At 43.9% G+C, this 119,887-nt stretch overlaps 5 protein-coding genes across 13 annotated transcripts; 2 read left to right on the top strand and 3 right to left on the bottom strand.

The window, feature by feature from the left end:
* Window positions 1-6,491: 6,491 nt before the first annotated feature.
* Window positions 6,492-10,505, top strand: LOC102079030 (collagen alpha-4(VI) chain). The gene is made up of 9 exons (XM_025911343.1): window positions 6,492-6,586; window positions 6,747-6,764; window positions 6,899-6,944; window positions 7,581-7,616; window positions 7,709-7,742; window positions 7,895-7,906; window positions 8,240-8,733; window positions 9,416-9,512; window positions 9,900-10,505. Exons 4-9 carry the CDS (start codon window positions 7,611-7,613, stop codon window positions 10,352-10,354), a joined length of 1,098 nt encoding a protein of 365 aa, XP_025767128.1. The 5' UTR covers window positions 6,492-6,586; window positions 6,747-6,764; window positions 6,899-6,944; window positions 7,581-7,610; the 3' UTR covers window positions 10,355-10,505.
* Window positions 10,506-22,963: 12,458 nt separating this feature from the next.
* Window positions 22,964-30,577, bottom strand: LOC106097692 (gamma-aminobutyric acid type B receptor subunit 2). Its single transcript, XM_019364416.2, has 6 exons — window positions 30,475-30,577; window positions 29,394-29,621; window positions 28,908-29,036; window positions 28,010-28,091; window positions 27,820-27,922; window positions 22,964-23,361 (listed from the first exon to the last, which is right to left on the bottom strand). Exons 1-6 carry the CDS (start codon window positions 30,520-30,522, stop codon window positions 23,217-23,219), a joined length of 735 nt encoding a protein of 244 aa, XP_019219961.1. The 5' UTR covers window positions 30,523-30,577; the 3' UTR covers window positions 22,964-23,216.
* LOC109204139 (gamma-aminobutyric acid type B receptor subunit 2) lies at window positions 30,469-38,215 on the bottom strand. Of its 2 annotated transcripts, none has more exons than XM_019364411.2 (14): window positions 36,836-38,215; window positions 35,363-35,500; window positions 35,121-35,291; window positions 34,064-34,165; window positions 33,894-33,959; window positions 33,511-33,699; window positions 32,740-32,973; window positions 32,538-32,598; window positions 32,315-32,395; window positions 31,975-32,125; window positions 31,767-31,899; window positions 31,230-31,328; window positions 30,951-31,072; window positions 30,469-30,585 (listed from the first exon to the last, which is right to left on the bottom strand). In XM_019364411.2, exons 1-13 carry the CDS (start codon window positions 37,079-37,081, stop codon window positions 30,971-30,973), a joined length of 1,773 nt encoding a protein of 590 aa, XP_019219956.1. In that variant the 5' UTR covers window positions 37,082-38,215; the 3' UTR covers window positions 30,469-30,585; window positions 30,951-30,970. The 2 variants fall into 2 exon arrangements, with proteins under 2 accessions (XP_019219956.1, XP_019219957.1); XM_019364412.2 differs by having other exon boundaries at window positions 30,951-31,069.
* Window positions 38,216-40,031: 1,816 nt separating this feature from the next.
* Window positions 40,032-46,159, bottom strand: rpp25l (ribonuclease P/MRP 25 subunit-like). Of its 7 annotated transcripts, XM_019364427.2 has the most exons (3): window positions 45,998-46,143; window positions 42,900-42,951; window positions 40,032-41,097 (listed from the first exon to the last, which is right to left on the bottom strand). In XM_019364427.2, exon 3 carries the CDS (start codon window positions 41,095-41,097, stop codon window positions 40,438-40,440), a length of 660 nt encoding a protein of 219 aa, XP_019219972.1. In that variant the 5' UTR covers window positions 42,900-42,951; window positions 45,998-46,143; the 3' UTR covers window positions 40,032-40,437. The 7 variants fall into 7 exon arrangements, with proteins under 7 accessions (XP_019219972.1, XP_005456046.2, XP_003451267.2 ...); XM_005455989.4 differs by lacking the exon at window positions 42,900-42,951 and having other exon boundaries at window positions 45,998-46,159; XM_003451219.5 differs by lacking the exons at window positions 42,900-42,951; window positions 45,998-46,143 and adding an exon at window positions 42,480-42,636.
* Window positions 44,547-118,958, top strand: LOC100708991 (collagen alpha-6(VI) chain). Of its 2 annotated transcripts, XM_019364408.2 has the most exons (40): window positions 44,547-45,611; window positions 49,534-49,641; window positions 50,169-50,756; window positions 52,775-53,332; window positions 58,091-58,705; window positions 59,036-59,596; window positions 62,857-63,408; window positions 63,655-64,233; window positions 66,389-66,958; window positions 67,563-67,921; window positions 68,605-68,683; window positions 69,431-69,573; window positions 70,056-70,148; window positions 70,796-70,849; window positions 73,406-73,477; window positions 73,808-73,834; window positions 73,941-73,985; window positions 76,491-76,544; window positions 76,779-76,841; window positions 77,491-77,556; window positions 88,192-88,245; window positions 88,529-88,564; window positions 88,649-88,711; window positions 93,808-93,870; window positions 94,163-94,225; window positions 95,132-95,194; window positions 95,291-95,341; window positions 95,924-95,959; window positions 96,076-96,138; window positions 96,219-96,281; window positions 96,912-96,947; window positions 97,024-97,060; window positions 97,221-97,232; window positions 97,566-98,059; window positions 98,742-98,838; window positions 100,840-101,481; window positions 101,555-101,639; window positions 102,948-103,087; window positions 116,925-116,972; window positions 118,122-118,958. In XM_019364408.2, the coding sequence occupies exons 2-40, from the start codon at window positions 49,548-49,550 to the stop codon at window positions 118,295-118,297; spliced, it is 7,494 nt and encodes a 2,497-aa protein (XP_019219953.1). In that variant the 5' UTR covers window positions 44,547-45,611; window positions 49,534-49,547; the 3' UTR covers window positions 118,298-118,958. The 2 variants fall into 2 exon arrangements, with proteins under 2 accessions (XP_019219953.1, XP_019219954.1); XM_019364409.2 differs by lacking the exon at window positions 116,925-116,972 and having other exon boundaries at window positions 44,548-45,611.
* Window positions 118,959-119,887: the final 929 nt, after the last annotated feature.

Genomic DNA, 119,887 nt, shown 5'->3' with positions numbered 1-119,887 from the left:
TCGTGTGCCTAGCGGGACTGTCGATCGAGGATGCTGAAGATATCTACCTATTCGGAACCATGATAACAGGGTTCTTGCTGATCGGAGCTGGCTTGGCCCTGGCTTATCAGAGAATTAAGAAAGCGGAACCGGCTGTCCAAACCGCCACAAAGCTGCCCGCTGAGATTGAATTGACGGGACGAGGTGCGGGTTTTAAGAAAGGGCTCACAGACGGGGACATGGTCAAGAGCTTGGAGGCAATTGCGGCTGCAGTGAATACTCAGAATAACATCTCTGAGCGGATATTGGGACACATCAGGGAAGAATCCGCTCAAATCAACAACTATGGGCGGAAGTTGGAATACATCACGGATCAGTTGGCTGCGGTCGCGAGGTCTCAGAATCTGATCTGTGAGCAAAAGAGTGACAAGATCACGGAATTGAAGGTAAATAACATCATGGAAAAACTCGCAGCTATCCAACGGGTGATGGAGGGACCAGTGTCGGAGTGCTAAAAGAAACAGCTCGAAATTCTCATGAGTTGTTGGAAGAAAATCGCAATCATAATGTGGCTACCCCTCCGGCACCAGCTGCGGGCTCAAGGCTGGAGCCGATCAAAACAATCCCTGATAACGACTATGTTGAGACTGTTCCTTCCCATCCCATGCAAGGCCACCTGGGTTGGCTGGTAGACTGTTTACTTAGCCTGGCAGGGCGAAGGACACTGTCTCCGCTGAACTATGGACACGCACACACATACACTTACACTGATAAGCAAACACTGATCCCCCTCCCTTTCCAAATGCCTTCGATGCTTGTTTCCTGCGGGGGAACACGGCGGATCTATGTGCCGCGCTGGAATGATAGCGCTGTGCAGGGCAGCTGCTGTGTTCGCTTTGGATGACTCCTCACCCCCCACCCAACCCCGTGGCTTGTCATGTCCTTCATAATGTTGTGCTGTGGACATTCATGTGCTTTTTTGTGCAGAGTTTTTTTTGTTTCCTGTTCTCATGCTGTCCTACCATGGAAGCACAGCATGAGTAGGGGTCTCTTTTTTTCCTCTTGTACTTTCCCATTGTAATGTACATTTCAATGTTTTTCTCTAATGCTACCAATCTCCGACCTGTATCCCCATGTAATGTCTGTGTTGTATGTGTAAGGTCGGGGGGGTCCCATTTCACTGCAGGGCAACCTGCATGTGACGAATAAAGCTTTGATTGATTGATTGATTGATTGATTGAAGAACCTGACTGATTTTAGAATATAGATCAGGAGGAGCTATGATCATGGTCTCTGTCTTATTCATGTTTAAAACAAGGTAATTGTTGGATAGCCAATCAGAGATTTGAGTTAAACACTGGACTAGGGTGGACAGCCTATCCAGCTGATGAGGCTTAAAGGACATATACAGCTGAATGTCATCGGCATAGAAATGATAAGACAGGTCACTAAAAGACTGAATAATGCCAGCTAAAGGAAGCATATAAAAAGAAAATAACAATGGACCCAAAACTGAACCCTGTGGAACCCCGCATGTCAGGGCAGCAGTGTTAGAGGAGAACCTATCAGTCCTAACAGAAAAGGTCCCGTCTGATGTAGGAAGAAAACCAGTCTAAGGCGGTGCCAGATATACCAGCCAGAACCTTCAGCCTGTTGAGTAGGATTTTGTGGTCGATGGTATCGAAGGCTGCACTAAGATCTAGCAAAATGATCACGGAACAATTTCCTGCATCAGATGCCATTAGTAGATCATTATAGACCCTTAAGAGAGCGGTCTCTGTAGAGTGCTGCTTTTGAAAGCCAGACTGAAAAGGGTCAAAAATCTGCAATCGGCATAATAAGGACCTGAACTGGTTTTCTACAATTTTTTCTAGTAATTTACTTATAAATGACAATCTTGAAATAGGACGATAACTACTAGGGGAGGTAGGATCTAGATTCTGTTTTTTAACAGAGGGGTTACCTCAGCATGTTTAAAATAGGACAGAACAGCCTTGCCTCAGTGAATTGTTGATGATGGATAGAAGTGTGGGACCAATGCTGGTGAGAGTCCCAGACAGGACAGAGGGAGGTAATATATCTAAGGAGCATGATGAGGATTTCATTTTACCTATTACTGCAATTAAGTCATTGAGTGTGATTGGAGAAAAATAAGTAAATGAGCCGGGACAACAAATGGCATCTTCATAAGGGGAGACACTTGAGGAGATTTTGGATCTCAAGTCCATCACCTTATTTACAAAGTAATTGAGGAAAGTGCTGAAGTCTTCATCAGAAAGTAACACAGCATGCTGAGTTGGAGGAGAAACAATACTATTGATAGCATCAAATAGAATTCTTGGGTTATTTTTATGACGATTTATGAGATTAATGAAGTAAGAGGATCTGGCCTCTTTGACTGACTCATTATATAAGTGAAGAAGTTCTTTGAATTGTTCCCGATGGACAACCAGCCCAGTGGACTTCCAGAGACGCTCTGCTTTTCAACAGGAGCGTCGAAGACCACGGGTTTGATTATTTAACCATGGTGTGCAGGAACTAACAGTGCAATGACTAGTTTTCAAAGGAGCAACCTGATTAAGAATGCCAAGATAGTGTTCATTAAAAGAATTAATAAGGATGTCAACATCATCAGAAGAAGGTTTAAAATTAAAAAGAGAAGAAAACTTTAAATTGACAGAGTCATCAATAAAGCGCCTGCGCCTAATAAAACTTTGGGGAAGAGACTCTGAGTTGACAGATACATTAAAAAAGACTGACTTATGGTCGCTAAAAGCAACTTCATTTAAGTTCATGTGGTCAAGGGAAACACCACAGGTGAAGACCAAGTCCAGAGTATGCCCAGCTGTGTGAGTAGGACCTGATACATGCTGAACAAAATTGAAAGAGTCCATAATGCTCAGGAACTCCTTAGTGGTACTGTTTGATGAGTCCTCTGCATGAATGTTGAAGTCACCAACAATGATGACCTTGCCCAGTTTAATCGTGGAAGTTAAAAATTCTTGTAGGTCTGAAAGAAAAGACGCAGCAGACCCAGGTGGACGATAAATTAAAATGCCGTATATGGGCTGTTCTCGTCCAATTTTTATCATAATCATCTCAAAAGAGTTGTAACAGCTCGAGGAGATCATCTGGCATAAAAATGTCTTTTTAAAAATTACCGCTGTTCCACTTCCTCGTCCAGATATCCGAGGTGCACAGAGAAAAGAACAGTCAGCGGGACAAAGCTCTAAAAGATGTGAGACTTCATTCTCATGCTGTCACGTCTCAAAGATAAACATAAAATCAAGCTTCTTCGTACAGAACAAGTCATTTAAGATATAAGACTTGTTGGCAATTGAGCGGGCATTAATTAACATCCATTTAACGCTGCGACCCACCGGGACAGGGGTAGAGTTTCCAGGAACAGAGTTCGTACTATGCTGTCAGGATCCTGGGTCTCCTGACCCAGCGTTTTTAGTTCCTTGTGATTTTTGTATTTTGTACTTGTGTGAGTTAATCTGTGGTTTCTAGTTTTGATCCCTTGCCCTTCATGTTTCTCTGTGCCCCCTCTGTTCTGTGTAAGTCTGTGTTTCTTGGTTTGTGTCTTTGCATGTTTTGAGTTTTTTGTGTTTTCTGTCACTCGGTATTGTGAATTATGTTCTCATGGTTGGTCTTTTGTTACTCCCTCGAGTCTAGTTTCTTGTGTTCCATGCTTAGTATTTCCCTCTGTGTATTTTGGTTAAGGTCTGTGTCTTATGTGAATGTGTTCTGCTTTGCTTCCTCGTCTCGTCAGTTCTGATTTCTCCCAGCTGTGCCCTCCTTCTGTGTCTCATTCCCCTCGTTACTTCCCAGTGTATTTAAACCCTGTGTTTCTCTGAGTCAGTGTCGCGTTGTCTCTCAAGCTGTGTGTTTCCTTGTGTGCCTCTCTGTAACTTGTAGTTCATATTTTTCCCAGTGTAGCTTAGTTTTGAATGACTTTACCCTGCCAGCAAATAAAGCTGAGTTCTTTGTGTTTAAACCTCGTGCCTGAGTAACTGCCACACAGCGCTTCCTGACATTTGCAGTAAGCTGCGCAGCAAAACGGGGTTCCTGCTGCGATGAGGCATTGCTTTCCATGCTTTCAGGTGAAAGCCTGGGTGGTAAACACAGTGGGTTGTGGGGATTAATCCAGCTCCAACAAGTCTCAGGCGGATCTTACCGCTAGCAGCCCAGGAGTAAAGCCCCCGAAGATCTGCCTCTTTCCGAAGATGACGGAGCAGGACAAGAAAGCCGGCTCTCTTCCCCTGCTTCCTCCGACGAGGCCTCTGAAGCAAAAATGAGCTGACCGGCAAGAGTGGAGGTAAACCGGGTGCTGCGTCGCGCTCAAGCGGTGGTGGGAAAACACGTGTTGACAACTTTCAGAGTCAACACGTTTCGTTGACTCTGAAAGTTATCCATAGCAGATTTGATCGCCAGTAACGCATGGCGATCATAAATCCAAAGGGAGATGACACCGGACAAACTGTAGCAAGAACACTTCATAACATATAAAGTAAACAAACACATGGATGAAGGCAGCGGCACAGCCAAACACAGGCGCCATCTTGCCCTCCCCCTCCCTGTGACATTTTTGGCTTTCTGATAATCAGTAAGATTTGTGACATATTTGAAAGGATGACGACATTTGCAAATAAATATTCACGCCTTAAAACAAACAGAAGATCCAGACTGACACATAATGCTTTTTTTTTTTTTACCTTTTCTACACATTAAGATCATACAATGGAACTGTTATAGTTTACACTGTCAGAATATTAGGCTGCTATACCTCTACCAACATCCCAGCCATCATCTTGCTCATCCTGATATCCGCTCACCATTTCTCTAAAGCTGAGTCCAAAACTAAGTTTGTCTGCACATATTTTTGAAAGTGTTCTTTTTGTCATGAATGGCTGGATTTGTTAATCTAAACTTTTGCCCCCCCCCCAAGCTTGTGCTTGTGCCCATGTATTTTTTCATGATTCACTCTTCCAGGCCAGCTCTTATAAACTCAGACCTGGCCACCAGATGCTGACCTTAGAGCTCCCCTCCCATGTCTGAGTTCAGTTCTAAAATCTAAAGAGGAGCGGATCTGACAGACTTACGATGCTTCTAGATGAGAATACTCTTAGAAAGGTGTTTGAATTCACTGAGAAGGCTTGTCTAGCACAGGACACGAAGTCTAAGACCAGGCAACAAAGAAAGTTTGTCGTACTTGTTGTATGTCGGAAACCACAGCAAAATACGGAGAGTGTCCTCAGCAGCCAGAAGAGAGGATGCCACACCGAGGATGTGGACAAGTGGGTGAAGAATTTGTCTGCCAGACAGCTCTCCCAAGCAGAGAAAAACATCCTTGCTAAAGGGTTACTACCAAATCACTCATGTACCAGTCCGTGAGTCGTTTGGTATCGGGCCGCGATAGTTGGCTTGGGTGTGAAATTTATGGTTTTCAGGGTTTTTATCAGTTTTTAGCATTATTTTCTTATCGTGTTTATTGTTAACTCTGTTTCCCTGGGTCTTTTCCTGTGTGGTATGAAAAAATCTTCTTTTTTTGGTACCGTAACTGGTTTTATTTTGTTGTATTTATCTGCGACACCTTAAAGGCCAGTTCATGAAAATATAGTCGGACATAAACCGGTCCGTGGCGCAAAAGGTTGGGGACCGCTGTGCTAGTGGAACTGATCACAGCCACAGAAACAGCAATTCGAAATAACAACAACTCTGCAGATGAGGCAGCAATGCAAAGCCCGCAGCATCCAACATCAGCATGGAGGAGAGGAAGGCACTCACATCACTTAGTAATGAAACAACATTATCATCCTTCCAGCAGACAAGGGTAGGTGCACAGTATTGCTAAACCAGAAAGACTATCATGAGAAAATTTTGTCACTGCTCAGTGACGAAAATACTTACGAGCCCCTGAAATGAGACCCAGGAAGTGGTTACAGGAAGAGGGTGATAGACTGTCTGAAGCAGTTAGAACAAGACAAGGCTATCGACTGGACCTCATACCACAGGCTGTACCCAGGGGAGTCTACACCAAGTCTGTATGGTTTACTGAAAATACATAAACAGGGTGCACCTTTAAGACCTATTGTCTGCATGATCAACTCGGTCACCTATAACATCTCCAAGTTTCTGGCTTCGACCCTCAACCCGCTGGTGGGCAGCTCTGAACACCTGAACATCCAGAACACTTTGGATTGTGTTGAAAAGGTGAGAGATGTCATTATGGAGGCAGATGAAACCATGGTCTCGTACGATGTTACATCTCTCTTCACTTGCATCCCAGTCACGGAAGCATTGGAGGTAGTTCGTAAGAGATTACAGCAACAGGACCGCTCTCAGTATCAACCAAGTGTGTTTGAACTGTGTCTTCATTCCACCTATTTCACATCCAAGGGTCAGTACTACAGGCAGAAACATGGGTGTGCCATGGGCTCCCCAGTTTCAGCATCTTTAGTTTCATGCTTAGCTCTCCCTTTAGCTGAACAGACTGGTACAGCATCTACATCACAGTTAAATTGTTCCATTTGGGGCAACAACTGGTTCCTGGCCTGGCCATTCCATGCTTTTCTGGTGTAGGATCATGGCCTCAGCCTCAGACGTACTTATTCTCATCACATCAGCTGCAAACCACCCTTCTGTAAGCTGGAGGTCAACACCTGATAAGGCCAAGAGAATTACACCATGTGCAAAGAGCAAAGAAGTGATCCTTGTTGATGGTGTGAAATCATTGCTTTCCTTTTCTTGTTTTTCCTGTTTAGGGAGATCCTGGTTTGCCGGTGAGTCCATCCAGAGATCTGAACTGTTGAGATTACCCAACGTTACATCAATGACAAGAGAAACCAGAAGCATGCTTCAGTTCAAAGTGCATGAGTCAGGACTTGTTTTGATTTGTTATTTTTTTGGTGTTTAGGGTGAGGAAGGTGTGCAGGGACCAAAGGGGCACCCAGGACCAGAAGGTAAGCGAGGTCGAGGGGTGAGACTTGTCCTACTTAAACATTTTCTTTATTAAACTTAAACTTTTCACTGTAATTTATATGTAATTGATACAGGGGAACTCAGGTATGTCAGGAGAATCAGGTGTGAATGGAGATCCAGGACATCCAGGACACAAAGTGCGTTTAGAGATTATCTTTTAGAAACATAAACCTTTTCTCTGAGGAGACATCAGCTGGAAACAAATGATTTAACTAAAGTTAAAAGAAAGTCGGTGTATAAAAAGTTGGATCTGGTTGTCTGGAATAGTTTTACTCCCAGCTTCTTCACAAACGTGATCGAAGAAATATCCGTTCAGTGAAGTCATGGTGGCCCAGTCACCAGATCAGGGATCCACAACCAGCTGGACTTCAAAACCACGTCGTTGACATCTCATCTTCTGTGATTTTGACTCAGTTATAATCACAGAAGATGTGATGGCAGCTTCACTTTACACTTTATCTTTGTGGTCGGGCTCTCAGCACTTAATCTAGGGCCAATGTCACTGATTCTATTTCCACAAAATGATGTAGCTCTGACACCACAACATCAGACTGCTGGGGCCAGACCAGCAACCAGTGACACCACTGACTATATCTCTGGTTTTCCCACTATTCTAGGGTCCAAACGGTCCTCCTGGAAGCGGAGTGATGACTGTAAGTCTACATGAAATTTACTACAACTACCAAAGTGAGGAGATATTAAAATATTACATATATTCATATAAACCATTTTTCTAACATCATAGTGCCAGGTGATCAAGTACGTCAGAGACAACTGTGGTAAGATGTTGATGAACCTGAGATACAATGATCATGTTAGAAATACTTTTTAATAACTTTAAACATGGAAATTAAGAAAAAGCCTTTATATCTGAAAACAAACTGCAGAGTATGAGCGCTGTGATAAGTGAATATGTTTCTCCTTCACACAGCTTGTTCACACGGTACGTATGTCTCCTCTTAGTGAGCCAGAACAAACATGGTGAGTACAGCACAAAGACTTTGTCTACAGATGCCGACTGAGTGAGATCAACGGGACAAGAGTGACATAATTGAACCTTTTTATCTGAAACACTGTTGATTTGGACGAATGTCTCCAACTGCTTGTAGGATTTTACTGAGTAACTATGAAAGTCAAGCAAACAGAAGTCATTAGTTTAACACTAACTAGGTAACTAGTCGTCTTTGAGTATCTGTTAATCGGCCTGAACGTGTCTCCTCCGTCTGAAACACCTCGGTCGTTTCACTTCAGCTTTTCCTCACGTTACCTCCTCCAGGTGAGTCACAGTGTCCGGTCTACCCCACTGAGCTGGTGTTCGGCTTGGACATGTCTGACGACGTGACTCCGACGGCCTTCGAGAGGCAGCGCTCCGCCCTCCTCCACCTGCTGGAGGACTTGAGCATCGCTGAGAACAACTGTCCACAAGGCGCTCGTGTGGCTGTGGTTGGATACAGCGCCTACACCAAGTACCTGATCCGCTTCCAGGACCACCATCGCAAGACTCCGCTGATAGAAGCTGTGAAGAACATCGCCCTAGAGAAGACGTCCAACAAACGCCAGCTGGGCGCCGCCATGCGCTTTGTGGGTCAGAACATCTTCAAACGAGTGCGAGCTGGCTTCATGGTGAGGAAGGTGGCCGTCTTTTTCACCAATGGGGCGTCCCAGGACATCGATGCCATTCTTGCTGCCATTATGGAGTACCGGGCTCTTAACATTGTCCCAGCAATCATCTCCCCGAGGAACGTTCCCGCGATTAATCAGGCGATGGAGGTGAGTTTGGCTTAACAGCAGCTGATAAACTCAAGTGTTTCATCTGAGATTTAGAAAGAGAAAGAAGCAGTGCAGCTGCAGCAAAGAAGCATCTTAAACCACGTTTTAGTGATAAAAAGTGAAGAATGTCTGGCCCTCACTGGAGTGGATCTGAGTGAGAAAGTGAGGGATGCTACACACACCTTGGCCAGGAACTTCTTAATCACAAGTTAGACCCGCCCTAAATCATATGTGGCCCTACCCTTTCTATAAATCTTTCATTAATGGTCATCGTCCACTTTTTAAACTCTTTGCTCTCGCTTGAGCCAGTATGTCTGGAACCTTCTCCTCAGCAGATGACGTGAGGGCCTTTCTCACAGCCTGTTTGGCCTGCAAACACATGAAGTCGTTCCAGCTCATTGTGCACTTAGTCTCCCTGTGCGGTTCCAGTTACATTTGCAGTGTGTAGCCAGAAGTTTGTGTACAACAGGAAGAAACAGCTGTGGTGCCTGAAAGCTTCTCTCATGGCTGTCAGTTATAAAGCACATACAAGACAGATGGACTTTAAAGGCTGAAGAGGGAAATTTCAATAAAAATATCATTTTCTTTAAGCTGCTTGTTGTCTTCCCTCAGCCGCTGAAGAAATTCTGTTTGTCATGAATGAGTTAAGCAGTCGGTAACGGTAGCTGCTGTTTCCTCACAGGCTGACGACACAGGAAACTCCATCTTCACGGTGCTGAGGAGGCCACAGGAGCCGGCTGCTGACCTGAGGAGGGTCAAGAACTGTGCCATCTGTTATGGTAACTACTGATGCTCATACCTGATCTACATCGTGACTCATTATACCACTTGTTTTTTTATCTTTTTGCAATTCTAATAACTCTAACCGAGTTAGTAGCTGGCAACAGTTAAGACAAACATTTTCCTGCTCTCTTAGCAACTTTTGTTAGCTGATTAATGCAGACTGAATCATTCATCTTTCTTAACAGACCAAAGTATTATAGGCCAATCAGTACCTTGTTCTGCTTGTGCATCATGGTGTTTGGATGGTGCTAACTTTCACATCTATAGTTTCATTGTTGTGTAACATGACTTATTTGTACTAAAGAGGTAAATAATACCTGCAGGTTAGGTTGTAACTCGGCAATGAATAAATGTTTTTTCAGTGGCTGCTGTTGTGTCTGCAGACCCCTGCAGGCGTGCAGAGGAGTGCGCCTTCATCCAGGAACCAGCGGCGCCTCAGCAGGTGGATGTGGACCTGGTCATGGTGCTGGACAGCTCCAGGGAGATCCAGGCCGATGAATACACCGGTGCCCAGCAGCTGCTGAGCTCTGTGGTGGAGCAGCTGGCCGTGAGTCCACAGCCCCGCCGCCAGGCCCGAGTAGCTCTGGTCCAACAGAGCACCAAGGTGGAGTTCGGCCTGCAGACCTACCAGAACGGTGAAGACGTACATGATGCAGAACATGCAGCAGCAGGGCGGCTCTTTGGCACTGGGACAGATGCTGGACTACACCCTGAGGGAGGTGCTGCTGAAGGCCGGCCAGCCGCGCAGCAAGAGGGCCGTCCTGACTGTGGTGGGCACCAAGACGGCCTACAGGGACCAGGCCAAGCTGCGCTACATCTCCCAGAAGGCCAAGTGTGAGGGGGTGGCGCTGTTTGTGGTGGCGGTGGGTGATCGTTATAAACGCAGGGAGGTGGAGGAGCTGGCCAGCGTGCCGACACAGCAGCACCTGATCAGATTCAACAGGCTGAAGGCCGACGAGCAGGGCTACGCCCAACGCTTCATCCGAGTCTTCCTCTCCGCCCTCAACAGTAAGAGCGCGCTCAGATCTCCTTATCGTCACTAACCAGACACATGCTGACGGGCTGTTTGGGTTTATTTCAGAGGGACTCAACGCTTATCCTCCACCCCCATTTAAACTGACCTGCAGCCAGCTGTCAGAGCCAGACGACACTCTGGACACAAACAGGTAACACACACTTCCTACAGACTCACACTGAGCCTCAGAGGGAACAGCTTCCACTGACTCACACAGCTTTGTCATCGAAGGCCAGCTGGTCAGAAACAAGTCTGTAAAACTAGATGACCGGGTTCAACATGGAGTCAGTGATTCATTGAGCAGCATTTCAGCCAAATATCTGGTGTACAGATACATCGTCCTCTCATTAATCTGTCTTCAGTGGGAAGATACTGCTGGAATTGTTTTCCTCAGATAAGAGCAGACGTCCTGGAAGTATTTGTTTGTTGATTTAGGCTGACTGTTTTTTTAATAAATGTTCAGATTAGATTTGTGCTGGGCTCAGCACCAAGACACATCAGAGAAATAACTTTATTCATATTTATCTGTAATATTTTCTGAGATGCATCAAGAATATCAGAAAAATTCAGCTAATTCATTCACCACACTTGTGAAAGCAAAACTCCCGTTTATGAGGAAGAAACGTCAGGCAGAACCAGGCTCGGGGAGAGGCGGCCATCTGGGGACGAGGGGAGGAAGATGATAGGATATTATGATCAACAGCATTGAACGCAGCACTGAGGTCTAGCAGGACAAGCACAGAGATGAGTCCACTGTCAGAGGCCATAAGAAGATCATTTGTAACCTTCACTAAAGCTGTTTCTGTGCTGTGATGAGCTCTGAAACCTGACTGAAACGCTTCAAATAAGCCATTCCTCTGCAGATGATCTGTTAGCTGTTTGACAACTACTCTTTCAAGGATGTTTGATATGAAAGGAAGGTTGGAGATTGGCCTATAATTAGCTAAGACAGCTGGGTCTAGAGATGCTTTTTAAGTAAAGGTTTAACTACAGCCACCTTGAAGGCCTGTGGTACATAGCCGATTATTAGAGATAGGTTGATCATATTTAAGATTGAAGCATTAATTAATGGCAGGACTTCTTTGAGCAGTTTTGTAGGAATGGGGTCTAAAAGACACGTTGATGGTTTGGAGGAAGTAATTATTGAAGTTAACTCAGAAAGATCAATTGGAGAAAAAGAGTCTAACTTAACATTGATGGTACTAAAAGTAGCTGTAGATAATATTACATCTGTGGGATGATTATCGGTAAATTTTTCTCTAATGATAAAAATTTTATTTGTGAAGAAGTTCATGAAGTCATTACTAGTTAACGTTAAAGGGATTGTTGGCTCAGTAGAGCTCTGACTGTTTGTCAGCCTGGCTACAGTGCTGAAGAGAAACCTGGGGTTGTTCCTATTTTCTTCAATCAGTGACGAATAGTAAGATGTTCTGGCTTTGCGGAGGGCTTTCTTATAAAGCAGCAAACTATTTCTCCAGGCTAAATGATGATCCTCTAAATTTGTGACACGCCATTTCCTCTCCAGCTTACGAGTTATCTGCTTTAGGCTACGTGTTTGAGAATTATACCACGGAGTCAGGGACTTCTGATTTGAGGCCTTAGTTTTCACAGGAGCTACAGTATCCAGAGTCGTACGTAGTGAGGAGGTAAAATTATTAACAAGATGATCGACCTCTGTTGGAGTAGCGTTCAGATAGCTGCTCTGCTCTATGTTGGTACAGGGCATTGAAGATGATAACAGTGGGTGGATTATATTCAGGCTTCCAGAAACTGATGAATCAGGAAAACATGGGCTTTTAAGACGAGACAAAACACAAGTAGCTTACTTCAGACAGTTGGTTCAGACCTTGACAGGCTGGTTTTCTCAGAAATTTGACACATCTGATTAGTCAGAGTGATGTAAAATAGATTTTTTTATTTTCTATTTTTATTGCCCTGAGCTGCATTTTAAAAGCCTGTCATGGTTCTCAGTCTCTAAAGTGTAAGCAAACAATTATTAAAATCATTTAGTCTGTCTGCTTCAGTGGGAAGATGGACTTCTGACTATAAACTGAAGTTGGCTGTTAAAATGTATCATCCAGAAAAATACTGGTGATGACTCAGCGAGTTTCTTCTGCTCTGTGTCCAGTCAAAGTGAGGCAGAGCTGGAGTTTCAGGAGCAAACGACGAGCATCAACAGCACTGTGAACACAGGAGACGACTCACAGTCAGGTAGAACGCACACACACACACTCACGCACACACACACACGCACACACACACACGCACACGCACGCACATACACACACACACGCACACACACACACGCACACACACACACGCACACGCACGCACATACACACACACACGCACACGCACACACACACTCACGCACACACTCACACGCACACACACACACGCACACGCACGCACATACACACACACACTCACACGCACACGCACACTCACGCACATACTCACGCACACGCACACGCACACACACACTCACGCACACGCACACACACACTCACGCACACACGCACACACTCACACACACACACTCACACGCACACGCACACTCACGCACATACGCACACGCACACTCACGCACATACTCACACACACGCACACGCACACACACTCACACACACACTCACACGCACACTCACTCACACACACACGCACACACACACTCACACACACACTCACGCACACACTCACATGCACACACGCACACACACACGCACACACACACTCACGCACACACGCACACACACACACACACACACACAGTCAGTGCGTCATTATCCAAGATGAACTCGATGAGCCGTGTGTACTGTAGACTTAAGATAAGATAAGATGACCTTTATTAGTCCCACAGGTGGGAAATTTGTTTTGTTACAGTAAAGTGCAAAGTTATGTAGCAGAAATTATAAAAACACTAGAATGCAATAAAATACAATAAAATAAAATACCATATACAATAGAATAAAATGGAAATACAAATACTATATACAACTGAGTAAGAAAATACAAAAACACAACTTCGTCAGAAGAAGAATTGCACATATAGCAGTCTTATTGCACATGTGTGGATGTGTGTGTTTGATCAGCTGCAAAAGTCTTTATTGTGGAGTCTGACAGCAGTGGGGAGGAAAGACCTGTGAAATCTCTCCGTCCCACACCGTGGGTGCCGCAGCCACTGAAGGAGCTGCTCAGTGCTGTCACAGTCTCATGCATGGGGTGGGAGATGTTGTCCAACAGGGATGACAGCTTAGCCACCATTCTCCTGTCACTCACCACCTCCACTGGGTCCAGAGGGCATCCTAGAACAGAGCTGGCCCTGCGGATCAGCCTGTTCAGTCTCTCCCTGTCCCCAGCAGAGATGCTGCCGCCCCAGCAGACCACACCGTAAAAGATGGCATTGGCCACCACAGAGTCATAGAAGTCGTTTGGAGTGGGCCCTCCACTCCAAACGACCTGAGTCTCCGCAGCAGGTACAGCCTGCTCTGCCCTTTCCTGTAGAGGGCGTCTGAGTTATGAGTCCAGTCCAGTTTGTTGTTCAGATGAACACCAAGGTACCTGTAGCTGTCCACAGCCTCGATGTCCATACCTTGGATGTTCAGTGGCTGCAGTGCAGGATGCTTGTGCCTGTGGAAGTCTACCACCAGCTCCTTGGTTTCACTGGTCTTGATCTGGAGGAAGTTCTGCTGGTACCAGTCCACAAAGTCTTGAGTCAGTCCTCTGTACTCCTGGTAGTCCCCATCAGTGATGAGGCCGACTATTGCAGAGTCATCAGAGAACTTCTGCAGGAAGTCAAGTCAAGTTTATTTATAAAGCACATTTAAAAACAACCAAGGCTGACCAAAGTGCTGTACAATAAAATACAAATATAAAATACTATAAAACACAGGTACATAAAATACCTCACTGATAAAACAATAAATTAAAACAAGGTTAAACCTTGCTAAAAGCCAATGAAAAGAGGTGAGTTTTAAGAGCAGTTTTAAAAGTTCCTAGGCTTGTGGAGAATCTGATGTGAGGGGGTAAACTGTTCCACAGTCTGGGTGCAGCCACAGCAAAATCCCCCCCTCCCCCTCTCTCCCTCTCCCCCCTAAGCACTGGGTGGAGTTGTGGGAGAAGTCTGCAGTGTAGATGGTGAAGAGGAACAGAGCCAGAACCGTTCCCTGTGGGGCCCCCGTACTGCAGACGACCCTGTCCGACACACAGCCCTGAGTCCTCACATACTGTGGTCGGTTAGTGAGGTAGTCCAAAATCCAGGTAGTGAGGTGATGGTCCACTCCTGAGTTCTCCAGCTTGTCCTTCAGAACCGAGGGAAGAATAGTGTTGAAGGCACTGGAGAAATCAAAGAACATGATTCTCACAGTGCTCCCAGCGGTCTCCAGGTGAGCGAGGGAACGATCTAGGAGGTGAATGATGGCATCATCCGCTCCAATGCCAGGTTGGTAGGCAAACTGAAGTGGGTCCAGTGATGAGCTCACAAGGCGCCGAAGCTGAGCCAGGACCAGCCGCTCCAGGGTCTTCATCAGGTGGGATGTCAGAGCCTCCGGCCTGTAGCTGTTGAGGTCCTTGGGGCGTGAAGTCTTTGGCACTGGTACAACACAGGAAGTTTTCCAGAGCTGTGGGACTCTCCCCAGCCTCAGGCTCAGGTCGAAGAGGTGCTCCATCACCCCACACCATTGGTCTGCGCAGGACCTGACGACCCTCGAGCTGATGCCATCTGGACCCGCTGCCTTCTTGGCTTTAATCCTCCTCAGTTCCCTCCTAACCTGGGTGGTTGAGAGAGACAGGCTGGAGCCTTGTGTTGAGTGTGTATTGGATGCTGTTGTTGGGGTGGGGAGGGGTGAGCAGGGTGAATAGAGGAGGTGTGAAGTGTCTGAGGTGTCAGAGGTGGAACAGCAGCAGTGGGGTGGGTGAGTCTGCAGCCGATGTTGGAGACTGCCTCATGGCTGAATCAAATCTGTTGAAGAAATGATTCAGTTCATTTGCCCACCTCACATCCCTCCCAGGCAGAGCGTTCTGCTGTTTGTGGCCTGAGATGGTTCTGAGGCCTCTCCAGACTTCACCAACGTTATTTTGCTGAAGCTGGTTCTCCATCTTCTGCCTGTAGCTGTCCTTCCCATTCCTTATCAGTCCCCTCAGCTTTCTCTGCACCCTTTTCAACTCCTCCTTGTCTCTGGATTTGAAGGCCCTCCTCTTCTGCTTGAGGACAGCTTTAATTTCTGGGGTAATCCAAGGTTTGTTGTTGGAGAAACACCGTACAGTCCTGGTAGGTACGGTGTTAGCCACACAGAAATTGATATAGTCAGTAATGCATGTAGTAAGGCTGTCGATGTCCTCTCCGTGGTCGTCACAGATCACCTCCCACACAGTCGACTCAAAACAATCCTTAAGAGCCTCCTCGCTCTCCTCCGACCATCTCTGCACTGTGTGGGTGGCTGGTGGCTCCCTGCACACTAAGGGCTCATACACAGGGACAAGGTGCACAGGGTTATGATCAGATCTGACCAGGGGAGGGAGAGGTGATGAACTGTATGCCTCTTCAGCATTGGCATACAGTAAGTCCAGTGTTTTATTGTCTCTGGTTGGGCAGGTCACATACTGGGTGAAGGTGGGCAGTGTGGAGTCCAGTGAGGCATGATTGAAGTCCCCTGATATTATGAGAAGGGCTCTCGGAGATTGTGTTTGCAGTCTGCTGACCACAGAGTGGAGAGAGTCACAGGCTGCATCCGGGTTGGCTGAGGGGGGGACATACGCTGTTATCGCGATAACATGCGAGAATTCCCGGGGCAGGTAGTACGGGCGCATGCTAACGGCTAACAGCTCAATGTCTCTGCTGCAGAGTTGTTCTTTGACAGTGATGTGCCCGGGGTTACACCATCTGTCATTCACAAACACTGCCAGTCCCCCTCCTTTCCTCTTACTGCTGTCTCTCGTCCTGTCCGCTCGCAGCAGCTGGAATCCCGGTATCAGATCTCTGCAAAGAAAACCTAAAACTGTCCTTATGAAATAAATGAACATCATTCTTCGTCAAACCCTGGTAAAAAATAGGTATACAGCTTGTGTCACTGAAGAATGTAGTTTGATTGATGACCCTAGCCTTGACCTTTTGACCCCTCCCCTCCCCCACAGGAAGTGTGTAATTTGATCCCTAAGCGTGACGAATTGCATCCGCACCTTGTGTCAAAATTTGATTGATGACCCTAGCCTTGACCTTTTGACCCCTCCCCTCCCCCACAGGAAGTGTGTAATATGATCCATAATCGCGCCACCTGTTGTGAGAAAAAAAATAAAAAAAAGTTTTTAGAGGGAGGGGGGTCTGCGGAGGGAGGAGAATAAAAACAGAGAGGAGGGCGCACTGTGCACAGACGCAAGATGGATCCTTTCATTCTGCAGCCCTCTGTACTTGGACGGGGAAGAGATCTGGGGATCAGAGAGGGGGGGGTATGGTTCCTGGGGGTGAAGCATCAGATTTCTGTTGAGTCAGTGCTGTATAGAGAGACAGAGTGGCAGTTAGTTTTCCACAGACAGCAGTTTGAATTCTGTTTAAATATTATGACAATTTTCTCAGTATTTCTTTTTACAATAGCGGATGTATTTTACTTTCTTATATGACAGGCACAATAAAATAAAAAAACTTTGAGATTATCTGACTAGTAACGGATTACATATATATATATATATATATATATATATATATATATATATATATATTTACACATATTTACACATATATAGTGCCGGGTAGAGGTAAGCTACACCAGCGCTTGTAATGGGAAAAGAAAATAGTGACTTCCTATTGGCTGTAGAGAACCATTTCTTTCAATAGTATTTTACTTTCATATATTACAGACGCAATAAAAAAACCTTTAAGATTATCTGCCTAGCAACAAATTGCATTTTTATAGAGTGGGGTGGAGGCAGGCTACACCATCTCTTGTAATGAAAAGAAGAACTTTCTATCCGCTTGTAACCTACAGACCGCCCACCTCGTATGTGTAAACCTTAGAGGAAAAGAAGCGCAGCGCACATATTCAGAAATCGGCCTTACTTAAACAATTAAAACACCAGGTATTTTGGTTTTGTGCAGCCACTCCTTCTCAGACCAAAGTAAAAAGTTTTTCTTCATTTTTTTTGAGCTACTTTTACAATGGGTTTTCTCAATAGACAGAAACCCTAAAAGAAAACGGCCTTGTTTTACGCACATCAAGAAGGAGTCAGACGATCGCCGGTTCATCCCGGTCAATTACCTCCGAGAGATCGGGATGCTTCCTCCGTCTCGTACCATAAACGTATGAGAAAAAAAAAACCCCAGAGAATTTATTATTTTGGTAAGAGTGAGTGAGAGAGAGAGAGCGAATCGAAGGCATCTTTAATATCAAGACTGTTTGCCTGCCGGCATGTGGTTGCACATTACTTGTCCAATTATTATGTATTTGCACCCAAAATGCTCACAGCCAAGAACCCCAGAGTTCCATAAGGCAGCCTGATGCTTACGGATCACGCAGCATGTAATAGCCGACTAACACTTTAAAGGTCACTGGTGTTTCAGAATCCTCTCTATTCTCCACATGCTCGCCAGATTGCTGCTGCTTTCCTTTGAAAACCTGAGTGTCTGTACATTTTTAAAAACCTAACAGTTAAGTTTCCACTGACCAATAATCGCAATTTACATTTTTATCGAATGAGTAAAGCTATGTGACCACGAATGAGGCAAGAACTGAGATAAAAGAAGAGATGTCCCAGTGTTTTAAAGGACACCAATTATGCTCATTTTTAGCCCCATATTTTCTATTCTTGGAATAGCTGAGAATGACTCAAAATTAAAAAAAAAAAATCTTGACCTTATGTCTGAAAGAAATTGTTTTATTACCCCTTCCACTGCCTTTAAACCAGCTATCTCCTGATTTGCTGCCCCTGGTAAACAAAAGAGTTGAACAGTAGGTGGGAGGAGCCAAAGCTGTCTGCCTTAAAAACAGCAGATATAAGGGATATCTGCTTTTTACTGACATCATTCAGAGCAATGAATAGAAAATAATGTGTCAACTTAAGGCAGATCTTTAAGTTGACACACATTACTTATACACATCTGTCTGTATCTGACCTCTTTGTTTTACACTTTTTTTTTATATGAGCAACCACTATTGTAATTTTTAAGCATTTTCTCGGATAACATTTATTTTTACGGTAGTTGGAACATAAACACTGCATGCATAGAATAACCTGTCATATCTGATATGCTTGGAAACATTTTCTTCTCTCCTGGAAGTTATATTTCTAACACCATCTGTACAATTGCAAAATCCACCCATAGATTACATTTCAGGATTCTCTGAGCCATATCGTTCCCTTATGATGTCTCTACAACAGTCTGGCACCGCCTGCTCGGTATAGTAAATAGCTTGCAGTTGTCCTGGAACGACAGCTGATATTATCTACCTGTCTTCCGAGCATGGTCTGATGTATAGCAGCAGTCAGCTCTGCAGACAAAGACACCCAAAGAAAGCTTGGCTACTACACCGTGAGCTTTTTATAGTTAAGTATCAGGATGTTTCAATCAATTCTTCATCTAATAGGCATTCACCAGGACAGCCAACAACCATTAAAGTCCTTTCCCTGACACAGCAAACACAGCCGTGCACACTCCCTTCCCCCACACCTCACCCCATGCTGCTTGTTAAAGCAGCCCTCAACTTGTAGAACATGCAAACACATAATGAGCACTCAGACTTGTTAAGTGAGCACTACCGAAGCCTCCCTCATCTTGTACATCACACTCGATGAGCAGTTATTAAACAACTGCGTGGTAAACAGATGCAAAAGGAAAGGAGGTGAAAATTAACGCCAGACATTCCACTGACCTTTAACCTTTGGATGGAAAAGTGATGGAATGGAAGCTAACTATAAGCAAGAATAATCTTTTGACTGAATTACAACAAAATTTGGGGGAAATGTTGAGGAATCCACAGCATAGGTTATTGCACACATCCACCAGACCCACTATGACTTCATTCTTTCTCTCCCTTACACACACACAGGCATTCACCTTCACAAGCACACACACAAACCCATACATCTCCTCATTATCATACTCTGTGTGACAAACTGAACTGCATCCCCTCAGAAGATACAGTATCTCCTTGTGTTTCTGTTGTAAATCTTTATGAGTAGCACAAAGTGGACAAAACTGCCTTTGCTTTATAAAAGCACATTTCACATCCAAAATTCATTTTCTATTCTTGCCATTATATATACAGATTTTAAAGGATTCTTCTTTTTTCTTCATTCAGTTAAAATATAATCAGCTGCTAAATAATTAAAGATTGTATATGCTGTATCAGTGTTAGCATTAAATCATATATCAAAACAACCAACTTGGCAGTCTATTTAAGCTGCAAAGCATTTCGACCCGTCCATCACTCCTGCATCCATCTGCATGTGTCATATTTGTAATGTGATTCTTGTGTTTAAAGTTCTGCTTATTTCTTCTTTAATTTTCTTTAATATTTGGCAGAAAAACAACTAAACAGAATCTGATCGATCTATATTAAACTTCATCCTTTAAGAGTTCAGAGCTCAGCAAATAAATTTAAAGACTTTCAGCAAGCCTGGCTAATGAAAGCAGAGCTGGGTACGACTGAAGACTCAAAAAAGCCTTCTTGTCTTTTCCTTGACCTTATGACGTCAAAGAAAGATGTGGGGAATTCATGAGTACCACTGTGCTCAGCTTCACTCTTGTCTGCTTAATACAATACAATACAATACAATTTTATTTATATAGCACATTTAAAAACCACAGGCATGCCAAAGTGCTTCACAGAATGAGTTAAGAGCAATAATAAATACAAATATAAAGCATAAAATACAAAATACACATAAAATATACTAACAGGCAGGTGACATAACTAACCAATAATACACCAGGCATAGTAGACACAACCCGAAAGGCTGAAGGTTAAAACATTATAATCATTAACAAGTAATAAAAATAAGTTCCAAATACACTAAGGATGTGGGCTCTAAGAGCTGGGGAAGGCAAGGCTAAACAGATAAGTTTTTAATCGAGATTTAAAAGATTGAATTGAATCAGACGCCCGAATAGCTAGGGGGAGGTTATTCCAGAGGTAGGGTGCGACAGCGGCGAATGCGCGGCCACCTCTGGTCTTGAGCCGAGATCTCGGTTGCACCAGGAGCATTTGGCCTGCTGATCTAAGCGCTCTCCCAGGGATATAAAAACTGAGGAGATCCGTAAGATAGCTGGGCGCGGTGTTGTTTAATAGTGTCACAGCAATTGTTTCTTACATGTAGCTGCTTTGTTGAAGCATAACTCAGATACTTGTCCCTCTTACCATGTTGTTTTATGTAGACTGTATAACCAAGCATGACATGAAATGCTTGTATTAAGAAATGTTGCTTACACTGCTGTTCATTCATATTTTCCATCCATTTTACTAAGGCTTTCAACATTTATGCTGAAAGACCGAGTATGACTGCATTTCACCGAATTAAAAAAAGCTACATTTATAAGCCCATGTTACAAAACACTTCACACAAGAAAAGAACTTCAGAACAAGCTAAGCTGAGCTGTTATTATGGCTGCCATGGAGATACTTTCAGGTCCCTTCATTCAGTTGGGAATCTAAGAAAAACTGACTACTCTTTCATGGTTCTTTCCCACCCGCCTGTAGGCGCTCATATCGCCAGTGGCGAGACCCGCGTTGTAGGTGGTGGTCCTGGCGTTTACTGCAGCGCGGATCGATCTGTCCATCCACGGTTTCTGGTTAGGGAATGTGGTGACTCTCGCAGTGGGGATAATCTCCTCCGCTAGCATATTGATGAAGCTTACTGCTACTTCCGTAAACTCGTTGATGTCGACTGCGCATGCTCTGAACAGGTCCCAGTCTACGTAGTTGAGCGCATCCTGTAGCGTAGCTTCTGATTGGGCAGACCAACGTTTCACCTCCCTCGTGGTTACTTCTTTCCTCTGTATGTTTTGTTTATACTGGGGAATGAGGAAGATGGCGTTGTGGTCAGACTTCCCAAAAGCCGGGTGTGAGACAGCTTTGTAGCCCTGCTTGTATGGTGTGTAGCAGTGATCCAAAATTCGGTCCCCCCTCGTCGGACACGAGACATGCTGGTAAAAGTTTGGCATGACTTGTCCGAGGTTCGCTTTATTAAAGTCTCCTGTTACAATGAGGGCTGCGCCCGGGTCCTTGTTTTGAAGCGAACTCAGCACATCATGTAGTTCAGACAAAGCCATACCTGTTTCCGCTTGGGGTGGGATGTAGACCACCGTGGCGATGACCGAGGTGAACTCACGGGGCAGATAGAAAGGGCGGCACTTAATGCTCAGGAATTCCAGATGTGGCGAGCAGCTGCTGGAACGAGTAGAAATGCTCCTGGCATCACACCACTTTCTGTTTACCATGAAACACGCTCCTCCACCTTTGGTTTTGTTTGATTCTGCCGTTCTGTCCGCACGGAGCACAAAGGATGAGTCCGGCGGAGTTACGGCCTGGTCCGGCACGGTGGGGGTCAGCCATGTCTCCGTGAAGCACAGAATGTTGCAGTCCCTCATGTCACGTTGGAAGGTGACTCTTGCTCTTAGGTCATCGAGCTTGTTCTCCAGTGATTGTACGTTGGCCAGTAGAATGCTGGGCAGTGGTGCGCGAAGCGCCTGCTGTCTCAGTCTGTTCCAAACACCAGCACGTTTCCCCCGGCGCTTCTTTGTTCTACGCCTTGGATGAGCGGCCCGTCCTTTGTTGTTCTCGGCGCCGTGTAGTATCTCTGGCGGCAAGGATGGGTCGGGTTTAAAAGTGTCCAAGAATAAATGTGCAACCTTGTCACCGATGTTTACAAGTGATCTGCTGTTGTAGACTATAAAACTAGAGGAGTTTGGAATGTAAACCAGAGCAAAAAATAAGTAAAAAACTAAAAGGGTGCTTTTTCTTGTAGTACGTATGTTCCCTGTTTTGAAGTTACAAAAAACCCTTAAATTATAACTTCCTTCTTTCAAAAAACAACATACTCTGAATATTACCTGGCAGTTCTTTATTTTTTGCTTTGAATAGAATTTGTGGTGTTTGGAATCTCACTAGATCGTCAATTTTCAATATTTCAGACTGCAAAAATAGTGAGTTCGTATGTCCCCTATAACCTGCATTGTGGATGATTCGAACTGCTTTTTTTTGAAGAGTAAAAAGTGAATGTAATGTGGTTTTATAGTTGTTGCCCCAGACCTCTGCACAATAGCTTAAGTATGGTGAAACCAGTGAACAGTAGAGAATATGAAGTGATGTTCTGTCTAATACCTGCTTTGCCTTGTTTAGTATTGCAATGCTTCGTGATACTTTGGAATGAGTATACCTTACGCGAGCTCTCAGTTAAGTTTTTCATCTATTATTACCCCCAGAAATTTATTTTCACTGACTCTTTCAATATCAACACCATTTATTTGAATCTTAGCATTTGTATTTAAACTACTATTACTTAAGAACTTTGAGGGTTTGGGTTTACACTGCAGTGGGCGTGGCACTCCCAGATGGCAGCAGCCTCCCCAACACACCTCAAAAGCAGAGCAGAAAATACTGGCAGGTGATTTTAATGTTCTGGCTTATTTGTGTATGCAACAGCATTAAGTCCCATATATCTTTCCCAAGGAGGTCAAAGTTGCAGCTTCCTGCCATCAGGTGTACAGGGAGTTATTGTGCTGATCGACAAAGACTTCCTGGCTGCTGAACAGGCTGGAGCTGCTGGAGCTGACGCCACCGATCATGGGCAGGTAGGAATGATGGAGGATGGGCAGCTGGACAGACAGACGGCGACGCATGCTGACCGAAATCACAGACAGGAAGAGAAGCAGTAAATCTTCTTACACTTCAAATATTCATGTTCCTCTAATGTGTAATTTTCTGTTAACTAAATTTATTAAGGAAACTGATTGCCTTAAGTTTATATTTATGCAAGAAAACTGCACTGAAATTTGAAAATTTCATTATTCACAGAAATATGTTAATATTCAGATGAGGATAGGGCGCTGCTGGGATACTGCTACGCAAGTAACCCCAACATGAAGAGGATATGAGACCTCTGGAATCTTCGATACCCAACATGCAGACTGACAGCGAAACATCTGGTAGCTCAGTGCACCAACATCTGCAAGAAGTAAATGCTGTCACAACTAGAGGTTGATAAGGTACAACACAAATTCTACAGCAAGGGGGAGCCAGGACAGGTGGGCGATATCATCACCCTCACCTGAGATTGGTGAGTGTGACTGAAGGTGCGTGGAGTGCAAGAAAAGCTGACCAGAAATAGGATAATGCTGTAAAATGGCAGCAATTTTCACGGAGATGCTTGGCTATAAGATGAACAGCCACAAGGAGTAGCATGGAGAAGGAAACTAGAGGCCAGGATCAAGGTAGAACGGAAGCAAGTTAGTCAGCTATCAGAGCTGCAGAAAGGTGTGATGAAGAAAGGGGTGCCTAAGAAGTACAGCAAGCAGTCCATACCTGAGACCTTGGAAACTGCCAAGCAAAAACTCACAGCTTTGGCTAAAGAGGTACACCAGAGAGATCGAAGGCAGGAAATCTCTCTCTCTCTAGGTTCTCCACAGAACCAGCCAAGGTGTACTCTCAGTGGCAGGAGAACAATATGAGAACAGCACCACCAAGGCTGGAAATGGGGCAATACTGGAAGAGCATATGGGAGAAGGACGCAGAATATAACAACAATGCCTTAGTGGATCTGAGAGCAGAGCACAGCAACCTCCCTGAACAGGGACCAGTAACCATCACAGTGGCAGACAACCAAAAAAGGGTCTGCAATATGACGAGTTGGACAAGACTGACACCTACTGGCTAAAGAAGTTGACTGCACTCCATTAGCGTCTGGGAGCACAAACGAACCGCCTGCTAATCAATGAGAGACACCTGGAATGGCTAACTGAAGGTGGGACAGTCCTGATCCTCAAGGACCCCAAAAGGGACCGGTCCCATACAACTGGCCAATAATCTACCTCAGTACCACGTCGAAGAACCTGCCAGGCATCACAGAGGCTAAGATGAAAAGACACATGGCTCAATACATGAGCAGAGCACCGAAAAAAATAGGCAGGAATACAAAAGAGGAGAAATACCAGCTACTGGTAGACCGAGCAGTCAGCCGAGACTGCAAGACCAAACTGACCAACCTGTGCACTGCCTGGATTGATTACAAGAAGGCCTATGACTCAATGCCCCACACCGGGATCCTGGAATGCCTAGAACTGTACAAGATCAACAGGACCCTAAGAGCCTTCATCAGGAACTCAAAGAGGGTGGTGACAGACCACATTAGAGGCCAACTTCAAGCCCATAGCACAAGTCAGCATCAAGTGCAGGATCTACCAAGGAGATGCTCTGTCCCCTCTGCTGTTCTGCATAGGCCTGAATCCCTTCAGTGAGATCACTGACAAGACTGGCTACGGATACCGACTACGCAATGGAGCAGTTGTCAGCCACCTCCTGTACATGGATGACATCAAGCTGTATGCCAAGAGTGAACGAGACATCGATTCACTGATCCACACCACCAGGCTATACAGCAATGACATTGGAATGTCGTTCAGACTGGAGAAGTATAGTCGGATGGTAACAAAGAGAGGGACGGTAGTCTAAACTTCCACAAGTACAATCCCATAGACATAGAAGACAGCTACAAGTACCTGGGAATCCCACGGGCAGAAGGAAACCATGAAGAGGCCACTAAGAAACCACCAAGTACCTGCAGAGGGTCAGGCAAGTACTGAGGACCAATGTTCCCTCTAATATTTCACGTTTCTGAGCGAACACACAAACTCCCTGAGCGTCCCTTGGACCACTGTGAGCGACATCAGACGTGTGCACTGTGGTCACGCCAGCATCTAATCCATCCAAGTTACATGGTTTATTAAAATAATCAAATTACAGCATTTACATTTATGTTAGACTCCTTTTAATTAACTGCTTTAGCCCACTTACAATGAAAATGTAAAAAATCCTGTTCATGACCTGTGTAGTATGTTAACACTATTGGAAGTAAAAATAACTTGAACTCCAATTTTGAAAACACAACTTTCTTTCTTTTCTTTTTTTTCATAAAGCTCTGACTTGTATTATGAGTCTGTGGTCTGTGAGAGAGTCTGTAACTCTCTGTCTGCAAAATACAGGATATAATGACCAATGCTGGGCAATTAATTATATAGTTACTACTTCAAAAAAGTAACTCAGTTTGGCAAACAACAAAGTTTTTTTTAATGCAGCCAAGGCATTTTTAAATAAACATTTCAAACTATTTACAGAACAATCAGCTGTTCTGCATCAAATCTGATGCCACACAAATTATTTGTGCCACTCCAAAAAATAATTTCTGTCCACTATGAGATAAAGGAGAACAACAGCCTGATACCTGCAGGCCTGACAACAGGAGATGTATCACTGCTGTAACACCTGTAACATTCAGCAGCCGCCTCATTGTTCTGACACACACAACAAAACTATTGACTACACTACACACTAACTACACACTAACTACACACTAACTACACAAGATTTGCGCTAAACGTCTCAAATCTCTCACATCTCAGAACACCGCCGTCACTCCTAAAACTTCCCCCCGTTTCTTAACAACTAGATGCCACGTTGCCATATCATTTTTTGATTGGTCGACACGGTACTTTTTTCGACCAATAGGAAAGGGTGGGGGGGTTTGTTTTTGCTCACAGGCTTTCGAGCGTTTTCCTTATAAAACGCCGTTTTTACCGTTTATTCCTGCAGTAAATATAAACAACGACAGTATTCAGGAAGAAAACCAAACATTGCAGATATTTTTATCATAACTCTGGTTTTACGTGGCCGATCAACACAATTTAAAAACTGGTATAAAGTCCACACTTTTTCTGTCAGTTGTTCCGTCTGTCCTGCTCACATCTCCAACGGTTGGACACGTTGTCATTAATGTGGCTTCACTGCACATCAGGCACGACGCTTTGCTAGCTAAAACACCGGTGTCGGCACATAAGGACGCTGTCATAGCCTGTCAGCGACGCTGATTGGCTGCGTATATACGAATGTGAATCGCATCATTGGCTGGACTATGGGATAAGGTGGCATCGTTCTAATCCCATACAGGAACAGCCAGTCACTTACTGACTAACACTGCAAAACAGAATTGTTAAAGTTTTAATTTTAATTTCAATTCAGGTTAGATTTTTTTTTTTTTTGTGTGTGCAACGCAGATTTTCTGTGCGCAGAGACCGTGCCAGCAGTGCGCAATTGCGCACGTGCGCAGCTTAGAGGGAACATTGCTGAGGAGTCAGCTGAATGGTAAGAGCAAGATACGGGCTATCAACACCTACGCCCTGCCCGTGATCAGGTACCCTGCTGGGATAATAAGCTGGTCAAAGGAGGAGATAGAAGCCACTGACATAAAGACAAGGAAGCTCCTCACCATGCATGGAGGGTTTCACCCCCAAAACAGCACCCTGAGACTGTACACTAAGTGAAAACAAGGACACAGAGGCAGTAAGTGTCAGTGTCAGAGTCCAGGATGAGACAACGAACATCCACAAGTAAATCAGGAAGATGGCCCTAACCGACCACATGTTCAGTGAATACCTCCGGCAGCAGAAATCCAAGAAAGAGGAGGAAGAGGAGGAACCATCACGCAAGGACAGGCCCCTGCACAGTATGTACCACTGGCTGGACAAAGCTGGACTGAAAGACAGGACGGGGGCACGGCATAGTATACAGGAACATCTGTATACTATGACGATCGCGGCTCAGGAGTTGGCAGTTCGTCTTGTAATCGGAAGGTTGCCGGTTCGAGCCCCGGCTCCGACAGTCTCGGTCGTTGTGTCCTTGGGCAAGACACTTCACCCGTTGCCTACTGGTGGTGGTCAGAGGGCGGTGCCAGTGTCCGGCAGCCTCGCCTCTGTCAGTGCGCCCCAGGGTGGCTGTGGCTACAATGTAGCTGCCATCACCAGTGTGTGAATGGGTGAATGACTGGATGTGTAAAGCGCTTTGGGGTCCTTAGGGACTAAGTAAAGCGCTATACAAATACAGGCCATTTACCATCTGTGCCGAGTATGGCCTGGAAGTCCCAAGGTCAAAATGGGAGACGCCCCCTAGGGTGGTGGAGAATGACCGAGCTAAGATCCTGTGGGGCTTCCAGAAAATGTCAATTATTGATACATGTTTCACTTTAAAGACACATGTGAGCTAGAAAATGTTCGACAGGTTTCTCTCAGATGTTGTGTGTGTTGGACTCACTGTTCGGGTGAGTTGATGTCTTTCAGGGTTGAGGCTTCGCTCTCGCTGTTTCTGTTTTCCGTACAGATCTGAGCTTCATGAGTCACTGATCCAATTCCAGCTGCTTCACAGGAAAAATGTTTTTATCTACTTATCATGAATCACACTGAAGAGTACATATGTTTTTACTCTCAGAGTGAGTGATGATTACCGTGTTGGTCTCTCATCAGATGCTGAAACATCGCTGATGTCTCAGAAAGCTCCATTCTGAAGATTTCTATTTCCACATCCAGCTGCAAAAAAACCCCCCACACACATAAAAAACCACATCTGGGAATAAGACATGAAAATCCAACAAATATTTAATAAAGCGCAGACAGATTAAGTCTCAGTGAAGTTCCATGTAAGTAGTTAAACACACTTAAGCCTATAATTTGCTATAGCTCCGCCTCTCTACACCACCACAGTGAGTTTTAAATAACAGATCAAAGTCCAGATGTTCAGTTTTAATTTAAGGAATTAAAAAACAACTTTGCATGAACTGTGTAGGAATGAGAGACATTTTCTTCTACAGATCTCTGTTTTCAGACTTGGCTTGGTTACATTTTGTGATGTTTGTGTGTGAAAGCTATAAAATACTAATTCAACACTTTGAATAAACTTCAGTTTATCTGCTTCATTTACCCTGAACTACCAGGATCAAACTGAAACTGCTCATCAGTCCATTGTCCAACAAACTTTGACTCTCAGCGTCAGTGAATGTGTAAACATGGCTGTAAATCATAAACAGTTAATGCAATATTTGAAACCCATTGAATTCAAAGTGGAAGTCTGCACTTTACTCACATCTTCATTATTAGATTTAAAATCGATGTGTGGTAGAAGGTTTTTATAGTTTTGGTTGTGTACAGAGGCAAAACGACAAAAACTGTCTTTGTCCAACAAATAAGTGAAAGTGGAGAAAAAAGGTTGCTAAATCTTCAAACTTCATAAAATTTGATTGGAAGGAAGGAAAAACAGGCGTCGGTTATACTAAATGTTCCTTCTGTGTTGTGCTTCTAGTCTCTCGCTGCGGCTGACTGTTCACAAAGGTTGGTGTAAGGCTTCACCTGTGCACTTTCACTCTTGAGCTGCTGATTTAACCTGCTCAGCTGGTCTTCATCTTCCTGTGCAGCATCACCCTGCAGCCCGGACGCCTGCTGCAGGCTGCCGCCGCCGCTCCAGCACACAAACACAATCTGCAAGTAAACAACAGGTACCTCATCATCGTTCATGTGTGATGAAGGAGCAGCCACGAAAACAGTGATGTCTGCATCTGTCTGTGTTTGAGAAGAAGCAGCAACCTAACAGCTGACTGCCCTCCAGCCTGTTATGGCCTCCTGTTGGGTAACATTAGCTCACTGCCAAAACAAGCAAGAGTCCAACACGCAGCATCGGTCCTGCCAGATGTGCAGCATCTGTCGGTGTGACCTAAACTGCGGACAGCAGATCTCTCGATCGTGAGTCTTTTAGTTGTCGCTGACATAACCCTCAGCGGGTTTGCGTTTGACTCAAAGTCTAAATGAAAGAATGAAAACACGAAGCGTGACACTGACCTTCGGTGCGAACCACCCACTCAGGAGGAAGACGTTGCAGCAGAGGATGAGGATGCTGCTCACACAGAACTGAACGGGAGGATCGTGGGACGTCAGCAGCGATCCAGACACTCCCGACACGCTGAACGCCGTCAGGGCAAACGTGCTCAGCGCCAGGTGTTTGCCGCTGCCCGCCAGCTCGCTGACCTCCGCGGTCCAGATGTTCAGGGCCAGGAAACATCCGAGAAGCTGAAGAGAAAACATCAGGTTTTATCAAAGCGCAGAAATTCCTCCAGTAACCCTCCTGATGAGCTGATCTCCCACTGCTGGTGCTCTGATCCTGCAGCTCTCAGTCTTGGATGGCTATTTGACGACTCTTTGTTATTTTTGTTCGGAAACTTTGTGTTTCTTATTAAAAAACAACCTCAAACTGATAAATCTGTGAGAACACAATCACTGATTGATTTTCTAATTGATTACCAATAAATCTAATTTATCACAGATGTCTCAAAATTGATTATGTATGCTTGCCTAGGACTAAAAGTCTAATTTTATGGCATGGGATGAACAGTATGGCCACATGGGGGTGCTAATGAGGCTACAAACTGTTTTCTTCTTGCTCATTTTTCAGTGAACTGTACTGTGTGCATGTGTTTTAATGTCCAGGAGTAGAAATGCTGGTGTTAGGCAACTTATATTCTTATATTTAAAAAAAAAAACATTTTGGTTTTTTTTATTATAAATCTTCTTTATTATGATGCTAAAGAGGCTCTGCAAAGATAAAGAAGAAAATAAATAGAGGTAGGATGGCTCAAGTTAGGACTTCTTACGTCTGCAGTAATTTATATTTGGTGCTAAGGCCAGAGGCGGTAACAACAGAGCAGCAGATTGGTCCGTACAGGGTGTGCCAAAAAGATGCACGGTGGGGTTTCAGCTCATTCAGCTGCTGATGTCGGCTGGGATCAGCTGACCTGTTAGGACAGGCTGAGCTAGACATTGTGATGCTTTTAAAAATAAAAATAATAATAGTTCTTAAAGATTGCAACTTGGCCTAAACTGCAGTGTAATATCAGATATTTGATAAGGACTTGTACAGTCTGACCAGGAGAGGTCCTTTGTATCCATAGACCACAGTGAGCCACAGCTCCATGTTAACACTGCTGCAGTGTTCAGAGTACGGCCGGATAATAACGTCCTCATCAGCAGCGTCGCCCTGAAAGCACAGAACAGTTGGTTTGCGTCAGTCCTCACAAACAAATGATATTCAGTTTATATCTACAGCAGGCGTCAGGGTCCACTCTGCAGCAGCAAGGCTGGATATGGATGGATGGACAGATGGATGGTCGATCGGATAGATGGACAGATGGATGGTCAGTCGATGAATGGACTGATGGACAGATGTGAATGGATGGACGGACGGACGGACGGACGGACGGATGGATAATGGCGGTTTGGATTTATTTAGAATTTCTCAAAGCAGTAAACAGTAAATATATTTTTATTTCTAATTTTTTGCGAAGACTGCATTTCCCATCAGCCCCTTTCCCGTTATTACAATAAATATTTGCATTTAAAGACCTCTGTGTCATGCTGAAGCATCACCCATCTGAGGGGTCCAGGATTTGCCAGGAGGTTAAAACAAGCGTGTCCACCAGGAATAACCAGAATATGACGCAGCCTGCTGGCGGCGCTCGGCTCTGCTGTGGGATGTACAGAGAAACACCGACAGACAGAAACAGAGCAGGAAAAATGAATCATAAACAAGACTTTTAGGATGTTGTAACCTGGTGTTTCCAGGTGCAGTCTGAGGTTCACAGGAGTTCAGAAACTACAAGCAGACTGTAGCAGCTGACTTACCTTCTGGTTGATGCTGAACACCGAGTAGACTCTCCATGTTTTAGTGAAGAGCGCAGCAAAGCCCACAGTGTGCCCCACGGCGAGAGTCCACAGACGGACCTGCAGGGCCGGGACCCAGAATATTATTTTATCATACAGTTTGTGAGAAGGGCCAACCTCAAGCATTATAAACTGCAGTTCCTCCAACATCCAGCAGAGGCAGGAATGAGTCAGTCCTGTCCGGGTACGCCCCCATCCTCCCACAGTTTAAGGTGTGAATGTGAAGTGAATGGTTGTGTCTCTGTGTGTGTTAGCACTGTGAGAGACTGGCGACCTGTTCAGGGTGTCCCTGCTGGGATAGGCTCCAGGCAGAAGAGAATGGATAGATAGATATTAAGGAGGAATTTTCATAATATATTATGATTATTAAATATTTCAGGGAGGACCTTTCACACATCACAACATACTTTAATCCTTTTTGCATCACCCTCTGTTAAAAAGAGCTGTATGTTATCAGTTTGTGGTTGCCGTGTAAGACTCAGGTCAGGCGGAACTCACAGAACAGAGAACCCCAAACATCCAGTCCGACAGCGAGGCTTCATCCAGGCCGGAAAACAGCACCGAGGAGGAGGAGAGCAGGACGCCCAGCAGGAGCAGCTCGTCCTGGGATGCACCGCCTGAGCCGAGCCGCCTGCAGGCAGAGGGCACTCAGTTTCTCACAGACGGTGTTTGCTGTAACGTGTCGATGAAATTACAGACGCCATACCGGTGTTTGTGGTTGATGATGACGAAGAAGAGGAGGATCAGAGCGATGATGACGGTCACACCAGCAGCTGATGATATGACGATGTACAGGAGGAGGCTGATGTGACGGTGCTGCAGAAGGACAGCAGGCTGGTCTTTAGCTGGTCCTGGACCTGCAGCATCAGCACATCTGATCAGTGTTTATCTTTGGTTCATCGTCACCGAGCAGCTTTAACGGTGTAATTCACTGCAGCTTTACAGCAAAAACAAATGGTTTACAGCTCATTTTAACTCTTCATCTCTTCAGTGTCACTTCCAGTTTTGATGCCTTTCAAAATAAAATGTAAAGTTTAGTTTCTGACCTTTGAACCTGAGCAGGTGGTGTATCAGGCGGAGTTGTTGGGTGCTGGTATTGAACTCCCCCACCAGGACACCACTGCTGACTGAGCACACACACACACATCATAGATTCTGTGACGTAGCATGAAATCTTTCTTTATGAGCCAGACTGACGGTGATATAGCACAAAGATGATATAGCATGGTATCATTGTTTATAACAAATTAATTTAGGGATCTTTGGCACCTTGAAACTGGACCAGCTCGATCGACGTCATTCTCTCCCCGTTCCGAAAGAAAACTGGACCCTGAAAGCACAAACATGTTCATGGTGAGCCGCACGCCGGGAAAAAGGAGAGTTGGCCTTCCAGCTGGACCTCTACGCTCTGTTTTGAAAGGCCTGATGACCACTTCCTCTCAGTGACGCTCATTACTGTGTGACTGCTCACTGTGACTCCTTCGAACCGCGTGCTTCTCACGGCCTCCAGCAACATCCTCGCCACCTCCTCCTCGCTGACCATCACGTTCCTGTATTTCTCTCTCTGTTTCGCCGCCTCCGTCGCCTGGCTCAGAGCTCTGGCAACCACCCAAACGGCATCATAGGCGAAGGAGTACAGCGAGCTGACCTCTGACCTCTCCTGTATCAGCTGCCTGAGGTAGGAGTCCTGGTAGTCCTGAGGAGTCTGCAGGACAAGGCCACCATTAAAGGACCATTCTGCTTTATTCTGAGGAAAAGTTGTCCTTTGATTAAAGCTAAATTTGGTTCTTCTCCTGCGAAGAGTGCTATATCTAAATAAAAGTTATTGTATCATCATTATTATTATCGTTATTATCATCATCATTATTATTACTACTATTTCAGGCTAACTCTCCATCTGTCCTGCAGAGATTCGGGGGGCTGTGAGGAACCTGAAGCCGTAACCTGCAGTTCCACTAATGACCACTTGAGGCCGACTTTGAGTGAGTCAGTACCCATAAATTTGACTCCCATGTTTTTGGCTTCATTTGTAGATGAAACCCTCACAGTCTGTGGGTTCAGTTTGCTAAAAAGCTCCTCCCTGGTGTCGCACTGTAATCCTTTCTCGCTGCAAAAGCCAACAAAGCATCAGTGGGGCCATCTTTCATATCCAGTCTGAGGGAGAGCAGTGGCCTAAAGCAGCTGCCTGCAGCTCTACAAGCCTGACTGTTGCATGTTTGTTTCAGTGCAAACTGTTTCTGACCCGTCCAGAGACTCCCGGCGTGTTGGCGTTGCCGAGCTCTCGGACCTGCAGCCGGATGGACCCGTCTGCCGCCACCAGGAGGCTGTTGGCCGTACAGCCAGAAAACTTCCACCCCAGCCTCCACCCAGCTGCTCCTCCGCCAGCGATGATCCACTGGTACCGAGCTCCAAACAGGTTCAGTCTGTACGCCTGAACATCACAGAGGAAACAAGAAAACAGGCTCGACTGTTTGAACCTCTTATTATCCACCAGGTCAGGATCGTGTCCATCACAGGCTTCTACGTAAAAATCTGGAAAACCCAGAAATGTTATTACAGAAAACCTGGAAGACTAAAAGGCCCTTGAAGTGTGTCCACATACTTTTGGCTCTGTAGTGTACTTACACAGCAGAACACCTCAGACACAGCTTCATCTTCCAGCTGTGCGATGATGATGCGAACGTCCTCATCCTTCAAAATAAGAGCGAGTAATAATCCTTGAGTTTGGGATGAGCTTCAGCTGCTTTGACTGCACTAAGAGACTGAAGTGAGCAAAAGTAAACGGACGCCCGTACCTTCAGTTTCTTCAGGCGGCCGCAGACGTCTCCAGAGAGGCTTTCTGTGACGGCGACGTGAACGCCGGCTTTCAGCAGCTGTCTGATCAGATCCTTCTTCATCTGCACAAATAAAAGTAGTCAGATGTGATGTCTCACAGCTGCTTCATCATGAGGAAGGCTCGACGCATCGTGGCTTTTTTCCACTAACATTCACAGACCTGTCCCTCTCCTTTATAGTAGTTGTACTGTGAGTACTTCATAAGTGAAAAAACTGCAAGTACATTTTAAGCCTTAAAGGTTTCATCAGAGACAGAGTTCAGATTCCTTCAACTTAAATCGGCTGGTTAGTTTGACCAACAGTGAAAATAAGAAATAGAACAACATAAAAGGCAGAAGAGGCAAAGTTCTCACACGTGAATCTGAAAACAAAGAATTTCTTTCTTTAAAACATGACTAAAAGTGTTTTATTATTCACCCCCTGTTACTCTCCTGGCAGTGGCAGAGCTCATCGTGCTCTCTTGGCTCCTGTTTTTAGAATTTAGGATTTTTAAATAAAATTCTACAAACTGCAGCTCCGATTCAGAGAAATGAAATAAATATAAGAGGCACTGATGATGGTGGTTAATTCCACAATATCAGAGTTTCCTGAAACTCTTCATTATTTCAGTCACCACTATAGACTGTATATAAAAGATGGACATAGTTATTGTGACATCAGCCCCTGGTTAGCAACAGCCTGTTTTTGAAGGTTCAGCTGTTTTCATCATTGAGATCCTAAGTTTTCGAGGTGGAGGTGAGAGGCCGGAGGACACAGCGCGCTCTCATGGTAAAGGATTGGTAACCAGAATGAAACGCTGCCTTAAATCCGGCCCTCCTGACTCCCAGAGGAACCACAGCCTCTGACTTCATGTTTCATTCAGTCAGACCTTAAACTCACTGAGACCAGAAAGTCATCAGAAAGACGTTCAGTGACTTCAGAGATCAGGTCAGCAGTAGTTTCATGTTCTCATAGACCAGTAAACACGCCCCCTGCTGGGCAGTAGAAGGAGTGCAGGTTTAATGCTGAAGCGTTCACCTCGGAGAGTCTGGGTCCTTCCTGCGTGACCACGCCGACTCTGGTCCACTTGTAGCGCTGCAGCAGCTTCACGGCGGCCTGGTTGAGCACTCGGTCTGACGGCACCATGCTGAACAGGTTTCTGTACAACTTCCTGTTGGACAAGCCGGGAGCCGAGGCCGCAAAAGACACCTGGGAAAGTAGAAGTTACCTGTCATACACACGGCTGCATTACGTCACCAGCGTGAGGCTGAGGTCAGCACCTGCACCAGGCCAAGCGCCGGAAGAGCGCGAGCGATGAGCGCTGTCACAGGTGGACACACCCCTCCAAACAGCAGCAGGTACTGGGGCCCCGCCCACACGGCGTCAAACAGGGCTTTGAGCGCTTTAGCGGGGTCGCACTGGAAGACAGGTAAGAATAGATGTGACGTGGGGCTGAGTTCATGCATGTTTCAGCTATGAGAACATGGAGCAGGCTCAGAGGTTAAACGGAAACATCATCCATCTATTCAGCTTTGCAGCACCACCTGTGTCAGGTGTAGGCTTCAAAAAATGGACCTGAATATGACCCAAAATATTTTTAGAAGTCCGAAAAGGTTGATTCTGTTGATGTGGACGTCTTCAGCGGGAGCTCTTCAGTCTCAGCTGACTGCAGGTTTTACTGAGTGTCCGCGTCAGCGTCGTGGCTGTGAGGTCAGTTACTTTATCATTAATCTGCATATTTTCATGACCACTGATCAAAAGTCATGAGCACCACTCACAGACAGTTGGGGAATGGCTTCAATAACATCACTGAAAACTTCCAGATGAACAGAATTTACTTTTTGGGATGTCCTCACCTGGATGACGCGTCAAGAAACTTTTTGGATAACGTTTCCTTTTACATTCAGATCTTTTGTTTGTCCATTACCAACATAAAGCCTCTCAGTCAGGTGTCGGGACCTCTGCCGGCAAGTGCAAAATCTCCCAGAGGCTTCAGCTCGGTTTATCTCCAGTCAGACTGAAACGACTGCCAGCAGGTTAGAAATGTTTCATGAAGTCAGTCCCTCACTCAGCACTGAGCTGAGCCTGTCATGGGGCAAGTGGAGTTTCTGTATCAACATTTATCCTCCTCAGCAGTGCTGCACGTGGTCGATTTAGAGTCCACATTTAAAAAATGTGCATGTTTGATAGTTTGTGAGATACAATGAGGCTGAAAGTAAAATCAGCTGCTACTGATCTATTTTTGGTGAAAAGTTAAAGAATTTATTTATTTTATTAATTTATATTTTGCTTTGCTGTGTGAAATTCTGCAGTGAAAGTAAGAGAATAATAACAGATGCATTTGTTCCAACACAGGGAAAAAAATCAAATAGAAAATTTACTACATTTAAAAGCCTTTGCAGATATTCCTGTTTCCCAGGGGCCCCTGAATGCACCATGAACTATAAACTGTAAATAAACATGGGCACAGCTTCTAAATGAAGCTAACGCTGAACTTGTTTTAACTTTAACATTCTTTCTATGACCAGCAGGGGGCGACTCCTCTTATAGAAGTCTATGTGCTCTGAGCAGAGTAACACTTTCCTGGTAGGTTTCAGGTCTTTCTGAATAAAACATGACTGCTTTTGTAAATTATAGTTGCATTAGTGAAAAAAAAAGGAGCAGGATGCAGGAGCTGGAGCATCTTCCTGACTGAAAAGTTGCTGCGTTTTACCCCCATAGGAGCAGCTAATCATCCCAGGTCTGAGACCCACCTGTGAGTCCAGCAACTGGAGCTGGATCTCATAGTTCCCCAGCGGTGGTGGTTGTTTCTTCAGGTCCTGCAGAGCCAGTCTTACAGCCGGAGCCACGCCCGCCGTCAGGTTCTCCCCGCCCGACCCGGAGCCGACCGGCATCAGCCACAGCACGGGCAGAGGGTGCCGACCCTGAGCCGGCCCCGCCGTCAGCCAGAAGACCAGGAGCAACCCCAACCCCTCCTGTACCTGTCCAAACCGACCCATTCCCCACTCCGCCTGCAGACGCCTGCAGGAAAACTCTGAGTAATCCTCTTGTGCTGTAAGCAGCTGACAGCCCGAGGAGGCCGACCGAAGAGATAAAAGGATCAAGAGCAACACAAGATGCCACCGGGATCACCAGCAGACTGCTCACACACACACACACACACACACACACACACACACACACACACACAGCTTCAAGCCTGCATGCTGAACTCAGATGAACTCAGGGAGGCAGATTCAAAGGGCTGCATGGAGAACAGCAGAGTTCATCCAGCTCAGTTTCTCTTTGAATCCACTTCCTGTTTGGTTTTGTGGTCCTGGGTCAGTGTCACTTCCTGTCCCCGCCCTCTTTAGTTTCACTTTTCTTCAGTTACCTGCTCAGCATACACACTTCCCCTCATCAGGTTTCGAGGCAGCTGCATGTTGGTACTCCTTACGTGTGATCATGTGACCCGGTTTCTTCACTATGCCGACCGCCTCCACCTGTTCGGTCCCTGCTTTGGATTAAAGATTTGGATTTTGTAAATCTGTAAAGGAGACGACAGCCGGCCCACCTCCTGAGATGAACTCCAGGCTTTTGTCCTCAATTCAGTTTCAATGCTTTTATTTATACAACACCAAATCACACCAACAGTTGCCGGGGCGGCTGCCCTGCAGGGTTTAGATCTCACCCTGGGTCAACACACCTGGATCACATGGTTAGTTCGTTATCAGGCCTCTGGAGAACTTTAAGACATGTTGAGGTCATTTAGCCGTTCAAACCAGCTGACACATCTAACACCTGCAGGAGACCGGCCCTCGAGGCCTGGAGTTCCCCACCCCTGCTTTACAGCGTCGTGTATGACTAACAGAGGCTCAGGTGTGCACCTGCCTGCCACCCAGCAGGCAGTGAGCTCCCGTTAACCTGACAGTCTGCTGCCTGAACGCTGCAGCTCTTCTTCTCAGCACGTTTCCAGCACTGTGATTTGGGGAATCCCACCTTTGACCTTTCAGCAAATCACACCCACTCTCGAAACCCGAGCACACTTTGCATACATTTCTTATTCTATGGTAGTGTGTAGGGATGGGTATCGTTTAGGTTTTATTCGATACCGGTGCCAAACCGGTACTTTTGAAACGGTGCCGGTGCTTAAACGGTGCTCAAACCGGTGCTTAAAGAATGGAGAACACAAAATTGGTCCAAAAACCTCTCATGTTCAGCTGTTTTTTTGTAAAAAGATAACAATGTTAGCCTTTTCTGCAGCTATAGGGCATATATGGTATCACTCTTGGCTGGAAGCAGTGCTTAAACAATGGAAAAAACACAAACTTTGTCCAAAAACCTCTCATGTTTAACTGTTTCCCACTTTTTCTTTGGTCATTTTAGCCTTTTTGGCCAGGGTGAAGGGAGCATCTGCCATCAAACAAGAAGACAGCCGCATGTAACTACGACGGTGTTTGCTAGTTCACCTTACATGCATTAATGTAATAATGTGGTTAGCGTACTCAACGTTAATTACACACGAACAACATGAAGCTACTCGCGCAGAGAAGAACGGCTGCTGCTGCCATCATCATCCTCATCATTTCTGCTACGCTGACAGGGCTAGGGGCCAGGACTCTACTCTTCAGGTTTTTGGGGGATGTTGCAAACTCCGGGTCCGATAACAGGCACCACACCCGCAGTAGATGTGCACGGTGTGAGGTCTCGCAGCAAGCTATCAAACACGGCGCATTTCTCGGCTTTTAAAAAAAACCACTATGCGTCGCCAGGTGTTTCATCAGATTTGAGGTGTTACCTCCTTTGACAGTATCACAGTATCAGCTTAAAGCACTTGTTGCAGGCTGCTGAGTTTGCATCTTTTGCTGCGAAGTACAGCCAGACTTTTGACCGCTTCGCCTTCGGCATTTTTAATCTGTAGCTCTGCTCTGAAAGAACGTACGTACCTGGCCCCGCCTACTATCCTCGGAAACGTAAAATGATTGGCTAGAATTGGCTCAGGAAAAAAAAAGTACCGAAATAAAGCACCGAAATGTGCGCTGCTTTTCAGTCTGGTTACTACCGTTTATGTCAGAACCGGTGCCATCATGGCACCGGACACCGGTACCCATCCCTAGTAGTGTGTGAAAGTGAGGAAACCAGAGGGCTGCAGCTCCTCGAGGGAGACACCACAACACATACTGGTTTTTTTCTCACTTCCTGCAGATGCATCACTTACTGGAAATCCTAAAATCATCTGTTTTGTAAGGTTTCAATAACTGAACTGCGTCTGTTCAAAATGTGTGTGCAGCCTGGGCTGACTGTGGGCTCAAACATCCGAAACACTGAACTCAGTTTTCTCTGGAAATCCAAGTAATGAAGTCCAATAAAAACATCTCTCTGTGAGAGCCAGTTTGATGCGCGCTGACATTTTTGGGGTTCAGCACTTCAGCGTGAGCCACACAAACTGTGTGTATGTGTGAGGTGGCAGGAAACCGTTGTTAAAGACGCAGTGATGGGCTCGTCTCCAGCTGGTCAGCCTCACGTGTCTGAACGCTCTCGTGTGACACGCACAGCTACATGCTGACGTGGCGCTAATGTGGAAGCTCCACGCTGAGAACAAAGAGAGCTCAAACACAACAAACCAAAGCAGACACTTGATTTTTAAAGAAGCTAACAAAGGCCACGTGGCTAAAGCTACCCAGAGGTCAGCAGCCTCGGTACGAGCAAAGGATCGAAGCAGTTAGGGAGGGTGGCCGTCCTGCTGAGGCGTCAGGTAAAGGTGAGCTGCATGCAGAAAAGCTGCATCTCTAATGTTTAGCAAACCAGCATCATTATGAAATGTGGCTCCAGCTCTGCCTCCTCTTCATCACTTATGACATTATTCAGATTGTCACTAATGAGAATAACAAATTAAAAGCAAATCAAGTACAAATAAATTCAGTTGTGATGCAAGAAACTGATATTAAAGGGAAAAAAAGATAAACCTGGTTTTACCACTTTTATAACCCACAAAGAAACTTTTTCTTCTTGTAAATAAAATAAAAGTCACTTTTATTACAGACGGATGTTTTTTCTGGTTTTTGAAGCATGTTTTTATTTTGCAAACAGCAAAGTTCATCTGAGAAACACTCGCGTCCCGCTTTCTTATCAGCTCACACACAAATTAAACTCGGGGACTCTGAAACTTAAAAAGTTGATTTAACTCTGTGGGAGCTCCGGTGTGAGGTCATCTTCTCAGACGTGTTCAGTTTCCACCAACCCGGCTCTCCTTAGATTCAAACGGACCCAAACTCCCCGTTCGCGGTCGCAGCCGTGGTGAGAGCTGCGTCTCCGGCTACGACTTTTCAGGAGGACAAAGTTTCCGAGCTCCAAGCAGCTGCTTCAGAAATCTGAATCAACTCTGTCCTTTGGCCGCCTCTCTCGACCGACCGCTCTGACGGCCGGATCCTTTCCCTCTGCCGCCACCGCCTCCTCCTCGCTTCCTCCTGTGTCCAGGTCTCTGCCCGCTGAGCCCTCCGCCCTCCTCCCTGTTGGCCGCCTGTGCCCACAGGGCGTCGTAGCGGCCCGGCGCCTGGTACCCCGGCTGGTTGGAGTCCAGTGGATCTTTGGAGAGGAGGATCCAGATGACAGGCAGGTTCCTGCTGACCGTGAGGCTGTCGAGGCCGGCGGTGGGCTCCAGCGGCTCCCACACCTCCTCCACGGTGCCGTACAGGAGCTGGGTGAGCTGGTGCAGCCCCTTCACACGCCGCTTCACGATCTCCGCGCATGTGATGGCTTTGGAGACGCCCTTCCCGCTCGCGGTGAAGATGACCTGCCTGCAGAGTGGCCGGCCCGAGGCCTCTGGCGCTGCTTCTACGCCGCCTTCCTCGGGTTGAGGTCGTACCTTTTCGTCAGCCGCTCGGGCTTTGGCCTCCATGCGGCTCAGAGCGTAGCGCAGCAGGTTGCGGATCTTGCTGCCATCTTTGACGTGGATCTCCGGCGTGTCAGGGGCAAGGTCGGGGAACGGACAGACGCACGGCTGCTCCACAGTGCGAGCTTTGCTGTAGTTCTCCATCTGCAAACACACAGACGACAGACAGATGTTACACCGACCGCAGTGCTGCATTCACTCCAGTCATGGTGACGGAGGCCGGCCCTGAAGCCGAGCGAGGGCGCCAGTTCAGAGAGATCTCTGTGCTCGCCGTCTAAACTTAAAGCACTTTAAGGTGAGGATGGTTTGTTATCTTTTCAGATATGAGATTAAGGACAGAAGACTTCATCTGACATCTCACTCACCCACAGAGACCCAGGTTACGTATAATAACCTGACAGGTGTGGCGCTTCGTTGTGCACTTTGAAAGGTGGGCCTGTTTTGCCTAAAGTCTAACAAATATATTCATTTGTCCCTTGTTGGCTCGAGCGAGTTCAGACCTTACATCACATCTGTAAGAATTCTTCTTTCCTCTCAGAGCAGCGCCAACAATCCCTGTGTCACACATGCAAACCTTTATTTTAGGAAAAGCGATTGCAATCCAGCACATCCTCCCAGAGGAGTCACATCTTACCCTGCTTCCTGCTTCAAATAAACTTTATTTATACAGCAATCAATAAAGAAATAACCGTGCCTTCTGTAAGTGACAGCCCTGATCACTGACAAAGGTCTGACAGCGCTCCTGCTGCTGTGACCCGAGGAGCAGACAGTTTCTATTTTCCTGTCTGTGTTTCAGAACCTACTCAACACGTTTTCCAAGCAGCTGCTCCACCCGAGTGTCCCATCTCCTGCATCATCAGGTGGAGGTTTCCTCACCAGCTGCAGGGTCACTGCTGCTCAGACTGGATCATAGAGCTGATGCTAAGTGAGGACCCACGCAGACTTTAACGTGATGAATAGTTTCACTGACAGGGTTAGTCTGCAGATTAGTACTTTTAAAAAGCGGAAAACAGAAAAATATAAGAATGATGTGACATCATTAGACACAACCTGAAAAAGTCATAAAGAGCTGCAGGGATAAGAAACACATCTGAGCTCAGGCAGGGCACACAGCACGGACACGGGCACACAGCACGGACACGGGCACACAGCACGGACACTCAGTACAGCCACATTTTCACCAGGTCCAGTAAAAGCAGCAGCGCTGCTGTGTAACGAGATAAGGGAGAGTTCGCGCTTATTGAGGCAAACGATAAGAGAAGTTCAGCTATGAACCAGTTTGTTTCTGTTAGAGCGAAGCTTTAAACCTGTCAGAGGTTTACACGGAGACTGGCGCGATGACTTCAAGCTGTTTTTGCGTCCTGAGGCTGGAGCCGAGCCGAGGACACGAAACTTCCCGACACGCACTGCGGCTGCTCCGCTAGCTTAGCACTGCGGCGTTAGCTACAATGCTCCGAGCTAACCGGGGAAGCTAACGGAGACAAACCGCCCTCATTCACAGTCAACGTTACACGTTTATAGCTTACCGTAGTCTTCTCTCACACTACCGCATGTTTACTTCAGCCAACCGCTTTACTCTACCGTAACACGATACGAGCTGTCGTAAACTGCTGTGACGCCCTGTAGTTCAGCTTCATTGGACAACCCCAACTCTGTTCACCTGGACGTTTTCAGTGGGACAAACGTTTCGTCACCATCCAGGTGACTTGTTCAGTCTCAGCTGACTGCAGGTTTCCAACCTCATAAACTGGACATTTTCACAATGACTGTGAGCTCAGTTCCTTGATCAATAATATGCAAATTGTCATGACCATTGATCAACAACCACTGATCAAAGACCATTGTGCTGTTTATAAACCTGCAGTCAGCTGAGACTGAAGACGTCATCTGTTTCTCCCACTGAAAACATCCAGGTGAACAGAATCAGCCTTTTAGGATTTCCTTACCTGGATGATTGAGCATGCATTTATTGGACGAGTTTGCTCCAAGCGTTCCAGTCTGGGTCCCATCAGCGACCAATGCAGAGAAAGAGAAGCTTTCATTAAAGTTTGTCAGCCAGTGAATTATTACATATGTCGTAATTTAGCTCTGCAGTTCAGATTTTTGTACAAACCTTTAATTTTATGAGGGAAAAAGTGAACATTTGTCGGCCAGTGTTACACATTCCTCACACTCTGAACCACTACACGTATAATTATAATTATAACTATAATTATAAATGTGCTATACATGAGAGCCCTGTGACAGGCTGCTGACCCTGCCTCTCACCCTGTTCACACAGAATTTCTACTGAATTTCCTCAGAAAACAAATGTTCTCCTTCCAATGAATTCTTCCCATCCAGCTCTCTCTGTCTCACGCACACACACACACACACACGCGCGCACACACACACACACACACACACACACACACACACACACGCACGCACGCACACACGCACACACGCACACACACACCCTAACCCTGTTTGATTGTAAGAAATGATCGATGTTTAACTCTATAGTTTCCTTTTGCTCGTTATAGCTGTTAGTTGGAGCTAACATCCTGCTTTTTACATAATTCGTTTCTAGACTGTTTGTTTGCTCTGCAGTGTCACACATTAACATAGACGAGGGGTTCAGGAATATTACAGTTAGCAGTCCCTCTTCCATGAACTCAATCAGAACCATAAGGGAAAATATGACTGAGTGGGACCGTAGAAGCTTTGTGAAGCCTTGGAGCAGCTTTTGTTTTGGACAGCAGCCTCGCTCTGATGATCCCAGTGTGGAATTCATCTGGATTCATTCTGCTTGTGTTCAGGCAGAATTTCTGCAGAATTTCCTCAGAAAACAAATATTCTCCTTCCAACATGAACTCTTGCCATCCAGCCTCTTTCTCTCACACACACAGGGTTTTCTTTCCAGTGTGAGCAGGATCAGAGCAGACATGTGTTTTTAATCTTCAGCATCTCTTAATTTGCCAAATAGGGGGTTAGAGTGCAAAGTTTAGGTGCAGAATTTTCAGGACTGCCTTAAACCTGCAGTCTGTCTAATGGCCAGCAGGTGGAGACAGGTGATGGTAACGATAGTGTTTTAATAAAGACCTCAAGGACCGAGCACACACTCAGACCACGAGAACAGGTCAGAGGGTGCAACACTCACAGAGAGGAGTGGGTGGGCGGGTCGAGATTTCAAAGTCTGAATTCAGTTGTGTCGCTTGAAAACTAGACGAGAAATAGAAGCTAAAGTGAGTCCGAAGCGACCACGTCCCGTAGCTGTAACGATGAGGTGTCGGGGACACGGGGGATGAGTTACAGATGTGCTGCTGCTGCAGCTGGAAGACACGCCTACTGGGATCAACATCTGCACACGGGAGGGAGAGGGTGGGGGAACCAGGCAAAGATAAGCGAAAGGAGGAGCTCTGGATTCATGGGAATGTGACACGGAAGCCTTGTTGCTATTTTTCTTCACATTTTTTGGATTCTCATCATGATAAGATTGTCTTTGTGAGGTTTTCAACAAAAGTAATTGTGAACTGAAAGAATCTGACCTTAAAAGTTTTTTTAGCCATCTGATTTGTTTATTTTTGTGCTGTGTATTATTAGCTTACAGACTGCTGTTGCATACTGTTCTCTATATTTCAGCCAAGATATTGTATTTGCACAAAAGACACAATGCTAATTGGCCACTCCTTGATTTCTGTCAGATCATGACACAGATTTTAATGTTAGACAAAGATAAGCTGAGTAAACACAAAGTGTAGTTTTAAGGGGAAAAGTTCTCCAAAGCTACCTGCTCCTGTGTGAAACAGTAACCGCCCCTGTTTCAATAATGAATTCATGTGATTGACGGAGTTCAGGTTCACTGCCACACTCAGGCCTGACAAAGACCTCAGACAGCAGCACATCACAGCACCATCTGCAGCCTGACAGGGTCACAGAGACGTTTCTAAAGCTGTGAGACTCCAGCGAACTACGGTGGAGTCATTATCCACACATGGAGAAAACCCGGAACAGTCCTGGATTCGTCACCGGAGCGACCGGCCGCCCAAACCGGCGACTCATCCAGGAGGTCGCGGTGGCGGTAGTCTGACGGCCTGAATTCTGCTCTCTTGCAGAAGACCCTGAAGGAGGATGTCCGCCCATCAGGAGATAATAATGATCTTTCCTGGACTTCAATCAGACTGAGATGCTTTGGCAAGGTTTGTCTGTTGAATTGACAGAAAACAGGGTACCAGCGCTTTCTTCTGTTTAAAACAGAGCTTCAAAGTGTTCTTGGTCCCTGAGAATTTCATGTGGACAGCTTGTTTCTAAAACATTTATGAGGGCTCCAAATGCTGTAAGAATAGGGCACAGTAAGAAGCTCGGAGGACCCAGCAGTTACAAACTCTTCAGCAAGACTTTGACAGACTCTGAGATGGTTTTAAGCTCTGCTGCTGGAGCCACGTTCAGCTAAAAGCACACGGATGCTTCAATGTGACCAGAAAATCCTTTTGATTCACAAGTCAAACATGTAAATCCACCTCTAATGAGCAATATGAGGAGGAGCCAGAGGAGGTGCGACCCTTCCTCCTCCACCCCCACCATCGCCCCTCTCCTCCTCTAAAAGCAGCCCTCAGCGGCAGCTCTGGGTCTGCTGTGTTTGGTTGCAGAGGTGCTGATGCTGCTGCAGCAGAGCTGTAAGTGGGTTCACGTCTTTCTCTCTTTAATCTTGTGCAGTCAGAGAAAATGTGCAGATTTTTCTGTGTCAGGTTGGGAAGTTTGGAATTTCCTGGAGTGTCAGAGAGGAAATGATTTCAGCTTTAAAAAGATGTCTTGCATGCACAGTTTACCGTCTGTCTGTTCCTGAAAATATCACCTGATGATGTCTGATCACAGATCAGTTTTGTGTGATTCCAGCTGTGATTTTCATTCTTCTTTGGAATCAGATGTTGTGAAAGCGGCTGCTTGTCTGCTGAGACTTTTAGTGAAGCTCAAACTACAGACTGAGCTGCAGCAGCTCACGGTGTGTCAGAGCGGACCGGGCATTAACGCTTCAGCCCAAAAAGACGAGCGTGTTTCTTACCTTGGCACGCCTATGCAGCCGCCTCTTCAGATTGGGATTCATTTAAAATGTGCTGCTTGGATGGACTGACACTGCTGACTCAGATCACTGGAGCACCAGCTTTTTATAGTTCGTAGATTCAGATCAGTATTGAGCATGTTTTCAGATCTGCCCACTTCAGTGTAGAGCAGGGGTGTCAAAGTCCAGTCCTCGAGGGCCGCTGTCCTGCAACTTTTCCATATGTCCCTGCTGCAACACACCTGAATACAATCAGTAGGTCATCAGCAAGACTCTTTAGAACGTGACTGCACGCTGAGGTGCAATTCAGCCATTTGATTCATGTTACAGCAGCTCATGAATGAATAAACATGGTGCAATAAAAGTACTGTTAGAAGTACATTTTTCCAAACACTTACATTTAATTAAATTAACCTGAGTAGGGTTATGGGTTGCCACCTCAGCATGCAGTCAGGTTCTACAGAGTATTACTAATGACCTACTAATTGTATTCAGGCGTGTTGCAGCAGGGACATGTGGAAGTGTCAGGATAGTGGCCCTCGAGGACTGAACTTTGACCCCTGGTGTAGGCCTGCTGTGTTTTACCTCAGCAGGTTTTTGTGGTGACTGCGTGTGATGGTGTTTGTTGATGAAGTGCAACCTGCATGTTCTCACGTGCAGCTTCATCAGCTCATGTGTAGAAAATTCATTCTGCCTACGAAGGCGTACCAGGGCCATATTTACAAAGAATATTTAAATAATGTTATTACTTTCTTATACGTTTGCTTTTTATTTGCTTTACCGTGTAATCAAAGTTTATATTTCATGAACAAGGTTATGAAACAGGATTTTAGATCTCTAATCTCACTCCTTTTCTCCAGAATCTGTTATTAATATTAATTTTAAGAATAAAGTCAAAATATTACTTGAACTTTTCTTTCTTGACATTTTGTTACAGTACATGCGAGCTCGCATTTGCAGAATGAATGAGGTTTGACTTATGGTCTTTTTATTTTTTATTTACTTTTGAAATTCCTCAATATTTAATATTATTTATTAACAATTCTGATTTGAGTGTTTTAGAATGATTAAAAATCAAAGTCCCTGAAATCATTTCCAACTGGCAGAATATAAAAATGTTGGTTCTTGTGTTGTCTGTGTTATAAATAACTCATCTTTGGATTTCAGATCATTCTCTGACTCGAGCGAACCTTTTTTATTTGTCGTAAACACCAAAAAAACTGTAACCAGTGACAGATAATTAGTTCGAGACTTACGATAGAATACAAAATTAAAATTTGAAATTAAACTCCATGTGGTGGCATATTGGCTACAAAGTCACAAAACAATCAAATTAATATTTATCAGCTATAAAAAAGTAATTCATCCTTTTTAGATAAGCCGGTGAGTCCAGTTATATATTTTACAGTCTGTTTAACACTGAAAACTTTCACAGCATTTTATTATTCAGAATAATCAATGAGAGAAATGGAACACGAGTATTTAAGAAAGAAACATTAATTCATCACACATGAAGCCAGCTGGACTCTACTGTCACCGCTGGGGGTCCTCCATCGGCGTGCTCGTTAACGCCTGACATAGGAGGTCAGGTGGACAGGCCTCAGCATGGTAAAGGTTAAAGTTCACAACAGTAGAATTAGAAACTAGAGAAATTTTGTCAGGGTGGCATGGAAACCAAAGCCATTTCTTTTACACATATGCAGGTGTTACATCCTGTAATGTGCATTGCGCTTTGGGTGCCTTGAAAAGCGCTATATGAAATCCAATCCATTATTATTATTATTAATGTGCATTGTACATATATATGGTTACAATACATCAAAGCAGTAAGTATAGGGCTTTGGAATTGACGTATCGGCACAATGTATTGTGGGAGTGTGGCGCCATATTTCTGGCGTGTGTTGGAGGGACGGTTGTTAGAAACATGCTTAAAAGCAGCTCAAAAGAAAAGGGCGGTATAGAGACAGATTGCGTCCGGATGCAAAGAGACGGTACTTGCTAAAAATAGAGTGCACTGGAAATGTGGACCCGTATGAAATACTGCAGTGGACCCTGAAGACCAACCGCTATTGACTCAGCCTGATATATTTCCTACCTTGTCTGTGGAGTCAGCGCGTACAAGCTGAACCAGTTTCACAATTATAAATCTCTGGAGGTGCACATCCACGTTTCCAAAGCTGAATAAAGAAACAAATTTTTGCCTTTCTTTTTTTTAATTAAAACCACTTTGTAGAACATCGTGTTTACACAAAATCATGACAGCATTTACATAATATCACCCACTACTAACACTACTCGGTTTAATGTATCGTTTGAAAAATTGCCCGATTTACAGCACAAGACTTTTAAGAGTATTTAACAAGAGCAAGTTTCATTTGTCCCTGGTTTTACTGCCACACTGGGGCACATGTTCACCAAAACGGCAGCAAACCTTCACCATCTTACCCAGAAGGGTCACCTCTTCACCCTCACATGGAAGAAGTAATCTGATTGGCATGCTGGTATGTTTGAAGCAGGGATTTCAGAGTGCCCCGTGTGTAGCGCTGGAACCCAGTCATGATGTGTTTCATCCATTTCATAGGCCAGTTTGTCTGCAATAATGCCAGATAGCAACTCTATAAATAGAACGTAGTTCTGCAAAATCACTCATTAGGATGTTTGTTCTAATTTGCTATGACCTCAGAGCGCATCGCAAATAAAACTACCCTCATGATGCTTCCAGGTGGGGAAACAATGAAAAGACAAACCATTTTCAAGCTTATTCTCGGTCGTGCGTCTAACATTACGACCACACAGCAAGTACGTGTTAACCATGTGCTGTCACTCCTCTTTCGCTAGTGCTTTGTTTGGCCCAGAAATATGGCGCCTCAACCAAAAATCCTGGTCACCCCCCCTCCCTTGACATCACGCTCCAAAGCCTATACATCAGTCATGTCATTTGGAGGCGCCGGCATTAATAGCAATAACCTTCATTCCATTTCCAGACTGGAACAATCAACCTCGTGTATGAAATCTGAAAATGCCCACGGTGTTGATTCAAACGCTCTCTGGGACAACCACAGGCATCGGCTGTTACTGACATAAAGATATAAAGTTAGTCCCGAGTTACAGGAGGAACCATTTCATTGGTGGAGGGGGTGGGGGAGGGGCACACTTTGTAATATATTCTGTTTTAGAGTTCACATTAACTGTTAATTGTAGCTAGGCTCAAAGTGTTAATGCTAGCTTATTTTAATAAAAAACCATTGTCATATGCCAAACTAGGGTGGCATAGGATCATTTTAGAGAGGCACATGCCACCCCATGCTAGCCCTGCAGATCCGCCCGTGGGCAGAGTCACAGGAGAAAGCCTGTTCGCTCCAAAAAAGTGCACGGCAGCACGGCTTAGGTTTGCAAAGCTTCATCTGGACAAACGACTAGACTTTGTGAAATTAACTAATTAAAAATTAAAGCCATGTCATTATGCGTGAAAGCATGTTCATGTAATTTATAATGTCAACAATGTTGTTGGTACACTTTCCGTCTTGTGGCTGGTGTAGGAGGAGAGAACTACATGAGCAGTCCCAACATGACGGGGAGGACAGGTCTCCTCTTCAGCCTCATCACAGCGGCACTTTTCTGTGGCGTCGCTGCTCAGACAGTCAGAGGTAGGTACTTGAATGCAACATGCCAGGCTGTGTTTTTGAAACCTGAGTTTAGGTGCAGGATATTCCAGGTGGTCATGTGCTTTTGTACATTCATGTGATTGCTTTCAAAGACAAACTGTTAATTCTCAATGGCACGGTGTTGCTTCCAGACTAAATAGTCTATTTTATCCTTTTTAAAGAAATTGAGACACCAATTTAATTCATTTTTCTGCTGATATATTTCTGTTTACTCCATTAAAATGTGATATTTTTCCATTTTTCACAATGGTATAGCATTCAACTGTAAGCAGCAAAAAAACAAAAACAAATCAGTGAGCTCATAGTGTGTACCGTAGAGGTTTAGTGGGATTAATAGTAGAGAACAGGAGACAGAACATTTTATACAGTAATACCTGTTAAAAACTCCATAGTGTTTCATTAGTTCATCACAATTATTGGACCTTAGCTGATAATGTTATTTGGGGACTTTGTGTCATCTTCCTGTAATACTTGTGTATGAACACTGATTTTCTTTTTCTGCTATCCAGAGTGTGAAAACGTCACCGTCGGTGACATCGTCTTCCTAGTTGATGGCTCGACCAGCATCACTAATAAAAACTTTCAGGACATCCGCACATTTCTTCGCAACACCATCCAGGGCTTTGAAATCGACCCCAACAAAGTTCAGATCGGTTTGGTGCAGTACAGCGATGATCCTTATCCGGAGTTCCAGCTGATGGATCACAGGGACAAGAATTCCCTGCTGGCTGCAGTGGAAAACCTTACCCACCGAGGAGGCGGCACAAAAACCGGCAAAGCCATAGACTTCCTCCGGACGGAGTACTTCACCAAAGAGGCCGGCAGCCGAGCTGAGCGACGTGTGCCTCAGATTGCTGTGGTCATCACAGATGGCGCATCCACTGATGACGTATTGGAACCTGCCAGGAGACTGAGGCAGCACGGTGTCATCGTGTTCGCCATCGGGGTTGGAAAGTTCAACCAGACACAGCTCATAACCATCGCTAACTGGCCCTCGGAGCGCTTCGTCCTCACCAGTGACAGCTACCAGAAGCTCCAGGATCAGACCAACAGCCTGCTGGAAACTGTCTGTCACAGTTTGGAGGATCAGCGGCTAGGTAAAGAAAGCTGATTGGTTGATACAGTTTACACTGTTCTCTATATTGTACGATTAATTATATCTAAGAAACACCTGAATACAGTTTTGACCTGGACACAAGAATCAACAGAAACCTGAAAATACACATTTTGCTTGGTCCATCCTCAGCTGTGCCTCTGAGCACTGTGAGGTAGTGTCATGGTCCTTTTGACCCAGTGTTTTGAGTTCTCTTGCGTTTTTCGTCATTTGGTGTTATTTTTTTGTGTGGATGCTGTAAGCGCCATTAGTAATGAAACGATTCTGCAGCCCAAACGTCAGGATTCGATTCCACCTTGTTCAGCATTTTTTTTGTCACTACAAATTAATACACTATAACAGACCAGTGATCTATATTGCTAATTTATTACAATTCTGCAAAGTTTTATGATTTTAGCAGCTTTTCTAATATGGACCTCAGCTTCTTGTTAATGCTCCGTGCCTGAAATGCTGACTGGCATAGATACACACAGGCCACACTCTTACTAGCCCCTGTTCACTTGGCGCTGTGTGTGTGTGTGTGTGTGTGTGTGTGTGTGTGTGTGTGTGTGTGTGTGTGTGTGTGTGAGAGACTAAATTTTTATTCTTTGGGCGCTGCATCTTATTGTTCGATTCAAACTGAGCAGATACAGACTAATTGACTGCACATATTGTTTGCTGGACGTGGGTTATGTGTCATTGCATTTCTATGTGTGTGTCCATATTTGCAAATATTGTTAGGCATGTCATTTTTGCCTTAGCTTTGTGTATCTGCTGGCTGTTCCTTTTTGCTTTTCTAATGTTTCTGCCAATTTTTCACAGTTGAATAACAAGTAGTTTTGAGTGAACTTCACCTTATTCAGCTTTTTTCAGCTGGTCATTTTGCTTTTCCAATATTTCTGCTTAAGTTATTACTTTTCTGCTAAATTATAGTATTTCTGCTGTTGCATTTCTCCTAAGTTATACTATTATACTACTTTATGTTAAGTTGTACTCTTACACCATTTCTTCCAAGTTATGTTTGTGCTAAATATTAAAATTTCTGCTGTATTACGATACCTCTGCCATGTTGTACTATTTCTACTAAGTTACAATATTTCTGCTAAATTCTCCTTTAATATAGTATTTATGCAAACTTATTACGTTTTTTCTAAGTGACTCCATTTCTGAACAGTTATTATATTTTTGCTAAGTTTTTATTCGTCTGCAAAGTTATTACAATTTCAACAACTTTTCAGATACTGACTTCAGCTTCTTCAGCTATTTTCAGCTTTTTCAGCAGACAGTTCAGCTTTACAGCATCCACACAGCATTTTCGCAGGAAATGCATTTTTTTCTAGTTATGTTTTAGGTTCCTTGTGTGTATTCTATAGAACCTAGGTTGTTCTGTTTAGCTTTTTAGATTCCCCTCGTGTCTTGACCCCTGTGTCTCCTTCTGTGTATCCGTGTTTATTTAATTGTATTAGTGCTTGTGCCGTGTTTCTCCTTGTTTTATTTTATCTTGTTTATCTATGTTCCCCGGCTCGTCTTGTCCACTCTCTCTCGTGCTCCTCTGTGCTCTCTCCCCCTCCAGTCTGCGTCTCTGTGTACTTCCTGTTTTACATTGATGGTCTCCTGTCGCTGTACGTCATGTTGTGTTCGCTCTTCCCCTGTCTTGTTATGAATATTCGTCTCAGCTGTGTTCCCCATGTGCTCCCTCGTTATCTTCTGTGTAATTATGTCAGCGTCTCCCTCAGTTCCATGTCGCATCCTCCCTCATGGTTGTGTACCTCTCCCTGTTTTCCTGGGTCTAGTATTATTAGAATTTCACAGTTTAGTTTTGTATTGCCTTTTTCCGTTCAGAAAATAAAGTTATATTTTGAGTTCACGTCCTCTCTTCTGAGAGTTTGCTTTTCGGTCCTCTCCTGCCTGCGCACAGCCAGTTCATGACAGGTAGTAGATCACATGAGCGTCAGGCTTGTTGTAGACTGAAAACTCTGCATGAACTTGTACTAAAACACTTTTGCTTCTGTCTTCTTTCAGCTTTGGTCGACAGGTTTGCAGATATTTTCTTCCTGGTGGACAGTGGAATAGCTTCAAACCAGTTCACCCTGTTTAGAAATGAGCTTTTCAGACTGTTGAATCGACTGGAAGTTGGAGCGTCTGGTTACCGCGTCGGTTTGGCCCAGTACGGTCAGGACGTCAGAGTTGACTTTCGTCTCAACACTCATCAAACCAAGCAGCAGATTGTGGCTGCTGCTCGACGTTTCCGACTGCGTTCACAAACAGGCCAACCACGAAATCTTGGACAAGCTCTGTCCTACGCTAAAGAGAACTTCTTCACTGTCGAGGCAGGAGGCCGTGCAGACCAGGGAATCCCGCCGTATTTGGTTGTAGTGGCTGGAAAAGACTCGGATGATCCTGTGTTTTGGTCTGCTGAAAATCTGAAAGACGAGGGGGTAATTATTGTGGGGATGGACGCAGGTGCGACACGGGATGCTCTGGACCGCTTTGCCAGCCCTGGCTATATCTTTGATTCTTCGAGAGTAACTCTGCTGATTGACCTGCTCACAACCCAGAGAGTGGAGACTGTCACTGAAGGTGAGAAAGCTGCCATCGGTTCATCATCATCATCAGTAGCTAAAATATCTTGTATTAAGTAAAAAAATCTGCCAATGAAACAAGTGAAAATTGTCTAGTTTTTTTCTAGTTTTAAGATTTACTGTCTTGAAACAAGTTCCTTTAGCTTACTGAAATGTTGCCCTCTAGCTGATTCTGTCTTATTTTAAGTGTAATGAGATGATTTTGACTAGAAATAAGACAAATACTCTTGGTAAGATTTTGAGTTGTTGCAGCCCTGATAAGCATGCCCAATAATAAGGCTCCAGGTCCAGACGGCTTTCCTGCAGAATTCTACAAAGAATTCTGGACGATTCTAGCACCAGTTTTTTACAGAACGTTGTTGGAAATCAAAGAAAATGGCAGACTTCCATCAAATATGAACTCTGCAAACATTAATCTCCTGCTAAAACCAGGCAAAGACCCTGTATATCCCTCAAGCTATCGTCCAATATCCCTTATAAATGTAGACCTTAAAATAATCTGCAAAGCTCTCTCAAAGAGATTAGAGAAAATGACCCCCCTCTTAATTCATCCTGACCAAACTGGATTCATAAAAGGTAGGCACTCATCAACTAACACACGTAGATTACTTAATTTGATAGACTACTCATACAGTAAAAACACTGAAACCACAATATTATCTTTAGATGCAGAAAAAGCGTTTGACAGAGTTAACTGGAAATTTCTATTTGCAACTTTACACAAATTTGGTTTTGGATCCTCTTTCATAAACTGGTTAAAAATATTATATAATTCCCCAACAGCTTGTGTCAGAACAAATGACCAGACATCCTCCAGCTTCTGTCTCCTGAGGGGCACCAGGCAGGGATGCCCACTCTCCCCTTCACTGTTTGAAATTTTTATTGAGCCACTAGCAGCAGCAATTAGACAGAATTCAGTAATTAAGGGCATAAAATGCAAGAACGTGGAACATAAAATCAGCCTTTATGCGGATAATGTGTTACTTTTTCTCCAGAACTCACAAACCAACCTTTCTGAGGTAATTACTCTAATAAACTGGTTTTCAAGAGTTTCAGATTATTCAATTAACTGGTCAAAATCTACAGTTCTTCCAATTAACTGCTCCTTCCATAATTCTTCCTCTGCCCCACTACAATCTGGAAATATTAAATATTTAGGTATTAATGTCTCTCCTAAGCTTTCAGACTTAACTAAACTAAACCACATCCCACTTCTAAAGAAAGTAGAAAGCGATCTGACTAGATGGAAATCTTTACCCATATCACTCATGGGAAGGGTCGCCGCTATAAAAATGATGATCTTGCCGAAAATAAATTATTTATTTTCAATGATCCCGAACAAACCATCACAAGATTGGTTCAGATCTCTAGACTCGTATATTTCTAAATTCCTTTGGAAAGACAAACCCCCACGTATCAGCTTAAAAATGCTTCAAAGAACCAAGGATAAAGGAGGATTAGATCTGCCTAATTTTCAACAATATTTCTTAGCCAACAGGCTTCAGTTCATCTCAGAGAAGAGCTGATGTTGATGCTTTTAAAGCATTCATGTCTTTTGATGTTTGAGCTGATAAATGGTAGGTCTGAAATTTCTAGATTATTACAAAGTGCCTGTTCAACATCTATCCAGGGTTCATCTAAGAGGGTATGTTTTAGCCATCCTAACAGCATGGTGGGAGTTTCTAAAAATGACAGAGTCTTCATTAATCCCATGCAAACGTACACCTATCTGGAACAACCCTGACATATTACAAAACAATAATATGATTAATTTTCCAGAATGGAGTTGTAAAGGAATTAAATACTTAGAACATATATTAGAGGGAACAGAATTTATTTCATTTGACAGACTAGTTACACAATATGGGATCAACAAGAAAAGATTTTTAGAATATCAACAAATTAAATCCGTAGTAAAAAAGAGATTTAACCTCAGTCAAGTTGAATTACAAACACCACCAAGTGTGGTACACTTTCTTACTCTTAAATCCCCCAAATTATTGTCTAAAATATACAGAACACTTTCTAAAATAGATGAATCAATATCCCTTCCTATTGCAAAATGGGAAGCAGATTTATCAGTCAGCTTAGACCAAAACTTCTGGTCTCAGGTTTGCTTAAAAACCTTTAAATTGATTAAAAATCCCAGTCTGCAATTAATACAATACAAATTACTACATAGAGTGCACTATACAGGTCATCGGATGTTCAAGATGGGCTTTACATCTTCCAACAACTGCTCACACTGTCAAGGCAATACACCAGACAATTACATCCACGCCCTTTGGTTCTGTCCACCAGTGCAGAAGTTTTGGCGCGAGATATGTGAAGACTTATCAAAGTGTCTGAAATGTAACATTCCAGCCTCCCCTTTAGTATGCTTGCTGAGCAACTTGGATGAGGTCACTGCAGAAACTAATAAGATAAGATAAGATAACCTTTATTAGTCCCACACGTGGGAAATTTGTTTTGTCACAGCAGGAAGTGGACAGTGTAAAAGTTATGAAGCAAAAATTAGAATAAAATTAAATAAGAATAAATACAGTACACAACTGTACAGAATAGAATAAAATAAAATATACAATAAGATAAAAATAGAATACAAATGCTATATACAACTGAGTAAAAATACAGTCCACATTGTTTTTACAGCCCTTTGCATAGCCAAGAAAACAGTCCTCATGAACTGAAAAAATAAAAATAATCTTAATTCTAGCCAATATAGAAATTATCTATTAGATTACATTAGTCTTGATACAGCCTCTGCCACCACATCAGATCAATCCCTCTGGGATCCTTTGATTGACTCCATCACCTAGCGGGGGTGGGGGGTCGTGGTTTGGTCTCGCCTTCGCTATTGTGGTTGATGTGGAGGTTGGGACGGGCTTAAGGCGTCTGGAGAATCCCTAGAGACGTTATCCCTGGAGGGCTTAACCCAGGGGTTGTGGTCATAACCTGGTTAGTGGCTCTGGTCGCTCTTAGAGGGTGTTCTCCTCGTGGCTGCGTGCAGCGGGGCTGGGGGAGGGTCTCTGCTGGCGGACGTAGGTTACTGGCCTGGTAGCCTGACTGCCCCTGAGTGGATCCGGGGCAGGCGTGGGGGCTTGGGGTTCGGGGGTGCTTCGCCTCCGTGCTAGGGCTCTGGCTGGGCCTTGGGGGCTTCGGTCCTCGTTGGTGTGTCGCCGAGGTTGTGGGCGGGTGGGTGCACGGGGGCTCAGCCCTGGCGCAGGGGGCCTCTGGTGCATCGGCCTAACTGGGGGGCTCTTCAACTGGCAGGGAGGTTGTTCCATCCTTGCAGGAGTCCACTCTGCACCCCCGGCTGCCTCCCTCTTCCCCCTCCACCACACCCACCCACACAAGTAGGGCATTGGGGCGCAGGGGTGTCACCAGGGTGCAGGGGAGGCAGGGTAGGATGATTGTGTGTACATGTCCATTTATGTCTATCCTTACGTTGGGTGAGTGCTGAGTATTTGTATATGTGTGCATGAGGGTGGGAATGCGTGTTTGTGTCTGTGTGAAAAAAACCCCCAGGTGATTTTGTGGAGACTTTCTGCATCGCTAGTTGGGATGATCTGACTGCTTCCTTTTTATCTTTGCTCTTTTAAAACTAAATAGCCGTTCACTGTAGTTTACGACCCATTACTATCAACTGTGAGGGAAAGACAGTGTACAAAAACCTGGATCTGGAACATGTCAGCATAGCCTTTTTACTCTCATGTCACAGCATCAAAAGACTCAATGAGGGAAGGAAATCCACCATTTTTGTTCTTTTATTCATGGAGGCTAACATTGTAATAGTACGCTTAGGTCTGATGGTTCGTTTGGTGAGTGAAACTCAACCATGCCTGAAATGTGCCTGCAGCATTATCATCTTCACATTAAACTGACTAACATGACAAACAGTTTAAACAAAGATCTCCAACATCACTGTCTGGAACAATAATAATAATGTATACTTTATTGATCCCTGTGGGGAAATCACTTGTTTTTCTCTGCATTTGACCCACTCACTCAGTGAAGCAGTGGGCAGCCACTAAGCAGGCGCCCGGGGAGCAGTGAGTAGGGACGGTACTTTGCTCAGGAGTACCTCAGGGTAGCCGTTCAGTGGATTTGAACCCCCGACCTTCCAATCATGGGGCCACCACTCTGCCTACTGAGCTATCCCTGCAGCCCCAAACCATGACAGAGCCTCCACCGTGTCTCACAGATGGCTGTAGACTCTCACTGCTGGGCCTCTCTCCTGACCTCCTTCCTACGATGTTTTGAACCATTGGAACCATTCATCTTCATCAGACCGGTTCCTCTGATCTTCAGTCCAGTTCTTGTGTAATTTTCATACCTCAACCTTGCTTTTATCGTGAAACCCACCATCGTCCATTACCCAGACCCTGCACACACACACACACACACACACACACACACACACACACACACACACACACACACACACACACACAAATAAACATATTTACAGCCTGTTTTTTAAAAAAATCTGCAGCCTTTTCCTTTTTCATTGCAACGATATGGAAATTATTATTTTATAATTCATGCAGATGGAGTTGTTCAGGCTCAGTGCGTCTTGTCCCAGAAAACCAATATGGCAGCAGCTGGAATTCTAAACCTGAGCCTTTAAAATGCAATAGTCCTGAAACCTCTTTTATTCATCTCTTATGTACAATGTGTAACTAAATCTTGATGATTTCTGTTTTCAAACAAAGTTTCAGATGGGTCGACTAAACTGAGTGTGCTCCTTTCACAGATTGCAAAACAGCTAACAAGGCAGACATTGTGTTCATTGTTGATGAGTCTGGAAGCATTGGAGAGGAAAACTTCAGGCTGATGCGTGACTTCCTGCGCTCAGTCATCAGCGTCCTGGAAACTGGTCAATCTAAAATCCGAGTAGGCATTGTTACATACAACGACGTGCCGACTGCTCATGCCTACCTCGACATGTTCGGAGACAAGGAAGATATTTTGAAGTTCATCAGCTTCCTGCCTTACCGTCAAGGTGGTACAAAAACTGGGGCTGCCCTACACTTCACCCTTGAAAACATCTTCACTAAAGAAAAGGGCAGCAGGAAGGATGTCCCAAAGGTAGCAGTGGTAATCACAGACGGTGAATCCCAGGATAATGTGAAGGAACCTGCAATCGCTCTCCGTCGAGCTGGTGTCACAGTTTTTGCTGTCGGAATCAAAAAAGCCAATAAAACTGAACTGCTGGAGATGGCATCTTACCCCAAGTCTAAGTTTGTTTTTACTGTGGACAGTTTCGTCAAGCTGAAACCCCTGAAAGAAACTCTGCAGGCAACCCTGTGCAACACCATCATCCAGATCGGGGTCCAGGACAAGGAAAGTGATGCAGAGACTAAAAAAGGTTTGAACTAAGCTTTCCTGATAAGCTGCTGTTAGTTTTCCCTGAGAAATGTTAACTTTTGTAGTAGCATTATTGATGCAATGCTCTGTGCTAATGTTAGAGGTATGTCAAGGTAGTTGATTGGATCTTACTTAATAAATTTCCCAGATAAGGAAAAAGAGTAAGAAACCGCTCATCCATTTTTAAGTTATAGTTGTTCATAAGCGGCCTGTAAAACATGCTGGGTGTAAATATAGTTTCTCAAACATTTCAGACTCTGAATGTTCAGTTCAAACTCGCTCTCTGTGACTGTGTGGGAAGATCTAACTCCCATTGTTTGTTTCTCTTCAGCATGTAAAGAAAAGGACCAAGCTGACATTTTCTTCCTGATGGATGACTCAGAGAGCATTAAAGATGCAGATTTCGCAGACATGCTGAAGTTTATCATTGAGTTTCTTCGTACCTTCCGTATTGGGCCAGACCATGTTCGCATGGGTCTTGTGAAATATTCAGATTCCCCCTCTCTACAGTTTGACCTAACACAGCACTCAGATGCTAAGACAATGGAAAAGGCTGTGAAGGAAATCATTCATGAAAAAGGTGGAACATTCACAGGAGAAGCACTGTCATCCATGAAAGGACATTTTGAGAATGCAAAGACGAGCCGTGGCTACAAAGTCTCAGAGTACCTGATCGTCATCACCGATGGAAAATCCGAAGATAAAGTTCAAATTCCTGCAGAAGAACTGAGGGCGCAGGGGGTCATCATCTATGCCATCGGGGTGAATGCCTCAAATGATAATGAGCTGAATGAGATTGCTGGGGATCCAAGGAGAAAGTTTTTTGTCCATAGTTTTGATGCCCTGAAAACCATCAAAAATAACATCACCAGAGAGATCTGTTTTCTGGAAGGTAATTAACTTACCTTACTCAGGTAGACTTCATTTTATGGCACACATCATTGAGATAATAAGAGGAGAGGATAGAGAAGAAGACCATAAACTATTTCAAAAACATAGATTAGATCTATATATGTATTCCACTTTCTTATATAGGACTCATAACGCTAGCAAATTCACTTTTTCAGAAGTGCATTCTTTAAAATGTACTTGTGAAAGAACAAAAAATATCAGTTTTCTCTGTTTTAGCAAGTCTAAAGCACTTGGGGAGTTCCAGGTATTTAACCCCTAGTGGAAGTGTCCCCTTTAACATGGTTGTAGTTGACCCAACATCAGTTGAGTCCCACATGAGCCAATGAAGACCATGGACATCCCCCAGGACATAGTTTGTCATCTCATTGGGAGCAGGCCCCAATGTTGTCAGGCACACATACAAGCACAAGGGGGGCCATATTGAGTCCATTCTGGGTTGCTGCAATGAAATGTTGGCAAAATGGACAAGCCTGTCAGGTAATTGTTGTCTCTGATTTCAATCTAATTTTCTTAACACATTAGGTCCATATACATTTAGACACTGACACAAGTTTTTTTTTTATTTTTTACCCATTTACAGAAACAAATTTTAATTATATGGTAAATGGCCTGTATTTATATAGCGCTTTACTAGTCTCTAAGGACCCCAAAGCACTTTACATATCCAGTCATCCACCCATTCATTCACCCATTCACACACTGGTGATGGCAGCTACATTGTAGCCACAGCCACCCTGGGGCGCACTGACAGAGGCGAGGCTGCCGGACACTGGCGCCACCGGGCTCTCTGACCACCACCAGTAGGCAACGGGTGAAGTGTCTTGCCCAAGGACACAACGACCAAGACTGTCCAAGCCGGGGCTCGAACCGGCAACCTTCTGATTACAAGGCGAACTCCCAACTCTTGAGCCCCTATCGCCCAAATTTTAATTATAGTTGTTTGGACATAATGTATAGACTGTCAGCTGTCCTTTGAGGGTATCCATATTCAAATAGGATGTAGGGAGTTTGAGCTCCTTCACATGCGCCGTCCTCTTTTTTAAGGGATTAAAAGTAATTGGACAAAAGCTCAAAGGCTATTTCATGGCCAGTTGTGGGTGATTACTTAGTTATGTCATTATCAATTAATAAAAGGTCTGGAGTTGATTTAAGGTGTGGTGCTTGCATTTGGAAGATTTTTCTGGGAACAAGGCAACATGCGGTCAAAGGAGCTCTCCATGCAGGTGGAACAAGCCACCCTTGAGCTGTGAAAACAGAAGAAAATAAATTAAAAAAACATCAGAGAAACTGCTACAATAGTAGGAGTAGCAAAGAAAAGTGCCAAAAAAAAGTTTGGTAGAAAGTGAGAAGGAAAAAAGCACTGGTGAAGTCAAAGTCAAAAAGACTTTATTTCATCCCCAAGGGGCAATTAAGATAGATGATACCTTGCCGACCATACATACAAACATCACATTGGGGAGACAGGTCAGGCTAGGTAGCACTGGCCGGTCGACCGCATGAGCAGCGACCCGAAACGAAACCATGGAAATGCACAACATGAGGAAAGATGAGGACAAAAAAGAACTCCCCCCAGACTGAGCTCCAACAAGGAGATCAGTTTGAGAACAGAGAAAACACCTCAGCACATGAATCAGCACATCTCACAACTAAGACTTAAGCGGGGGGTGAGTGAAGGTATGTGTCAGTGTACGTGTGTGTGTGTGTGTGTGTGTGTGTGTGTGTGTGTGTGTGTGTTCCGTGTTCAACCGAGAGAAAGTGTCCCTTCACAGGTTAGGCAAAAGTCAACAATCATCGGTCAATGCGGGTGGCCTTGAAGGAGGAGGGAGAGTCACAACACAGTTTCATTATCTAATGGAGAGTTTTGTTATTCCCGTCAGCTTTTGCCTTGAGCATCCAGTTGGCACCAGGGAGTGCTTCCTTTACATGTGTATGTTCCTTCTTTTTAGATGGCAGTGGACATAGATGGCAAGAGGCCATCTATGTCCACTGTGAGCGACCATCTTTGAACAGAGGCGGTGGTTTACGACACCAACTGTCTGCCATCTATAATCCAGTTTTGAGTTCCCTCCCCAGACGCCTTAACGCCCACTCACATCCTGGGCCATCTGACCTCAGGAATTCACATGATAGGGTGGGGCCAGGTTTCACAATGAGCTCACCCGAAACCCTGGCTGATTAGGTCCCACACCCACTTTCACACCTTGGCGCATGTGATTAGAGGATCACCAGGGGGTCCTTTGTCCCTCCTTGGGGGGATACTCCCACTGGGTTTAAATCTGGGACTCTCCCCATTTGACCTTAGAACTGAAGAAGCTTCTCGGATGAGAGGTGAAACGTCTTCAAGCAACTTAAAGAAGTCCAGACGCTTTTCTTTGCAAACTCCTTTGACTACGATGACCTGGATGACTGAGAACCTTCACAGACATATTTAAAGGCGAAGGTGCTCAAAGTTAAAAAGGGCCACATAGAACGAGACTGAAAAACAACAATCCACATTCATCAAGAATCTAACATGGAATTGCATTATACTATATAACTGTCATCAGTGCAATGCAATGCAAAGCAAACGTGGCCTAAATGTACAGTGTACAATGTACACCCTACTTTCCTTTGCATTAGTCAGCGTCTCCCACTTACTTTGTGTTTGCTTCTCCTGCTCAGGTGGCAAAAAGTGCGCGTGCTCTTTGTGAGCTCATTCCCTGCTCGTAACCAGGGCGCTCTGCCGTCAAGGGCAATGATTGGTTAATGGTATTCATGTGACTGATGCAAGCCAGATCATTTTATTTAGCAAAGCTGTGATTAAATAGTTAAATATTATTGTTGAGATGCACAGGTAGGACTCCACATGCGCACACACACACATTAAAAAAAGAAAAGAAAACAAAAAAGTGGCCTCCAGAAGAGGGCAGTTGGGGCAGGTGCTCAAGCCCCTTCCGCTCCCCGCTCTGCACATGCCTGGTGAAGAGAAACCCCTTCACAACAACCAAGTGAACAACACTCTCCACGGATATTGATACCCAAGTCTACCATAATGAGAAGACTGCATCAAAGTAAATACAGACGGTCCATGACGAGAGAAGAGGGAGCAGATTAACTCAAATAAATCTTGCTAAACAACAAAATAGCTGAGCAGAGAAGCTTTCACATGCTCAAAACTGCCAATCCTAGGCTCAGGTAGGCCCTGCAATTACCTGTAGAAAGGAAAAACCACACTAACCTCTATTTGTTTTTCATCCACAGCTTGTAAAGACACACAAGGCGACATATTTTTCTTAACTGACAGCTCTGAGAGGATCTCTGAGGAAGGCTTCCAAAAGATGAAAAATTTCACAAAATCTGTCATTAGCAAGTCCATCATTGGGCTGGATAAGGTGCACATTGGTGTTATGCAGTACAGCACCAACACACGCCTGGAGTTCGACCTCACCACACACTACAGCCTGGAAGGAATGCTAAACACCATCGATGGTATGATGCAGAATAAGACAAGAACTCGCACTGGCAGGGCCATCACAGAAGTCTCGCAGTATTTTGATGCAGCCAGAGGAGGGCGTCCTTGGGTGAAGCAGTGGTTGGTCGTTATAACAGACGGTAAATCCGAAGATAGCGTCAGAGAACCAGCTCGTGCTCTGAGGGCCAAAGGAGTGGTGATCTATGCCATTGGAGTGAATAAGACCAACGTGCAGGAACTGTCGGAGATCAGTGGCTCATTGCAGAGGGCCTTTATTGAGAATACCTTTGACGGATGGAAGGAACTAGAGACCAAACTGGCCTTGGAGTTCTGTGAGAAAGGTAAGAGAGGCTGTTTCAAACCATCTGTGATGTCAGACTATCTAAAAAGTAAAACCAAAGGAGTCTGTAGAGATGTTAAATCATTTAATGAATTAAAAAATCAGGTTTTTAAAATATTAAATGATTGATTTAGTAAAATAAAAATTAGTAAAAAAAATTGGGTGGCTTCTGTATATTTTACTATGAAAACAAATAGTTGTGTCTGTCTTTGCTAACTTCCTCTCTGCCTCTTTTTTCTTCATTCAGAGTGTGAAAAGACAGTAAAGGCTGATATTATTTTTCTGGTGGATGGTTCTGAAAGCATGACAGAGGAACAGTTCAAGAGTACAAAAAGCTTTTTGGCTTCAGTTGTGAACCAGAACACAGTTGGTGAGAATCTGACTCGTTTTGGAGTCATTCTCTACTCTAGAACAGCCAAGTCCGAGTTTACTCTAAAGGAAATTTACTCCAAAGGAAAAGTCCTTGAAGCTCTGCAGCAGCTGGTACAACCAAAAGGAGGCACCTACACAGGTGCCGCCTTGGCATACTCGCTGCCGTACTTTAATGCTGAACATGGCGGCCGGAGAGCAATCAGGGTGCCTCAGATTCTCATGGTGATCACAGATGGAGACTCTCGTGATTCTGACAGATTGAAAGCAGAATCTGATGCTCTGCGACAAAATGGGATCACAGTCATCAGTATCGGAGTGGAGGGTGCAAACAGGAGCGAGCTGGAGACCATGGCTGGTGGCGACACATCCAAAGTTTTCTTTGTGGATAATTTTGAGGGTTTAGAAACTCTGTACAAGAAGATTTCTCCTGTCATTTGCAATACCACTAAGCGAGGTAAGATGTGTCCAGCGTGAAATATTATGCTCTTTAATTGACTTTGTCAATTCAATTTTATCTATATAGCAACAGTTACCTCAAGGCGCTTTACACTGTAACAGAAAGACCGCTCAATAATACAAAGAAAACAGAGAAAAGCCCAACAATCGTATGACCCCCTATGAGCAAGCACTTTGGCGACAGTGGGAAGGAAAAACTCCCTTTTAACAGGAAGAAACCTCCGGCAGAACCAGCCTCAGGGAGGGGCGGGGCCATCTGCTACGACTATTTAGGGTGAGAGGAGAAGAACAGAACAAAGACACACAAAAAAAAAAAACATTTTCATAACAGCAGAATGTATTGATCTCCTAAAATCGTGTTTTTGGCTAGATTTAAGTGAGGGAGTCAGTTCAGTTACACTAAATGGTAAATGGCCTGTATTTTGTATAGCGCTTTACTAGTCCCTAAGGACCCCAAAGCGCTTTACACATACAGTCATCCACCCATTCACGCACACACTGGTTATGGCAAACTACATTATAGCCACAGCCACCCTGGGGCGCACTGACAGAGGCGAGGCTGCCGGACACTGGCGCCACCGGGCCCTCTGACCACCACCAGTAGGCAACGGGTGAAGTGCCTTGCCCAAGGACACAACGACCGAGACTGTCTAAGCCGGGGCTCGAACCGGCAACCTTCCGATTGCAAGGCGAACTCCCAGCTCTTGAGCCACGATCGCCCCGTTAAAGATAAATATGTGACAGCCTGCTACACTTGGAGAAACTTTTCCTTAACATTTCCATATGTTCATGCAGTAATCATTAAGCAGCTACAATTTCCTCATTTTAATAGCTCTGTAAGTCCATATGTAAACGTATTATTCTTGATAGTGGACGCAGGCAGCACACAGTAGTGCTCCCTATTGTATCTGATGAATGAGGAGTGCACTGTAAAGTCTCGTGTTCATCCTCTGACCAAAGCAGATCCATACCCATCCTTACAGACACATTTAATGTTCTGTGTTTGAGTTGCCTTTTGTGTGGTGTTTAATTTCAGTTGAAGTAACTGTTGTTCAGCCGTTGTTGAGCAGCGTAAGACACAAAGTGACAGAGCCAGGACATTGGAGTAGTAATTACAGAGCTACACAGATGTATAAATGTGAGCATTTCGAGTATCATATTTATGGAAGTTCTAGGGGAACATCTGAAACCAATTCTGAAAAAAAGAAAGGATACTGTGTAAAATGCAATGATTTTTAAATCTCATGAACCCATATTTGGATCACAATAGAACACTAAAAACAACCGAAAAAGCGTGCAAATTTAAGAAAGATATCAGTTCATTTTGAACTGATGGTAATGAGGGGCACATTTCCCACTGTGTCAGTAAACATCTGGGAACCAGGGGAGCAGCTGCTGCACTTTTGGGAGAGGACCTATGTTCACATCCAGTGATTTCTGGCTCTTGAGCCCATGCAGTGATTTCCATCACAGAATCATGCCTGTTATTAATGAATTGCTGCCTGAGGGTGAAACATTAAAGGCATCCAATGTTGATTTTCGGCCTTGTCCCTTTGCACACAGAGATTTCTCAAGATTTTCTGAACCTTTTGATGATATTATGTACTGTACATGATGAGATATTCATAACTGTACCCAGAGGAATATTATTCTACAATTGTTCCACAATTTGCCTGTAAGAAGCTCTTTTTATACTAGAACTAATTAGATAATTCCCCACAAAATGTTCCTCCAGCTGTTTTTCTTTAGTACCACTTACTTTTCCAGCCTTTTGGAGCCAGATTTTCATGGGTTCTTTTGTTAATAAAATATAGTTTTGTGAAATGTGGAAATCATTGCATTTATTTACATTTTACTGTGTTATAGGTTTTTGTTGGGTTTTTTAGAATTGATTTATTTTCTTTCTTCATTTCTTGTTTGGTATAATTTAAATTAAGCGCTTATTACCCCTTATCTGACCATGTTTCACAATCTTTACATGCATTTTTTAAAATGTTCCCCAAGTTCTTCATTAATATCTTATTTTTGGTTAACCGTTCTTCCAGTGTCATGATAGACTCTAAAGACTAACCAAAGAATTGGCATCAGGTTTTTGGTTGGCTTGTTGTGTATTAATGACGTCAAATGTCTCATTCTTGCTTTTTCTTTGGCAGCTTGCAACCAGACAGACTTGGTCTTCCTGCTCGATTACTCGAGCAGCATCAACCAAAGCCAGCACACAATTATGTTAAACTTCACAGCAAGTGTGGTGGACAACTTTAATGTCAGTAAAGAGTTGGCACATGTTGGACTTGCACAGTTCAGTGATGATCCTAAAGATGAGTTTTACCTTAACACGTACAACAACAAGACGAACATGACTGGACATATCCTTAACATGCCATATAACGGTGGAAACACTTATCTTGGAGAAGCCTTGGTTCACATTAGGGACTACTTTCATGAATCAAAGGGAAGCCGCAGAGACGTTCCCAAGAACCTGGTGTTGATCACAGATGGTAATTCTCATGATGACGTGGAGGATGCCGCAGAAGCGCTCAGGAAAATGGGGATTACAATATTCGCCATTGCTGTTGGAGATGTCTTTTACCTACAGCTCCTGCAGATCACTGGCACGCCAGAGAAGGTGTTTAATGTCGACAGCTTTGACAGCTTGGCAAATATCAAGAAAAAGATCATTGATGAAATCTGTGACACTGTGCCTGATGATGAGCCGGAAATTGGTAAGTTGGAAAAAAGAGACGTCCCTGACTAGTAAGTTCATAATCAGGCGAACAGAAAATCTTTAAGTGGCTATTTTAAAAGAGAGACTAAACCCAGACAGCCAGAAGATCCAAATCACCACTGTTTGTAATTAAATTCTGCAATTTCCGTATTTTAAATGGTGACTCAATGTGAGGCACCATTTATAACAGCAACTGCTTTCACACCACATTGTTCGGGGACAAGTACCTACCGGTGGTGGTCTGCTGTGTGCATTCACCCCACACTAAGTGAAATGCACATCCTCGACTGTAAACACACCCAGTCTTCAGTTTGAGTAATTTCTGCTTGGTTTGCCGAGAGCTGCTGTTGTTATTGTAGATGCCTAATGTTTTACCTCTTATCATTTAAAGACTGTTACTGGTGCTGCATTCACAGTAAACATAAATCATCAAGTATCCACTCTGTTGCCTAAAGTTAGCAGTACTAGCACGAGCATCAGTACCTTTGATAGTTTAATCCTGTTGTTTGATTTAGTGAGCCCCTCTTGTCCACATGTTAATGTCTTTAGCTATAAAAGGTCAAAGACAAACATCCTTTCCCTGCTTCTCTTCCCATGTTCAGATTGCACCATCGACGTTGCAATAGGATTTGATATTACTGACACGAGTGGATCCAACAACATGCTGATCCGTGACTACATCCAACACCTGGAAGAGATTGTCCATCATATTTCACATATTTCAACAGTAGAAAACTTGTGCTGCACTGGCGTCCCCCGGTCCCCGGTCAAGACCCAAATCGCCTTCCATTTGGTAGACAGAGATGGCAGGGCCTTGTATGATACAAGTTTTCCAGACTTCAGTGAGGACGTGTTGAAGAAAGTCTTGAGCTGGAAGTTGTCCCAGCCGACCTACTTTAACTCTGAGCTGCTGAATTTCTTCAAGGAGAGGTTCAAAGCCAGGTCCAAGGCTACTGTCAAGGTGAGACATGTTTAGATTTGTGCTGTCAGCGTTAATCTTGTTAAAATGATGTTAACGCCATAACTGCAGCAAATCTCTGTTAGTGAGCTAGCGCTAGTGAGCTGCACGGTGCTAACACGTTAATGAGCTAACTGCTCTAACACGTTGACGCCGTGCAGCCCCACGCACGTGGCGATCTGCGGTAACTTGCTAACGGAGATTTGCTGCTTTAATGCGGTTATGGCGTTAACGTCATTTTAACGAGATTAACGCTGACAGCTCTAGTTTAGACCTTTCAGAATCCTTCAGTTCTCATTTTCACCATGAAATTATCCAAGTAAATGAGTTGATATCCTGTGTTGCTAACATGCAACTGTGCTATTTTTCATCTTGTTAAAATTTAGCACATAAACTGCAGCCGAGGCTGTTGGGTAGCCAAATACTGGACACTACATTCAATTACATTAATTACATTACAAGTTTTTAGTTGCTGTTACCTAGCATGAAGACTGCTATTGGTAAAGAGCTTTGTTTATAACACGGGAGTATGTGGGGACTGACTCACTGCTGGAGCCTCTAGTGGACATTAGAGGAGCTGCAGTGTTTAGCACTTCTGCTGACTTCATTATTCAGCCCTGAAGATTACCACTTCATGAGACGTCATCCACATTAAACTGTCGGACGTGGCTTACTCTGTCGTTTAGGTCTTGATGATCTTCTCTGATGGACTCGATGAAAACGTCGTGAGTCTACAGCGGGAATCAAAGCTGCTGCGAGAGTCTGGTAAAAACATGCAATTATTTACTAAGATCACTTCATTCCAAACTTTGCTTCTGGTTTTCTCATTGCGTCATCTTTACTTTTCATTGCTCATCTTTATTGACATCCCCATGCACTTTGATCTGATGTTAGCACACAAATTATTCAGTTATTATATTAGATGTATGGGCTAGTGTCCCATGTGTGTACTAAAACATAAAAACGCATGCTTTAATTTTAATTCTGGGCTACGAGGAAGGAAGTGATTAAAGTGGAGCAGAATAAGCAGAAGCACAAGAACAAGAACTTTCCTAAACAACCATGAAAAAGTGATTTGTGTAGAATGACAGAGAGCTGAAAGAACTGAATATAATACTAGTGCAACCCCTCGGCCTCTGAGGAGACACACCTAAGATATCAATTTCAAATCCTACGTCGTCTTGTTCTCAAGTTATAACATCCGCAAGATCTTCAGCAGACTTACTGTGGCTCTGAGGTCACTGAGATTCAAACTAATCAAAGATTTTAATAGAAGCACCTATGGTATCAATTTGAAGCTCGAGTTATAGCGTTCACATCAGTGCCTTTTACAGCTGAGGGGTAAAAAGCACTTGGATCACCATCAGACTGGATCCATCTAATCTATGAGGAGAAGTTACTAAATATTTTTTTAGACCTAATCAGTTTGCTTGATTCAAATCCAGTGGAAATGTACGTACACTGTGTTTGTGAAGCCACACTGTTCCAGTCTGTTGTCCTAACTGTCTGCAGGAGTCAGCGCCCTGCTGGCCGTGGCTCTGAGGGGCACTGACCACGCTCAGCTACAGAAGGTGGAGTTTGGCCGTGGATTCGGGTACACTGATCAGCTCATAATCAGCATGCCGAGCATCGGCAGCACCATATTCCAACAGATTGTAAGTCAGTCCCATTGCTCATGAGCAAAGTGCGTTTATACCTTTTCTAAATGACAAATAAAGTAAGTTTTAATCTTTAGTCTGAGTAAAAAGGAGCCAAGTTCATGTTATTCATATAATGTAAAAAATGTGAGTGAATTTTATTCAGAATAACCAGTAAAGGAGTCATGAGGTGAGATAACAGGACCCAAGTGCAAAACATGCGGGTAGGTTGAAAGAAAAGTCACGTAAGCAACAAAGAAATCAAAGGGACACAATCCTCCCGTCAGCCATTCAGGAGGCTGACGGGAGGATTGTGATGTTTTTAGTTTTTCCTGCTGACATAATCGTTCCTCTTAAACGAGTTTATAGCAAGTAATATTTTGAGATGTCTTGATTCTCGGAAGATAAAAAGTTCAGTAACCGACGTTTGCCTCTTAAAGATCTTCACAAAGAAGCTTGCATTGTTCATGTATGTCCTTCGTCCCCTCGTCTGACTGCAGAGCACTGTGACAGCTCGGGAATGCTGCGGAGTGATGTGCAAATGTTGGGGAGACAAAGGCCCCCGTGGTCTTCCAGGCCCCCCAGGGGTAAAGGTGAGTGTAAAACCCCAACTTTACACCAGGAATGTTTTTCACTATAGAACACAGGGAACATATCACACATTTCAAATGCAAAAATTCATCATTGCATGAAACTGAGCAGCAGGTCGTAGGTCTGGACTGCAGGCGTGCTGGTGCAACTGATGCATTCTGCTCTTTAGCATCATCCCACTCAAACATGAAGGCTGTATCTGAAAAACACGTCTGCACAGAGAACATGCTGCTCTGATACCTGTGTATAGCTTTCAGCACTGACGGAGCCTGTCCAGATGTGCCAGCTGCCAGCTCCACAGGGCGGATGCTCCCTCTCCCACAGACCCATCCACACATGGACTGTGTGGATGGGTCTGACCTGAGATCAGTTTCCACTTTGCCTCAGTCCATTTTAAAAGAGCTCCTCTCTGCATGATGGAGCTTTAACCTGTTCATGTGGACGGCAGCCGGAGCTGCTCTGGTGTCCGTGACACAGTCACTTTTAATGGCGTGCTACCTGATTGCTTAAACTCCGCCTCTAAAATATTATTTTAATATATCACGTTACTGACCAGCTGACACTTAATCTAATTAGTTGTGAAATGTTTCCTGAAGGCTTTTCCAGCCCTTTGCTTTCTTTCTGATGGTTCTGTTTGCTTTATAAACAGGGTGAGGAGGGAGAGCGGGGTCATCCAGGTTTCCCGGGAGAAGAAGGAGTCAGTGTAAGTGCTTCTTTGCTCACTTCATCCCACTACGAGCTCTTTCAGCTGTAAATGAGACAATCGCACAATGTACATTTTCAGATTTTCAGTGTAAAAATTTCCAGATTGTTTTATTTTATTCAGTTATTTGTACATAATGTTCTCTGTTTTTGCACAGTCGAGCAGCGTGTCAGGACACGTTTCACTGCGTGTTGTACTCGTATAACTATGCATGTGACAAATCCAATCCAATCCAACTTTATTTATATAGCACTTTTAAAAACAACAAAGTTGACCAAAGTGCTTTCCAATAATAAAACAGAGATAGCAGTTAAAAACCATACATTAAGCATACAATGAAATCAATAAACAAAATAAATATATAATTGAAAAAGAAGATAAAAATAAATCAGTGTAAATATTAAATATCAAAACATGAGTAAAATAAACAATAAGATATACAATGAATAAGATTAACAAAGTAAAAAGATTAAGAGTGACCAACAGCTGACTACAAACTTACTACAAACTGACTCTGATAATACTCCTAAAAAGCCTTTGAAAAAAAGTGTGTTTTTAAAAGTGATTTAAACATTTCAAGTGTTGGGGCCAGCCTAATATGGAGGGGCAGTTTGTTCCATAGTTTGGGGGCCACAACAGCGAAAGCTCGGTCCCCTCGGTGTTTCAGTCTCGACATGGGGACAGCAAGGAGTGACTGGTCAGATGATCTGAGAGACCTTTGTGGAGTGTATCGGTGTAGAAGGTCTGACAGGTAAGAAGGAGCCAGGCCATTTAAGACTTTAAAAGCAAGCAATAAAATTTAAAATGAATTCTAAAATGGAAACCAGTGTAAGGAGGCAAGAACAGGGTAATGTGCTCACGTTTGCGTGTCCCTGTCAGCAGGCGAGCAGCAGCATTCTGGACCATATGCAACGTGATAGTGAAGCCTGATCAATACCAATATAAAGTCCATAACAATAATCAAGGCGAGTGGTCACAAATGCGTGCAGAACTCTCTCCAAGTCACAAAAAGAAATAAAAGGTTTTACTTTAGAGAGCTGCCTCAGCTGAAAAAAGCTTTTCCTCACCACTGTATTTACCTGTTTGTCCATTTTAAGAGCTGTGTCACATTTTACTCCAAGGTTGGTGACAATTGATTTGACACACGATGCAAGAGGACCCAAGTCAGATGGAGGGACACCAGGTCCACTTGGCCCAAATATAATGACTTCAGTCTTCTTTTCATTAAAGTTTAAAAAATTCAGAGCCAGCCATGCTCTGATATCCTTAAGACTGTCTAAAATAGGCCTGAGGGGGTTAAGGTCATTGTGTTTCAGCGGGAGATAAATTTGACAATCATCTGCATAAAAATGAAATGAAACTTTATGTTTTTTAATAATATGGCCAAGGGGAAGTAAATAAATACTAAAAAGAAGGGGCCCAAGGATGGATCCTTGAGGTACACCACATGGGAGGAGGGCGGAAGATGAATGAAATTTACCAAGTGAGACAGAAAAACTTCTATCAGAGAGGTATGACCTAAACCACTCCGAGGCAGTGCCTCTAATTCCAACATGATGTTCTAGACGATAAATCAAAATATTGTGATCTACTGTATCAAAAGCTGCTGTGAGATCCAAAAGCACAAGTAAGACAGACTTCCCAGAGTCAGCAGTTAGTAAGATATCATTAAAGACTCTCAAAAGTGCAGTCTCTGTGCTGTGAAGGGCTTTAAAACCAGATTGAAATACCTCAAAAATGTTTTGACTCTCTGAAAAAGTCTGCAGCTGTGAGCTCACTTCTTTTTCTAAAATTTTAGAAACAAAAGGAAGCTTTGAAATAGGTCTGAAATTACTCAACAAAGAGGCATCCAAGCCAGGGCGTTTCAGCAGAGGCTGGACCACTGCCTGTTTAAAAATTACAGGTACATGGCCTAAAGTCAGGCTGCTGTTTATAAGCCTTAGAATATAAGGTCCAATAGTGCCCCAGACTTCTTTAAAAAAGCGAGGGGGAAGGACATCACTGGGAGAGCCAGACTTGATTTGGGTGACAATTTTACCCAGTTTAGATAGAGACACAGGTTCAAAATGGCTAAAAACTGCTAAAGGCGTAAAAATAACAGAAGGGTTATAAGAAGGGAGTGAAATATGTGCTCTAATAGATAAAATCTTCTCCACAAAGAAATTTAAAAAAGCTTCACAAGTTTCAGCAGAAGCTTCTGTACAGTTGGATTGGGGATAAAGGATCTTGAATCTGGTTGAAAAAACGTCAAACCTGAATTCATTTCCATTAAAAAATTTTGCTTTGAATTATTTATTTTGAATTTTCTAGTTTGTAGTTTGTGTTGTGTTTTGAAGGTTCTTCTTGTTAAAATTGAGTTCTTTTTTCCCACAATTGCCAACTGCTTGCTCCTGTTTATGGGTGCTACCTAAAAGCAGTTGACATTTACATTTTATTTAAATGCAAATGTATTTTTGAGATATTATTCATATAACATGAAAACTGACAGATGGACCTACAGGACGAAGCAGACAGAGAGCTCGAACCAGAGTGGCTCACTTTGCTTTTGTGTTGCAGGGCGAGCGAGGTCCTCCTGGACTTCCTGGACTTCAGGGGATCCGGGGCTGTCCTGGGAGCAGAGGACAGAAGGTACGCGATGTGTCATACCTCTGAGAGGAGCACTGCTGAAGTCTGATCATTAATCGATCACGTACCGATGCAGAGGAAATGACGCTGCAGTCGAACAGACGAGTTCATGGAGATGCTTTTCATGTCAGACTGTGTGACGACTGATTTTTAGTATTAACTTTTGTTCTTAACATGAAAAACAAGTTTGTTTATAGTATGTTATAAATATATCACACAAATATTAAATATACCAGACGTTTCATCGAATCCAATAATAGATTCCTGTGAAGCCAGGCTGAAAAAGTCAAACATGAGCGCTTTAACCATTAAATCTGCTGTTTGTATCTGCAGGGCTACCGAGGTATCTCAGGCAACAAGGTGAGTGACTGAGGTCTGCTGACAGTGCTGCATTTACTGGAGAAGCGACAGTTTATCATAGATTCAGCAGTGAGACGTAACAGCTGATTCTGCTCCAACGCTGCAGGGCGACGACGGCGAGGATGGACTGAACGGCATCGATGGAGAGCAGGTATGAACATCTGTGACTGAGGCCTTATGATCAGTGACGAGTTGCTAACGGCGTTACTTTTTCACTAACTAGTAATCTAACTAATAATCTCCAAAAGTTGAATCTGTTCATCTGGACGTAGCGTTTTGTGGGAGAAACGTTTCATCACTCATCCAAGTGACTTCTTCAGTCTCTGCTGACTGCAGGTTTCCCCAAACCTTATAAACAGTACATTTGCATAATGACTGATACCAGCCCACTGAAGGAACAATTGGCTGTGAGGTCAGTTCCTTAATCATAATTATGCAAATTCCCATGACCATTGATCAACAATCACTGACCAAAACCCACTGATCAAAGAACACTGATCAATGGCCATGAGTCCCATTCACAGAGAGTTGGGGAATGGCTGCAATCACAGCATTGTAAGATGGTGACAGATGTACCCTTAGGCCCCCTCCTCGATTCAGAGATGGTCTTTCCCTTTTCACGTAAATGGCCTCCTTGACTCCGCGCTCAAACCAGCGTTCTTCCCTGTCCAGGATGTGTACATCCTCATCGTTGAAAGAGTGTCCACTGGCCTGTAGGTGTAAATAGACTGCAGAGTCCTGGCCTGATGAGGTTGCTCTTCTGTGTTGTGCCATCCGCTTCGCTAGAGGTTGTTTGGTTTCCCCGATGTATAAATCCTGGCAATCCTCCTGGCACTTAACAGCGTACACTATGTTACTCTGTTTGTGTTGGGGGACCCGATCCTTGGGGTGGACCAGTTTTTGGCGCAGCGTGTTTTGGGGTTTAAAAGCCACAGAGACCCGGTGTTTAGAAAAAATGCGTCTCAACTGTTTATTTATTTTTTTTATTAACCTTTATTTAACCAGGAAGATCCCATTGAGATTAAAAACCTCTTTTTCAAGGGAGACCTGGCCAAGATAGGCCAGGTCAACTGGCCAACTGTTCCGATACTCCTGACACATATGGGATCACTACAGGTTTTCGCCTGGGCAGCGGTTGTCCTTCTCTCTTGGATCGGCTGGAGCTTTCTTTAGGTGCCTTCCCAGCTTTGACAAAAGTCCAGCTGGGATAACCACATTTACTCAGGGCCTTCTTGATGTGCTGTTCTTCTGCCTCCCTGGCCGCTGTGTCAGTGGGGATGGTGTTCGCTCTGTGTTGTAGCGTCCTGATGACACCCAGTTTGTGCTCCAGTGGATGATGAGAGTCAAACCTTAGATACTGATCCGTATGTGTAGGTTTACGGTACACGTCAGCTTTTAGATGTCCCCCATTACTGATGGAAATCTCACAGTCTAAGAAGGCTAACCTGCCACTTTTCATATCCTCCCTGGTGAATTTGATGTGTCGGTCCACCGAGTTAATGTGATCCGTGAAATGTAGTACGTCCTGAGATTTGATTTTCACCCAGGTGTCATCCACATATCTGAACCAATGGCTTGGTGGTGTTCCAGGGTAGGATAGCAACGCCCTCTTTTCCACTTCTTCCATGTACAAATTGGCCACGATGGGTGAAACTGGGGAGCCCATGGCACATGGGAATTTGCATAATTATGATGAAGGAACTGACCTCACAGCCCATTGTTCCTTCAGTGGGCTGGTTTCAGTCATTATGCAAATGTACTGTTTATAAGGTTTGGGGAAACCTGCAGTCAGCTGAGACTGAAGAAGTCACTTGGATGAGTGACGAAACGTTTCTGCCACAAAACGCTACGTCCAGATGAACAGATTCAACTTTTGGAGATTTACTTTCCTGGATGATTGAGAATGCATGAAGACCTAACTAATAATGATTTCTATTGTTACAACAAGAAAATTACTATTTTTCAACACACAAATGGTTGAAGCTGTCTTCAGCTTCCCGGGAGCTGCGGGGGGAGTCCTGGCCTGACGAGGTAGCTCTTCTGTGTTGTAGCCAGAGGGGGTTTGGTTTCCCTGATGTATAAATCCTGGCACAGCGTGCATTCCGTTACTCTGTTTGTGTCGGGGACCTACAGGCCAGTGGACACACTGGTTTGAGTGGGGAGTCAAGGAGGCCCTGGAGTGGCTAACATTAGCTGAGGCTAATATTGTAATGATTTTTCTCCTCTTTGTGACTGAAACAGAATGTAGCCTGATAAACATCTGGGCTGTCCAGAGGACAATGTCCCACTGGTCGCTGACTGAGGCCTTTTTCCTTAGTGATGTGTTAACACACACCTGAACACTGCTTTGACAGACATGCTGACACCTGCTGATGATCAGTGAATTTATCATCACCTGGCTCCGTGTGGACTCGCACGCTTCCTGCTGTTCGATATAGTCATTTGAATGCAACTGTGGATTAAATTATACATATAATTTTAAATTAGATAAATGAATTATTACATATGAAAATTATTCTTTATATTAACATTTACACATGCTGTATTATCCTGGTGATTTACAAATCATGGTAGGAGAGTATGATGGTTTATGACTGTGGAAGAAGAAGTGAGACAAAGAGCAGGAGATGACGCGTGCTTCTGGTTTTGTTTGCAGGGAGAGACGGGACACAGTGGACTGAAAGCAGACCGAGGACCGTCGGGAAACCCAGTAAACAAAAACCACTCAAAGTTTCTTTGCTTCGTGCTACATCAGCTCTGATCGTTGTTACCTAATGAAATGATTGATCCATTTTACTGTTATTGTTTCTGCGACACCCTTTGTGTTGTTTCTGTTTTCGTTTTTTTAAACGTGTTTTGACTTCAGCTTGTAAAAATGAAGCTGTGAGCTGTTGACCTCTGACCTCTGGGTAGGTTGATTGACAGGCTGAAATATCATCTTTAGGGCATCCCGGGGACAAAAGGCGAGCTGGGGCTGAAAGGACAGAAGGGACTGAGAGGAGACCCGGTGAGTTTCAGTGCTTTCACTTCAGAAAAGTCGGCAGTCACATGGACTTTTTTCTCCTAATTATTTAATATGTGGGAGGAGGAGGGGGACGAGGAAGAGGAGGGGGCAGGTCAAGTTCAGGTCAATCAGACTGCTAAAGCAAAATAAACCTTTCATATTTCAGTTTTTTTGTTTTTACAAAGAAAACCTGTTTCAAAGGCCTGAGCATGAAAAATATCCTGAAATAATGACTCTTTAGTTTCTGCTCATATTTTTATGATACAAAACTTATGGTGAAGATATTTGATCATGTAGTTTGTCGGTGTCAGTCTGATCTTTCTAACAAATACAAATAAGCTGGAATTTATCGAGAGCGTTTCCAGTCTGATGTGATCACACACTACATTCACTCATAAAACACTTTATTTACAACAATAATCCACAAACGTCGTGCTGCCATAAAAACCCACCCATCACTTCTTTTGGCAGAACTCTGCATGTCGATGTTTTCTGAGGATGTTTTTGTGTGTTTAAACATTTAAATGTCACTAATGTCAGTTAAAAATGTAATATCGGCTCTTTCTTCTGTCGGAAAGCCCGACAGCTGATCGCAGCTGGGAAACAGCTGAAAGCTCCACTTCAAGAACCGAACACTGTTTTTGTCTGACAGGGCACCCCGGGTGTCGACAACACCAGACCAGGACCCAAAGGAGACCCCGGCAGCCCAGGGAGACCAGTAAGACACATCCACATCTTTATGTAAAAGCTGAACGTTAGCCGCCATGATGTCGGCCGTTAGTTTATCGTAAATTATCTACAGAGATTAAAGCTGATTTTTCTTTTATCAGGCTGTAAACGACTGATTCTAAAATAGCACTTTTTAATCTGTCTGAATGCTCAAAGCAGTTCGTACAACATGCCTCATTCACCCATTCACACAAGCACTTTTTCACTCTCTAACATTCACACTCTGACGGATGTGTCAGAGAGCAGCTCGGGTTAGTATCTTGCCCAAACATCGAATTAGAAGATGACCTGATCTACAGTCAACACGAGTGTCTATGGAGACTGACTCACTGCTGCCTCTTCTGGGCATCAGAGGAACTGCGAGTTTTTGACACTAAAGTATTCGTTGGGTTTCAGGGGATGCAGAGCCTGTTGTTCACTGAGGATAGGTTTCCAGTCTGTCCCAGAGAGAGACAGACAGTCATTCACAGTCATACTCACACCTTCAGAATCACAAGTTAACGAGAATGCCTTTGGACTGTGGAAGTGAGCTGGAGGACACAGGGAGAACATGTGACACCCTGTCACTTCCTTTTCAGAAGAGAGGTCACCATTGGATCAGACAGTTTCAGAAGTCCGTGTTCTTAGCTGACAGGAGTGCGTGGTGTGGTCTTCTGCTGCAGTACCCATCTGCTTCAAGTTCAATGTGTTGTGGATTCAGAGATACTCGAAGCAGTCTGGACGTTCTCCTCTGACCTCTGACATCAACAAGGCCTTTTCTCTCAGAGATCTGCTGTTAACGCTGCATGTTGTCTTTTCAGAGCTTCCTCTGTAAATGATTGTGTGGAAAGTCCCAACAGATCAGCAGAATAGTCAGACCAACCTGTCCTGTACCAAAGACCACACCACATATATACCTGCATGCATTCATTTGGTGCCACGTGATTGGCTGATCAGATATGTGGCCAGTGATTGAACATGAAAGTGAAGCCAATACAGAAGTATCTTGAACCTGGTCAGCAGGGGGCGACTCCTGTGGTCTGATTAGATAGAAGGCTATGAGAAAAGGAGCGTGCTACTCATCCCATCTCTGAACACTCTTTGATGGAATTATGGTTCCAGTTGCTAATTTAAAGTGTTTCTGAATAAAATGTGATTAATTTTACTTTTAAATCAATAAGCCCACCTGATGTACATCACAAATGAGTGAAGACAGACAGATAGACGCATGGATGGATGAATGGATGATGGTTGGATGATGGATGGCTGATGGAAGGACAGATGGATGCATGGATGGATGGATGATGGATGGATGATGGAAGGACAGATGGACGCATGGATGGATGGATGGATGAGGGAAGGACAGATGGATGCATGTGTAACACGCCCCAAGCAAGAGGGCGGCCGACAGATTATGTCTGATTCTGAAAAGAACAGATAAATCATGAGATGGACGACAGGTAGTGTGTTTCCTCTCTCGCTTCTGCCAGATCTTTATTTAAACACATTCATATGTTCACAACAGGTTGCAAAAACTTCCTAACATCTCTGTCTCACATTCCCAAAGCCCAAAATCAGAATAAACTAAAATAGTATAAACAAAAATCTAAACAGTCATCTCTGTTGTTTGTTACTAAGAGCTATAAATCACACTCTTTTCCCCACACATAGTTTGATAAAGCAAACATTCCAGTACTGTACCATGTACTAATGGTATATCTGTATAGTGGAAATCTCCACATCAACATTGCAGAGCGATCAGAATTATTACAGGTTATTACACTAACTTTAGACAATAACAGTGACAACACATCAAACTGTCTCTGTGAACACATTAACTCAAATATACAGGAGCCGTGGTGTACTTTTGTTACAAGAGGGTGCCTTAAGTTTAGAAAACAACAAAGCCGACGTATACTCCAGCCTGCAGTAGCTAAGCTAGCTCCTACTCTTGATCGTAACACATTTCAATGAGCAAAACAAACAAATACAGATCTTCAGCAAAACAAACTGCTGGTTGGGTTTTACCCTTATTTGTCAGGTAAATTATGTGGACCACCTGTGTGGCCTTATTACTTACTAACCTGAAAAGAACAGATAAATCATGAGATGGACGACAGGTAGTGTGTTTCCTCTCTCGCTTCTGCCAGATCTGAAGACGAGCAGTAGCGTCACACTAAACCATCTCACTAGGGCGGAAGTGCCCCCTTGTGGCGTAACTAGGGATCACACCACATGTTGGGTCTCCAACAAAAATCACAAAATTAAGGCCCCTCCTTAACAAAACTACACCTAAAAGCTTATACAATATACCAAAATTAAATCACATAATGTGACCACACATTACAGTGTGTCACACGCTCCCTGACAAAGTAAGAATGGCTCCTGGCATTCAAACCTCAATTTTTCTCAAAAACATTGACACATACACTTATTCAATATAGCAAAGGTGTGTGTATGTAAGGTGTGTAAGCATATGGAAGGTGAGGTGTAAAGCCTGTGGATGTTGGGATATGATAAGGAACTGTCCATGGTGGCATGTAGGGTGAGGAGAGCGTTGCAACTGTAGGATGAGGCTGGTACGATGGTTCACCCAGTGTTTGGTATGTCAGCATCTGCCTTGGTTTCCTCTCCCTAGTCGACCTTCTCATGTCGCTAGTGGAACATAGTGGAGGGGTGCGTGCAGACAGTTCGTCCTCATTTGGAATTGACAGTTCATCATCTGCGCTTTCTGATGGGACTGGGTCATGTAGTGAAAGCACCTCTGGAAGGTTGTCTCCTAGACTGACTTGATCTTGGCTGACTGGCCGGCCAATATAGCTTTCTTCCCTGACAGGTAGCTTCGCATGACTGTGTTCCTCAACGGAGGCTGGGTCGGGCTGTTCTGCAGTAGGTATCCTATGGTAAGTCTTTCCTTTGATGGGCTCTCTTTCTTTTACAGGGAGCCTCAACCAGAATTTTCCATTACCCTCTTCAGAGTCTGAGTCACTTGTTTCAGTCTGTTGCCTTCTCCTGCCTCTGTCCCCTGGCAGGTTGTTTGATTTTGTTTGTCTCTTTGGTGTAGGTTCAGGAATGTGCTGTGGAGTCTCAACTGGCAAGTCATTCACAAGTAGTAACAAGTTACGGTGAAGCACTCTAGTCTTATCCTTATCTCCTGCTTCTCGGTAGACTACATACACGGGGTTGTTGGCTACTTGGGCTTTGACTACGTAGATGCTCTTTTCCCAGTATGACTTGAGTTTTCCAGGCCCACCTCTTTCACCAAGATTTCTAACGAGGACCCTGTCCCCAGGATGCAAGACGACACCCCTGAGTTTTTTGTCATAGTAGGATTTGCCCCGTGCGCTGGACAGTTTACTATTGTCACTGGCTATCTTGTACGCCTCAGTCATCTTTTCTGCCCACTTCTCGGCATAATGTTTGTGAGACACAGTTTTTTTCTCCCCAACCAGGCCAAACAACAAGTCTATTGGGAGACGGGGGTGATGCCCATACAAAAGAAAGTAAGGGGAATACCCTGTTGACTCATGCCGCGTACAATTGTAAGCGTGCACGGTTTGCTGAAGGTGATCTTTCCAGCATTGCTTTTCTTTGTCACCGAGTGTCCTGAGCATCTGCAAGAGAGTCCGATTAAATCTCTCGGCAGGATTACATTGGGGGTGATACGGTGTGGTCCTTGAGTGTCCAATCCCAGCTTTCTCTCTTAAAGTCCTAAAAAGCTCGTTTTCAAACTCACGACCCTGATCGTGATGCAACCTGCCAGGATATCCAAAACGCTGGATGAAATCACCAAAGATGCACTCAGCTGCTGTCTTGCCTGACTTATTTTTGGTTGGGTATGCTTGAGCAAACCTTGTAAAATGATCTACTACGACCAGGATATATTCGTATCCACCTCGGCTAGGCTCTAGGTGCAGGTAATCTATGCATACAAGATCCAAAGGTGAGTTTGAAGTGATTGTACCCATTGGGGCACGGACATGTCCAACCGGTTTTTTTTGTTTTATGCAGGGACATTTCTTTGTGACATAGTTTTCAACTTCCTGTTTCATAAATGGCCAGTAGAATCTCTCTCTAGCTAGGGCCAGTACTCGGTCAGTACCAATGTGTCCCATGTCGTCATGGAGGTATTTTAGTACTTTGGCCTTGTAAACTGCTGGGAGGACAAGTTGCTGCCTTTCAGTAGTACGTCGATACAAAAGTCCATTGTCAAGGCACAGTTTGCTCCATTCATGAAGCAGTCTCCTTGCAGCTTTACCTACTGTTTGTCGTATCTCGTTGGTCATTACGGCGTTTGTCTCTTTTAGCCGAATGATTTCTCCCACAGCTGGGTCTTCCCTTTGAGCCTTCACCAACTCCTCACTGCTTATGGTTGGAAGTGAAGTTGGGGGGTCTTGGTTCGTGTTAGCAGTAAGAGCCAGGATGGCGACCCAAGCTACATCCTGTTCCTGGGCTGCTTTGGCCCCACCCCATGTGGTTTGCACAACTTCATGAGAGAGCCCCTCAGTACATGCTGTCACGTACTTCTCAATGTCAAGGGGCATGCGGGACAACGTGTCAGCATCTATATTTACCTTTCCTGGTCTGTATTTTATCTCAAACCGGAAATCTGACAACTCCCCAACCCAGCGATGCCCAACAGCATTAAGCTTAGCAGTGCTCATTACGTAAGTCAGAGGGTTGTTGTCAGTATAGATGGTGAAGTGTGGGGCATAATAGAGGTAGTCTCTAAACTTTTCACACACCGCCCATTTAAGCGCCAGAAATTCTAATTTCCCACTGTGCAGGCAATAGTTTTTCTCGGCTGGAGACAGCATTCTGGAGCCATACCCAATAACCCTTAGCTTACCATCTTGCTGCTGATAGAGTACAGCGCCAAGGCCTTGCTCTGAGGCATCTGTGTGTAGCAAGAAAGGCAAGTGGAAGTCTGGGTAGGCCAGGACTGGAGGGTGGGTGAGCATGTCAATGAGTCGCTCCAGTGCCCCCTGGTGTTCACCAGTCCACACCACAGGAGTATTGGAATACAGCTGACTGCCTTTGGGTTTCCTCTGGTGAGATGGTGCTCGCAACATATCAGACTTGGCTTGGAGAAGCTCGTACACAGGCTTTGCGATACGTGAGAAGTCCTGAATATAGCTACGGTAATAGCTGAGGAAGCCCAGGAGCCGCCTCACATCACCAACAGTCTGCGGTGTTTTGGCCCTGAGTGACTGCACCGCCTCTAGATCCTTTGGGTCAATTTGCACACCCTCTGCTGATACAAGGCGACCCAAATATCTTACTTGTCTGCGAAAAAGCTCACACTTTTCAGGCCTTAGCTTCACACCGTGGTGCTGAAGTGCTTTCAAAACTTTGCGGACGCCCTCAACATGCTCCTCAAAGCTTTTGGCATAGCAGAGGATGTCATCTAGGTAGGGAATGCAACATTCATCCCTAAATGCATCCAGCATCTCCTCCATACTCCTCTGAAAGGCTGCAGGCGCATTGGAGAGGCCAAAGGGTATTCTGACCCACTCATACAACCCCCAGGGAGTCACAAAGGCTGTGAGATGCCTTGAGCCCTCTGCCATAAATCCCTGGTGGTACGCCTTTCCTTGGTCAAGAATACTGAACCAGCAATGGCCCCCCAGCGTATCGATCAGATCTTGGATACGGGGCAGCGGGTGCCTATCAGAAATGGTTTTCTGGTTCAGTAACCGATAGTCGATGCACAGGCGTAATGTGCCATCCTTTTTGCGGACACATACAACAGGGGCAGCATAAGGAGATTTTGATTTGATTATCCAGCCCTTTGCTAAAAGGTCCTGGATGTACTCCTTTACTTCACTGAACAATGGCTTTGGAACTGAGCTGTAGGCTTTTTGCACAGGGATGTCATCTTTAAGATTTAGTGATAGCTCTAGACTTGTAATACAGCCTATATCATTAGCATCCTTTGCAAAGGCAGCTGACTCCTCAAACAGCATTTTCCTTACAACTCCCTGCTGCTCCTCTGTGAGGTGATGTACGTCAACCGGTGGGTGCCACAATAGAGTGGAACAACTTGGAGTAGGTGGTGCAGTGGTAGGATTCTGAATCTCTACGTCTCTGTTTGGGAGTGAGTCAGTCTCAACAATTCTTTTGATAGGCTGGATACTGCCAATCAAAGCTTTTCGAGGTAGGATAATGTCATGTTTTGTCTGGTTCCCTAAAGGCAAATTCACATGTGGAGTTCTGCCCATCTGAACTTCTAAGAGGCCCTCACCCACATCTAGCTGTTGTAACTGTGGGCAATTTTCCTCAGGTTCGAACAGCACTAGAGGGTTGCCAGGGTCAAACTGTGGTGGTACTCTACATTTTACCCAGGTTATGCTACCAGCTGGGATGACTTTGTCTTTCGGACCTGTTCTCAGGCGCCCCTGAGGAGAAACAGGTTTTTTTGTCTGCACAAAATGGACAATGGTCTTTGCTGTGTCATCAGGGATGGACATTGCCCCACCTAGGAGGCGACTTAAAGTGGAAGCTAAACTATCTGGTTTTCCCTGAATCACTACTTCAACCACATTGAATCCCAAAAGTGGCATTTCTAAGGGCAACGAACTCACCAGGAAGGGTACACTGACTGATAAATCTGGGTCCTCATTTCCTGGTAAGTTCAGGGTTATGATCACCCAGCCGTCAAAGGGGATTAGTCCTCCATTGACTGCATACACTTCCAGTGTCTTTTTATCCTCCATGAGCTCAATTAGCTCAGTCAGAGGACGAATGTCAAGATCAGGTAAGTACTTGTCTTTCCAATGGCGGTCTATTATGCTGACTTGGGCCCCAGTGTCCAAGAGAGCATTGACTGCGAGGCCATTGAGAATACACTTAGTCAAAGCCTTCCTACCTATTAATTTGGCAACAGGTTCATTGGTAGGCGTCATGTCTTTTGGGGGGTCAGCAGCAGTTCTCTCACGGCTATGCTTTTTGTTCACAGCAGCTGTTTCAATAGTTGTTTTGAACCTACTGTTCCCCGTCACATTGTGGGTGGTGTCTGTTTCAGCTCCTCTGTCTGTGAATTGGGACTTGGGAAGAACTCCGGTTACTGTTTGTCCCCCCACAGCAACCGGTTCACGTTTCCCTGCTGCTTAGGGTTTTTTAGGCAGCCCACAGCTCTGTGTCCCTGCTCGCCACAAGAGAAGCAGTGTTTACAATCTTGTAACCCCTCCTGCACACACTTTGGACAACCATACCGGCTTCCTCTTCTGGTTGCTTGTGGCTTGGGGGTAGACAGCTGTATGACTGGCTTCTCTCCACTTTCTCTGCTAGCGTGTCTACTAATTTGGTGAGCACATCTATTTTCTCTGCGAGCTTCTGTACTTCATCTGATTTAGCTCTATGCTCTGTCATCTCTTTCTTTGTGTTTGCCTGCTTAACCTGTTCTCCCTCAACCTGTAGACTATGTGCAGCAGCTTGTTTTGAACGTTGTGTTGACCCCAAATGCCTTTGTCGTTCACTCTCATCACTTGTTACCCTCATGACATGCTTTAGGATTGTCTCATCTGTAACTGTGTTGTCTGAAAGTAAAGGTTTCAGCTCCCTGCGAATATCATTGTACTTGTGTCCTATTCCCTGATACACTGTGTGTAGGAAGACATCTTGTACTGTGTCTGGACTATACCTGATATCAGTCCCTGGCTGCTTTGACCCAAACAATATTCTTTGCTTCAGTCCAATAACACGGTAGAGGAACTGCTGAGGGGTTTCATGCTCATTTTGTTTGGCACACATTAGTTCTTGAAATAGTTCTGTGCTATTCCTCTCACCTAAGTGCGACTGGAGGAATCCCTTGAGCTCAGCCACAGTCATGTCTTCTTTATTGACCAGCATGTCCTTGAAATCCCCTGGCTTTATTATCCTTAGCACACCTCTCACGATCTCAGACTCAGTGAAATTGTCCTTTATCCCCTCCTCTATCTGTCTGCAAACACTGTTAAAGCTGATATCAGATGAGTGATCTCCAATTTGGCCTCCTTGAACTTTGAATTCACGGCGATGAATGTAGGACAGATCCTTCAATGACACTACTTGTTCGGGTCCTCTGTGTCTGGAAATGTCCATCTGTGCCTCAGAGTGAGGTGGGACTGAGAGTGTAGGTTGTGCTGTGGCTTGTGGTGTGGGAACGTGCATCAGCCTACCAAGCTTTCGGCTCAAATCCTCATAGTCTAACAGCATCTTTTGGACATTCTCTGGTGAAACGTCACAGCTGAGTTCATTAGTTGTCTCAGTGATTAGCTTGGCATTTGCTGTTACAGGAGTGGTTACATTTGTTACATCAGAAAATAGTACATCAGTGTTAGCTGGTTGGGCTGACCCAGTAGGTGGGATTACACTACTTTGAAACCGAACAACCTCATCGACAACATCCTTTAGAGCTAGTAGTTCTCCCATGCCCCTATCCTCAGCATCTAGCAAGTTCTTACTGTACATAAAGGCGTGGATGTACTCGAAACATCCCTCGGCGTCTCCACTGGAAAGCTCTGCAGCATCTTTGCCTGGAACAGGGCCGACTGTAGAAGCAATCTGGAAAAGTTCGTTGGATGACAGCGACAGTAGGCTTTTCCTGATGTCCCATACCAGGCTTTTCCTCTCCTGGTCTGCCATGACGACGTCTTCCCCAGTCTCTCGTAATAGGTTGCTTTTGGGTCCAGCCCTCTTCCTCACTTGGTCTCAGCTTGTCTCACACTGACAGCTCACTTCGGGGCAGCCGGCATAACGCTGTCAGATTCACCAGTACGAGGTGTTGTAGGTTGTGGGATTAACTCATGGCAATGTGGAGAGCCAATCCCGGACGAGCCCCCAAGAATCTGTAACACGCCCCAAGCAAGAGGGCGGCCGACAGATTATGTCTGATTCTGAAAAGAACAGATAAATCATGAGATGGACGACAGGTAGTGTGTTTCCTCTCTCGCTTCTGCCAGATCTTTATTTAAACACATTCATATGTTCACAACAGGTTGCAAAAACTTCCTAACATCTCTGTCTCACATTCCCAAAGCCCAAAATCAGAATAAACTAAAATAGTATAAACAAAAATCTAAACAGTCATCTCTGTTGTTTGTTACTAAGAGCTATAAATCACACTCTTTTCCCCACACATAGTTTGATAAAGCAAACATTCCAGTACTGTACCATGTACTAATGGTATATCTGTATAGTGGAAATCTCCACATCAACATTGCAGAGCGATCAGAATTATTACAGGTTATTACACTAACTTTAGACAATAACAGTGACAACACATCAAACTGTCTCTGTGAACACATTAACTCAAATATACAGGAGCCGTGGTGTACTTTTGTTACAAGAGGGTGCCTTAAGTTTAGAAAACAACAAAGCCGACGTATACTCCAGCCTGCAGTAGCTAAGCTAGCTCCTACTCTTGATCGTAACACATTTCAATGAGCAAAACAAACAAATACAGATCTTCAGCAAAACAAACTGCTGGTTGGGTTTTACCCTTATTTGTCAGGTAAATTATGTGGACCACCTGTGTGGCCTTATTACTTACTAACCTGAAAAGAACAGATAAATCATGAGATGGACGACAGGTAGTGTGTTTCCTCTCTCGCTTCTGCCAGATCTGAAGACGAGCAGTAGCGTCACACTAAACCATCTCACTAGGGCGGAAGTGCCCCCTTGTGGCGTAACTAGGGATCACACCACATGTTGGGTCTCCAACAAAAATCACAAAATTAAGGCCCCTCCTTAACAAAACTACACCTAAAAGCTTATACAATATACCAAAATTAAATCACATAATGTGACCACACATTACAGTGTGTCACACATGGATGGATGGATGGATGAGGGAAGGACAGATGGATGCATGGATGGACGATGGAAGAACAGATGGGTGGATGGACGGACGGATAGATGGATGACAGATGGATGGATGGATGGATGGATGACAGATGGATGATGGATGGATGGATGACAGATGGATGACAGATGGATGGATGGTTGACAGATGGATGATGGATGACAGATGGATGATGGATGGATGGATGGATGACAGATGGATGACAGATGGATGGATGGTTGACAGATGGATGGATGGATAGATGGATGACAGATGGATGATGAATGGATAGATGGATGGATGGATGGATGGATGGATGGATGGATGGATGGATGGATGGTTGACAGATGGATGATGGGTGGATGGATGACAGATGGATGGTGGATGGTTGACAGATGGATGATGGATGACGGATGGATGGATGGGTGGATGGATGACAGATGGATGATGGATGGTTAACAGATGCATGATGGATGACAGATGGATGGATGGGTGGATGGATGACAGATGGATGGATGGGTGGATGGATGATAGATGGATGATGGATGGTTGACAGATGGATGATGGATGACAGATGGATGATGGATGATGGATGACAGATGGATGGATGGGTGGATGGATGACAGATGGATGATGGATGGTTGACAGATGGATGATGGATGGATGGATGACAGATGGATAGATGGGTGGGTGGATGACAGATGGATGGATGGATGACAGATGGATAGATGGGTGGGTGGTTGACAGATGGATGGATGGATGACAGATGGATAGATGGGTGGGTGGATGGATGAAGTTATCAGAATGTTTTCTAATCCACAGGGTGATCCTGGTTCAGACGGGTACGGGGGTGACGGTGGACTCGATGGAAACCCGGTGAGATTTCTGAGTTCTCAGATAAAACGTTCTCCTGTTTCTAAGAAAAGCTGTTTTCATGAGGTGTGCAATGAGAAGAGAAGTGATCCTCATACAGAGACTCAGATAAGAAGGTGGGCTGGTCTGTGCTGCAGAAAGAGTTCAGGATGATGATGGTGACCGAGAAGAATCTCAGCATTTAAAGAAATAAATGCTCATTTGAAGCACTGACAAAAGCTAAGTGCTTCCACAATCCCAGCAGACATTATCACTGACAGTAAACAACAGTTTTTTTCTTGTGCAGGGTCGTAACGGAAGAAGAGGTCCCAGTGGTGAGAAGGTAGGAGAAGATATGAAGCAACATCAAAGCCAGAATTACACAGTGTATCTGTGACTGTACACAGATACCTGACTCTGTTTGCAGGGGTCACCTGGCGAGAAAGGAAACCGAGGACCTTCCGGTATCCCAGGTGCTGCTGGGCCACAGGTGAGAGTTCAGTTCTGTCGTGACGGTATGCTTTGTGTGATTGGACGCACAGAAGGATGACCTTAATTGTGAGACCGCGTACATTTAACTCAGAAAAGACGCATCTGCCTCTGCCGTAGTTTAACCTCTCCTCCCCGCACTCAGCCTTCCTGTCACATCTCTGCTCTTACTCTCTGAATGTTGTGGGAACGCTGACGATCATTCAGACTGGGAACACCCTCTGGACCAAGTCCTCTGGTTAATACTCAGACCTCCATGTCATTCTCTCACCTTTTGTCAGTTTATAGTACATCCTCCAGATTTCCTCTCCTCACATGTGCTAGAAGGCAATGTTAAGATAAGATAAACCTTTATTAGTCCCACATGTGGGAAATTTGTTGCTGTAATGGATGCAAGGCCACGGGAACTCATAGTTTGTGTAGGTCATGGAGGAAGCTCGCCCTTTTTTCTGTCTATATAAGAGGAAACTCTCCAATACTTCAAATAAAAAAAAATCCATGGAAACATCTGTGTGAGCAACACACTCTCTGCTATATTACCTCAGCAGTTTTCATTACAACCCCCGCAAGTATATTTGGTTTGAAATTTAAATGAACTTTACCAGTTCTGATAAAAAGAGTGATCAAATATGCAGCCAGAATTATGCCAGAAGCTTATCGACAGCTACCAAAAGCATCTGTGAACAACTTTGAGACATTTAGCCACGCTCTACAATCATTCCACAATCGAAAACGTTCAAAGAAAAGCTCAAAATGACCCTGACGTTCATGCCCGTGATGAACATCTGACCACAACTGTGTGTAAGCAGTATGCATTGTTTCCAAGCTGCAGGGCCTGTAAAGGGATCTCCACTGCCTTGTAAGACCCCTCGATGTTTTAGAACTAATAAGCTGTTTCGAATATTGAAGTCTCAACTGTTCAAGAGCCGTGATTCAGAGTGTTGAGGTTCAATGTTGAGAGAAGAATCCATAAATAACCACAGATCCGGTCCGGTGTGCAATTAGACAGTATTTTAATAAACACATGTGTGAGTCCGACCGCTGTGCAGATTTCAGCGTCGAACTGAACTTACAATCATTAGACAAGGTTTTATAGGAGTAGGACAACAAAGCCCCCTCTTTTGCAAAACAGACAATAGTACAGCTTACGTCAATCCAAACCACAAAATGTTCCATGAACTTTAGCATAGTCTAAAACAGAACATCTTCTTCGGGTCAACGCCAGGTGCTTCCCCTCAGCTCGTCTTCGCTGTCGCTCATCTGGTGCACTTCCTCTAAGTACGTCGGCACACATCTTCACTTCTGCCCTACCAAAATAGATCTACCATGGTGTGTATGTGTGTGTGCGTGCACGTGCGAGGGCGCGTGCATGCTGTGTACTGCGTACGTGTCATGACCTCTCACTATTTGTGTCTGTATGTATATGTCTCGCCCTTAAATGCTCTCACATCTCACCCGTTACACTTCTGACCTTCACGTGACCAGGAGCCACAGCTCTTTAATAAGCTCAAATGCAATCATGTATAAAAGATTAAAATCATTTTCATAACACAGGTTTTCCTTCTCAGATCTGCCAATATGTTTGCTCCTCCTAATATAGTCTAAAAGTAACCCCAAGCAAAGCAATTTGAACTTTCCCCTATCAGTGATCCCTCTAACTAAGCGTGTGTGTGTCTCAACGATACATGCATAATAACACCCTGCTCTTTGGCTTGCACTTAAACTCTGGCTTGAGTTTCACTTCTGCAAAAACATGCTCTGCAGACGCGTTTCCTGTCTCATTTTGGCACAGAGTGTATTTTCCTGTCTCTGCCCTCTACACTGAGATCATAAAAGCATTAAAAACATTTAAATTATAGATTCAACTCAACCGTTTAAAGTGGTTCTTCTTGGACCTGTAATAAAGGCTAATATAATACCAATATATTTGAACATCTGAGTGCATCTGAATGCAACATCCCTATTAACATGAAATGGTAATGATGATTATAAAAATAGCAACAAATAATAGCAGTAAAATATTTCTCCCCTTCACAAGAGCCAAGGTAACAGAGTTTACAGTTTAGGCAGTAAACTGTAAATGTTCTCCAACAGGCTGCATCTGGTTGAATTCAGCATGAAATTCCTGGAGGATCATTAACAGCAACTATACACATTATTCCTTAGAAGTTTTGTTTTAGTTCAATAGGCAGAAATCCCCACAGGACTCGAGTAATGATCAGTGGTGCCAGTTTAGTCTGTGTGTGTACATCACTCCGGTTACACATTGGCTTTCACTCAGTTGGATTTGGCAGATTTGCGCTGGATTTGGCCCATGGACAGACTTCCAGAGAAATTCGGTGGAACTATTTACGAAAAGAGGAATCATCTGTTCTCCACATTTGTTTTTTCTCTGTCAACCACAAAGCCAGATAGGATGCAGTTGCAGCTCTGCTTGTTATCAGTTAGTCACTTAACAAGAGCTGTTTCTCATTTAGTGGAGTATATTTGTGAACACATGTTGTATAACAGCCTCATGGGCAGTGTTCACATAGACAGACTGTGATATTCATAGTCTGCACATCCATGCCTAGCTTCAGATCGTACTTCCCCAAGACATGACCACACTTATCCACACCACATTTCCTGCTATTAGTGATGGCAAATTACATAAGAGCCATTATTGCAGTCCTGGTAGAATTACATCCTATTTTAGATTTTACCAAATATGTTTAAATCACTTCATGTTGTAACTTCTGTTTGTATCTCAGAACACCAAAGCTGTTATCCTGAACCCACACGGCTCAGATCAGAGATTCAGATCCTGGTACAAGTGCTGTCCAACCAGCTTCTTGTTTTAGTTACAATCAATTGGATCCAATGGGTAAACAATGTAAAACGTCTGACAGGTCAGAAAAGAAAAACATAAATGTAAGATCAACACAAACACTTTAATATTTCTTAAACTCTGCAATTCCACAAGACCCTTTAAAAACAGGAGTATTTCCACTGTGTAGACATGTGTGGGTCACAGTTACCCGAGTCTCGTACACTCTCTGTGTAGCTTCTCAGTCATCCAGTTGAGGGTCGTCTAAGGAAGGTTTCACCTCTCATCCCAGAAGCTCTTCGGTTCCAAAAGAACAGTTTTAAAGCTGTAGAAGGGACAAAGGTGAAACGTCTTCAAGAAACTTAAAGAACTCCAGTCGCTTTCTTTCACAGCTCCTTAGACTATTTTCTCAAAAGAACATATGAAATCCTTTGCTCTTTAAGACGAGAGCAGCTGTGGTGTGACGATGTGTGAATGATGCTGAAGTGTCCTACTGTCACGCTAACACAGTGTTTCTATGTTTCCTATGTTCTCGTTTGCTATTGTTTAGTTTCCTCGTTCTTCCAAGTGAAATCATTTGTACTTCTTGTTGGTTTAGTTTGTTCCCTCCCTGTTTAGTCTGTCACGTCTCTCGTACAAGTTCTGTCTCTGGGCTTTATTCATCTGTTTTCTTTCCTCCCACCTCATTATGTTGGATCTCTCCCCCATTCACCGTGTGTTTCCACCATTTTCCTTTGCCCATTGTTGCATCGTCCCATATTGCTGCGAGTGTCCCCACTTTTCCTTGCTCTTAGTTGCTTGTTCCTCACTTTCTCAGTTGTCTAGTTTCACGTCTGAGTTACGTTTTTTTGCATTTGGTGTTTTGCCTGCTTAAGTTAATTCTTTTGAGTTTTGAGTCCTGCGTTGGCTCCTCCCTCTGCCTGCCACACAGCGCTCAAATGACACCAACCAAATTCTTAAGGCAGGTGTTCCACGCCATTTGGTCAGGGACACACAAAATTATTCCAGGTGAATTACTTAGCCTCAGGCCCTGGTGACTGAAAAACGTCTGGTCTTTCCATAAGCTGTGTCCCAAAACCTCGGTCGCATCCTTCAGAGGCCGCATCCTTCAGAGGCCGCATCCTTCAGAGGCCGCATCCTTCAGAGGCCGCATTTGTAGACCGATTACGTCACAGCCAGGCGATGAAGGCTGTCCCAATTCAAAGGCTGCTCCAAACGCGGCCGACAAATGCGTCCTTCATTTCCCCGAATTTGAAGGATGGGTCAGTATCCTTCGTGGCCCAGCCTATCCCAGAATTCATAGCGCGGTCCAGCCAATTCCAGTTTCCAACAATGGCGGCCGCTACTAAGTTTTAAAATTACTCTTATTAATCTTTCTGGGTCACAAAATAAACTTTTAACATATTTTCAGGCGAGAATGTAGCTGTGTAAACTTCAAATATCTGCTCGGTTTCTCAAAACATCACATATTTGCAAAAGTGCTCCGACATTTTCGGAGACGTCTGTTACCCTCGATAGCTAGCCGTGGCGATAACAGCGAACTCCCGGTACATTGTTTTCAACCTCTCACGGTCTTTGGCTACTCAGGTTAAACATGATATATAAGTCTCTTAGATAACTTAAAAATGTTTTTGTTTGGCTTTTTTCAGTGTTTTATTTGTTCCTGAGTAAATCGGTTTGGCTGAGATTAAAGTTATTAGATTAGATTAAATAAAACTTTATTAATCCCTCGGGAGGGTTCCTCTGGGGTTTTCACACAGCTGAATAAACGTGAAACAGAAAACTGATTAAACAGAAGTGTGAGATGATAGAGAATTGACTCCAGTATCCTGTTATATATACATAGACTCCCGGCATCCATACTAGGAAGTCGATACATAATTATATGACATCATGCATGATGTCATGAAGTTTGACTGTAGAAAGGATTCTGGCAGGCGCATGCAGACAACCACACACGCTGCATGACCAGATTGCACTGATTTGCTTTGTTTGTCATATTTCTGTAATTATTTTTTGATGGAATGTTTTCCAGGATGGGCGTCCTAGTGCCCTTGTTTTTTCTTGTTCTTTTCTTTTTAAAATTTACTAATTTTATTATTTTTTTCCAACACTTTTTGTTTTAGAAGCAATACAAGTAAAGTGTAGTGCCATAAATATTATTATCAACGTACACTACAGATGACTAATAGTCTATAGCCATGCAGACTATCCATCAGTGGATCATCAGTCATCATTGATTGGCAGAGGTGTAAATAATCACCAGTTATCAAACTGTGTTGACCCTGCAGGGCCCTGCTGGGGAGAAAGGGGAACCTGGACCCAAAGGAACACCTGGTTTTCCAGGAAATCAGGTGAGTTCCTCAACTAGGCTGTACTCATGCATCACTGACCAACAAGTTCAATTATGATTTACTGATTGTGTTTTTCTAATTAAGTATGTGTCTGATTAAAGGGAGTTTTGCATGAGGAAAAATACTAACATTGCTTTTTTTTACGTTTTTATTTTCTTATTCTTTTCCATGTTGCTTTAAAGGTCTTAGACATTTAAAGGCTTTAGTATTTCCAGTGGCTGCAACATAAAGAGTGTTCAGTGTTTGCATGATGTGAATAGAGTGAACAGTGGCAGCTCTGCTCCTCCCACAGGGTGAACATGGATCTGTTGGAGAACCAGGGCTACCTGGAAGTCGTGGCCCTAATGGGCAGAAGGTGGGTGACATCACTTCCTTTCTTTGCATTCAGGAAAGCTTTTAACCAAAATACCCATGTAGCACGTGGCTAGAAGTCAAAATCCAACCCTTATCCAACTACAAGCCTTATGGCCCCAGTGGGATTTTAGATGAAACAAGGTGTGGAAACAGACTTAATATTAACTGAAAGCGAACTGCTGGTAAACAGTACAAAAACAAAAGGCAAAGGAGAAACTAACAATAACCTAAACTGGGTGAGCTAAATATAAAAACACTAGAACAAGAACAAGGACCTAGAAACCTGAAGACCTGACATGAATCCATAAACCTAGAAGCGTGGAAACAAAGCAGACGATTGGACGAGGAATGAGTGGAAACACACACACTAAATACACACAGCAGGTGATGAAGTGGAAACACATGGGGAAACAGCTGATTACAATGAACACAATGAACAGGGGACACCAGACCTCTTCAAAATAAAACAGGAAACAATGAGACGGAGACATGGCAACACGAGCTTGACAACATAGACACGCAAACATGAAACACGTGAAGGGCGAGGGAGACCTAAACACACGGGGTGAAGACACAAGGGGACTGTAATAAACAATAAAGTGTAACAGCAACCCCGGTATAATAGAAATGAACTTAGATAACTAGATGAACTTAAACATAAACCATAAACATCAAAATGTATAAAAACTCAAAACGCTGGGTCAAATGGCCCAGGATCGTGGCATTTGGCCATAAAGCACAGCAGCAGTTTACATGTAAACGTTTAAAATAAGAATCAAACTGGATTTAGCCTGTAAATAATGTACATAATTTTTTTTTTTTTTATAAATGGAAAGATATTTCGGCAGGGTTTTGTTGGATGGGGGTGTAAATTCTGATGGAGAAATGTCCATGGTTGTTATTTAAGGGCCAACCAGGAGAACCAGGTGTGAAGGGTGGGCCGGGACCACCGGGACCCAGAGGAATGCCGGTAGGATCCCAAACATGAGCTGAGTTTGTGTATATCTGTATATCTATAATTCAATGCATTTATCTCATGCAAGACTCTGACTTTCTCTGTGTTCAGGGTCTGGATGGTCGTGACGGGTTTGGACCTGAAGGACCGAAAGGTTCCAAGGTAGAGCTGAACCTTTAACATCATCAAACAAAAAACGAATGGATTCTCATTTCTGAAAAAATCTGTTTTCATCAACAATGAAAAGCAGTAAGAAGAACGCCACACGATTTTAGTTTCAGTTATTCGTTTGATAGAGGAGAAGATGTCCTGATGTTTCTGTCTGCTCACTGGAAGCGTGAGCGACATCTGAAGCTCGGGATACACTGGGGTTTGTGTCACTGGTGACCCTCACCCCAACTCTGTGCTGTCAGAATCTGTAATTTATGTTCCCTCCCAAGTTTTATAAGAACCTGGAGAACCTCGGTTTTACCAGGATTGACGAAAAGGAACGTTCATCCATTTTTTACTGGCAGTGGTGCATTGATTGAGGTCTGCGAGTCTGTTGAGATTTTGGGGCTTAGCAGAAAAATACAGCTTAATATCATCTGCATAGGCATGGAGATGTCTTTGGTGCTGTTCAGCTGGATGATGTGGGTAAAACTGTCCAAGTATGAACAAATTTACACATGTGGCTGAACATTTTAGAAAGTCGTCTTTGCTGTCTTAATCGTGAAATCATTGCTTCTTACTTTCTCTGTATAGGGAGATGCTGGTTTTCCTGGTTACCCTGGTATACCGGTGCGTTCTTCAATTTTCCAACCACTGAAACTGTAATGCTACCATGTGGTTCAGCCAAAGTAATTTAGAAGTATGTTGGACTCCGCGGTGATTGAGACATGGCATTTTGTCTTCAGGGCGACGAAGGTGCGAAGGGACCAAAAGGATATCCAGGATCCAAGGGGAACAGGGGTCGTGGGGTAAGAAATGTGTCTTTGTTGTCATGTCACTGAGACTTTGGCTTTTTACTTCATCTGTGATTTATGTGTGACCAATACAGGGGAACTCGGGCAGGCCAGGAGAACCAGGTGAGCCTGGAGATGACGGATATCCAGGACACAAAGTAAGTTTAAACTTTATCTTCACCCGCCTACTTTTACTCTCAGGTCTGTAATAGTTCTTTGATTATAAATTGTTAGCTTCTTCCAGTAAGAAAATGGTAATTTAGTTTTTAAACTAAATTAGACAGAGGATATATTAAAAGATGGAGCTCATGAGGAAGACCTCATAGAAGGTTCATGGATGTATTTGACGAGAACAGGCAGAGGGCTGCTGTGACAGAGGAGGATGGTATCGTGAGTTGGAGGCAGATGGTTGTGTGACCCCAAAAGAAAGCAGCTGAAAGAAAAAGAAGAGGAGGACGCCGCTAGAGCACGTCCTGATTACTGATCTAGGACGAATTCAGTTCAGAAAGCTGGTAATGACACAGCATTACAAAATGCTGGGACCACTGTCCATAGGAACAGATAATATTCCAGCCACAGGAAAGTGATGCAGCGTTTTCTAGTAACGCTGCATGCTCTTCAGTTGTCAGAGCTTTTTATATGTGGGAGGGGGAACAGGCATCAAAGTGAAACTGGCACCATGTAAAGGAAGCGGGTCTTGCCGTGTGGAAGCCAGAGATAAAAGTCAAATTTGATTAGCTGGCCCACCCAAATATAGTTACAATAATCTCTGATTTTCCTCCATCCAGGGCCCAAAAGGTCCTCCTGGGAACAGAAGCCTGTCTGTAAGTCCACCTTTAAATCACTTCACCTGCCGAAAATAACATATGTTGTTACAAAAAACATTTTCTGTCATCTCAGGAATGCCAACTGATCAACAAAATCAGAGACTACTGTGGTAAGTGTCATTGAGTTAAACACGTTTGCAAAAAAATGATCAGCTTTTTATTTATGAGTTATGTTTTTATGTAGAGGATGGAAACTAAAAAAAAAGTTTGTGAAAACAAACTGCAGAGTATGAGCGCTGTGATAAGTGAATATGTTTCTCCTTCACACAGCTTGTTCACACGGTACGTATGTCTCCTCTTAGTGAGCCAGAACAAACATGGTGAGTACAGCACAAAGACTTTGTCTACAGATGCCGACTGAGTGAGATCAACGGGACAAGAGTGACATAATTGAACCTTTTTATCTGAAACACTGTTGATTTGGACGAATGTCTCCAACTGCTTGTAGGATTTTACTGAGTAACTATGAAAGTCAAGCAAACAGAAGTCATTAGTTTAACACTAACTAGGTAACTAGTCGTCTTTGAGTATCTGTTAATCAGCCTGAACGTGTCTCCTCCGTCTGAAACACCTCGGTCGTTTCACTTCAGCTTTTCCTCACGTTACCTCCTCCAGGTGAGTCACAGTGTCCGGTCTACCCCACTGAGCTGGTGTTCGGCTTGGACATGTCTGACGACGTGACTCCGACGGCCTTCGAGAGGCAGCGCTCCGCCCTCCTCCACCTGCTGGAGGACTTGAGCATCGCTGAGAACAACTGTCCACAAGGCGCTCGTGTGGCTGTGGTTGGATACAGTGCCTACACCAAGTACCTGATCCGCTTCCAGGACCACCATCGCAAGAGTCCGCTGATAGAAGCTGTGAAGAACATCGCCCTAGAGAAGACGTCCAACAAACGCCAGCTGGGCGCCGCCATGCGCTTTGTGGGTCAGAACATCTTCAAACGAGTGCGAGCTGGCTTCATGGTGAGGAAGGTGGCCGTCTTTTTCACCAATGGGGCGTCCCAGGACATCGATGCCATTCTTGCTGCCATTATGGAGTACCGGGCTCTTAACATTGTCCCAGCAATCATCTCCCCGAGGAACGTTCCCGCGATTAATCAGGCGATGGAGGTGAGTTTGGCTTAACAGCAGCTGATAAACTCAAGTGTTTCATTTGAGATTTAGAAAGAGAAAGAAGCAGTGCAGCTGCAGCAAAGAAGCATCTTAAACCACGTTTTAGTGATAAAAAGTGAAGAATGTCTGGCCCTCACTGGAGTGGATCTGAGTGAGAAAGTGAGGGATGCTACACACACCTTGGCCAGGAACTTCTTAATCACAAGTTAGACCCGCCCTAAATCATATGTGGCCCTACCCTTTCTATAAATCTTTCATTAATGGTCATCGTCCACTTTTTAAACTCTTTGCTCTCGCTTGAGCCAGTATGTCTGGAACCTTCTCCTCAGCAGATGACGTGAGGGCCTTTCTCACAGCCTGTTTGGCCTGCAAACACATGAAGTCGTTCCAGCTCATTGTGCACTTAGTCTCCCTGTGCGGTTCCAGTTACATTTGCAGTGTGTAGCCAGAAGTTTGTGTACAACAGGAAGAAACAGCTGTGGTGCCTGAAAGCTTCTCTCATGGCTGTCAGTTATAAAGCACATACAAGACAGATGGACTTTAAAGGCTGAAGAGGGAAATTTCAATAAAAATATCATTTTCTTTAAGCTGCTTGTTGTCTTCCCTCAGCCGCTGAAGAAATTCTGTTTGTCATGAATGAGTTAAGCAGTCGGTAACGGTAGCTGCTGTTTCCTCACAGGCTGACGACACAGGAAACTCCATCTTCACGGTGCTGAGGAGGCCACAGGAGCCGGCTGCTGACCTGAGGAGGGTCAAGAACTGTGCCATCTGTTATGGTAACTACTGATGCTCATACCTGATCTATGTTCCACACTTTTTTAGTTTGAGTTTGTTGCGCTGTGTGGGATCAAAGTGAATATAAAGAAGCTTGACTTTACAGTCCTCTTAAAAATGGAAATCACCACATCTAACTGTTCTCAGGACGTACAGCTACATAGATTTTATTGATGCCATTATCGGCTCTGCTGTCTGAATCACAGCAGAAGTTGCTTTCCAGTCCTCTGCTCAGATTTTACTTTACAAATTGTGCTTTCTGAAAACAGACAGTAAACTCTGAAATGATGCCTTTTCACTAATCATCATTACCATGTTTTTCGGACCATAAGGTGCATTAAGTGAAACAAAACAGTCAGATAAGTCAAACTTTACTCAACTCATTCTTCTTCCTTCCTCCACTTCTGTACCATTGATTCATTAATGTTGAATTCTCTCACAGCTGCTCTATTCCCATGTTGTTGCAGTATATTAATGACCAACCTCGTATTGTGGATGGATTATCTCAGCTGTTCTCCTGACTGAAGTTTGGTCCGTTTATAGCATCCTGCCATGCGATCGCATTTGTCCCTAACCATCGGGAACCCTCATGTTAACTTTTATCGAGTGGAAAAAAGTTAGAGTTCATCCTCCAGCTTCACTATGTTTGTGTTATGCTAACATAGCTGTGTAGCTAGCAATCACATAGCACATCATTATATACCAGCTAGCCCAACTTCAGTAACCCTACAAACGTCACTGCTGTTTAGTTTTCTGTCTTCATTTATGTTGGAAGTGATAGCAGAGCTGTACGTTTGAATGTTTCAGAAATCTCTCAGTCAGAACATGCTATATCATGCTTAGTTGGAAACTAGCGCGCTAACTTCCTGCTAACTTCTAACTCCGTTAAATTTCATAAATTCTGTTTTCATGGATGCCTGGATGTTAAACTTAATTGTTACACCTGGTAAAGCAGCAACGCTGATCATTTTATTAAAGATGAAAGAATTTAGACAGTTTTTATCTCTCAGTGATGCCACAGTGTTCGTTTGACTTTGGGACCTGAAACTGACGGAGTTTAGGACCCAGATTACTCCGTGAGACTCCTGACTACGTAATATCCATCAAGCGGTGCGGCTTCGTAGCTTACCAAAGTCGTACTAAAACATTTTTGACAGATTTTTGAGTGCCATGTACCACATAAGATATCTTCAAGGTCAGTAAGCACAACCAGAATTCATACATGAGGCGCACTGTCGATTTTTGAGAAAATCAAAGGATTTTAAGTGCGCCTTATAGTGCAAAAAATACGGTATTTCAGCAGGTGATTGTCTCGTACAGAGTTCTCAAACTTACCGATACAATTATATGCAGCCAGCAAGATCATTTCATATGTCAGTTATTAATGACCCATCAGTTTGTGGGAGATGAATCTTCAGCCCTGATTAGAATCCATTCAGGCAGGGGTGGGACTTCATTTTAGCATACGGCCAATCACAAGCCGAGACTGCCTGGCATAGAAAACAGTTACACAATATTAAACTTTTTTTGTTTCAGTTTTGTTATTGAATGAGAGAACATTTAAATCACTTTTAACAATGAAATTAACATTTTTTTTGTCAGACTATATATACACGAGAAGCAGTAACTGTAGATGATAAGGTTCCATCCACAGTGAGGAATATCAACACTTTAAAGAACATGAGATGTAACAGACCTCAGCTTTGAGGCTTAATGATACAGGGTAAATATGTACTTTTAATATGTTTTAAGGCAAAAAATGTTCTGTAAAGCTTCCTAATGTATCAAATGTATCAACTTAGCTACTGTTAGCCATTATTAAACACATAATAACTGATCAAGAGAATAAAAGGCAGGGAAACGTTAACTTAAACTTCCATTTAAACTTCCAAGGCTTAATCACTCACTCGCCTTCTTTCTTTCTTTCTTCTCGAACAAGTAGCAGCATGTCTGGACAAAAGTATGAGTAAATGTTTTTTCAGTGGCTGCTGTTGTCTCTGCAGACCCCTGCAGGCGTGCAGAGGAGTGCGCCTTCATCCAGGAACCAGTGGCACCTCAGCAGGTGGATATGGACCTGGTCATGGTGCTGGACAGCTCCAGGGAGATCCAGGCCGATGAATACACCGGTGCCCAGCAGCTGCTGAGCTCTGTGGTGGAGCAGCTGGCCGTGAGTCCACAGCCCCGCCGAGCCGGCCGTCAGGCCCGAGTAGCTCTGGTCCAACAGATCAACAAGGTGGAGTTCGGCCTGCAGACCTACCAGAATGCTGAAGACATGAAGACGTACATGATGCAGAACATGCAGCAGCAGGGCGGCTCTTTGGCACTGGGACAGATGCTGGACTACACCCTGAGGGAGGTGCTGCTGAAGGCCGGCCAGCCGCGCAGCAAGAGGGCCGTCCTGACTGTGGTGGGCACCAAGACGGCCTACAGGGACCAGGCCAAGCTGCGCTACATCTCCCAGAAGGCCAAGTGTGAGGGGGTGGCGCTGTTTGTGGTGGCGGTGGGTGATCGTTATAAACGCAGGGAGGTGGAGGAGCTGGCCAGCGTGCCGACACAGCAGCACCTGATCAGATTCAACAGGCTGAAGGCCGACGAGCAGGGCTACGCCCAACGCTTCATCCGAGTCTTCCTCTCCGCCCTCAACAGTAAGAGCGCGCTCAGATCTCCTTATCGTCACTAACCAGACACATGCTGACGGGCTGTTTGGGTTTATTTCAGAGGGACTCAACGCTTATCCTCCACCCCCATTTAAACTGACCTGCAGCCAGCTGTCGGAGCCAGACGACACTCTGGACACAAACAGGTAACACACACTTCCTACAGACTCACACTGAGCCTCAGAGGGAACAGCTTCCACTGACTCACACAGCTTTGTCATCATCAACACATCTTAAAAATACTTGACTCACACCTTAAAGCAGATAACCCATAAGCTGGAGACAATGTCATCTCTTACTGTTCGGCACCAATTAACAGGAATAAGTTTCTCTTTATTACTTCATGAACTTCTTCACAAATAAAATTTTAATCACTAGAGAAAAAATTACCAATAATCATCCCACAGATGTAATATTATCTACAGCTACTTTTAGTACCATCGGTGTTAAGTTAGACTCTTTTTCTCCAATTGATCTTTCTGAGTTAACTTCAATAATTACTTCCTCCAAACCATCAACGTGTCTTTTAGACCCCATTCCTACAAAACTGCTCAAAGAAGTCCTGCCATTAATTAATGCTTCAATCTTAAATATGATCAACCTATCTCTAATAATCAGCTATGTACCACAGGCCTTCAAGCTGGCTGTAGTTAAACCTTTACTTAAAAAGCATCTCTAGACCCAGCTGTCTTAGCTAATTATAGGCCAATCTCCAACCTTCCTTTCATATCAAAAATCCTTGAAAGAGTAGTTGTCAAACAGCTAACAGATCATCTGCAGAGGAATGGCTTATTTGAAGAGTTTCAGTCAGGTTTCAGAGCTCATCACAGCACAGAAACAGCTTTAGTGAAGGTTACAAATGATCTTCTTATGGCCTCTGACAGTGGACTCATCTCTGTGCTTGTCCTGCTAGACCTCAGTGCTGCGTTCGATACTGTCGACCATAATATCCTATTAGAGCGATTAGAACATACTGTAGGTATTACAGGTACTGCACTGCAGTGGTTTGTATCATATCTATCTAATAGACTCCAATTTGTTTTTTATGGCCCCGCCCCTCCCTGAGCCTGGTTCTGCTGGAGGTTTCTTCCTGTTAAAAGGGAGTTTTCCCTCCCACTGTTGCCAAGTTCTTGCTCATATGTGGTTGTCTGATTGTTGGGGTTTTCTCTGTAGTATTGTACAATCTATGCCTTAAAATATAAAGCACATTAAAGCAACTATTGTTGTCATTTGGTTCTATATAAATAAAAGCGAATTAAATAGTAAGTAAATTGATATATTACCAGCTTATAAGGCATTGACATAATATATCTGCTCCATAACTGCTGTTTGATGAAAATGTTGGCAAACAACAGTTATGGAGAAACAATAATTAAACATGAATGTGACTACTGAAATGTGTTAGTCAGAAAACTATTGTGATGGTTCAGCGAGTGCCACTGCTCTATGTCCAGCCAGGGCTCAGCAGACTGGGAGCTGGAGATTTCTGATCAGCCGAGAAACTGGTTTCAGGAGCAGAAAGGAATCATGGCAAGAAACCTGAGCGTCATCAACACTCTGAACAAAAGTTCACTTTCAGGAGCTGGCCTCACAGGTAGTGCACTTACATGTGCACACACACACACAGACACACACACACAAACACACACACACACACACACACACACACACACACACACACAGACACACACACACATAAACACACATGGTATGTTGTTTATCAGAGATGCTAATTAGTGCTCAGTAACATCCAAATACATTTTGGAAAGAAAAGCTTCTGCACATCTTTAAGTTTCTTGAAGACGTTTCGTCTGAGAAGCTTCTTCAGTTCTAACGGTGTGTTCACACCGAACGCGATAAAGGCGGCCAGAGCGTCAGGTTTACATGTAAAGTCAATGGAAAGAGCGCGATGACACGCGATAGCGCATCCGGCGAAAATTCGGAGGCAGATTTGCGTCGCCAAAACGCCTGAAACGCGCGTCAGTGCAGCGCGTGGGGCGCGTTTGACGCGCGAAAAAAACCACGCGCGTGAGTTTTTGTGTTGCATTTTGTGCATACGCGTTTTTCGCCTCTACCGCTCGAGTTGGAAAATCTGAACTCTAGCGTCAAATCGCGCCGCGACAACCAATCAGGAGCCTGGTGACGTGGCTGTGACCTAGGTCAAAGGGGCAGATCACACTGTATATAGGAACATAGTGAAGACAAGTTATTTGAGAGTAAAAAGAGGTTAGTTTATTTTGGAGTAGAGCTCCATTTATTAAGAAAAATTTAAAAAGACAGGAACACTCTTTAGAGGTTTGTGGGTGGCTCTTAAAAGAGCCGTTGTGGGGAAGTCACTCGGATTTCAAACAGGCTACTCCTTTGGTTGCCAAGACACAGCTCCCTCCGCCGAGAAGTGGGCCATGAACTTCTCCCTCACCAGGACAGCCTCTCTGGAGGAGTTGTTTGCTGCTACACGACCCAGGCCTTGCAACCCATGCTATCATTGCAAACACTGATAACAGCATAAATCGAATTAAATCGAGACTTGATGAGACCTTTCGAGTATCACTAGAAATATTATAAACAGTCGTCTCCGTAACACAGTTTGCTTTCAGTAAACACCGACGGCATTCACTGATAGCATACCACAGCCATGTTAGCAGTGTATAAACGATAGTTTAGCATATATTAGCACAGGTATCAATAAAGGACTACCGTATTAAACACTTTTACTAACCTCAGGCAGATGGACAACCGCTCTGCAGGTGGGATTGAGCGCCTGTAGTTGGTGTCTAGGCGGGCGATTCTGGGACCGACGCGGGAAAGCAGGTCCTCAAACTGGCCGAATGAAACACGGTGGTACCGCTGGAATCGGCCGTCATCCAAGCACAGCTCTTGGAGCAAATGGTGAAACTCACCAAACTGCTCACGCCTCTGGAGGAGCTGATGGACCCAGGTACGGCGAGGACGTCCTTTACGCCGCTGCTCTGCTCTCCACAGTAAATATAGAAGGGAGACTCTCTCTTCACGCTCTAGCTTGACAGCTGCCATCTTGCAAAGATACCGTCTGGCACAACTTCCTCCCACATCCCTCCCACATTTCCGGTTCACGCGCGTGAGACGATGCAATTTTGACATGCGATGGATTTCTGTTGGACACGCGTTGAGGTGCGAATGTGCACGCGTCAAATTAGGGGCGTTTGGGGCGTTTTCGCCCGCGCCTATCGCGTTCGGTGTGAACACACCGTAAGAGCAACTGGCAGAGAGTCCCAGATTTTTAAGCCCTATTAGGAGCATCTCTAAGGGGGTCTTGGACCCCCTATTGATCCTTTGCCTGGGTGTGAAAACAGGTGGTGGTCACAATCAACCAAGGTGTTGGGTGAACCCACACATGTAAAGAAAGCTCTTAAAACATGCGGTTATCCCAATTGGGCTTTCATCAAATCAGCGAAGAGGCTCAGGAAAGGAGCTCAGACACCAAAGAGGGACGATCAGAAAGACAAATGCAACAACAGCATTGTCATCCTCTATGTAGCCGGTGTTTCTTCAAGCACGACATCCCAGTGTACTTCAGACCCAGCAACACACTCGGACACAAACTGGCCAAACAGACCAAACAGCCACTTCATAAACGCATGGCAGAGGGCGGGGCTTACCACACCAGCTATCTGCCAGGTATAATTCCGTTTTGAGATCCTTCCCAGAGGCTTTAACGCCCACTCACATCCTGGGCCTTTTGACCTCAGGAAATCACATGATAGGGTGGGGCTAGGCTTCACACTCTCAGAAAATTATGGTTCTTAAATGGTTCTTCAGATGTCTTCATGGTTCTTTAAAGAATCATCATACGTCAAAGAACCTTTTTATTTTGTGGATGGTTCTTCAGCTATTACAAATGGTTCTTTAAAGAACAAAAGGTTCTTCATCCTTAGCTATCTGAGTTTGATGGTGTAAAATGGCATAAATATTTATTCACTATAATTAGAGTGTGAATTATACTGTGTGTTTTGTTTGCGTGCATGTGTGTGCGAAGGGGGAGGGCGGGTTACCTGGCAATTACCCTTTAAGAGCAGATGGTAGGAAACTGAATATTCAAAGAAAAGTTAGAAATACTTGCTTAAAAATATACTGGTGGCAGGGGTGGGCCTAAAGACCCCCAACACCCCTAACCCTGCAAACCCATTGATCACAAATAATGTGGTAATAGAATATGGAATTTATTATTAAGACATTTATGAATATGGTGAGTTAACAAACAGTAGACACAATGCACACATTCAAATACTGTACTTTAGTCTTAAATTTTAATAAAGTATTACTATTTTCTGCATCAAGGTATTACTTTTGAGATTATTATATATATTAGAAAATATAGCATAATGATAATACTAGTTATTGTAAACTTTACAAACCACCCAGCAGTATGTAAAGTCAAATTATACAATAAAATTCTTGCACAACAGAATGTCAATGTAATGAACACACTTATGTGTTCATTACCAATACCAAATTCTATGTGCAATAACCCAACTGTTTATACACAACACTATTTATTACATATTACTTTTTTAAAACCGACTGTATATTTGTACATTTTATATATATATATATATATATATATATATATATATACTTATTTATTTTTTTTTCCCTATGTTAATACTGTCCATATGTATATAGCGCTGCAGAACTGTGCCCCCACGCCCTCCCCAGCATGTTTGCACTGAGTAGGAGATGCTCTGTATGTCATTGTACAACCATATAGTGACAATAAAGGCATTCTATTCTGTTCTGTTCTGTTCTGTTCTATTCACTTACTTAGTTTTGACAAAGCACACTGCTTAGGTAAAGGATCTCAGTAGTTGTTTATCACTGAGCAATTTGTTAATACATGTTTCGAGACAAATAAATGACAGAGAGAGAGAGAGTGACGTTAGAACACGTCGTACTATGGCAACCTCCCGAAAGAGAGGGGAGGGGGTCAATCGTTGGGATGCGCATGCGCAGACAGATTGTGCGAGCGGCGGGCCTTGAACTTTTTAAGGGGAAAAAACACTTTCTCACGGACGGTGACAGAAGCGGATAAAGTCTTGAGTACCTGCTGTTCTTTGAAGCTCTGGATTGTGGGACTGTTGGAAAAGGTAAAACGTTTTCATTAAAACCTTTTTACTGTTTTGTTTTTGTTACTCGTCATTGTAGCCTGCTGTTAATGCTGTGCTAACAATAACAGTTAGCTATGTTAGATACATTAGCCGTTGACGTTAACGTAATTTAGTATCGGTATAAAGAACAGTTTTCCTAACAAAACCACTGTTATAATTAAGTGAAGGTTCTCCCAACTAATTTGAACCTTTGGCTTCTAAAATATGTGGTTCTATTGCGTGCGGCGTACATAACGTAATGTCAGCTAGACTGATTAAATTTATAATATTGTTAATGTCACTAAAATGGCGCCTGAAGCCTGTTGTGATGTGAGCTCTGTGTCTGCTCTAGAAACTCTGAAATTCAGTAGATCTGAGCCGTACATTAAATACTCACATCAGCCTGTACTTTGAATTCTGTAAGAGCTGTATAAAACACAGCAATGCATATGCAATGAATAGAAATGTGACACATTAGAATATGTGTCTGTGACTGTTACTGTATAACTTATTTTTGGACTAGTTGACAAGTTATGCTCCGGTCATTTGATGCTACCAAGATAGATGTCCATTTGTAATATAGTTACATTTTCTTTGTACGTTTCATTTATCCACCATCATACATTAAGCCAAGAAGAGGTCTTTATACTAACAAGAGGTATCAACACTGGGCTGAAATTCAGCACGTGGTTAAAGTTTGTAATCCAGCCAGGGTGTAAAGATCACTCAGCAGCCAGTCATAGAGCTGAAGCAGGTAACATCAACACATAAATCTACTCTACCCGGCTTAAATCACAAGACCACCTCTGACCGAAAAGCTGTAGATTTTTCTTGTTTGCACAAATTAATTCAGAATCACACTAATTCTGTTCACAGCCCCAACAAAATGAGGAAGAGGAGGGAGAAACACAATTAGATTGAATTACAATTGGATGGAAGTCAAGGAGAAGGAAGCTTAGGATGAGGAGGAAGAGAAGCAGCAGGAGCATCTTTAGGCATCTCTATGATGTCATTGAGGTTTGTTTCATTAATATTGTCCTCTCACAAAGAAAGATGACTTGCTTTAGTTCACCTACTTCCTGTAATAAGTAGTGATTTGCAAAACGTTGTGGAAAACCACAGAGCAGGCACGTATAGTGCACCTGCAGGTAAATGAACATCAAATCTCTCAGACTAAAATCTGTATTATACTTTTAGTCTTAAGAACATATGTTGTATATTTATCACGCTTATGCACTGTAAAATCTAATTAGTTCCCAGAACTCAAAAAAATTATGGAAACTCGTTGCCTCAAAAAAATTGAGTAAAGCTTAGCTAAAACTGACTAAGTTAGGACAACTTATTTACTTTGAGTACTCTGTACAAGCTCATTTGTTCCCAGAACTCAAAAAAATTGGATCAAGTTTACGTAAGATGACCAAGTTAGGGCAACTTACTCATTTTGAGTACACTGTACAGCCTTGTTAGTTCCCAGAACTCAAAAAAATTATGGAAACTCGTTGCCTCAGAAAAACTAAGTAAAGCTTACTTAAGATGACTGTTAGGACAACTTATACATTGCAAGTCTGCAGTATTAACAATAACTTGATATTTCTGACTGTACAATACTAATTGTTTACCTACTGACAAACATGTTAAGTTCAACTAAATGAAAAAACAATTTGTGGTAACCTGAATATGATTAAAAATAATTAACAACACTTTTTGTAATGATGTTAAAATGAGCCCAACTTTTATTTTCAAACACAACAAAGTATAACAGCCAACATACTGGACACTGTTCTGCTGAACAACAAACAATTATATTGCCATCACTGTTATAATCTTACAATGAAACAAAGTCTCAGATTTAATTATTCTGAAAATAAGTTTAGGCCTACCACAAGTTTGTTTTGTACTTACATTACTTATATAATCAAAATAAAATATTTATTGTTTTGTCACAAGTGCAGTCTCTAATTTAAACAACACATTTGTTTTCCATTCCAACACAGGAGCTGGAATGTTGTAATATTTTAAGGATGGCTTGTTTCCAGTCCAGGCATTACTGCCTGAATGACTGTCATGGATCGAGGTGATCCAAATGTAGGTGCAGAAGAAAGTCTTTAACTTCCCTTAAGTACAGTGGCAGTGGATGTGGGTTGGAGATGCAATGAGCTTGAACCTGCAGGCGACCATCTTCACTGACCACACCATCTGTGACGGAGGACTCATCTCTCCTGGTGTCCTGCAAGCAAACAATCATATATTTTGGAACATGAACTTAATTGCTTTCTTAAAACATTTTTTTCTGCATTTGGTATAAAACAGACTCCAATTTAGACAATCTCAGGCTCCCTCCCCACCGGAGAGGTGACATTCAATGTCCCACTTGTCAGTCTGGATAGCTGTGACCACCACCCAACACACAATAATGTCATGAAAGCATCATTTTAAAAAAGGGCTATGCAAACATGGCCAATAACTTTCATTCTAATGATGTGCAAAATGATTTTGGGCACAAAACAGATTTTGCTGTTAGAAAACTTGCAGACTTCACTATATACAGTGTAGACCCTCTAAACTAAGTTTGGGGGATGTGATCTTTCAAGAAATGCAGACCAAACTGTTGTTGTTTGTTTACTTACACAGCATGTCTTGTAGAATTAACTGTGGTCACCAGCAACAGCACAGTGCAGTCATATCTCAAGTCTAATAACAGAAGACAGGAAAAGATCAGTGAAGAAACAACTTCCCCAAACCAAAGCACAAATAAAACAATAAGTAAAACAGGCTGATCTAAAGTATGATTAAAGTTCAGCCTGATTAATATAAATGTCACTGACAGTTGCTAATATATTGGAAAACCAAAATACTTACTGATGTCTTTCTGTCCAACAGCAGGAGTGCTGGTCCCGAGCCTCAAAGACAGTAAGAAGCCAGCAGAGGGAGAAAAAACAGAACATTTTTCAGAAACTGATTTGATCCTTAATGGCTGTGCAATCATTGTAACATAGAGTTTGCTTATGTTGTTAAATAAAGGCTAGATTTGACATTAATAGATGCCACAGATGTTCTAAAGCTGCCACAAAGCATGAAAAAAAAAATAGACGTCTCCGAAAACGTCGGAGCATTTTTGCAAATATGTGATGTCTTGACAAATCGAGCAGATATTTGAAATTTACACAGCTACATTCTCGCCTGAAAATATCTTAAAAGTTTATTTTGTGACCCAGAAAAAGTAATAAGTTTTTCAGCGGCGCTCCTCCGCCATTGCCGCGCTTACAAGTACGCACAGGCTCCGACAACCGCGGCCGACAAATGCGATCCTCCTTTCCCCCAGACTACCCTTTCTGGGTCACAAAATAACCTTTTAAGATATTTTCAGGCGACAATGTAGCTGTGTAATGCTCAAATATCTACTTAATTTATCAAAATATCACATATTTGCAAAAGTGCTTCCACGTTTTCGGAGAGCTCTGTTATCCACCCCCCACATCCCACACCTACCCCACCCCTAACGGCTACACCTCCCGAAGAATTTTGTCTGGGCTCTTATCTCACTTATTTATTTCAAACAATCAACAGAAAATTTCACCACATAGTTTTATGTAAGGTTTTTAAGGCTGTGGTGTTAATTTTTAAGTAACGTGAGCCCAGCGACAGCAGCAACGCTAGGCTAACACTAACTAGCTAGCAAGATTTTAAACCTGGTGCTAAACTAAGAGAAGCCACAAAATCAGTTTGAATAAGAGTAAACATTTACTCACCAAGTCAGTGTATCAGGTAAAGATCCACAGCAATGACAACAATAATATCTTGAGCTGACGCTTCTCCAGGTTTGCTCAACATATTCCATAAAAAATGCACCGTGAACATGCGGACTGATCCGAGAGGGAGGAGGACGGTAGTCACGTGGCATTTTCAAAACACATCTTTCATCCTTCCGCACTGAGAAGCAAAACTTCCAGCTTACTTAGTTTATCTAAGTTAAGACAACTCAAATAAATGGAGTTTATCAGCGTTTTTGCATAAAAAGCACTGGTAACTTATTTAAATTGAGTTCTAATAACAAATTGATAAAAATTGAGTTCAGCCTATTTAATATTTTTAATTAAACACAATATTACATTTTACAGTGTGATAAAATCCATGTCAGCCATTGGTTTATGGACTTTGTATTTAGAAGCCTCAGCAATTTCTTTATTGCTATTGCTATGTTGTTTTTTGTGAGCCTTTTGGGACCATATTAGGACGAGGGATCAGAATCTGGAGTCGTGCACACATTTAGCGTGTATCCATAACATTCATACAGCAGATCCAAGTTGTGCCTTGAAAACAGGAAAGTCGTCGGCATAGCGGAGAACTTTAATAGCAGGCTTGTACAAAGTGAGGCTTTGTGTTCACATTTGCTGCAAACACTCGTTTTATTTCTGTTACCTTGTTTTGATGCAGAAATCAGGCAAGAACTGGACTTGTTTTTTATAATGTGTTCTTGTGAATTATTACTGTTTAAATGACTAATATGTGACATGTATTAGTGGTGATGTGGTGCTGAGGGTTAAAATGCCTTTTTGTCTTTTGGTATACTATGAAATGGCAATAAACCATTAATATATGTCTCTGCTGTGCTCGTATTTATTTTATCCTACTCAAATTCAATTTATGATACATTTTATTTTGAAAGATTTAAAATGGTTCTTTACAGAACCATTTTAAAAAAGGTTCTTTGAAGAACCATTAAAGGTTCCCCAAAGAACCATCAAGAAATGGCTCTTTGGGGAACCTTTAATGGTTCTTCAATGAACCACTGAAAGAAATGGTTCGTCAAAGAACCATTGTTTGAAAGGTTCTTTGTGGCACCAAAAAAGGTTCTTCTATGGCATCAGTCTAAAGAACCACTTTTGGTTGCAGTTGGCACCTTTATTTTTCTGAGTGCAGCAGGTTCATCTGAAACCTTGGCTGATTGTGACCCACACCTGTTTTCACATTTTGGCTTGTGTGATTAGGTAGAGGATCAATAGGAGGTCCATGACCCTCTTGGGGGCTTAAAAATCTGGGACTCTCCACCTGTTGCTCTTAGAACTGAAGAAGCTTCTCAGGTGAAACATCTTCAAGAAACCTAATGAAGTCCAGGTGCTTTTCTTTCCAAGCTCCTTGGACTACAATGACCTGGTTGATGAAGAAACTTCACAGGCATTCATACAAATTCCTAGAATTTCACTCACCGCTCAACAGGACAGTCTTTAAGAACAATAATCTCACAGGAGCCATATTATCATATATTTGTATTAAAATGCTTCAAAGGGCTCCAACAGCACAAACATGGTCCACATGTCCAGTTCATGGACTTTCTTGAAGTGAAGCTTAGCAGACAGCTAGCAGCTAAAGCCACCTGTGTCAACATACACCTGTAGGTCAAAGAGGCCATGCCCCTAATAAACCAAACTTTGCCAACCATGGTTCCTGATATGAGCCACAGTTTAAGTTTAAAATATGATATGATCTGCATATAGTGATGCTCTTTTTCCAGTTCCTCTTACCTCTGTTCGGTGACAAAATACAAATAAATGGTGATATAAAGGGGGAATTATCTACAGAGACCAAAATAGTTTTTGTATCAGGCTGTGAACGTGGGAAGTTTCAACATGGCTGACTCACTGCTGCTAGAGGAATCTCAGCTGTGGTGCTTTGCTGATGGTGGTATGCACTACCAGTCAAACGTTTGGACACACCTTCTCATTCAATGTTTTTTCTGTATTTTTACTACATTTCTACATTGTAGATACAAACTGAAGACATCAAATATATGAACTAAGATATATGGAATCATGTAGCAAAGAAAAAGTGAGAAATAACTCTAAATATGTCTCATATTTTAGATTCCTCAAAGTAGCCACCCTTTGCTTATTGACAGCACTGCAAACCCTTGGCCTTGACAGCCCTATTTGACAACTGTGAGAATTCATATTATGGCAAGAACCAATCAGCTAAGTAAAGAGAAACAACAGCCCATCATTACTTTAAGAACCGAAGGTCAGTCAGTCGGAAAACTGCTAAAACTTTGAGTGTGTCCACAAGTTCAGTCCCAAAAACCATGACTACGACCAAGCTGGCTCACATGAGGACGCCCCAGGAAAGAAAGACCAAGAGTCGCATCTGCTGCTGAGGATACGTTCATCCAAATCACCAGCCTCAGAAATCACAAGTTAGCAGGAGCTCAGATCAGAGCCCAGATAGATGCCACGCAGAGTTCCAGTAGCAGACACATCTCTACATGTTCAGAGGAGACTGTGTGAATCAGGCCTTTATGGTCAAATAGCTGCTAAGAATCCATGACTAAGGAAAAGCAACAAGCAGAAGAGATTTGTTTGGGCCAAGAAACACAAGGAATGGACATTAGACTAGTGGACATCTGTGCTTTGGTCTGATGAGTCTAAATCTGAGATCTTTGGTTCCACCTGTCGTGTCTTTGTGAACGATGGTCTCTACATGCATGCAGAAGCATGGAGGAGGAGGTGTGATGGTGTGGGGGGGCTTTGCTGCTGACACCACTGTTGGAGATTTATTCAAAACTGAAGGCACACTGAACCAGCATGGCTACCACAGCATCCTACAGCAGCACGCCATCACATTCAGTTTCTCCCATCATTTATTTTTCACCAGGACAACGACCCCAAACACAGGCTATGTAAGGGCTATTTGACCAAGAAGGAAAGTGATGGAGTGCTGCACCACAGTCACCTGACCCAATGGAGATGGTTTGGAATGAGATGAACCGCAGAGTGAAGGCAAAGTTTACAGCAGCAAATATTAAGAAAAACAATGGAATAGGATAAGATAAAAAGAATAACATACTATATGCAACAGAATAAAATACAACATTGTCAGAAAAAGATTATTGCACTTAGTGTTATTGCACATGTGTGGATGTGTGTGTTTGATCAGTTGAAGTCTTTGTTGTGGAGTCTGACAGCAGTGGGGAGGAAAGACCTGCGAAATCTCTCTGTCCCATCCTTCAGTGCTGCAGCCACTGAAGGAGCTGCTCAGTGCTGTCAGAGTCTCCTGCATGGGGTGGGAGATGTTGTCCAACAGGGATGACAGCTTAGCCACCATTCTCCTGTCACTCACCACCTCCACTGGGTCCAGAGGGCATCCTAGAACAGAGCTGGCCCTCCGGATCAGCCTGTTCAGTCTCTTCCTGTCCCTGGCAGAGATGCTGCTGCCCCAGCAGACCACACCATAAAAGATGGCTGAGGCCACCACAGAGTCATAGAAAGTCTTCAGGAGTGGGCCCTCCACTCCAAACGACCTGAGTCTCCGCAGCAGGTGCAGCCTGCTCTGCCCTTTCCTGTAGAGGGCGTCTGAGTTATGAGTCCAGTCCAGTTTGCTGTTCAGATGAACACCAAGGTACCTGTAGCTGTCCACAGCCTCGATGTCCATACCTTGGATGTTCAGTGGTTGAAGTGGAGGATGCTTGTGCCTGTGGAAGTCTACCACCAGCTCCTTGGTCTAAGGAGCTTGGAAAGAAAAGCGTCTGCACTTCTTTAAGTTGCTTGAAGACGTTTCACCTCTCATCCAAGAAGCTTCTTCAGTTCTAAGGTCAAATTGATCCTCTACCTAATCACACGAGCCAAGGTGTGAAAACAGGTGTGGGTCACAATCAGCCAAGGTTTCAGGTGAACCCGCTGTAAAACCTAGCCCCACCCTAACATGTGATTTCCCAGGATGTGAGTGGGCGTTAAGGCGTCTGGGAAGGATCTCAAAACTGGATTATAGATGGCAGACTGTTGGTGTCATAAGCCCCGCCCTCTGTCCAAAGATGGTCGTTCACAGTGGACATAAATGGCTTCTTTCCAAGCTCCTTAGACTACGATGACCTGGATGACTGAGAACAGACACACCAGCTCCTTGGTTTTTCCAGTGTTGATCTGGAGGTAGTTCTGCTGGCACCAGTTCACAAAGCCAAGAGTGAGCAAAGTGTGCAAAGCAGTAATCAAAGCAAAGGGTGGCTATTACGAAGAATGTAAAATATCAAACATGTCTTGAGTTAGCTTGTGGGGATAGGTTAATTGGATAACCCAAATTGTCACTAGGTGTGAATGTGAGTGTGAATGGTTGTCTGTCCCTGTATGTTGGCCCTGCGACAGACTGGCGACCTGTCCAGGGTGTACCCCGCCTCTCGCCCTATGACAGCTGGGATAGGCTCCAGCGCCCCCCGCGACCCTGAAAAGGATAAGCGGAAGCGAATGGATGGATGGATGTCTTGAGTTATTTCACACTTTATTGTTTACTACATATGTGTTCATTCATAGTTTTGATGCCCTCAGTGAGAATCTACAATATCAATAATCATGTAAATAAAGAAAAACCATTAAATGAGAAGGTGTGTCCAAACTTTTGTGCATCTCAGGATTTTTTTTTTCAATTTGAAGTCAACATTAGTGTTCTTTACACAATAACACAGAAATAATTTATATTATTTTAATACGAAAGCCAACAGTTCCACAGTAATCTGGACCAGTCAGGGCTCTAGAGTGCGACCAGTTTGGTCGCAAATGTGACCAAATTTTTCAGTGGTGCGACTAAAAAAAATCTTTGGTCGCACCGGTGCGACCAACTGTTCGGGTAACAAAAAAAAAAAAAAAAATCTCTGCAACTCTCCGTGTGGTCAACAACAGACACATTATGTCCCTATCGTGGACTAAACCAGTCAGCGATAGTCAGGGGTGGGACCTCTCTGATTGGCCGTGGTCCAGTTGAAAGTGCAGGTGGATAGAGAGAGGTGAGTAGCTTGAATAAAGCGATATCGATTCATTAAATCCTGAATCGACTTTTAAATATAACTGTGTTTTGTCAGAAGTGCCAGATTCTCAGATTAAAGCTCACAAAACTATTTCAACAACCACCAAACAGTAAATGAGAGCAGGCACACGGACTCCACACAAAGACGTAAACACAGACCCGACGCATCAGAATCAGCTTTGTCTTTCTCGGCTTTCTCACCCGACGGCCCGAACACGGACACGCTGTCGGAGCTCAGCGATTCTGATGCGTCGGGTCCGCGCTGTGTTTCCGTCTTTTTTGCGCTGACTCTGAGCTGCAGGTTTTGTCTCTCCAACCAAAATTCAGCAGGAAAGAAGCAGCAAACTACGCTTCACATGTGATCAATGTCGTCATGAATTCACTCTGACTTTTGCTGTTTTGCTTCCACCACGATAAAAATCACACTTCATGCACAGCTCTCTCTCTCTCTCTCTCTCTCTCTCTCTGTACTTCAAGAACAGTTTCCCGTCTCAAATCTCTGTTTTCAGCATCATTCATTCGCTTATTACCCACCAGTCTACCGTTGTTTACAGCGCTGTCGGCCGCTGTCTTTTTCTTCTTTTTTGTTTTCACTTAAATGACCTCGGACAAGAAAGCCTAATTTCTGCTGTTCAATACTGAAGAAATTTAAACTTCTTAAAATTATGCAAAATTGCAGAATATTGCAGAATATTTTAAGGTTATCTGCTATAAAACGCCAGACCAGGAAAATCTCCTTCATGTTTTTCTGTGTTTTATTCTCAGTTACTTTGACACAAAGGCATCTGCTGTGATGTTCACAATTCTGATGAAGTCTCACATGTATCAGTGCTGATAAATGATCAGAATTATAATATTTCTGACTGTCTGAGGCTAAATTGAATCGAATCAGGACTTTGAGAACCAGAATCGAATGGATTATAGAAATCAGTGATGATACCCAGCCCTAGTGAGCAGCCTAGGCCTGACAGAAGTGGATGTAGCTGTGGGTAATAAGAAAAGATGAAAAGAACTATTGATAACTTTTGTGTTAAGTTAAGGCCTGATCCGTCTGAAATTCATAGCCAGCTCTGACACGGTGCCATCAATCTTTGAATGCTGAAAAAGCAGCAGTGTATCCAGAAAACACATTATATGCTGCAATAAATGCAACGGCCAAGTGTCCCCTCTCCCCACTGCCTTTCAGCAGCAGGCAGCAGCAAACAGGTCGTCAGAGGAGCCGAGATGATGATTAAGTTTAACATTTTCTACAATATTGACGAAGCAATTTAAGCACATGATGCGGTTGAAAAATTTGAGTGCGCCTAACTTTTGTGCCGGTGCACCTAACTTTTTTACGTTAGGCGTACCGGTGCAACCGTGGCAAAAAGTTAGTCTAGAGCCCTGCCAGTAATCTACTGGTTTTATGTGTGAGGTTTTGTTCAACTCAGCCTGTGGTGTTGTAAAGTGCTCTAATGAAAGCTGCTTCACTGAAGCTCTGCAGCTTTAACTCACACTCCTGGCTGACTGTTTGGTCTCTGACAGATGTGAACGTGGAGCCGACGAAGCAGCTGCACAGCTTTGTGTCCACAGGTGAGCATCCACCTGCTCTCAGTCACGCTGTCCTTTCTCTTCTTTGCTACGATGACAGGAAGAACGCTCAGTTTGAGAAACGCTGGCGATCTCAGTGACACCACACCTGCAGTCTGCAATCATCAAATAGGGAGACATCAGCTAAAACACGAGCCATAAATATTCAGCTTACTTCAGTTTACCCAGCCAAGAACTGAGGGAAAAAATCTTTTAGTCAGGTAGCTCAAACAGGTCAAAAGATGAAACAAAATCCCCTTCAGAGGACATAAATGAGTATGCTGGGTCTCAGGAGGTTACAGTTTTATTAGTAAGAAGTACAGCTGCACTTTTCCAGCTAACTATTTCCCAGCCTTCAGAGCAGACGGCAGATATCTGAGCTCAGACTTCCTGTTCAGTCATTGTTTATGCGTATAATAAAAGTCTGGAAAAATCGAATAAAACACCCTGGCAAAGAAGGCCCAGCAGCAGCTGCACTTCCTCCTGAGGAGGAATAACGTGGAGCAGAAGCTGCTGCTGGCCTTCTCAGTGGAGTGCTCTCCTCCTGCCAGGTGTTTGTACTCAGACTGAGAGCAGGAAGGCTGCACAGAGGGTAAAAAAAGTTATTGGCTGTCCTCTGACACACCTGGAGACCATGGCCAGATCCTCCTGTCTCAGGTAAACCAGGGCCATCACAGGTGACCCCGCCCACCACCTGTTTGACCTGCTGCCCTCTGGTTGGCACCTCAGGTCAGTCAGGTGCCACACCTCCATACTCACTAACAGCTTCTTCCCCCCCACCCCTGCCCACCTACCCACCAATCTGAGCCATAGTCTGAGTGACCCTCATCATTCAGGACACTCACATACTCACATTCCTCTAGACTGTATATATTTCTTCTGTCTGCTATTTATTCCTGAGGCCTTTACTATTTATATTTTGTTTCTCCGTTGCAGAGCACCCATAATTTTGTTGTACATGTACAATGACAATAAAGGGCTATTTTATTCTTCTATTTTATTAAGTTTCATGAAGCCCCTCCCACCGATCTTTTTGCACTGCAGCAGCGTTTCGTCGAACATGAATCGAGCATTATGTTGACGGTGTAAAATGACCAGAAATATAAAAGATATTGTAACACGGGGATTTTATTTCTGTTTCACCTCATGCAGACATCTGCTTCCTCAGCAAGGATGCTGGCGACTGTGTGAATTACACCGTCAAGTGGTTCTTCGACCACAAACGCAGCGTCTGCTCTCGCTTCTGGTACAGCGGCTGCGGAGGCAACAAAAACCGCTTTGAGACACAGGCAGAATGTGAGAGAGTTTGTCTGTCAAAGCACAGATGAGGCGTTGGGCCACCGATCTCCACTGAGAGTAGACACAGCAGAGCAGCAGAGCGACCTCAGAGCAGCTTTGTCCACAGTGGGTTTTGTTCTGGGCGTTTAAAGTGTTCCAAGACTTAAAACATCACGAGGAGCCGCCTTTTCTTCCATGTATGGTTAGTTTAGTTCACTCCTCTGAAACTACTTTACTGAAATGGAATAATTTTTTTTATGTCACAGGGTGCTATTTTTAAAGGGGTTTTTTTTTTTCTTTTTAAATACTTTAAATGCTTCCAAAATTAAGAAAAGCCATCATGAGAATGTGATGAAAAATGATTTTATGCCTAAAACATGAATTATGTTTAACAGATGCCAAAAGAAGCAGGACTGGGCTGTCCTTTTGTGTGATACAAATTTCGACGTTGGTGCAGTGCTTTTGCAGCTGCAGCCGTGCAAAACAAAAATCTATGAGAAAATTTAGAAACATCAAAAGTTAAAGTGAAAACAGCGCCATCTAATGAAACGCTGCCCCCTGCTGGTGAACATTTTAAAACCTGCCTTTAAAAGTCCAAATATTTCCAGGGCTTGAAGCAGCTCCTCTGAAACAGCTGTATGTATTTTTGTAACTCCACTGTTATTTTGTACTGTTTGTTTCTGAATAAAAGTTTCTGTTTAGATAAAAGTCCGACATGTGTCCGTGTCTCTGTGTGTCTCTGAACACTTCAGGCATGGTGGCAATTACAAAGCTTTCATTCAAAACTGTTATGAACGACATTCTGGTAGCGACGGACTGTGGTAAACATGTAGTGCTTATATTACTGGATATGACTGCTGCATTCGACACAGTGGATCATGACCTGCTGATCTCTCAATTACAGCATTGTGTGGGCATTTCTGGCTCGGCACTCCTGTGGATAAAATCATATCTCTGAAACAGGAGCTTCTGTGTTAAGTTGGGTTCGTCATCGTCCTCTGTGGCCCCTCTGCCATGGGGTGTACCACAGGGATCTATTCTTGGGCCATTTCTGTTTTCGTTGTATCTCTTGCCACTGCGGGTGCGATCTTTCGAAAACATAAAGTCTCATTTCATCTATATGCTGATGATTGCCAGCTTTATTTACCTGTCATTCATTCTGATAGCTCCCAAATTAGACTCTTGCTTGATTGCCTTAGCGATGTTAAGTCATGGATGGCTCTAAACATTTTAAATTTTAATGAACGTAAAACGGAAGCAATTCTGTTCAGCCCGAATCGTTCCTCTGATACCCCTGATGTTGACCTTGCTGCTCTGCTTAATAGGGGTTGGACTGGGCACTCTGACACGCCTGCAACCAGTACAGAATGCTGCGGCACGGTTTTTAACTGGTAGAAGGAAATTTGAGCACATTACTCTGGTTCTGACCTCCCTGCACTGGCTTCCAATTGAATTTAGGATTCATTTTAAAGTCCTTTTATTGGTTTTTAAATCTTTAAATGGTCTGGCACCTGTATATTTGTCTGATTTGCTAAAGCCCCATGTCCCCACTGGTTCGCTCCGGTCAGCTGAGCAGCTGTTGCTCTCAGTCCCCAAATCACGGCTGAAACTGAGAGGAGACCGAGCGTTCTTTATCGTGG

The sequence above is a fragment of the Oreochromis niloticus genome, linkage group LG11 (genome assembly GCF_001858045.2).
Source record: "Oreochromis niloticus isolate F11D_XX linkage group LG11, O_niloticus_UMD_NMBU, whole genome shotgun sequence".
NCBI classification, from domain to species: Eukaryota; Metazoa; Chordata; class Actinopteri; order Cichliformes; family Cichlidae; genus Oreochromis; species Oreochromis niloticus.
Note: the sequence above shows the minus strand (reverse complement) of the source record. Positions and strands in the feature narration are given on the sequence as shown.

What these genes read in the sequence shown, in the direction of transcription:
- LOC100708991 (XM_019364408.2), top strand. Translation starts at nt 49,548, where the DNA reads ATGAGCAGTCCCAACATGACGGGGAGGACAGGTCTCCTCTTCAGCCTC. An exon ending in ACGGCATCGATGGAGAGCAG is followed by an intron (nt 73,986 to 76,490) that starts GTATGAACATCT and finishes TTTTGTTTGCAG; the next exon opens with GGAGAGACGGGACACAGTGG. An exon ending in GCACAGCTTTGTGTCCACAG is followed by an intron (nt 116,973 to 118,121) that starts GTGAGCATCCAC and finishes CACCTCATGCAG; the next exon opens with ACATCTGCTTCCTCAGCAAG.
- rpp25l (XM_005455989.4), bottom strand. Translation starts at nt 46,039, where the DNA reads ATGAATCCCAATCTGAAGAGGCGGCTGCATAGGCGTGCCAAG. An exon ending in GGCTGCATAGGCGTGCCAAG is followed by an intron (nt 41,098 to 45,997) that starts GTAAGAAACACG and finishes GTGTGTTTGCAG; the next exon opens with ATGGAGAACTACAGCAAAGC.
- LOC109204139 (XM_019364411.2), bottom strand. Translation starts at nt 37,081, where the DNA reads ATGGGTCGGTTTGGACAGGTACAGGAGGGGTTGGGGTTGCTCCTGGTC. An exon ending in TCCAGTTGCTGGACTCACAG is followed by an intron (nt 35,501 to 36,835) that starts GTGGGTCTCAGA and finishes CCTGTCTTCCAG; the next exon opens with TGCGACCCCGCTAAAGCGCT. An exon ending in CGGCGCTTGGCCTGGTGCAG is followed by an intron (nt 35,292 to 35,362) that starts GTGCTGACCTCA and finishes CTACTTTCCCAG; the next exon opens with GTGTCTTTTGCGGCCTCGGC.
- LOC102079030 (XM_025911343.1), top strand. An exon ending in CGATTAATCAGGCGATGGAG is followed by an intron (nt 8,734 to 9,415) that starts GTGAGTTTGGCT and finishes GTTTCCTCACAG; the next exon opens with GCTGACGACACAGGAAACTC. An exon ending in GAACTGTGCCATCTGTTATG is followed by an intron (nt 9,513 to 9,899) that starts GTAACTACTGAT and finishes TTGTGTCTGCAG; the next exon opens with ACCCCTGCAGGCGTGCAGAG.
- LOC106097692 (XM_019364416.2), bottom strand. Translation starts at nt 30,522, where the DNA reads ATGGAGCTGTGGCTCACTGTGGTCTATGGATACAAAGGACCTCTCCTG. An exon ending in GATACAAAGGACCTCTCCTG is followed by an intron (nt 29,622 to 30,474) that starts GTCAGACTGTAC and finishes TTTTCTCTTCAG; the next exon opens with CTTCTCGGATGTTTCCTGGC. An exon ending in GTGGGTGGTTCGCACCGAAG is followed by an intron (nt 29,037 to 29,393) that starts GTCAGTGTCACG and finishes GTTTACTTGCAG; the next exon opens with ATTGTGTTTGTGTGCTGGAG.